General features: G+C 40.8%; 1 protein-coding gene across 4 annotated transcripts; it reads right to left on the bottom strand.

Annotated features, from left to right (window-relative positions):
* Positions 1-246: 246 nt before the first annotated feature.
* Positions 247-73,987, bottom strand: BRDT (bromodomain testis associated). 4 transcript variants are annotated; one of them, XM_070746577.1, is made up of 20 exons: positions 73,902-73,987; positions 59,451-59,704; positions 52,477-52,614; positions 48,754-48,883; positions 44,778-44,935; positions 42,365-42,721; positions 40,813-40,941; positions 36,432-36,608; positions 28,683-28,849; positions 28,307-28,602; positions 26,414-26,512; positions 24,178-24,318; positions 22,294-22,355; positions 21,941-22,121; positions 14,190-14,299; positions 11,316-11,463; positions 10,327-10,466; positions 5,490-5,695; positions 1,607-1,769; positions 247-1,035 (listed from the first exon to the last, which is right to left on the bottom strand). In XM_070746577.1, the coding sequence occupies exons 1-20, from the start codon at positions 73,939-73,941 to the stop codon at positions 967-969; spliced, it is 3,165 nt and encodes a 1,054-aa protein (XP_070602678.1). In that variant the 5' UTR covers positions 73,942-73,987; the 3' UTR covers positions 247-966. The 4 variants fall into 4 exon arrangements, with proteins under 4 accessions (XP_070602678.1, XP_070602675.1, XP_070602677.1 ...); XM_070746574.1 differs by having other exon boundaries at positions 42,365-42,700; positions 73,902-73,977; XM_070746576.1 differs by lacking the exon at positions 73,902-73,987 and adding an exon at positions 64,998-65,104 and having other exon boundaries at positions 42,365-42,700.
* Positions 73,988-119,465: the final 45,478 nt, after the last annotated feature.

Here is a 119,465-nt window from a genome sequence, read left to right on the forward strand (position 1 = left end):
ACGTTCCACATTTTTAACTTCAATAAATATTTATGCTAGAATGAGTATGTGCTAAATTTTTAAATTGCCAGAATGCTGTTTTTATTAATTATTATGATTAACCAATCTATTTGGAATGGGAGTTCTGAATTAAAAATGAATTAAATGGAGGTTCTGAATTAAAACTGATCTAAGCATCTCAGAAACTTTCTGACACAGAATATTAATTTAGGCCTCTGCAAGTTTCAAAATTAATAACAACTCCAGTATGAAAATGAATTTTATTGTCATATGAAAGCTGCAAACATAAATGCTCTTTGTTATCAAATAAAGCAAGATGGTATTCAAGACAAAAATAAAAATATAGATCATAGCTAACACAAAATGACAATTCATTTCCAGATTTGACTAAGAAAAAAAAGATTTATCTTTTCAAGTCAGATAAATTTGAGTTCTAAATGAACTAAAAACAATGTTACACTGCCGCTTAAAAAAAATTAACAACCATAGTAACTAAAAATTAAAGTCAGACAAAAATTAATACTAAAATGCTAAACGTAACAAAAATAAATTAAGTATTTTTCTCCAAAATTATATTTGCCTTCATATCTGCACTAGATGTGCTTAAATGGCAGTTTTGAGCCCTCATATCAATACTTTTCCTTAAATTCTTCACTTCCCAAAATAAAAAAAAATTGGGGTTGATTGTAATGTTGTTGTCAAAGCACATTTTAGAATGTTTAGTTTTACTATGACAATACTCAGAATACTTCCTCAGAAGAGCTGACCAATGATGCCATGGAAGTTTGCATGGCCTTTTTTTTATTTTGATAAACAAATGTAATTTTATAAAACTGAAATTATATTTATATACTAGCTCTTCAAAAATAATAATAATAATAGTGGTACTCCATTATCAGGGATCAATTTTTCTGAATAGTTTCTGCAATTTTGAAGAACTTCAAGCAATGCAATCATCCATTTCCATCACTGCAGAGTTTCTTCAAACGTTGCCATAATATCGCTCTGAAAATTCATGTCAATGGTGCTTTTCAACTATTAAAAACAAGAAGGAATGGAAGGGGGAAAACAAAGACACTTAGATTGAAATAAATGTTGGTAGATTCAGTAGAATTGGATTCTGAGCAATAAGGCAATTAACTTTTCAACTGTAAAAAACGTGGGGAAATGACAATAAATTTGTGGTTGCCCAAGGATTTTAGGATTGAGAACTATGTTTGGTTTCTAGTGGCCTTTTGCAAGCTGCATTCTTCCAATAATTGAGAAAAAAAGGAAAAGAAACAGCTAAGGTCAGGCAAAAAATTGATCCCTCAACTTTCTTCAACCTCAATTTCTAAGCCGGTTCTTCTGACAATTTCAATCAATAAAATTCTGTTGACTTCCTCCCAGAGAAATGAAACTGCCCTTTAACTCTTTCATTGTGTTAGTTGACCCGCATTCTTTAAGCTGGCATTTTTCAACCTCGGCAGTGGAATATTTGTGGACTTCAATTCCCAAACCTTCCCAACCAGCATGCTTGGCTGGGGAATTCTGGGAGTTGGAGTCCGCAAATCTTCAAGTTGCCAAGATCATGAGAGCCTGCTTTAGGCTGATATTGGTGGCTTACCGCTTCTCTTCGTCTACGCTCTTGCTCCAGTTTTCTTGCCAAATTACGATCTATGACAAGATTAGGTGCTGAGTGGGATTGCTCTCTTCCAGATCCTGTTACATTTGGAATGGGGCAGCCTTCTTTTACTGCTGTGGATTTCAAATCTTTTTCTCTACTGTTTCTAAAGAAAAATAACCAACAATTTTTGTACAGGAAGTCAGATATTCAAGCTTTACATTTGAGTGAACAAACACACACAGGGTATTCAGTTGCTTATAATCAGCAGTGATTTAGTACAGTGATTTGCCCATTGTCACTAGAGTGGATGACGGGATGCCTTAAAATCAGCACGCTGGATACATCGAACACTGGATGAAAGCACAACATTAACGATGCTCAGCTATACATCTTCACCCCGTGTCCACTCAGTGAAGTAGTGGAAATAATATGCTGGTGTCTGGAGGCTTTTAGGGTTTGGATGAGTGTTAACATGCTCAAGCTCAACCCCGACAAAATGGAGTGGCTGTGGGTTTTGCCTCCTAAGGTCAATTCCATCTGTCCATCCATTACCTTGGGGAGGGGATTCGTGACCCCCTCCTCAATCCACGGCTGACCTTAGACCACCATCTTTCAGCTGTGGCAAAGGGGAGCATTTGCCCAGGTTCGCCTGGTGCACCAGTTGCGGCCCTATCTGGACAGAGAGTCACTACTCACAGTCACTCATGCCCTCATCACCTCGAGGTTCGACTACTGCAATGCTCTCTACATGAGGCTATCTTTGAAGAGCGTTCGGAAACTACAGATCTGCAGAATGCAGGTGCGCGAGTGGTCATGGGCCTCCTCATGTATGCCCATGTCTCTCCAACATTCTGAAGAATGCATTGGCTGCCGATCGGTTTCCAAACACAATTCAAAGTATTTGTCATGACCTATAAAACCCTACATGGCATCAGACCAGATTACTTACAGGACTGCCTTTTGCCACATGAACCCCAGTGACCGGTCATGTCCCACAGAGTTGGCCTTCTCCAGGTCCCATCAACTAGACAATGTCGCTTGGCGGGGCCTAGGGGAAAGGCCTTCGCTGTGAGGGCCCCAGCCCTCTGGAATCAGCTCCCTCCAGAGATTCATATTGCTTTCTCTCTCCTTGCCTTCCACAAGAGCCTGAAAATGCACTTATCCCGACAGGCCTGGTGATATTAGTCATCAGCCCTTGCCTATGAATGAACGTATGTTGAATGGAATGTATGCTGGTGCATTAGAAATGACTGTTTTTAAAATTAAATTGGGGTTTTAGATTGTTTGTTTTTAGTTATTATTGGATTTCAGAATTGTATTTTTTTTATATGCTGTAAGCTGCCCCGTGTCCTCGGAGAGGGATGGGATACAACTCCAATAAATAATAATAACAATGAAAATAATAATAATAACAATAATAATAATGATAATAATAATAATAATAATAATAATAATAATAATAATAATAATAATAATGCAAGCCCTCTCACCCTCCCAAAATATCCTGGAAATAGAAATAAAGATGTACTAAAATTTCCTGAATTACGGAAGTGAGAGTTGACAAACACAGAGACATTGCTATTACCCTTGCGGATAAAAATACTGTTTGGTATTGGAGTTGTGACTACCTGGGCAGCGCGGGCCCTGAGGAGATGCTACTTTAGCCCCCTTTTCTCAGGAAGGAAACAGGATTACCACGAATAATGATAAACGTAACAAATGCATAATGCATTGATTGTGGGGAGAATGCCTGTTCATTGCTCCAAGAAGCTATAACAAAATTAAATATTATTAAAGCACTTCATCATTCATCAAATAGAAACATAGAAACATAGAAACATAGAAGTCTGACGGCAGAAAAAGACCTCATGGTCCATCTAGTCTGCCCTTATACTATTTTCTGTATTTTATCTTAGGATGGATATATGTTTATCCCAGGCATGTTTAAATTCAGTTACTGTGGATTTATCTACCACGTCTGCTGGAAGTTTGTTCCAAGGATCTACTACTCTTTCAGTAAAATGTTAGGTGAGCCAGGAATAATACTCAGAGAGCAAGAGGAGAAGCCTCTAGAGCAGTGTTTCCAAACCTTGGGAACTTAAAGATATTTGGACTTCAACTCCCAGAATTCCCCAGCCAGCTAATGCTGGCTGGGGAATTCTGGGAGTTGAAGTCCAAATATCTTCAAGTTCCCAAGATTGGGAAACACTGCTCTAGAGGACAGTCTGGCTCAGCAGCATAACCCTTGCTTGTTCTCAATTAAAAGTAACAATGTTCAATATGAATTATTGATGAGTAGTTTGCTTCTTTCAGTCTCCTACAAATGCTTAGGTCAGTGTCACATTACTTCAGTTGGAGAACAATTCTAGGCTAGTGAGGATGACAAAGCGTTCGTTCTCCCAAAGGTCATTAAATTTCTGAGTCAAAAATCACAGGGTAGCCAATTTAGTCAGAGGATGGGTTAAAAAAACCAAAAAGAATTGGGGAGAACAAGTCAAGCGCACGATGACATCAACTCCCCAGTTCAATGAGTGCTTAAATTTAAAAAGTTTTGGAAAGGCCTTTTGTTTCATCAATCTCAACTCCGCAGATTATTCCAGAGGGCATTGTGAAAACTTGATTGGTGCTCTTCTATAAACTATATATAGTTTATGCGTGGAATGATTGTGTTGCATGGTTTTAATGTTGTGTTTTAAATGTTTTTTAATATTAGATTTGTTATACTGTGTTATTTTGTTGTGAGCCGCTCCGAGTCCACGGAGAGGGGCGGCATACAAATCTAATAAATTATTATTATTAATTATTATTTATTATTAGTGAAGCTGCCCCACATTTTCACCAGCTTGAGTGATTGTTTACACTACCATCATTCTCCTCTGCTCTGTAGGAACCCAATCATATTTAGAAATGGAGGCTAATTCTAAAAAGGATATTCAACATTTGTTGTTTAACCAGCATGTCCTCTTCAGCGGTGAACTCTACCTTCCCTACCGGTTCAGAAGTTCATGCTCTGCTCATCCATGTGTGCTTTTTCACCCTCTGTGCATGGGCAGAGGGTTAAAAACAAGAAAATGGTGATGTCCGGTCAAGTGGGTGGAGCCTCACACTGCTGCCATTATTGGTTCTCCAAATCACCGGCGCCCACTACTACTACTGTGTTTCCCCGAAAATAAGACACTGTCTTATATTAATTTTTGCTCCAAAAGTTGTGCTACGTCTTATTTTCGGGGGGTGCCTTATATTTCTCAAATAAGACAAATTCGCAGGCAGAAAAGCTGACACCCCCAAAGAAAGTTTACCGTACGGTACACTGATTACGGTACGGTGCCTGTCAGTATGGCACCCACGCACACAAACGACGGCCCTTATATGGTACAACAGTATACTCCCGCTATTGCAGCTTCCGGCCACCAGAGGAACTACAGTCTACGCACTGTAGTGGAGACTGTAATGGCGGTGAGACAGCAGCAGATTGTGTCTGCTGTACTGGACGGTACAAAGCGATGGAAGGGGCCAGCAGGGGACGCCAGATTATTACGGTACCGCTATGAACAGCTTTGAATGGTACCGTATGTTTTTCCACCGTCCCGTATGTAAACTTGACTATGCCTTATTTTCGGGGAGTGCCTTATGTTAGCAAATTCTGCAAAACCTCTGACATGCCTTACTTTCAGGGTACGTCTTATTTTCGGGGAAACAGGGTAGTACATCTGGACTGGGCCGAACGGGTAACATTTCACCTCTGGTCCTCTTGTTATTAACTTTAAATATTTTTCTTACATAAGATCTACCAAACAAGGCAGCTGGAGGCTACATGCTGCAAAGTCAGTTAATAAAACATGCAAAATAGAGCCTTTCAGTTTAATTCTATGGAATTACCAACCTCTCTTTTTCCTGAGGGTGTTTTTTCAACTTCCTCTCTGCTTGTTCTGGTCGTCTTTTTCGGTCCTTGGCCCAGTCACTGTTTCCTTTGTCCAGCGCAGCTTTTTGAAACTGTCTGAAGCTTTCATTGGAGGATTTGACTGAGACTGGAACGCTCACCATCTTACCTAAACTTGTCCAAGAATCTGCATGCTTGACCTTTATATCCTGCAATTATAACCAGCAACATTCTAAATACAAGCAGACAGGACTCCCCAAAGATAAATAGCAGGGGGGCGAGGATTTAATGTAATTTTTGTATCCTGATTAATTCAAAGTGTTTCCTGCCTTCCATTGAGGACCTGTATACTGCATGCGTCAAAAAGAGGGCTGTGAAAATATTTATTGACCCCTCGCATCCTGGACACAAACTGTTTCAACTCCTACCCTCAAAACGTTGTTATAGAGCACTGCACACCAAGACAACGAGACACAAGAACAGTTTTTTCCTGAATGCCATCACTCTACTAAACAAATAATTCCCTCAACACTGTCAAACTTTTTACTAAGTCTGCACTTCTATTTCTACTAGCTTTTTCTCATCATTTCTATCACCCTTTTCCTCCCACTTTGAACTGTATGACTGTAACTTGTTGCTTGTATCCTAAGATTTTTATTAATATTGATTGTTTCTTCATTGCTTAATTGACCCCTATGACAATCATTAAGTGTTATACCTCATGATTCTTGACAAATCTATATTTTATTTTATGTACACTGAGAGCATATGCACCAAGACAACTTCCTTGCATCTCCAATCACACCTGACCAATAAAGAATTCTATTCTACATCACCAGCCATATTCCTTCACCAATCTCTCAAGCAGTTGAGGCTAACCTGCACAGTTCTGTTTTTTGTAGCTGAACTTGAAAGGCCAAGATCTGCATGAATAGATTTTTTTCCTCACTGGCTAATCAATAAGAAAGTGCACAAATCAGCATTCAGTGCCCCATTCTCTTACATCCACACTGTTAGTTCACAATGTATGCATTTCCTTGGTAAATCCCTATCACGATCAAGTTGTAAGATGAAACCACCAAGGCGTGGTTGCTCCATTGAAATGGGGATCCTATGGTAGCAAATGGATGATATTGTTCTCCAGTCAAGAGCTGGAAGGAAATTTATAGCTCATGACTTACAGCTCATGAGGAATTGACATGTCCAGAAGTTCTGTAAAGCTTGCTTATTTATTTATTTGTTTGTTTGTTTGTTTATTTTGTCCAATACATAATACACATTGAAGAGATATAAGAAAAGAATAGAAGATAAGATATAAAAGTATAGGTGAACATATTTGAAAGGAAGAAAAGATAAATGAGATAAGGAGAGACAATTGGACAGGGGACGGAAGGCACACCGGTGCACTTATGCACGCCCCTTATTGAACTCTAAGGAACCTGGAGAGGTCAATCGTGGATTGTCTAATGGAAAAATGTTGGGGGTTAGGGGTTGACACTACTGAGTCGGGTAATGAGTTCCACACTTTGACAATTCGGTTGCTGAACTCATATTTTTTACAGTCAAGTTTGGAGCGGTTAATATTAAGTTTGAATCTGTTGCGTGCTCTTGTGTTGTTGCAATTGAAGCTGAAATAGTCATTGACAGGTAGAACATTGCAGCATATGATCTTGTGGGCAATACTTAGATCGTGTTTTAGGCGCCGTAGTTCTAAGCTTTCTAGACCTAGGATTGATAGTCTGCTTTCGTAGGGTATTCTGTTTCGAATGGAGGAGTGAATGGCTTTTCTGGTGAAGTATCTTTGGACATTTTCAAGGGTGTTGATGTCCGAGATGCGGTATGGATTCCAGACAGATGAGCTATATTCAAGGATGGGTCTGGCAAAAGTTTTGTAGGCTCTGGTGAGTAGTGTGAGATTGCCGGAGCAGAAGCTGCGTAGGATCAGGTTAACAACTCTAGAAGCCTTTTTGGCGATATTGTTGCAGTGGGCTTTGGCACTTAGATAATTTGATATTAGTATTCCAAGGTCTTTTACAGGGACACATGTTAAAAGATGGCCTTTTCGACATTATATATATCAGCAGTAGGTTCTAAAACTTCTTTCCTACTGTTTTGCGCATGTGTGCAATGCTTCTGCGCATGCACAGAAATGTTCCGGATGGGTGGGTGGAGTTTCCCACCACCGGCGCTACTGGATCTAAGAACCGGGCCGAACCGGGAGCAATTCACCACTGCTATATATGCTTTATCTGAATCAGAAATAACACAACAGAGATAATGGTGTATGATTACCCCTAACCAAAGAATCCACATTGAAATGCCCTCACTTGACTCTATTTAAAATGAACAACATTGTTGGGTAAATATATGTAACAAATCTTCTAGGTGAAGCTTCTTTCGGAAAGGCAATAATTTAGTTCTTCAAAACAAACCAAGAGAAAGTAACAAGTAACAAGGGACAGAAATAGCCTGCTAGGCTGCACATGCATCCAACGAAGTAATGACAACTTCTAGTCATCAGGGACCAGTTTTAGCAAGAAATAAGATTTCCCCCCCTCTTACAGATGCTTTTCAAACTAAGGATGCTGTTAGTGGGTGATATAAATATACATATACATGATACATCCTACCATTTCTCTTTGGGATAAGAAAAAAAAGAAGAAATGAAAGACAAAAAAATAAGAGAAAATGAATTCTAACTAGATGAAACAACAACTGATACACAATGAGGTTGCCAGTATGACACTTTTTGTTGGCTACAAAATATAATTTATGAAGAGCCATTGTGCATTTGTCCAAAACAGCTTGATGGAGATAATTGTTTGTGGCTGTGAAGAACCATCTCCATCAAAATGTAAAGCATTCCCAAGATCATGTTAATCAGCCCTTAGAATGATGTCTCTACCTGTATGGTATGTTCTGGGCATTATTAAACATGTCTTCAGATCAGCTAAAGAAGTGAACTGAGATTATACATCCTTTCATTTCATTTTATTGGATTTGTATGCCGCCCCTCTCCGTAGACTCGGGGCGGCTAACAACAGTAGTAAAAACAACATGCGACAATCCAATACTAAAGAAGCTAAAAACCCTTATTTTAAAACCAATCATACATACGAACGTACCATACATAAATTGTGGAAGCCTAGGGGGAAAGAATATCTTAATTCCCCCATGCCTGACGACAGAGGTAGGTTTTAAGAAGCTTGCGAAAGGCAAGAAGGGTGGGGGCTATTCTGATCTCTGGGGGGAGTTGGTTCCAGAGGGCCAGGGCCACCACAGAGAAGGCTCTTCATTTTTTGTTTCTGCTGCAGTGATGAAGGGGAGGTTTAGAGTTGCAGGAGATCTGGGCTTAGGGCAGTGATGGCGAACCTATGGCACGGGTGCAACAGGTGGCAGGCAGAGCTATATCTGCTTGCACGCGAGCCGTTGTCCTTGCTCAGCTCCAACGTGCATGTGTGTGCTGGCCACCTGATTTTTGGCTTGCACAGAGGCTCTGGGAGGGCATTTTTGGCTTCCAGAGAGCCTCCAGGGGGATGGGGGAGAAAGTTTTTACCCTCCCCTGGCTCCAGGGAAACCTTTGGAGCCTGGGGAGGAAAAAACACAAGCCTACCGGGCCCACCAGAAGTTGGGAAACAGGCCATTTTCAGCCTCACTCTGGGGAGCGGGGGAAGCTGTTTTTGCCCTCCCCAGACATTGATTTTTGGGTGTGGGCACTCAGGCACCGGAGGAAAAAAGGGTTCGTCATCACTGGCTTAGGGTGAAGGGTGCTTGGTGACAATGTCAACTGACTAGAAAGGGTGAAGTAGATTCTATTTGTTGTTTAGGTGGATCTGAAGTTACACCTGGTAATGGGAGTATTTTATTTCTTAATCAGATTTGTATGCCGCCCCTCTCCGTAGACTCGGGGTGGGGGGGGGCTAACAGCAATAATAATACAATGTAAACAAATCTAATATTTAAGTTAATTTAAAAAACCCCAATTTAAGAAACCAATCATACATACTGACATACCATGCATAAATTTTATAAGCCTAGGGGGAAGGGAAAGTCTCAATTCCCCCATGCCTGACGACAGAGGTGGGTTTTAAGGAGCTTACGAAAGGCAAGGAGGGTGGGGGTAACTCTGATATCTGGGGGGAGTTGGTTCCAAAGGGTCGGGGCCACCACAGAGAAGGCTCTTCCCCTGGGTCCCGCCAAACGACATTGTTTAGTTGACGGGACCCGGAGAAGGCCAACTCTGTGAGACCTAACTGGTCGCTGGGATTCATGCGGCAGAAGGCGGTCCCGGAGATATTCTGGTCCGGGGCCATGAAGGGCTTTATAGGTCATAACCAACACTTTGAATAGTGATCGGAAACTGATTGGCAACCAATGCAGACTGCGGGGTGTTGGTGTAACATGGGCGTATTTAGGGAAGCCCATGATAGCTCTCGCAGCTGCATTCTGCACGATCTGAAGTTTCCGGACACTTTTCAAAGGTAGCCCCATGTAGAGAGCGTTACAGTAGTCGAGCCTCGAGGTGATGAGGGCATGAGTGACTGTGAGCAGTGACTCCCGGTCCAAATAGTGTAGTAATGAGAGTCAGTTTGGTCTCATGGTGAGGAGACCCGGTTAGAACCAGGGAACTGTGAGTTCTAATCCTGCATGCCTTAGGCCTGAAAGCCCGCTGGGTGACTTTGAGCCAGTCACACTCTCTCTCACCCCAACTCACAGGGTGGTTATTGTAAAGAAAATGGAAGGAGGAACTCAGCACCTCGAGTTGTGTGTAAAAATAACAAAGGCAGAAAATAAAATTAAAATCAATGTCCAAAGAGATTGCAGAAAGTAGCACGTTTACCTTTATTAGAGACGCCTGAGGCTTAGCTTCTCTCTTTTTTTTATCTTCACGATTATCAGGAGAGTTTTCTGTCATAGCCGCGTGTGCAGGTTCTGCCATCCGTGGTCGCCAAAGGCCATCTGGGAAACTAGCCTTCAGTTCTGGAAGGCAGGCCAGAGCAGAGACAGAGTAGTGAGTTTTCAAAAAGGGCGAAGACGTACTCCATTAGCTTTTGTTATTAGATAGAGCCCTCCATTCGAGTGCTAGCAATTTCAGCATTCTTGCCTATTTGAATTACAGGGTATATTTCCATTTGACAGACTTTGGAGACTTTGATTATCTCTTCTTTACTTGGCAAATACAATGCTCAAAAAAATAAAATGAACACTTAAACAACAGAATATAACTCCAAGTAAATCAAATTTCTGCGAAATCAAACTGTCCACTTAGGAAGCAACACCGGTTGACAATCAATTTCACATGTTATTGTGCAAATGGAATAGTTGTGCAAATGAAATATTCAATGAGAATATTTCATTCACTCAGATCTAGGAAGTGTTATTTGAGTGTTCCCTTTATTTTTTTGAGCAGTATATTTAGGGTACTTCCGTAGGGGGCTTGAATACTCAGCCCAAACCTATCAGCCAAGTGCAGAAGCTGAACCAATGGCAGACTGCATTAAGACATAGCACCCCTATTTTTTCCTTTCAAAACGCTGCAGCTCTATAGAACTTCCATTTCCCCCATTTGCAGGAAAACTGACCTCCAGCCCTGCCCTTTTTCTCTTAGTGGGGATACTTGACTCCGCCCCCACCTGCATGTCCTTTATCTGCCTGTAAAATTGTTCCCTACATTTTGTATTGGGCAGGGTGTGATGTAGTCCTGGTTGAGCTTCCTATTGTTTTAGGACACTGGTAATGGAGACCTGAGTGTCTGGTCTTTGACTGTAATAAACACTGATTTGGCTTGATACTTAATATGTCATATTAATGTTAGTAGCCGATACATACTTTGCTCTTGGTCACTTGGTGTTAGTTTGGCAATTCCCACAGAGGATTGAACCTGGACAGCAGATGGAAGCCGCTGATGCACTAGTGCTGGTTTGCGAATATATTTCCTGTTGTCTGAAGGGATATTTGAAGAGGAACAACAAGGTACCTACGGGAAAGTTGTAAAGTTTTAAAGGAACTGTATCACAATTGCAGAGGTCACCATTCCTATAATGGTTTCATCTACAGATGGAGAGGTTGACATGCCTTTTTGTATTCCCTTTGGTCATCCCCACCCATTTATGTGGGCTAAGCTTCATTCATGGGTGAAACAAATAGAAACTTAAGGCTGAAAGGCTCAGAGATGGTCTAATGCTACTTATTCTCATGACTTCTGGAACTCAAGTATTTGAAATATTTATTAATTCGACTTCTATGCCGTCCAATCCTGAAGTACTCAGGGTGGCTTACAAGAATATAAAATACAAGACAATCAAAAGAAGTCAAATATAAAACTAAGTTATAAAACCATTAATTAAAAAATTCTAATAAAGATAACATAGTAAACCAACTTGCCTACTAAACATTCATACGATTTGGCCATTGTTGTTGTTGGTCCATGGCCCCTAGGCCTGTCGGCAAAGCCAGATCTTCATAGCCTTATGGAAGGCCAATAGAGTGGGAGCACTACGGACATCGGGGGGAGTTGATTCCATAGAGCCGGGGCTGCCACAGAGAAGGCCCTCCCCCATGGTCGCACCAGCCTGCATTGCTTGGCTGACGGGACCTGGAGGAGGCTAACTCTGTGCTTTTATTGGTCTCTGGGAGGTATGTGTCTCTAATCTCTAATCTTCCTTCTCCAAACCCCCATGTTAGGTCAGGTCACTTCTTTCCAATGTAGAAGAAAAGAAATTTCTTTCTAATCAAATAACTTTTAGTAAACTCATCTAAATTAATTGGGTTAAAGGAAATTTTGCCTCCAACCTGGTATTGACCTGTGTGAAGATACAACAACTCTTGCAGGGGGTGGGTTCCTACTTACTTCGCTGCTGGTTCGCATTGCGACATTTTGCGCATCTGCACACGCTCCGTTTGTGCACTTGCACACATTTCCTTATCCAATTGGACTGCCGCGCATGCTCAGTAGCTGGAATTGGCCTGAAACACAGCTGGGGAGCTGATCAGCTGTGCTTCGGGCAAAGGAATAAAAGTCGGCTTCAACCTGGAGATGAGTGGGAGGCTCCTTTTTTAAGCAGCAGCAGAGGAAACAATGTCCAGACATAAATAATAAATAAATAAATAAATAAAGAGGGCGGCACCCACGGACCAGCACCAACCAAACTGGTCCTGACATCACCAGTGGGTTGCTAGCAATTTGTGCAATCTGGTCGGAAGTAAGAGGAACTCACCCCTAAACTCTGCCTACCAAAACTGTTCTCCATTAAAAGTCTTCCATAAATTCTAATTACTGAAAATATCAAGACACTGAAAAGGTACTTTGTGTATATGCATAATTATATGCATATAATGTAGATAATATACAGCGGTACCTCTACTTAAGAACATTTCTAAATAAGAATCGGGTGTTCAAGGTTTTTTTGCCTTTTCTTAAGAACCATTTTCTACTTAAGAACCTGTTCTGTCTGGGTGCCCCCAGACTTCAACACCAACTGGAAAAAACAGCCAGACACGCTGGTAAAAGCAAAGGCACTTTATAGTTTGAAAAATAAACACAGAGAAAAACCTGTTCTTCCCAACAGGCAGGCTATGAGGCTTCACAGCAGAGTCCTGACGGCCAGACAATACAGGAGACTTCTTGCTGGCACACACACCACTGTATAGAATAAGACCCACGCCTTTCCCCCCAAGGTTTCAGCCTTCAAGGCCACAAGCCAGAATCAGAGACGCCAAAGATCACAGCCAGGTCCCAGGACTCCCAAAGATAATACTCCACAATACAGGAAGGGTGGGTCTGCCTTTTCAGCCTTTCTGGGGAGAACCACACCCAAACCCAGCTGTTGCCTATTTAGGGCTGGAAATACCTGGCTAATTGTCCCCTTCGTTGTGCTGCTCTTCTCTGCCTGAGATCGATGATGGCTTGTGCATTTTCATCTAAGGACTCCAGGCTGCTTGCTGGGGAGAGCTCCACCCCGGGGGACTCAGGCTGTTCTCCCTCTCCCTCGGCCTGATATTCCTCCTCCCCGTCTGCCTGGGCCTCCTCCTCCTCCTCCTGTTCCTCCTCCTCCCCCTCAGAGCATGGAGCCGGCAGAGGTTCAGCCATTCCCTGAGGAGCCTCAGACGGAATCACAACAGAACCCGAGCCCGCAAAAAATTTCCCAGGAAATTTTAGAGCGGCATGAAGGCCCGGCCAGTTTCCTGCCATTCCACCTTTAATCCTGGCAATCTCGGGATTTTCTGGGCTGCCAGAGGCTGTAGCAGTCTAGAGTGAACAAAGCATTTTCCTTTCTTTGGGTGCTTAGAGAGGGAATAAACATCTGCCAGCGCCCAGAGAAAAGAAACGCTCCCTTCGCTCTGGGCAGCCCAGAGCGAACGGAGCGTTTTCCTTTCTTTGGGCACTGCCTCAGAGTCCCTCTTTTTTTTTTTTAAGCCTTAAAGTTTTGGATTTTTTTTATTCCACTCACCTCACCTTCTTCCTTCAGCAGCGACTGTCCTTTTCCTCCTCCTCCTCCTCCCACCCAAATTCCAAACTTTTATTTCTTTCCTAAGGGGTTTGTAGGCATTATTTGCTTTTACGTTGAATCCTATGGGAAAAATCGCTTCTACTTAAGAACGTTTCTACTTAAGAACCTGGTCATGGAACGGATTAAGTTCTTAAGTAGAGGTACCAGTGTTCTTTAAATAAAGAGACCCACTTTCATTTCCCAGTGATCTCACCTCTGAAAGCTTGTAAGAAGTGCTGTGAGAAGCCTGGGTTGCCAATGTGTCACTTGGAGTCGTCTCTTGAACTGGCGGGCAGCGCAGGGGTGACACAACGGCTACCATACCTACAGGGAGGAAAGAAAACACATAGAATTATTATTATTATTATTATTATTATTATTATTATTATTATTATTATTATTATTATTATTCTCAGAGGTGTTACCGGTTTGTGGCCAAGAGGATAAAACAACGTGTATCATAGAGTTTAATGTGTGGTTAAAGCAGTGGTGTAAAGCTGAAGGTTTTGGCTATGTAAGTCATGATGTCAGTAGGTGGTCTAATAGGGAGTTGTTTAAGAGGGATGGTTTGCATCCATCATACAGAGGTACCCAGGTACTCGGTGAGGAATTCAGAACTTTTTTGGACAGGCATTTAAACTAGGTAAAGGGGACAGAGATGTAACTGATGTGGGTGATTTCTGTCCCCGACCAATGAGGATAAAGCAGTTTTTGGAAGCTTATGAAAAGGGAGCTGCAAATAAAATAGATGTAGTTGTTGATGATAAGGGGCAAACTAATAATGAAAATAATGTTCTTCGTGTAATGTGCACGAATGCTCGAAGCTTGAGCAACAAGCTCTGTGAATTAATGGCCATAATATCTAGAGATAATTTGGACCTGGTTGCCATAACTGAGACATGGTTTAAGGATTCTAATGAATGGGAAATATCCATACCAGGATATACACTGTATAGGAAGGATAGAATAGAGAGAAGGGGAGGTGGAGTAGCCATTTATGTTAAAGAAACTCTAAAAACAACACTAATTCAAAATACATGTCAAGATCTAGAGACCCTCTGGATTTGCATGCAAAATAAAGACGGTTCTGTCATTAGAATTGGGGTGATCTATAGGCCTCCAGGGCAATCTGAGGAATATGACAACAAGATGGTGGATGAAATTACCCAAATGGCAGTAAAGGGAGATATTGTGGTTATGGGTGATTTCAAAATGCCTGATGTTGACTGGAATATCCCCAGTGCCCTTACATGCAAAAGTAAGAATATAGTAGAGGCCTTTACAGGAGCAGCTCTGGCACAGCTGGTTAAGACACCAACTAGAGGGGAGAATATTCTAGATTTAGTTTTTACGAATGGGAATTGGGTTTCAGATGTCAAGGTGGGAGAAAATTTAGGTTGCAGTGACCATCTATGTTTGTGGTTTGATGTAAAAACTCATTGTGAGCAATCCTATAATGCAACCCAAGTATTGGATTTCAGAAAAACAAATTTTAATGCAATGGGGGAATATTTAGATAATGAATTAAAGGGGAGGGATAAAATGGCAGGAGCGAGCACCCAGTGGACTGTATTTAAAAAGGCCATCTTAAAAGCCACTGGACTGTATGTAAGACAAATAACTAAAGGTAAAAGGAAGAAGAAACCGCTATGGTTTAGCAATGATGTAAGGACTATAGTCAATGAAAAAAAGGCTGCCTATAGGAGGTATAAAGAGTCTGGAAGTATAGCTGATAGGGAGGTGTATAAAATGAGACAGAAGGAGGCGAAACAGATAATATATGCTGCTAAAGCCTCAAAAGAGGAAGAAATTGCCAAATCTCTAAAGAAGGGGGATAAAACCTTCTTCAGATATATTAGTGATAAGAAGAAGAAAAACTGCGGCATCACGAAGCTTAGTACCGGGAAAAATACATGCATTAATGGGAATAAGGAGATCGCTGACCATTTCAATAGCTACTTCTGTTCAGTTTTCTCAAAAGACACCTTACAAAATAATAGTATAGAGGGATATAGCATTGCCTCCAACTGTACGGATTCAGCTCCAGTGATCTTAGAAGCCTATGTCTTAGAAGAACTTGAACGATTAAAGATAAATAAGGCAATGGGTCCAGATGGCATCCACCCCAGAGTTCTTAAAGAACTCAGATCTGTCATTGCTACCCCCTGACTGATTTGTTTAACCAATCCTTGTTAACAGGAGATGTTCCTGAGGATTGGAGAATGGCAAGTGTTGTGCCTATCCACAAGAAGGGCAGTAGAGAAGAAGCTGGTAACTACAGGCCAGTTAGCTTGACATCAGTTGTCGTTAAAATGATGGAGACTCTACTGAAAAAGAGGATAAATCAGCACCTAAAAAACAATAAATTATTGGACCCAAATCAGCATGGCTTTACTGAAGGCAAATCATGTCAGACTAATCTCATTGATTTCTTTGACTATGTCACAAAGGTGTTGGATGAAGGTGGTGCCGTGGATATTGCCTACCTGGACTTCAGCAAAGCCTTTGATACGGTTCCACATAAAGAGCTGATAGATAAATTAGTGAAGATTGGACTTAATCCCTGGATAGTTCAATGGATTTGCAGCTGGCTGAAGCATAGACACCAGAGGGTTGTTGTGAATGGCGAGTATTCTGAGCAGAGTCAGGTTACAAGCGGTGTGCCACAAGGGTCTGTTCTGGGTCCTATTCTTTTTAATATGTTTGTGAGTGACATAGGGGAAGGTCTGGTAGGGAAGGTTTGCCTATTTGCCGATGACTCTAAAGTGTGCAATAGGGTTGATATTCCTGGAGGCGTCGGCAATATGGTAAATGATTTAGCTTTACTAGATAAATGGTCAAAGCAATGGAAACTGCAGTTTAATGTTTCCAAATGTAAAATAATGCACTTGGGGAAAAGGAATCCTCAATCTGACTATTGTATTGGCAGTTCTGTGTTAGCAAATACTTCAAAAGAAAAGGATTTAGGCGTAGTGATTTCTGACAGTCTCAAAACGGGTGAACAGTGCAGTCAGGCAGTAGGGAAAGCAAGTAGGATGCTTGGCTGCATAGCTAGAGGTATAACAAGCAGGAAGAGGGAGATTATGATCCCGCTATATAGAATGCTGGTGAGACCACATTTGGAGTACTGTGTTCAGTTCTGGAGACCTCACCTACAAAAAGATATTGACAAAATTGAACGGGTCCAAAGACGGGCTACAAGAATGGTGGAAGGTCTTAAGTATAAAACGTATCAGGAAAGACTTAATGAACTCAATCTGTATAGTCTGGAGGACAGAAGGAAAAGGGGGGACATGATCGAAACATTTAAATATATTAAAGGGTTAAATAAGGTCCAGGAGGGAAGTGTTTTTAATAGGAAAGTGAACACAAGAACAAGGGGACACAATCTGAGGTTAGTTGGGGGAAAGATCAAAAGCAACATGAGAAAATATTATTTTACTGAAAGAGTAGTAGATCCTTGGAACAAACTTCCAGCAGACGTGGTAGATAAATCCACAGTAACTGAATTTAAACATGCCTGGGATAAACATATATCCATCCTAAGATAAAATACAGAAAATAGTATAAGGGCAGACTAGATGGACCATGGGGTCTTTTTCTGCCGTCAGACTTCTATGTTTCTATGTTTCTATGTTTCTATTATTATTATTAATTAGATTTGTATGCCGCCCCTCTCCGCAGACTCGGGGCAGCTCACAACAGTGATAAAAAACAATATATATTGACAAATCTAATAATTTAAAATCTAAAATAGCAATTGTACATTTAAAAAATCTAAAAACAAGGAACCCCAATATAAAAACATACATACAGTCATATCATGCACTAAAACTACAAAGGCGGAGGAGATGTCTCAGTTCCCCCACAGAGGTGGGTTTTGAGGAGTTTACGAAAGGCAAGGAAGGTAGGGGCAGTTCTAATCTCTGGAGGGAGCTGATTCCAGAGGGTCGGAGCCGCCACAGAGAAGGCTCTTCCCCTGGGTCCCGCCAGACGACATTGTTTAGTCGACGGGACCCGGAGAAGGCTACCTCTGTGGCATCTAACCGGTCGCTGGGATTCGTGCGGCAGAAGGCGGTCTCGCAGGTATCCTGGTCCGGTGCCATGAAGGGCTTTATAGGTCATAACCAACACTTTGAATTGTGACCGGAAACTGATCGGCAACCAGTGCAGACTGCGTAGTGTTGGTGTAACATGGGCATATTTGGGAAAGCCCATGATTGCTCTCGCAGCTGCATTCTGCACGATCTGAAGTTTCCGAACATTCTTCAAAGGTAGCCCCATGTAGAGAGCGTTACAGTAGTCGAGCCTTGAGGTGATGCCTGTGCCATGCTGGTATCTCTTCACCCTGACAGCTTCAATCACAATGTGGCAAACTCGTAACTCTGCATTGCTCCAGCAACTCAATTAGTGGTTTTGACTTTGGTGAGCCCATGTGCAGGAACTCTTTTAACTGGCTCATCCCAATCTCAGAGATTTCATTTGAGAAGGAGTGGACAGGGCTGTATGAAATGTGTCTCCCAGAAGGGAGGCACATAAGAATCTATACCAAGTACCCAATTTATTTATTTATTTGTATGTTTTTGTTTTGTCAAGTATGTATTGGTGGTATGCAAAGATATAATAATGGTCTTGGCATATTCGGGTTTCTTCCCGTGTAAGATTTGGAAATTTCTGGCGACGTTTCGACGAGGTCCCACTCGTCATCTTCAGGCTGGTGCTTCTGTCCTTGTTCACGGACAGAAGCACCAGCCTGAAGATGACGAGTGGGACCTCGTCGAAACGTCGCCAGAAATTTCCAAATCTTACACGGGAAGAAACCCGAATATGCCAGGACCGTCATACCTGTACCCGTGAAAATCTACGAAAACAGATATAATAACATTTATATACTTAATTTGCTGATACATAAAGTAGCTGTGCACATCTCAGGGCTTCAGGAAGAAACTGAGAACAAGTGTGAGGCAGGGAGGGGAAATCCATCTAAATATTTTCCAAAGTAACAGTGGATTTTGCATGTTTCTGCAAAGGACTGAAATAAGTTTCAGATAGATTGTGAGCAAAACACAATCAGTTGGATGCATGGGGCCATATGTGACTTCCTTCCATGAGTTGTTTGAACATGGAATATCTTTTGGGATAGGACTTTCTCTCTCTCGTGGAAAAATAACAACAGCATGGTATGCTTGTTTTATATATACATACTGAATATTTGCATATATTTACTGTAAAATTGTGTATGTACTGTGGCTGAGTGGCATACCCGCTTTTCCCTTAATTTAAAAGGCACTTTATAACATTTATTTTAAAGCATGTGCTTCTGCTTGCTTGCTTATTTATTTACTTATTTACTTATTTACTTATTCATTTGACTTATATGCCGTCCCTCTCTGTGGACTCGGGACGGCTTACAACATTTCCATAAAACATATACCATATATAAAACATTTCTAAGCCAATTAATAGAATAGTTAATTTAAAAATTATCTTAAAACTAATAATTAAAATCGAACAATCACATGTATACTATCACATCCAACACATTTACTGGGCAAAGGCTGGGGTTTAGACCCCACGCCTGATGACATAAGTGCGTTTTCAAGTTCTTATGAAAGGGAAGGAGAGTGGGGGCAGTGCGAATATCCGGGGGGAGTTGATTTCAGAGGGCCGGGGCTCCCACAGAGAAGGCTCTTCCCCTAGGACCTGCCAAATGACATTGTCTAGTTGATGGGACCTGGAGAAGGCCAACTCTGTGGGATCTAACCGGACGCTGGGATTTGTGCGGCAGAAGGTGATCCCAAAGGTATTCTGGTCCGATGCCATGTAGGGCTTTATAGGTCATAACCAACATTTTGAATTGGGTCCGGAAACCAATTGGCAGCCAATGCAGTCCGTGGAGTGCTGGAGAGACATGGGCATATCTTGGTAGGCCCATAATAGCTCGCACGGCTGCATTCTGCACAATTTGAAGTTTCCGAACACTTTTCAAAGGTAGCCCCATGTTGTTGATTCTGGCAAATGTGGCAAAGATGCTTGTAAGCAGGGGTGGGCTGCTAGCCGAAATGTCTAATTGGTCTCACCTCCGCGGCTCTGGAGGTGCCATGAGTTCAAGCGGAATTACGCTTCTGCGCCCGTCCAGGTACCAAAATCGTGCAAAGAGACACAGGTGCGCCAGTGTTCTGGTGAGGTTTTTTACTTCCGCGCATGCACCCGTGTCTCCGTCCACAATTTTGCTACCTGCACGGGGGCAGAAGCGTAATTCCGCTTGAACTCACAGTACCTCCAGAGCCGCGGAGGCGAGCCCAATTAAGCGTTCCGGCTAGCAGCCTACTCCTGCTTGTAAGTCTCCAGTGTGTTCTCAATTAAAAAAACAACAACAACCAGTAAATCCATTGCAATACCCACCCTTTTCAAAAAAGCAGGAACAGCTTTTGATAGCACTTTTTTACTTTCCCAGTGAACAAAGTATGTATTTTGTGCAGCTCTGAAAACCCAGTTGAGTGTATTATTATTATTATTATGTCAATACAACACAGCAAAATGAAATCAGTATCCTGGATTTCGTATTTCATCACCAGTCAGGCACTTCCCAAGCACCTAGGACTGCGTGATATAGCGGCAAATTATGTTTGCTGATCTCAGTAAAGCGGCCTTTTGCAATTGACAGATGGAGATTTTGTTAATTCCAATGGTTTTCAAATGTCCGCTGAGATCCTTTGGCACTGTGCCCAGCATGCCAAGTACCACTGGGACCACTTTCACTGGCTTATGCCAGAGTCGTTGCAGCTCGATTTTTAGATCTTCGTATTTCACTAATTTCTCTAGCTGCTTCTCCTCAATTCTGCTGTCCCCTGGGATTGCGATGTCGATGATCCATACTTTCTTTTCCTCCACAATCAGGATGTCTGGTGTGTTATGTTTCAGAATTCGGTCAGTTTGAAGTCGGAAGTCCCACAGTAGTTTTGCTTGCTCATTTTCGACCACTTTTTCGGGCTTATGATCCCACCAGTTCTTTGCCACTGGTAAATGGTATTTATTTATTTATTTATTTATTTATTTATTTTATTTATTTATTTTGTCCAATGCACAATACATATTGAAGAGGATAGACATGAGTTATTATATATAAAGAAAGGATATAAAAGTCCAATACACAATGAGGGTTTTAGTGGGTATATATCAATATACACATAGTAAAATACATGATGAAGGTAATAGAGGAGATACTCATAGTAAAATATATCTAAGAAATAATAGAAAAGAAGATATAGGAATAGAATATATCAATGAAAGAATAGAAGAAGAGATATAGGAATAGAGGAAAGGTATATAGGAGATATAGGAGAGCAATAGGACAGGGGATGGAAGGCACTCTAGTGCACTTGTACTCGCCCCTTACTGACCTCTTAGGAATCTGGATAGGTCAACCGTAGATAATCTAAGGGTAAAGTGTTGGGGGTTTGGGGATGACACTATGGAGTCCGGTAATGAGTTCCACGCTTCGACAACTCGGTTACTGAAGTCATATTTTTTACAGTCAAGTTTGGAGCGGTTAATATTAAGTTTAAATCTGTTGTGTGCTCTTGTGTTGTTGTGGTTGAAGCTGAAGTAGTCGCCGACAGGCAGGACGTTGCAGCATATGATCTTGTGGATCATCTGTGCCACAGCATCATGTCTGCTTGTAGTCAGTCTGTGCGATCTTTTTGCAGCAGCTGAGTATGTGATTGATTGTTTCATCTGTTTCTTTACAGATTATTATTATTATTGCTATTATTGTTGTTATTATTATATTGTTGTTTTGTTGTTGTATTATTATTATTATTATTATTATTATTATTATTATTATTATTTGTATGCCGCCCCTCTTCGAGGACTCGGAGAGGCTCAGAACAGACAATACAAAATACAAATCCAATATTTAAAAAAATCCTACTGGTTCATGAGAATTCCTGGAAAATGTTTTACCTGAAGGAGAAACAATGCTCTGTTCTCGCAGTTTAAGAGGACTCATCTGCGAAGGCCAAGAGCAAGGCAGCAACGGATGAGGGGCCCTGGCTGTGGTTGCTCTTTGGGACGGCTTGCTAAGAGGTGTAGGGTTCCATATTTGAGGAGCATTGCAGGGCATCTCTGGATGATGCACTGGGATCTGAGGTGGAAGGAATTAAAATCATTATACACGTTTCGCATTTGGCAAATCTTTTATGCCCAGGGTTTTAGCAAACAGCGGTCTTTCAGTGAGAGTGAAATCTGAACAAGCGGGAGCAGGGGAGGAGCCCAAAACTGGACAATTTAGGGCTCGAAAGACGAGAAAAGTTTACCTCAAGCTGGTCTCTGAAAAACAAATCCGTTTTCCCATTTCCATTATCTTTTATGTATGGTTCTGTAAAAAGATGGCAAAAGCCAGTTTATAGCATGCATGTATTTTGCTGTCAGACATTGCATTCGTTGTAAAGCCTTATTATTCCATAATTCTATCATTCATAGCATTTCCAACAAGGCTTTTCTAAGATGTAATAGGGCACTTCTCACAATTCCATCAATTGATTTCACACCCTTTGCACATCGCCTCGAAGTTCTGATTCAGATAACTGAAGACATGGCTAAGTTCTATATTGCAGTGAAGAAGTTATCTAGGGCAGTGCTTCCCAACCTTGGCAACTTGAAGATACCTGGACTTCAACTCCCAGAATTCCCCAGCCAGCGAATGCTGGCTGGGGAATTCTGGGAGTTGAAGTCCAGGTATCTTCAAGTTGCCAAGGTTGGGAAACACTGATCTAGGGATACCTGATACCACTAACATCAAGGGAAGAGAATATTTATAGCTGAGGGTTGAACTGTGGGCCCTCAGAGCTCGGTGATTGATATTACCTAGTTCAGTAGTGAAACAACCATGTTCAGACACCACCAAGAACTCTACCCCCAATGGCTTCACAAATTATATTACCAATCCAGTTTGTACCTTTTACAACAGCACACCTATAGGAATTCCACGCCTATTGTGGAATTCTTCCTAGAGAAATTGAAGCAGCAGTTAGACTAAAAGTTGTCATTAATACCAAATGATCCATTGATGGATTGGAAAATTCACCAGGCCTCACAAACCCATTATAAAGGTCTAATACACACGGCCCTGTAGGAGGAGAATTAATTCACTTAAATATGAATCAGCCGTGTGCTGCAACCACCCAAAAAGCTGACACAGTCTTAGGCTGCAGTTACCGAGGGATTGAATCAAGATTGAATCAAGATCATGTTAAATGATAGCACCATTTTATAATTGCCTTGGTAAGACCCCACTTGGAATTGTGTATCCACTTTTGGTCAACACAATATAAAAAAGATGTTAGGATGTTAGCTGATAGATAAATTAGTGAAGATTGGACTTAATCCATGGATAGTTCAGTAGATTTGTAGCTGGCTGACGCGTAGACATCAGAGAGTTATTGTTAATGGTGAGTACTCTGAGCAGAGACAGGTTACAAGCGGTGTGCCACAAGGATCTGTGGTTGGGTGGGGCTGCTGTAATTAGTGCTACAGATAAAAGTGCAGCCTGGTGTTTTAGCCTCATGGCAGTTTATCTGATTAATTGTTTCGTCAAGATCGTGGTTTTTGTGCTGTTCAAGATTGTGTGTGGACTCTCTGGACTTTAGAATTGGACTCAATTTCCCAGTTATTGGGTGAGCAATTGGATTGCATTTAACCTGTACCTTGTGTGTACCAGAAAATCCCTTTGACATTTAAAAAGGGAGCTTTCTGTTTTTCTGTTTATAAAAACTTTTGGGTTTTCCTTTTATCATGTGGTGTGTGTCTTCCTGGACTAATTACCCTGTAATTACGGGCGGTTGAGACACGCCGGCAGAACATAAAGGGAACACTTAAACAACACAATATAACTCCAAGTAAATCAAACTTCTGTGAAATCAAGGTGCCCACTTAGAAAGCAACACTGATTGACAATCAATTCAACTTTGTACAGAACAAAGTATTCAATGAGAATATTTCATTCATGCAGATCTAGGAAGTGTTATTTGAGTGTTCCTTTTATTTTTTTGATCCGTATACTATTATATATTTTAATGTTATAAATTTGTGTGTGTGTGTGTGTGTGAAGTAAATCAGGACTTTAGCTTTCTAGAACAAAGCTACTATATTTTACAGGAGGTCCCTCAGAGGCTTTCTTTCTGAAAATTCTTAATAAAAACCTGGTTCAGAATTGCTGCTGTCAGATGAACTGGAATCGTTGCTGCTGCTTTCAGACGCAGAGGAGGCCTTGCTGTTGCTGCTGCTGCTTTCACTTAGTCGACTGGGCCTTCCGTAGATTTTTGAGTCAGCCTTTTTTTCAGCTGCAAGACACAGAGAACTTAAACTTAAAGGAGAACTTTGGGGGGGGGGAGACAAAGAGTATAGAGAAAGTCAACTAATAAGATTCAAGGACTGGACATCTTCAAATGGACATATGAAGAACCATTACACGAATTAGATATGGCTGGTCCAGAGAAAAGAAGGAGTGACACGACAGTAGTATGCCAGTATTGGAAGGGCTGCCACAAAGAAGAGGGGGGCCAACTTATTTTTCCAAAGTACCAGAGGGCAGGAGAAGAAACAATGGATGGAAACCAATCAAGGAGAGAAACAACCAGAAATTAAGGAGAAACTTCCTAACGGCGGGACCGATTAACCAGTGGGATGACTTGCCTTCAGAAGTTTTGGGTGGTTCATCCCTGGAGGCTTTTTAGAAAAGATTGGACAGCCACTTGTTGGAAATGGTATAGACCAGTGATGGTGAACCTGTGGCACATGTCCCACAGATGGCACACGGAGCCATATCTGAGGGCACGCAAGGTGTTGCCCTATGTCAGCTCTAGCACGTACATGCCAGCTGATTTTCGGCCTTCCTTTTGATCAGTTTTCACCATCCCCCAGGGTTCAGGAAAGACTCCTGAAGCCTGGGGACAATGAAAAATGGCCCAACAGCCCAACTGGAAATTACAACTGGGAGTCTTTGCTCACAGTCACTTATGCCTTCATTACCTTGAGGTTCAACTACTGCAACGCTCTCTACATGGGGCTACCTTTGAAAAGTGTTTGGAAACTTCAGATTGTGCTGAATGCAGCCGCGCAAGCTATCATGGGCCTCCATGTCTCGTCAACACTCCCCGGCTTGCATTGGCTGCCGATCAGTTTCTGATCACAATTCAAAGTGTTGGTAATGACCTATAAAGCCCTACATGGTATCGGACCAGAATACCTACGGGACCGCCTCCAGCCGCACAAATCCCAGCGGCCGATTAGATCCCACAGAGTCGGCCTTCTCCGGGTCCCATCAACTAAACAATGTCGTCTGGCGGGACCTAGGGGAAGAGCCTTCTCTGCGGCAGCCCCGGCCCTCTGGAATCAACTCCCCTCTGAGATTCGAATTGCCCCCATCCTCCTTGCCTTCCATAAGATGTTGAAGACCCATTTATGCCACCAAGCATGAGGGGATTAATTTCTCCCCTCACTTTTCCTGACTGAACATATGAGATTGGTGTGATTGTTTTAGAATTGCTAGTTTTTAATAATAACAGGTTTTTAAAGATACTTTATATTGGATTTGTATTCTACTGCATTTATTGTTCTGAGCCGCTCCGAGTCCTCGGAGAGGAGCAACATACAAATCTAATAAATTATTATTAATTATTATTATTTCCAAACTTCCAGTTGGCTCGTTTGGCTGCTTTAAAATCTCCCCAGGCTCCCAGGAGGCTTTCCTGAACCCTGGGGAGAGCAGAAGAAAAGCCCAACAAGCCTAACGGAAGCCCCGAGTCTTCAGTGAAGCCTGTGTGCATGCGCAGGGGGGGGAACCGTGTGAAGGATTGCGCACAAGTGGGGACGTGCACCCTTTTGTCACCCGAGCAAAAAGGTTCGCCATCACTGGTATGGAGTCTCCTCCTTGAGCAGGGAGTTGGATTTGAAGACCTTCAAGGACCCGCCTAGCTCTATTTTGATTTATTAATAAAGCTGCCATGGCGGTGCAGTGGTTGGAGTGTAGCATTGCAGGCTACTTCATCTAACTTCTAGCTGTAGTTCAGCAGTTCAAATCTCGCCACCGGCTCAAGGTTGATTCAGCCTTCCATCCTTCCAAGGTGGGTAAAATGAGGACCCAGATTGTTGATGATTCTGTAAACCGCCTAGAGAGGGCTGTGAAGCTGTATATAAATCTAAATGCTATTGCTAAATGCTACTGCTCTTGCCATGTTGGGAATCAGTGAGGACGGAGGCAACATTTAAGCACAAGTAATTGACATGGAGTTAGCTGGCATTATTAAGCTAATAATGTTTGCCCTAGACAGAACCCTGATTCATATGGCACATTCCAGAAAAGTATATTCCTGGATAAAGTGCAAGGAGATTATCAAGATCCTCCCACCATTGTCTCATTAGGGAGGGCTCACTTACATTTTGCCTTTTGCTTGACTGAGCGGACCAGGCCACTGACATTCAGCAACCTCTGAGCTTGTGGCTTCTCTAAAGAAAATTGGCCTTTAGGGTTTTCCGCTAGATACAAAAGAAAGAGGAAGGAAATCAGGCACAACATAAGATCATATGCTGCAATGTCCTGCCCCAGGGGAAGAGCCTTCTCTGTGGCGGCCCCGACCTTTGGAACCAACTCTCCCCAGATATCAGAGTTGCCCCCACCCTCCTTGCCTTTTTGTAAGCTCCTTAAAACCCACCTCTGTCGTCAGGCATGGGGGAATTGAGACTTTCCCTCCCCCTAGGCTTATAAAATATATGCATGGTATGTCAGTATGTATGATTGGTTTCTAAATTGGGGTTTTAAATTAACTTAAATATTAGATTTGTTTACATTGTATTATTATTGCTGTTAGCCTCCCCGAGTCTGCAGAGAGGGGTGGCATACAAATCTGATTAATAAATAAAATAATAAATAAAATCAATGACTACTTCAGCTTCAACCACAACAACACGAGAGCACACAACAGATACAAGCTTAATATTAACTGCTCCAAATTGGACTGTGAAAAAATATGACTTTAGTAATCGAGTTGTCAAAGCGTGGAACTCATTACCGGACTCCGTAGTATCTTCCCCTAACCCCCAACATTTTACCCTTAAACTATCCATGGTTGACCTCTCCAGATTCCTAAGAGGTCAGTAAGGGGTGTGCATAAGTGCACTAGCGTGCCTCTCGTCCCCTGTCCTATTGTCTCTCCTGTATCTGATATATCGTATCTACTATTCTTCTATCCTTCTCATACTTTTCTACCATATTCTTCTATTCTCTTATTGATATATCTTATTCCCATATTTTCACTTCTACTCTTTCTCTAATATGTCTAACTTGAGTGTATCCTCTATAACAGGGGTCCCCAAACTTTTTACACAGGGGGCCAGTTCACTGTCCCTCGGACTGTTGGAGGGCTGGACTATAAAAAAAAACTATGAACAAATTCCTATGCACACTGCACATGCCTTGTTTTAAAGTAAAAAACAAAATGGGAACGTACTATTTAGAGTGGGGAGAAGATCTGAAATTCATATATGTTTATGTTTTGTTTTTAATTTTCTTTTGTTGACATCTGATTGGCTATACAAGGTTTTCTTGGCTTATGAAAAATGTATAAAGAAAGAAGGAAGCACTTTGGCATATTGGTTAATAAGTTAGAAATATAATTGGTGTTGCACTTTTTGAAGGAACATTAAGGAGGAAATTTAATTAAAAGAAAATGAGTGTAACTGGATGACAAAATTAGAAAAAAAAACTTTTGCAACTTTTTTGATGATTGATATTAGTTACTAACAAAATACTGCATTTTATTCATGAAAAATTAGATGGTACACTGTGTTGTTTGAATGTATGTTAAGAGAAAAATTAAAGAAAATAACCCCCCCAAAAACAGTCCTTCCTTCCTCTGTCCCTTCATTCATTTCATTCGTCCTTCCTTCCTTCCTTCCTTCCTTCCTTCCTTCCTTCCTTCCTTCCTTCCTTCCTTCCTTCCTTCCTTCCTTGTTCCCTCCATTTCTCCTTCCTTCCTTCTCTCCTTCATTCCTCTCCACTTCTCCTTCCCTCCCTCTCTTTCCCTTTTCTTTCTTTCTCTCTCTCTTTTCCCTGTGCTCTTGTCACTCCCCGGCGGGCTGGATAAATGGCCTCAGTGGGCCGCATGTGGCCCGCGGGCCGTAGTTTGGGGACGGCTGCTCTATAACCTTCATTGTGTATTATTGTACATTGGACAAAATAAATAAATTAATTAAAAAACAACAACATCCAAGCAACTATCTAGGGGAAAAAAATTATGTATCATACAATTTCCTCTCCCTTGTATAACACACCATAATTTTTCTTGGGCCTTTTTCTCAAGCAAGTCATGATATATTTCTCCAGGGCCCGTAAAGTCGAGGCTTGTAGAGCATCAAAGTCTATATCAATTTCTGTAAGATTTGAATGTCTCATTGATGGCTCCCTTGACTGAATAATATGGACCAGTCCGGCAAGCTTCTCCTCTGGGAGTTTATTTATGTCTAGGCTTAATTGCCTCTTTTCATCGTAAGTCATTGGCTTGGCAGTATCCTCATCCTCAATCTTGACCCCTGCAAGTTCTTCTTGCTGCTGGCTTTTCTTGGAAGGACTGCAAGAGGGAAAATAAACAATCATTAACTCTGGGACCAGCAGCTTGCAGTACAAATTCATGCCAGCAAGCAACCTTACAATAAAGCCATGTTTTTCTTCAGCTGTTTCATTTTCCTGCTTTTCTGAATCGTGGCCTTGATTTTTGCTTTGCTTTTTCTTTTTTCCTTCTTAGATTTGCCTTTCTTCTTCGATTTGGGCACGGTTGTTTTACCCAAGGCTTGCAGTTGCTGGTGAACAGCTTTAAGCTAGAGAGAGGAACAGAGAGAGGAACGTGGATAAAAACCTGATTCGTTCAAAGTTGCAAAGGATTCTGTGAGTGTTCTTGAGAGCGCTCTAGCCTCAGGGGCGGGTTATTATGTTATTATTATTATTTATTAGATTTGTATGACGCCCTTCTCTGAAGACCTGGGGCGGCTCACAAGATACAATATAACACAATACGTACAAACAAATCTCATTAATTAAAAACTACACACTAAAAACCCAATACAGTGGCACCTCTACTTAAGAAGTTAATTCGTTCCGTGACCAGGTTCTTAAGTAGAAAAGTTTGTCAATAGAAGCACTAATGCGTGCAAACCCATTAAGAAAGGAAAAAAAGCTTGAAATTTGGGTGGGTGGAGGAGGAGGAAGAAGAGGACAATCGCTGCTGAAGGAAGAAGGTGAGGTGAGGGGAATAAAAAAAATCCAAAACTTTAAGGCTTAAAAAAAAAAGAGGAACTCTGAGGCAGTGAGGAGGAGCATACGCCCCCCATACACCCGACGCGAGGCTTCCTCCCATACACTGTGCCAGAGAGAGAAACCCAGGCGGGCGAGAAGGGGAGCACCAACGAAAGGCTCCTCTGGCAGCCCAGAAAAGCCTGAGATGGTCAGGATTAAAGAGGGAATGGCAAGAAACTGGCCAGGCCTTTGTGCTGCTCTCAAATTTCCTGGGAAATTTTTCCGGGCTTGGGTTCTTAAATAGAAAATGGTTCTTAAGAAGAGTCAAAAAATCTTGAATACCCGGTTCTTATCTAGAAAAGTTCTTAAGTAGAGGCGTTCTTAAGTAGAGGTACCTAAAACCAGTCAACCAATTCAATCACAACCATACATCACATTTAGTAGTCAGGAGGTCTTGATCTAATTGCCCCATACCTGGCAACATAAGTGAGTCTTAAGACTCTTGCGGAAGGCGAGGAGGGTGGGGGCAGTGCAAATCTCTGGAGGGAGCTGATTCCAGAGGGCCAGAGAAGGCTCTTCCCCTCGGCTCCGCCAAACGAAATTGTCTGGTCGACGGGACCTGAAGAAGACCAACTCTGTGGGACCTAACCGTCCGCTGGGATTCATGCAGCAGGGTCCCTCTTACCTTGTCCTACTGGTGTGCTGCGTGCTCATTGCAAGGTTTCCCCTAGCGCAATTTTGCTTTCGCACCTGCGCAGAGGGACAATTTTCCTTCTGCGAATGCTGAGAGCTGAAAAATTGCTGAAAATTGGGGGGAGGGGGAGATGGCGGTGTGCACAGACTGGAAAAGACAGCAACTCCAAAACTGCACAATCACAGGAGCAGCACACCGGACTGCAAAAGTCGGAATCCACCTCTGTCTAACCTAGGCAATTAGTGAAACAACTTCTTACTGTGTCCAAGGTGCTTTTTCAAAAGGCAAATGGGCTTCCCCCCCCCCCCCAATTTCACTTCTCATCCAAGAAATTTCTTAATGAACTGGAATGGAAGCGAAACGTCTTCAAAATAAACAAGGTTCAGTTGCCTTTTGAAAAATATCCTCTGGGACAACCATGACATGGATGACTGAAAAACTCCACAGAAACTTACACTGTTCTATATGTCAAATATCAGGGGAACAGAGGTGTATTTAGAATTTACACTACAGGTGATTACATTACACCGATCCAGTGTCGGAGCACCCAATTTTTGCAGGCGCGGAAAATTTTAAGATTTAAGATTTAATTGGATTTGTATGCTGCCCCTCTCCGAGGAGTCGGGGCGGCTCACAGCATGTACAAAAACAGAAAATAGTAATAGCAATCCAATTAATAATACATTAAAACAATCTTTAAAATCCTAATTAACAAACTATCAATACCATTCCTCCGACAATCATACTAAAAACATTCATTGGTCGGGGGGGGGGGAGGATCTAAAAACCCCAGGCCTGGTGGAAAAGATGAATTTTTAAACTGTTTCAGAAGGTGAGGAGGGTGGGGGCAGTGTGAATCTCCGTGGGGAGCTGATTCCAGAGGGCCGGGGCCCCCACAGAGAAGGCTCTTCCCCTAGGTCCTGCCAGCCAACATTGTTTGGTCGATGGGATCCTAAGGAGACCAAACTCTGTGGGACCTCACCGGTTGCTGGGATTCATGTGGCAGAAGGCGATCTCTGCCAAAAACCGTGCCGAAACACGGGCCTACATGAGTCTCTGCGCATGATTTTGCTACCTGCACAGATGCAGTAGCATAATTGCGCTGGTCTCCATTGCACTCAGAGCCACAGGGGCGAGCACACATCACCGTTCCACCTTAGCAGCCCACCTTTGCCTGCAACTTAAGTTCAAGTGAAATTGGCAGACAGTTGCCAAGGCACTGATTGGCTTTAGATAAGACAAGACTCAAAAATGTAAATTGTTAGTAAGTAAGTAAGTAAGTAAGTAAGTAAGTAAGTAAGTAAGTAAGTAAGTAAGTAAGGAAGGAAGGAAGGAAGGAAGGGAGAGAGAGAGAGAGAGAGAAAAAAAAGGAAAGAAGGGAGGGAGGGAGGGAGGAAGATAGTAAGATTTTCTGCATAGCAACTGAGCTTGAACACTATTGCCAAGAGAAACATTGAACTGTATTGCCTTTTTGTCTTGAGTAAGGAAAAGGTCGATTAAGGTTTCAGCCTTTTGAGTTCACTGGTTATGTCAGACAATTCTTGTACCTGAAGAAAGCTGTGTTTCTGTGTGGTTGGTCTTCTAATAAGCAAGCGGTAAAGTTCTTAGCAGCGTTGGGTTGCTTCCAGTTTGGCCCGGTTCTGTGAACCGATTAGCAGCGGCAGTGGTGGGAGGTTCCACCCACACCCCCGGGACATTTCTGCACATGTGCAGAAGTGGTGTGCACACCAGCACATGTGCAAACAAGTAGCAACGGGATTTAGAACCCACTACTGGTTCTCAACCTTGGCTTTTGAATGCAGGAATGTAAATCTGTATTGCATTCCTGCATATCTCAAAGTGACTTGGGTCTTATTGGTTCTAAAATAAGTGAGAGGAATTGCTGGTTGAGCACAGATAGTAAACCTTATGGTTAAAGAGGTTTCAATAGGAAGTAGATTAAAAAAAACTATGGATCAGAATTCTTTCTCCTCTTTGGCTACAGTTCCTTAAATTTAGGACTAGACATTGTGTGTTTGTGGGGGAAGGGAACTAGGTTTATTCAAAATAGCCACAGATTTAAAATAGAATTCTAGCAGAAAAGCTTAAAAATAATCAGCTAGGGGGTATTTTCTTCAAATTATTCCTCTTATTCGGTTCTCTAGCCTGCTGAGATCCTTTATAGCAGTGATTTTCAACCTTTTTTGAGCCGCGGCACATTTTTTTACATTTACGAAACCCTGGGGCACATTGAGCGGGGGGCGGGGCGGCTAAAAAAAGTTTGGACAAAAAAATTCTCTCTCTCTTCCTCCCCTTCACTCTATTTTTTTCTCCCTCCCTTTCTCTCCCTTCCTTCCTTCCTTTCTCTTCCTTCCTTCCTCTTTTTTGCTCTCTTTCTCTCTCCCTCCCTCCCTCTATGTCTTTCTTTCTCTCTCCTTCCCTCCCTCTCTTTCTCTCTCTCTTGTTTTCTTTCTCTCTTTCTCTCTCTCTCTCTTTCTCTTGTTCTCTCTCTCTTGCTTTCTTTCTCTCTCTCTTATTCTCTTTCTCTCTCTCTCTTTCTTGCTTTCTCTCTCTCTTGCTTTCTTTCTCTCTGAGCTTCGCGGCACACCTGACCATGTCTCGCGGCACACTAGTGTGCCACGGCACACTGGTTGAAAAACACTGCTTTATAGCAATGCTTCCCAATCACTTTTTGGCAATGCCACACCTAAGCATATCTAAAACCCTGATGCTCCCCAGAAAGTGAGTTCCTACTCAAGGTGAAGGAAGCCTAAAAGGATATTACATTGATTTAAACACGGTTCCAATCGCCCCCAATCAGGGCCGCCATCAGGAATTTTGGGGCCCCATACAGCCTAAGTGTCTGGGCCCCGCCCCGCCATTTTAAAACTACTTTATTTTGCGACATACCAATTATGTATTAAATTTACCTTTCAAAAAAAAAAATTAAACCCTGCCACTACAACAAGGTACACTTGTTTGACAGATTAATAATATGTTAATAATGCAGAAAATATATTCAAGTGACATCAACATATTACATACATATAAATAAATAACCAGAACAGTGCAAATACACCAAATTAACAAAATATTATTAATTTTGCCATCAACAATATTAAAAGCAGCAATAAGATGGCACAAAGGATAAAGACAAAATACTCCTGCATCACACTAGAAAAATATTGGTTTTCACAATAATACCAATAAATAACAGGTAACCAGAAGATAAATTATACACAATAATGTTTAAAACTATACGTAAACTCCACCATAGGTGTAAAAAGCACAGTGCAAGGAAAAAGAAGAGAAAGAGGAGGGAAGAGCAAAAAACTTTCCCTCTTCTTCTCATTAACCTCTCCACCTATCTCCTTATAGCATTTTCCAGTTTGCAAAATTTTAAAATTACAGTACTTTATAAAAAAGAACATACCCTCATGTATCTTCAAATCCATATTATGAAGCAAATATGCAAAAAATCCAATATTTTTTCTCATACATGTACCTGCTATTGAGTTCCATAACTTAATACTGTATACTTAAGCTTTTCAATGTGTAATGTATAATGTCTCTTAACAAATAGCATGTTCGTGGCTCTAAGAGCAACACCTTTTTTCCCCTCTTTATTCTTTCTTCTTCTTTTCCTAGGATGTTATCATATCTATTAAACATACGGTGAGATATTACTTTGTATGCATTTAATGTAATTTAGAATGTGAAATTTAAAATAACAAACTCCTGCTTCAGATCTTCTCTGTACAAGTCTCAAAATATGATGTAGTTTGTTTTTTTGAAGTCTTTAGTAGCTGTACCCAGCTTCTCCTTTGCATATTCAAATCTTCCCACTTCCCACAATGCTTGCTTCTGGAATCCAGGATGGTGTTTGCTTCCCAAATCTAAAATGGCGAGACAGCTCCAAAACACATGTCAACTCCAAAGCAACACATCTTTTCCTCACACTTAGAAGGGCACAATTTTGGGAAAAAATCTAACACCATAACCAAAATGTATACCAAATTGGCTCTGATCCAAACTTCACGTTTAGCAGCTATGAAGCTCTTTAGGCAGAATAGAGAAAAATTAGGCATTTTTGCTGATCTGTTCCCTTTGCCTGGTCTCGATTGTAACAATTTTGTAACTGAATTCAATTAGCTTCCTTAGCACTCAGACGTTCTGCTACGTTCTGCTACCGGTCCTTTTCAATCGCCGGGTCCCCCGGCCCCCTTACGCCAGTCCCGGTAATACTGCCCTATCGGCGGCCCTGCCCCCAATAAAAATCAAATTGCCCCGCTATGGGGCATGGGCCCCACATTAGGAACCACTGCCCTATAGTATGATCTAAACCTTTCATCTCTTCACTTCCCCATCCCAGTTTTTCCTCTTACCCGGGAATGATCAGTTGTATTTAGGAACTAACAGACTTTCTATGAACAAACAGATGGTGTGGGGGAAAAATATGGCTCTTGTTTAGCTGGAGAGCAACTTCAAGTATTATAAAACATGTACAGGCTTTTTTTTTTAAAGGGAAAAATATAACATCTTGCTTGAGAAAAACACCCAAAGTGATATTTGCTGCCAAAGAGAAGAGCAGGCATCAAAGCAGGCATCAATATAACTTCAGTATTTTCTGTCTTGGCACCTTCCTCCTAATTATGTCTCCTTGCCAACATGAAAGGTGAGCACAGACCATAATTGTTTACTAATAAATATTTCAGCTGGAATGAGCCCAAGTAAATCATTTTTAAAAACACCTGAACATGCCTTTCGTCTTCCTTCGATGTGTTGGTGTACAAGCTAAAGTTCTGAAAATAGCAAAGAAAATGACCTTGATGGAGATATAGAAGCTGTTACCATAGCAGTTTGGTGTGAAACAAACCTTAAGACCACAATGATCACCCCTCTAATTCACAGGAGTACAAAAAGGGACTTCCAGCTTACTATAGCCACTCTCAATAAAAATAGATTTCAGCCTTCCTATAGGTTGAAACGAGTTTCTGCTCTTATATACCTGGTTAGGCTGACAGATACTTATACTTAATGAGGATTAAGTAAGCAAAGTTGTAACATGAGTGAAGCAGCACTAGTTACATCTTGCTGACTTTTAAAAAAAAATACTCATGCTATACATGATTATGTAATAGACTAGTGATCTCATTGTGTTGTGAAATTACATAAGAAATGCACAACTTATAATAAGACAGTGTTAATGTAACAAAAAAAATGTGGTTGATTTTTTTTATTTCCTATTAGCTGTGTTTGATAAAGAAGTGATTCCAACACAATTCTTTCTCCCTTCTTAGACATTCTCTCTTCTCTTATACCACAAATGATCCCATCCTTTTTACTAACCACAAGTGAGAGAAAAATATAGCCATGTGGAACTGCGGGAAGAATGTATATAATTGTGTTAAAATATTGGATAGGGAATTATATGTTAATTAATCAAGGTCAACCCCCCCCCCCAAAAGAGGCTTATTGAACACTTATTTCAAACTGTAAACACACACAAGCAAACACACAAAACTCAACTAATACAGGGGAAGAGCCTTCTCTGTGGTGGCCCCGACCCTCTGGAACCAGCTCCCCCCAGAGATTAGAATTGCCCCCACCCTCCTCGCCTTTCGTAAGCTCCTTAAAACCCACCTCTGTCGTCAGGCATAGGGGAATTAAGATACTCCTTTCCCCCCAGGCCTATATAATTTATGCATGGTATGTTTGTGTGTATGTTTGGTTTTAATAAGGGTTTTTAGTTATTTTAAATATTAGATTTGTCATATGCTGTTTTATTATTGTTGTTAGCCACCCCGAGTCTACAGAGAGGGGCGGCATACAAATTATAATAAATAAGTAAATAAATAAGTAAATAAATAAGTAAATAAATAAGTAAGTAAATAAATAAGTAAATAAATAAATAAATAAAAATAAATAAATAAATAAAAATAAATAAATAAAAATAAATAAATAAATAAATATAAACATAATTTTAACTCTCACAGTTCAAACAAAAAAACCCAATCCACATCGCTCGATTTAATCAACCTCTTTTCCAGAGTCAACACATCCTCCTCCACACATCCCCCTCATAAGTGCAATGAAGGGTTACCAAAATTTTTACTACCACACTATGGCCGTGGCTTATACAGGACGCTCTGCAATTTCTTTCAACATCTTTCAGTGCAAATTGGGTGCTCTGGGGTGGAGCTCCATTTTCGCTACCCCACTGCATTGCCCCCGTCTGGGCAGTAGCCCACCCCTGCGTAAGTGTCACGCACACCAGAACCAGCATCCCCATCAAGCCCACACAAAGGACCCCCCCATAAAACAATCGCTTTGTGCTCCATTTTCTCTGTAAGGCAAATCTCTTTGCTTTGGGGAATAAATAATTCTCTTTTCACAGCTGTCTGGATCTCATTTATATGTATTCTTGCGCAACCCTGGCTGAAGTTAGAACCCCAATTTCTTCTTCTGATAGAACTAGGTACACAGCCACTTACTTGATCTTGGAGTTCTTCAAGGCATTTCGTTTGTACTTTTTCAGAGCTTTCATCAGATGAGAGGTCAGAGCTGCTATCACTAGATACAGGGGTGGGGCTCCTTGTGGTGGAATGCAGCAGAGGTCTATCAGTAGGTGTTTCGTCTGGAATTCTGGCAAACTTCATCTCAAAGACATCCTTCACAGAAGAAAAGGTAGCTAGATTCAAAAATCTTCTCCATGACCAAGGGCTTCTGCAGTCTAGCGCCCTCTGTGTGGGCATGAGAGCCATTGCCCCAGTCAGGGCCACCATCAGGAATTTTGGGGCCCCATACAGCCTAAGTGTCTGCCCCCCCCGCCATTTTAAAACTATTTTAAGTCACCGAGCCACTCCATCCCCCGGGGATCATTTCCCGCTTCACGCCAAGCGAGGCGGTCCTATAGGCCAGTGTTTCCCAACCTTGGCAACATGAAGATATCTGGACTTCAACTCCCAGAATTCCCCAGCCAGAGAACGCTGCCATAGGCTATTTCAGGAACTGGGTTAAGCCGATTGTGTGGACTCATCCAGGAGAAAGAAAGAAGCGGGAGCGGCGAGGGAAAGAAAGAGCCTCCTGGCATCGGTCAGGCGGAGCATGGCTTATTTACGGCTCCTTGGCACTTCTCCCTTCTTGGAAGAGGCCTTGTTGACAAAACCATGTGCTTTCTAGCAAGGGGAGAGGGGAGGGGGATCCCACACCTGGCAGCCACTGGCGAGGAGCTGGAAAGGATGAGGGGAGAGAAAAAGCAGGGTACCAGCAGTCGGGCAGGTATCTTGAGGGGGCACTCCCATCTGGAAGGAAGGGAAGAAAGGCGAGGGCGAGCTATGAAGGAAGGAAGGAGGAAGGAAGGAAGGAAGGAAGGAAGGAAGGAAGGAATGGTAAAAGGGGCAATCAAGAGAGGAATGGGTGAATGAATGGACGGAGGGTGGGAAGGAAGGAAAGAGGGAAGGGACAGGAACAGAGGAAGGGTGCAAAGGAAGCAAGGAAAGGTGTGAAACAGGAGAGTAAGAGAGGAAGGAGTGAAAGAAGGGAGTGAGGGAGGAAAGAAGGGAGGAAGGAGAAGGAAAGCAAGAAATGAAGGAAGGGAAGGAAAGAAAGAAAGAAAGAAAGAAAGAAAGAAAGGGGGAAGGGACAGGAACAGAGGAAGGAAGGAAGAAAACTTATGAAAGGGGAGAGTAAGAGAGGAAGGACTGAAGGAAGGGAGGGAGGGAAGAAGGTAGGAAGGAGAAAGAAAAGAAGAAATAGAGGAAGGGAAGGTAAAAGAGAGAAAGAAAAAGAGCAAGAAAGAGAAAGAAAGAAAGAGAATGAAAAAGAAATAAAAAGAGAGAGGGGGAATGAAAGAAATGGAAGGAGGGAAAGAAGTACTACACAACAGAAAAATCCTATGGTGCTCTAAAACTTCCATACCAGGAGAAAACTATACCCCAACATTTGATCAGCCCTTTTAATCTGAGGCTATGCAAACAGCTCCACTCTGCAAACAATATATTTAAGCTGTGGTTTCATGCCGGCTACATGCTGGTAGTGGTAGCACTAATAGAGCCATGGGAGAGTGCATTACAGCGCAGCTGATTTCCAAAGGAAAACAGCAACTTATTCAGGACCACAATGCATGTTTATTCCAAAAATGCCCTTTGGGCCTTCAGTTCCAAGCAAACATTGTCCAGCTGGAGCTGGAGGAGCAGTTCCTCAAGGAGGACTTCAATTTTTCTTTAGAATTTTTTTCCCCTTGACCAGCTTTTGTGCAACTTAACAGGAGAGGGCGTGAAAGATGTGGGGGGGGGGAGAGAAAGGGAGGGGGAGTGAGAGAAGCCTGGAGCCAACTTACAAGCCCTAGTACAGTGTTTCCCAACCTTTTTTGAGCCGTGTCACATTATTCATATTTTCAAAATCCTGGGGAACACTGAAGGGGGGGGGGGCGCCAAAGAAAAGTTTGGACAAAAAAAATATCTCTTCCTCCATTTCGCTCTATTTCTCCCTCCCTCTTTCTCTCTCTTCCTTCCCTTCTTTCTCTCCATCCCTCTTTCTTTCTTTCTTCCTGTCTTTTTTGCTCTCTTTCTCTCTCCCTCCTTCCCTCCCTCTATGTCTTTCTCTCTCCCTTGCTCTCTCTGCCTCTCTTGCTATCTCTCTTTCATTCTCTCTCTTTCTCTCTCTTTCTATCTCTCTTGCTATGTCTCTCTTTCTCTGTCTCTCTGCCTCTCTTGCTATGTCTCTCTTTCTCTCTCTCTGTCTCTCTTCCTATGTCTCTCTCTCTCTCTGCCTCTTGCTGTCTCTTTCTCTCTCTCTCTCTCTCTCTCTTGCTATGTCTCTCTTTCTCTGTCTTTCTCTGTCTCTCTTGCTGTCTTTCTCTCCCCCCTCTTTCCCTCTCTCTTTCTCCCTCTCCCGCTATCTCTCTCTCCCTCCTCTCTCCCTCTCTCTCTCTCTCCCTCTCTTGCTATCTCTTTCTCTCTCTTTCTCTCCCTCTCTCTCCCTCTCTTGCTATCTCTCTCTCTCCCCTCTCTCCCTCTCTCTTTCTCTCTCTCCCTCTCTTGCTATCTCTTTCTCTCCCTCTCTCTCCCTCTCTTGCTATCTCTTTCTCCCCCCTCTCCCTCTCTCTTTCTCCCTCTCCCTCTCCCTCTCTTTCTCTCTCTTTCTCTCCCCCCTCTTTCCCTCTCTCTTTCTCTCTCTCCCTCTCTTGCTATCTCTCTCTCCCCCCTCTCTCCCTCTCTCTTTCTCTCTCTCCCTCTCTTGCTATCTCTTTCTCTCTCTTTCTCCCCAGCTCCTTAAGATCGCCTAGGGACAGGTGGGAGGGGGGGCGGATCGCTTTCCAGTTTGAAATGCCAGTGCCGACCCTCCTAATCGAGATTTGGGGGTGGGTGGCGAGGGCGACCCCAGGCTCTAGCCTGGAGGGGGGGTCTCAGCCGGAGGGGCGGGGAGCCAAGGGACAGGTGGGGAGGGGATTTGGAAGAATCAGAGGAGGGGAGGGGAGGGAAAGGAGGAGCCACCCTGCCGTAGCGGCTTGTAGAAGAGGGGGGCAGCGGCGCGCCCAGCCGATCGGGCAGGTGTGTGTGTGTATGTGAGTGAGTTGCGAGGAAGGGGCTGGAGCAGCGGCCACATAGCCCAACGCCGCCGCCCCGGGAAAAGGTAGAGCCGCGTTAAGGCCCCCCAAAGCAGGGCCGAAGCGGCAGCCCAGAAGCCGGCATGCAGAAGCCCACGGAGAAATCCCACAACTTCCGCATCGACGCTCTCCTGGCCGAGGAGCCGGCGCGGCCGGTGCCCAGCGTCTCCCTGGAGAGCTCTGCCGGCAGCCCCGGCGCCTGCCTGTGCACCGAGACGCCTTCGCCCTGCGCCCCGCCGGGCTTGGTCCCCCTGCCCGCCGCCGCCTTCGTCCCCAAGCCCGGCTTGCTCAACCTGCCCCCGCCGGCCTCCCTCGGCGGCTTGCGAACCATCTACCCGCCTCCGCTTTATCCTATCCCGGCTCTGGCCGGCCAGCACGCCGCCTTCGCCTACCCCACCAGCTCCAAAGCTCACCTGCTGCAGCCGCCAGGGAAGCTCCAGCCGGGCGGGGCGCTGCAGTTGCCGGAAAACTTGGAAGGCGCTAAGAAGGAAGCTCAGCTTCCGTTCTCATGACTTTTTGCTCTTTGCAAAAAGTTTCGAGACCGGAAACTGAGCTGCTTTCGTCGCGGCACACCTGCTGAGGTGACAGTCTGCGCATGTGCAAGGAGCTGACTGCGGGGTCCCCCCTAATTCTTCAATTTTGCCGGGCCCGTCACGGGACTCCCAGTAGTACCGGTCTATCGGCGGCCCTGGCCCCAGTTTAGCTCTGCCACGCATTTGTGTGTGCCTCCAGCCAGCCTGCTGGTTGTTGGATCTCTTCCACGCATGCGTGGGTGGGTGGGGAATGGGGGGAGGCTGTGCATGTAGGGGGTGGGGTATTTGCAGGGGGGTACACACACTGAGGGGTCGGGCATGTGTGCTCTTTGGGCCTTTGGTCCAGAAAAGGTTAGCCATCACTGCTCTAGGACTTTTAACCCAAAGTGCTACATTGCACTAGCAACCAAAAATAAGCAAAATTCAGAGGCAGCCTCTAACATACAATATAGATGTGCTGTAAATAGCTAGAGAAGAGATATCTATGTGTACTAAATAACTTCCCCTTCATTCACAAGCTGAACTCTTGACTGCAATGGAGGATATTGGATCATCACTAGTATAGAAGTTCAATTTCATTGCCAGTTGGGCAGGATCATATAAATGGAACTCAGAGGATAACTTATTCTGATCAGCAATTCTCACCTATGTACTACGTTGCACAACAACACCTACTGTAATTTCGCTGGGATCCAATGTATTATTTTTTTTCTCCCACTGTTAATAACTCACCTGAAGTTTCCTTGCCATCAACACTATTTCATGATCTGGAGAATGGTATCTATAAAAATTCGTAAACATTAGCCTAATATCAGCAGCAAATTCTTGTGTGTCTTTATATTCAAAATTGTCCAGTTTGTTCTGTGAAAAATAGAGAAATTCTTTCAGCTAGGTGTCTTATAGCAATATAGAGATATCGGTGCTCTGAGTGAGAATGTTGAGTAAGCAAAATCACTCAAAGCATCACGTTTTATGGTCAGCAGTGTTAACATATAACGATTCTGTAGCCTCACACTTACAATACATCTTATGTTCCCAAACATGGAAATAATATAGTTAATTTTACTTTCCAAGAGACAATATTTTTCAATATACTTCCCAATTTGATATCCACATCACTATTGCAGCAACAGCTGAAAACACATTTGGATTACCTATTCCATATTGCCTTACATCTTGCTTTTCTACTTTTTTTTTTAAAATCATCTTTTATCAGACCTTCACTTTTGCAGGATCTGCATCAAGCCTTTGGTTTCTGTGTCAATACTGTTCTACCTGTTTTGTTTTTGTTTATACCAGTGGTTCTCAATTATTTATTTTTTGATTTGATTTTATTTGATTTGATTTGTATGCCGCCCCTCTCCGCAGACTCGGGGCGGAGAGGGGCGTGACCCCTTAATACAATTTGTCATGTTGTGGTGACCCCCAACCTTAAGTCTAGCGCCAATTCTTCCAACAGAGCTTTGAGCTGATTGGCAGGAAGCTCAGAGGGACATCCCCACTGTAAGCACCTGATTGGTTGGATTGTAAAAATATGTTCCAAGATGCCAGAATAGAAGCTTTAGTTCCTAATACCAGGAGAAATTTGTCTTTTCCCAGGGTCTCAGGCGACCCCCGTGAAATGGTCATTTGACCTCCAAAGGGGTCCCGACCCCCAGGTTGAGAACCACTGGTTTATACAAAGACAATGCAATGAGTAACTACAATAGCATCACCTCTTAAATGACAATACCAGGTTGAGACATTCTTTCAGCCTCACAAATTTTATTGGAAGCCAGATACTACAATGGTAGATTGGCGCGAATGCAGAAAAGTGATGGCTATCCGACTATTACCTGACACACTGATTTTAAAATGACATAATATACAGATGGTCCTTTATTTGTGACAGTATTAGAGTCCAGAATTACAGTTGTAAGTTATGCTGTTTGTGGTTGTACCCAAGTTTAAAAACCACAAACACACCACTGTTTGTGGTTTTTGCAGTGGTGGTTAAAGGAATGCTGAAGTCACAAAGTGAATGTGTGGTTGTTAAGCATGCTGGTTGCTACCAACAGATGTAATCATAGTAATTCGACCAAAGGATACTGCAAATGGATGTAAATTCATTCTGGTTGCCAAGCAACCAAAATGTGATCACATGACCGTCAGGGGAGTGAAACTTGATCGGAAATACCTTATTTTGTTCTATCGTAAGTTTGACCGGTCTCTAAGCAACTGGTCAGAAGTCAAGGACCACCTGTATAGAGCAATCAATTCCATTTATGATGCCAAACCCACTTACTTTAATAGTTCCGAGATCCAGAGGACATTTAATAATATTGAGATATTCTTCAGAGTCCAAAGCAGTGATCTCTGTTGGCTTGCAAAATGGCCAAGCATAGGCGGCATGCTGGTTTGACATCAATTCTATAAGAATTTCATTACAGTATTCCAGTGGATCTACTAGCTCTATATTTTCTGAGGGTTTAGTTGGCTGCCACGAATTTGATGAGGCTTCTTCGGACAGGAATTCTTCTGAAGTGGAGATCTTGATTATTTTGGGTTCAAGGAGCACTGGAGAAGATTCGCTGCTTGTGGTGGTGGTGGCTGTAGTGGTATCAGCTTTCCTTTTTACACCCTTTTCATTACAGAAATATGGCTTATTAAAGAGAGAATTGTACAGCTGGTTTACGATACATGGATTACGACAGTCAAAATTTAAATATAATACCCGGGTAGCTTTTTTAAAAACCCTCCTCTTCCCCCAGATGCTATAAGAAACTTACTAATATTTTAGTTGAAGTCATTTATTATTTTTTGTCAAAATAAAAATATATTTTTTCAAATATGTTAGGGGGAAAAAACACTTTTTCAAAATGTTCAGATTTATAAACTATTCTTTGGCCTAAACACTGTACTGTACCATCATTTCAGAGAGTAAAGGGTAAGGAGAAAGAGACGAAATGAATAAATGAATGGATATAACATTTCCTCTTAGTATACTGCTCAAATAAATAAAGGGAACACTGAAATAACACATCCTAGATTTGAATGAATGAAATATTCTCATTGAATACTTTGTTCTGTACAAAGTTGAATGTGCACAACAGCAGGTGAAATCGATTGTCAATCAGTGTTGCTTCCTAAGTGGACAGTTTGATTTCACAGAAGTTTGGTTTACTTGGAGTTATATTGTGCTGTTTAAGTGTTCCCTTTATTTATTTTTTGAGCAGTGTATATTATTTTAATATTTACATTTTTACAGTCTGATCCTACTAGACATACACTTCTTTAACCTCTGAAAGACCAGGTAATTGAAGAAATGAGTGCTTATCTAAAACAGTCTTCCTCAAGATGATGTCCTCTAGATCAGGCATGTCCAACCCACAGCCCGAAGGCTATATGTGGCCCCAAAAGATAATAAAAAAATAAAAGAAGCTTTCTATTTATATACATTATTATAGCAATAGCACTTAGACTTATATACTTCTTCATAGTGTTTTTACAGCACTCTCTAAATCAGTGGTTCTCAACCAGGGGGTTGCGACCCCTTTGGGGGTCCAATGACTATTTCACAGGGGTCATCTAAGACTGCAGAAAAAGACAAATTTCCCATGGTGTTAGGAACTAAAGCTTCTATTCTGGTCAGTGTTCCCTCTAATTATTTTGGGGGGTGGGCGGAAAAGTATAGTGTTTGAGCGGCAGTCCCTTCGGGACTGGGCGGCACAGAAATAATAAACAAATAAACAAATAAATAAATAAACAAACAAACAAACAAACAAACCCCCCACCCTGTTTTGCCTCAGAGAATTTCAAAATAAAATACTGTACTGTGTGTCTATAACAGTGAGCTCATAATAGGGCAACTCTATCAATATCAAAATGCCACTTAAATAGTTGAGCTAGTTTCAAAGTAGATTTTGATTTTCTTTCGCTCTTCCTTACTCCCATTCTTTTTCTTTCTCTTTTCCTTCCTCTCTTTTTTCTCTCTGTTTCTCTCTCTTCCTCTCTCTCTCCTTCCCTCTCACTCTTTCCCTCTCGGCTTCTGGGCAGGTTTGGAAAACTCTGAGTTGATGATGATTTTTAAGTGAGCGATTGCTCACTGCTCAGCTTAGAGGGAACTATGATTCTGGTGCCTTGGAATGTATTTTTACAATCCAACCAATCAGGTGTTTACAGTGGGGGGGGCACGTCCCTCTGACCTTCCTGCCAATCAGCTTAAAGCTCTGTTGGGAGAATTGACACTGGACTTATGGTTGGGGGGTCACCACAACATGAGGAACTGTGTTAAGGGGGCGCGGCATTAGAAAGGTTGAGAACCACTGCTCTAAATGGTTTACGGCATCAGCATATCACCCCCAACCATCTGGGTCCTCATTTTACCCACCTCGGAAGGATGGAAGGCTGAGTCAACCTTGAGCCAATATGAACTACTGAACTACAGGCAGCAGAAGCAGCTTGCAGTACTGCACTCCAACCACTGCACCACCAAGGCTCAGTTTGTATACAGTACTTTAAACACCCCGCTAAATAATTTATCTTTCCTTAATGAGGGCCATGCAAGCTAAAAGTTTGGATAACCAATCTTGAGTCAAGTTCTTATCAGGCAGTTCTGTACTGTGACCATTTCTACTCCTCATTTCCTAAACAAAAGGTTGAAGCCAACCTCCAATCAACCTCACAGCTCCTAACTACTGAAATCCAGAGAATCTTACTTTTATAGTGGCTTCAGATGTTGGTGTGATACTGGAAGAAGGAGAAGGCTCAGCGGTGTTCAGTTGTGGTGCCACTGTTTTCATTTGGAACTGCTTGGTTTTTCTACATTTTTTTCTCTGCTGGATTTGTGGTGTTTTTGCATCAGATTGCTCAGCAGCTAAGAAAACAAAGTGATAATGTGTTAGTGATGGGCTCTGGTAGCATTCATACATAAAGCGGCTAGACTCTCCATTGCGATTCTTTCCCTGCTTTCATAGCCACAAGACTATACCATTTTATACAATAAGTACAATTTAAATTATTGTATTCATTGTACTACATAGTACTACTGTACTATTGTACAGTATTACCACTGAAATCTGCTTTACTTCAGCATGGAACAAGACAAGACTTAAATACTATAGACTCCAATAGGAATATAACTGTGGATATTTAATATTTATATGACTGAAACAAAAAATACCAATTTGAGTCATTGGTTCCTAAATGATTATCTCAGGGATCGCCTTCTGCTGCACGAATCCCAGCGACCAGTTAGGTCCCACAGAGTGGGTCTTCTCCGGGTCCCGTCAACTAAACAATGCCGCTTGGCGGGACCCAGGGGAAGAGCCTTCTCTGTGGCGGCCCCGGCCCTCTGGAACCAACTCCCCCCAGAGATTAGAATTGTCCCCACCCTTCTTGCCTTTCGCAAACTACTTAAAACCCACCTCTGCCGCCAGGCATGGGGGAATTGAGATATCCTTTCCCCCTAGGCCTTTACAATTTTATGCATGTCTGTATGTATGTTTGGTTTTTTATTATAATGGGTTTTAATTGTTTTTAGTATTGGATTATTGTTATACTCTGTCTTATTATTGCTGTTAGCCACCCCGAGTCTCCGGAGAGGGGCGGCATACAAATCCAATAAATAAATAAAATAAATAAATAAATGATGCTTCTACCAACGGTATATTACCATAGTATCTAAAGAATGGCACATTAATAGAAGAGAACTGTCATGGCTAATTTGAATACAGATGATTATCTAAAAAGTACCAAAGATGTAGCTATATACAAAATATGTTATTTATATGTTAGCTATATGTTAGCAACTAGGTCATGATGTACGGTTTTACTATGCATGATATAAGGAAATGGAAGAATCCCACGAGAAAGAATTACCGAATGAACTAATAATTCCAAAAAACCTTTGGAACAATAAATAAGTCAGACTTTGGCAAACAATAATCTTGTCTCCCTTTAAGAGCCTAGTGTGTAAGGAAGGAGAAAGAAAGAAAAATCAATTTGTCAGAAAGAGAAGAAGAAAGTACCAGTACTAACCATAGAGTACTGTATGTGAAAAATGTAAGTGGTCTACGACCGGGTCAGTTAGTCACAGATTCTGGGGAGGATGAACTGGGTCCGCCTTGGTACCCTAGGCCAGTGTTCTTGACTACTGAGTCAGAGTGAGAATGAGGGAGAGTTGGAACCTGAGGAACCTCCTGAGACTGCAGAAACCCCGAGGATGGTGATGTCTGAGTCAGAGGAGGAAGGGGACATTGGGGATCAGGAGCCCCTATTAGATGCCCAGGTCAGAAGTTCAAGAAGCAGACAGGAATATCTTTATGGGAAAAAGTTCAGAAATTGAGTCTATGATAGAAAGTCTAGTCAGTATAGCTCTAAGAAAGTTAACCACACCCAGTCTGTTTATAAGGAAGGGTTTCTGGGTAAAGAGGCATGGAATTTTAATGTTCATCATGGTGGAGAACTCAGATCCAGAGTTCTAGAACTGCTGTGCTGAGAAACTGCTGTGGCTCCTTTAAGAGTCATGCAGAGATGCCAATGAATGAGAAAGAATAGAAACCTGGAGATCTTTAAGGGGATGCGTGTGATTTATGGAAGAACGTGCTAATTAGCTCTGCCTCTCAGCTGGCTGTTTGTTATCTCTTGTCCAATTTGAGTGGGGCCTCTGCAAACATGAACTGAAAAATCTGCTCCTGTCAGTACAAAGCATCTTTAACTATATAAAAGTGTTTGAACTGAATCCGGGCTGCTATAATTAGTGTTACAGGTAAAAGTGCAGCTTGGTGTTTTAGCCTCATGGCAGTTTATCTGATTCATTGTTTCATCAAGATCGTGGTTTTTGCTGTTCAGGATTGTGTGTGTGGACTCTCTGGACTTTAGAATTGGACTCAATTTCCCAGTTATTGGGTGAGCAATTAGACTGCATTTAACCTATGCCTTGTGTGTACCAGAAAATCCCTTTGACATTTAAAAGGGAGCTGTTTCTGTTTTTCTGTTTATAAAACCTTTTGGGTTTTCCTTTTATTGTGTGGTGTGTGTCTTCCTGGACTAATTACCCTGTAATTACGGGTGGTTGAGACACGCCGGCAGAACAGGTATATGGTTGCCAACCTCACTTTCCTGGGCTTTTATAAAATGTCAACTTAAAAAGTGCAGTACAGTGGTACCTCAAGATACGAACCCCTCGTCTTACGAACAACTCGAGATACGAACCCGTGGTTCAGAAAAAATTTGCCTCTTTTTACGAACTTTTTTCAAGTTACGAACGGCAAACCCGAACTTCCGGGTTCGGCATTCGGGAGGCTGCTGGGAAGCCCCATGGCTGTTTTAAAAGGTGACAGCCGGGCGGCGGGGTTTCCCAGCAGCCTCCAAACGCCGAACCCGGAAGTTCGGATTTGGCGTTCGGCTTCGGGAGGCTGCTGGGAAGCCGCCAGTTGTTTTAAAAGGTGACAGCCGGGCTGGGGGGCTTCCAGCAGCCGCCTGAACCCCGAACTTTTGCCGAACTTCCAGGTTCGGGGTTCGGGAGGCTGCTGGGAAGCCCCCCAGCCCGGCTGTCACCTTTTAAAACAGCCGCGCGGCTTCGCAGTAGCCTCCGAACGCTGAACGCGGAAATTCGGGTTTGGCGTTCGGCTTCGGGAAGCTGCTGGGAAGCTGCCCGGCTGTTTTAAAAGGTGACAGCTGGGCTGGGGGGCTTCCCAGCAGCCTCCCGAACCCCGAACGTTTGCCGAACTTCCGGGTTCAGGGTTCGGGAGGCTGCTGGGAAGTCCCCCAGCCCGGCTGTCACCTTTTAAAACAGCTGCACGGCTTCCCAGCAGCCTCTGAACGCCGAACATGGAAGTTCGGGTTTGGCGTTCGGCTTCGGGAGGCTGCTGGGAAGCCCCCCAGCCCAGCTGTCACCTTTTAAAACAGTCAGGGGGCTTCCCAGCAGCCTCCCAACGCCGAACCCGGAAGTTCAGGTTTGGTGTTCAGCTTCAGGAGGCTGCTGGGAAGCCGCACGGCTGTTTTAAAAGGTGACAGACGGGCTGGGGGGCTTCCCAGCAGCCCCCCGAACCCGGAAGTTTGGCAAAAGTTTGGGGTTCGGGAGGCTGCTGGGAAGCCCCCCAGCCCAGCTGTCACCTTTTAAAACAGCCTGGCGGCTTCCCAGCAGCCTCCCGAAGCCGAACGCCAAACCCGAACTTCCGCGTTCGGCGTTCGGAGGCTGCTGGGAAGCCCCGCCGCCCGGCTGTCACCTTTTAAAACAGCCTGGGGGCTTCTCGGCGGCCTCCCAAACGCCGAACCCGGAAGTTCGGGTTTGGCGTTCGGCGTTCGGGAGGTCGCTGAGAAGCCCCCAGGCTGTTTTAAAAGGTGACAGCCGGGCGGCAGCATTTTTTTGCGTTTTTTTTTTTGGGTGGCACGGATTAATTGACTTTACATTGTTTCCTATGGGAAACAATGTTTCGTCTTACGAACCTTTCGTCTTACGAACCTCCCCTTGGAACCAATTAGGTTCGTAAGACGAGGTATGACTGTATTCTTTATCCTTCAGTAATTCAGCAAAAACTACTACTGGTAAGACTGAATACCAAACTGTCTAACACGCACCCTCCCCAAAGCAATTGTGTTTTCAGAGGCTTCTGCCCAGCTATTAAGATTTTAGAAAAATACTTTAGAAAGCCATATCTGTTTAGAAATATCACGCCAAGCATTTCTTACCGTCTGTGTTTCCGTCCCCAGTTTTCCCTTTATTGGTCACCACTATTTTCTCATCTGGGGGCATATGGGCAATCTTCTGCACAAATACTTTTTCGAGTTCTTGACCCATGAAAACAATGTCATCACCAGGCTGCAAGATAAATGTTGGAGCCTATTACTGTCCATGGTAAAATTGCTCATAAAAGTGCTAGATCAACATCAATTGACTGTTAAGATTACTTGAAAAAGAACAGTAAAGTGAGATTTACAAATGTTAAATTCATTTTTAAATTTGAATGTTAAATTTGCTGTAAACTCGACTGCAGGAAATACGACTTTAGTAACCGAGTAGTTGATGCATGGAACTCGCTACCAGACTCTGTAGTATCATCACCTAACCCCCAGAGACAAGAATGTTTCACTGATAATTTTAGCTGCGTTTTTTAGTCATTTATACTGTCATCCAAGTGCTGTAGTTGTAGGTACTGGAAAAATTGCTATAATATGCTGTTCAGGAATCCAACAGGAATCTATTCTGCTAGGCCAATGAAATGGTTGTGCAGGCCCACATGGATGCATTAAGTTGATCAAGGCATCATGTTTTACAAATGATGTGTCACATATTTTGCCAATCCACCGTTCGTTGTCATAAATACAGGCAATTTACTGACCAAGCTGAAGTTCAGGCCCATTTATCCCAGGTACACTCACTGTGTCATTTGACTTATAAAGCTTGGCAACAAGGGAGGAAGAATCATTTGGCACTCTACTTAATGAAATTTGGTTCACGTCAATTGGAATAAACCGGTGATTTTCATGAGTTCCAGCAATTGTGGAAGCTTTACTGAATCGTTTCTCTTGCGCAGATCGTGAAGATTCAATTTCATCATTGGAAACAAAAATGAACTTGGTTTTATTTATTTTTGGTTCGCAAAATTCGAACAAGACTTTTGCTTGAAAATTTGCCTTTTTTTAGGTCGTTGCAAACTAGCCTGAGTTGCTAGTTGCTTTACTGAATCTTTTCTCTTGCACAGATTGGCCTAGCAGAAGAGATTCCTGTTGGATTCCTGAACAGCATATTCTAGCAGTTCTTCCAGTACCAGCAACTATAGCATTTGGAGGACAGTATAAATTACCCCAAACCCCAGCTAAAATTATAGAAACATAGAAAAAGACGGCAGAAAAAGACCTCATGGTCCATCTAGTCTGCCCTTATACTATTTTCTGTATTTTATCTTAGGATGGATATATGTTTATCCCAGGCATGTTTAAATTCAGTTACCGTGGATTAATATACCACATATTCTGGAAGTTTGTTCCAAGGATCTACTACTCTTTCAGTAAAATAATATTTTCTCATGTTGCTTTTGATCTTTCCCCCAACTAACTTCAGATTGTGTCCCCTTGTTCTTGTGTTCACTTTCCTATTAAAAACAATTCCCTCCTGAACCTTATTTAACCCTTTAACACATTTAAATGTTTCGATCATGTCCCCCCCTTTCCTTCTGTCCTCCAGACTATACAGATTGAGTTCATTAAGTCTTTCCTGATACGTTTTATGCTTAAGACCTTCCACCATTCTTGTAGCCCGTCTTTGGACCCGTTCAATTTTGTCAATATCTTTTTGTAGGTGAGGTCTCCAGAACTGAACACAGTATTCCAAATGTGGTCTCACCAGCATTTTATATAGTGGGATCATAATCTCCCTCTTCCTGCTTGTTATACCTCTAGCTATGCAGCCAAGTATCCTACTTGCTTTCCCTACCGCCTGACTGCACTGTTCACCCATTTTGAGACTGTCATAAATCACTACCCCTAAATCCTTTTCTTCTGAAGTTTTTGCTAACACAGAACTGCCAATACAATACTCAGATTGAGGATTCCTTTTCCCCAAGTGCATTATTTTACATTTGGAAACATTAAACTGCAGTTTCCATTGCTTTGACTATTTATCTAGTAAAGCTAAATCATTTACCATATTATAGACGCCTCCAGGAATATCAACCCTATTGCACACTTCAGAGTCATCGTCAAATAGGCAAACCTTCCCTACCAAACCTTCCCCTATGTCACTCACAAACATATTAAAAAGAAAAATCAGTGAAAAATTCTTGTCTCTGCAGCACTGATGTTTTACTACAGCTTGGGAACCATTAAAACACCTCCTTTAGGCTTGGGAACCTAGGCAAAGACCCCCAAAAGAGGCTTGGGAACCTCGTGTAAGGTGCCCACCTTCAGGCTTGGGAACATGTGCCAAGTGCCCCACCCGTGGCTGGACATGCCTGGCTATTGGGCGTGACCTCTTGGTGATGAGCCACCATGGACCAACGCATGTTTAAAGCACTAATTAACTTATACAGCCATTAGAAACATCAATGGGCCTGTATCCTCTATCATGCAACAATGCTGACAAAAAACTCACTTTTTGGACCCTTATTTGAAACCTGGCCTCACCCTTCCATTTCCTAACAAACATTCCTGTTTTATAGTTTTCCTGAACACAGTCTAATAACATCTTGTGTTCTTTATTTTTAAAAAGTGCTGCTTATTGAAAAAAGAATCACTTTTACTGCACTTGTATCAAGGGTACAGTGCAGAAATCACAGGCTGCCCGCAAACAGTTGAGGACATTATTTTCAATCCTTAAGTGAAGAGACACCAAAATTAAAACAATACATTCTTAAAGAAGAGAATCTGGTCTTTCTAATGTTGCTAAATTGAAGAGGATTGAAGCTGTCCCACAGGATCAAACAGGGCATCAAAGATAGCAAAACATTTTTTGGGGAAACCATTAAGTACTAACTTTGAACTGTAATATTTTTTCAGCAACTTGAAGGAAAATACTGCAAATTAGAAGTCCTCATTGCAACTGTGCAGTTAGTACACCTGCCAAAAATCAGCCTGAAAGGTCAAGTAGTTTTGAAACTACAGCAGCCTGAAAATTGCTGTAAATTTATTTTTGAGGGTTTTTTTTTTTGCAAAGTTAGAGTCTGAACCATGTAAAAAGTAAGAGGACTAGGTTCATGGGGTTTTGCCAGTTTATACAACCTTCCAGGGTGTGCAGGTTCTCCAAATATCTCCAACATACTACTGAAACTGCCACGTTTACAGCTTCTGGATGTTGGCCCAAAATGTCATTTTTGCAGAGTTTTATATCATAAAGAAACTATGTCCCAAATTTTATCAAAATCTGAGATGGTAAGGTGGGGATGATCTTTAAAATTGGTCCACTTGACACAGAATGACTCAAATACAGGTAGTCCTCAATTAGCAACCACAACTGGGACTGGCAGCTCATTTATTGAATGAAACAGTCACTAAGTGAAACTGGAACTGTGCTTATAGTCTTACTTCAGCTTTCCTTTGCTTTACTACAATGATTGTAAATATGAGGATTGGTGGCAAAGTTAATTTTTCATCCTCATCGTAACTAGGAACACCTTTCCCCCAGGCTTTTTAAATATTTTGTTTTATGTTTGGTATAAATGTGCTGTTTGGTTTTTTAAAATAATGATGGGGTTTTATATGTTTTTAATATTAGATTTGTTCCACTGCTATATTGTTTTTATTGCTGTTGTGAGCCGCCCCGAGTCTTCGGAGAGGGGCGGCATACAAATCTAATAAATAAAATAAATAAGAACAGTTGCTAAACAAAGCAGTCACTAAATAAGAACCAACTGTACCCCGACCAAACATTTGTCAGAAATATTTATATTTATAGATATGGTCATCCATTGTAGATACCTTATTATATAAATAGCAGTTTGCAAACATTGTCTTGAAGTTTTCAATACATTCTTCAGCACAGCTGTAGTAGCGATGTTCCAGACGTTTCTGAATTGTGGTCAAGTCCATGGGCTCTTTTATAATATTGTAATAATCCTGTAAGTTTTAAAAAGAAATAAGAAGCAGAGGAAAAACAACAACATACAAGGGTTGTAGATTTAAGGAGCATAGCTTGTAAATCCAAGACATACATACCTGACATGAATCCTTCACATCCTGGACATAAATTGTTTGAACTCCTACCCTCAAAACGATGCTATAAAGCACTGCACACCAAGACAACAGTTTTTCCCCAAACACCATCATTCTGCTAAACCAAGAATAGGCAAAGTTGGCTCTTCTATAACATGTGGACTTCAACTCCCAGAATTCCCGAGCTAGCATGATTGGCTCAGGAATTCTGGGAGTTGAAGTCCACAAGTCATAGAAGAGTCAACTTTGCCTACCCCTGTGCTAAACAAATAATTCCCTCACCACTGTCAAACTATTTACTCAGGCTGAATTACTATTACTATTGGTCTTCTCATCGTTCCTATCACCCATCTCCCCCCACTTATGACTGTAACATGTTGCTTGTATCCTTATGATTTATATTAATATTTGTTGTTTCCTGATTGCTTATTTGTACCGTATGACAATCATTAAATGTTGTACCACATGATTCTTGACAAATATGTCTTTTCTTTTATGTACACTGAGAGCATATGCACCAATGACAAATTCCTTGTGTGTCCAATCACGCTTGGCCAATAAAGAATTCTATTCTATCCTTTTTTATTCTATTCTATTTATTATTTATTTATTTATTAATCAGATTTGTATGCCGCCCCTCTCTGTAGACTTGGTTTAGCTATGCTATTCTATTCTATTCTATTCTATTCTATTCTATTGAATATGGAGAAGTTGAGAAGGATTTCTCATGGGAACAATACCATTGCCTGCAATAATATCTTTAACATAAAACAATAAGTCAACCAAGGTCCTACTGAAACCTAAATTATTAGTAAATACATGGACATTATAAACATTACATTTATAAAAGGAAAATTCAAGTAACAAGCTAATGGCGAGCAGCCATCTAAGGGCCAAAAATGGGCCAGTCCTTTTATTTCCAGCCCAGCCCAGTAGAGCAGATCTAAGCATCCTAGAAACTGGATCCATCCCACAGACCGTGAGTTTGATACCCCAGATGTAAAAGGTAGGCAGAAAAGTAATTTTAAAAGCCCCCATTTCCTATTGTTCTTTTAAGTCTTAAAGCCCATAGACAAAAACCTGCCACAGTGGACAAGCCAAGGTTGATGGTATAATAGTTGTACGTGCAGAATTTTTGTTTAAAGTGTCTTGTCTGAGAAATCCAAATAGGCAGAACAGGCCCAGTGGTAACTTCCAACTCTAAATTGTTACATTAAGCTAAAATGACAGTTTCTCTAGAGGTCCAACACCAGATATGCAAGGTGGCAGTAACTTTGAAAGCTCTTTTTTGGGTAAACTGACAAGTTGAGTTTGTCAGGAATCAAAAATGGACATGTGTCTGAGGGATTTAGCCTTTACTGGGCGGGGGGGGGGGGCACGACCCCAAAGGCCCAGAAAGATTTGTAAAGGCCCAATGGTCCAAATGTATTATGGCACAGCTAATAACAGAGATGGAGATGAAGGCCTGAATATAGATGAACTTCAGAACCACTTGAGTATCAGGGGAGACCTATCTGTATAAATCAGGGGTAGGCAAAGTTGACTCTTCTATGACATGTGGACTTCAACTCCCAGAATTCCTGAGCTAGCATGATTGACTTGGGAATTCTGGGAGTTGAAGTCCACAAGTCATAGAAGAGCCAACTTTGCCTACCCCTCGTATAGCTGAACTAAGGGGCTGTCACATTATATAGGGCAGTGAAGAAGAACCTATGGCACACGTGCCAAAGGCGGCACACGGAGCCATATCTGAGGGCAGGTGAGGCATTGGCTTATGTCAGCTCCAGCACACATGTAGATGTTGGCCAGCTGATTTTCGCCCTTCTTTTCGGCCATTTTTCGCTGTCCCCAGGGTTCAGGAACGTCCCCTGTGACTCCCTTGCGATCTCACAAGGCGATGAAACTGCTCAGTCCTAGAGGAGTTCAGTCCTGACTTCTCTTTAGAAGGCCAGATCCTGAAGGTGAAACTCAAATACTTTGGACACCCAATGAGAAGGAAGGACTCACTGGAGAAGAGCCTAATGCTGGGAACGACTGAGGGCAAAAGAAGAAGGGGACGACAGAGAATGAGGTGGATGGATGGAGTCACTGCTTCAGCATGAACTTAAATAGACTCCAGAGGATGATAGATGACAGGAAGGCCTGGAGGAACATTGTCCATAGGGTAGCGATGAGTTGGACATGACTTCGCAACTAACAACAACAACAAAGGAGGCAAAATGTGTCTACCTCTCCTTCCTTATTGTGTTGCGGAGCTATCTTCCAATAGCATTATTTAGCGTTAGCAATTCATTATTGAGAAGGAGAAAGGGAACACTTAAACAACACAATATAACTCCAAGTAAATCAAACTTCTGTGAAATCAAACTGTCCACTTAGGAAGCAACACTGATTGACAATCAATTTCACATGCTGTTGTGCACATTCAACTTTGTACAGAACGAAATATTCAATGAGAATATTTCATTCATTCAGATCTAGGATGTGTTGTTTGAGTGTTCCCTTTGGTTTATTTTGAGCAGTATATAACTCGACCAATACTGCAGGGCAAGTTATAAACAAACCCCACACTCACTACTACTGATATTTCCAAACTGGCTATGTCTGCAAGTAAACAAACAACCTCAGAGTACCAAGGACTCCACAATTCAATGCTGAGCTACAGATATTAAACATGCCTGGGATAAACATATATCCATCCTAAGATAAAATACAGAAAATAGTATAAGGGCAGACTAGATGGACCATGAGGTCTTTTTCTGCCGTCAGACTTCTATGTTTCTATATTGTCTTCTATTAGTACTGAAGGGCAGTGAAGGGTTACCAAAGTTTTTACTACCACACTGTGGGCGGGGCTTATGCAGGACATTTTTTCCCAACATCTTTCAGTGCAAATTGGGTGCTCAGGGGTGGAGCTCCATTTTCGCTACCCCACTGCGTTCCTCCCCATCTGGGCAGTAGTCCACTCCTGCTGAAGGGACATAGTAATAGGGACATAGTAATAAGAATTAGTCTAATCTTTGCTTCTGTTAAGAATTAGTCTAACTCCTGCTACCTCGCTTCTGTTCCTTGCCTCTGTGCTGATGCTATGAACATCCTTGGAGAATAAGATAAGAAGGACAGAACAAAGAGCTACTCAGGAACATCCTGCTGGATAAATAACAAGGCTACAAAGGATGATCTATAGATAAGAAAGGCAAGGACAGGGCAAGCACAGGGAATGCTCTACAGCAGTGTTTCCCAACCTTGGCAACTTGAAGATATCTGGACTTCAACTCCCAGAATTATAAATAATGAATAAAAGGGGGGGGGGCAATAAAACAGCAGGAGTGAGCACCCAGTGGACTGTATTAAAAAAGGCCATCTTAAAAGTCACTGGACTGTATGTAACTAAAGGTAAAAGGAAGAAGAAACTGCTATGGTTTAGTAATGATATAAGGGTTATAAATGAAAAAAAGTCTGCCTATAGGAGGTATAAAGAGTCTGGAAGTATAGCTGACAGAGAGGTGTATAAAATGAGGCACAAGGAAGCGAAACAGATAATATATGCTGCTAAAGCCTCAAAAGATGAAGAAATTGCCAAATCTGTAAAGAAGGGGGATAAAACCTTCTTCAGATATATTAGTGATAGGAAGAAGAAAAACTGCAGCATCACGAAGCTTAGTACTGGGAATAATACATACATTGATGGGAATAAGGAGATTGCTGACCATTTGAATAGCTACTTCTGTTCAGTTTTCTCAGAAGGCAGCTTACAATATAATACTATGGGTGGATATGGCATTGCTTCCAGCTGTAGGGATTCAGCTCCAGTGATCTCAGAGGCTGATGTCTTAGAAGAACTTGAATGATTAAAGACAAATAAGGCAATGGGTCCAGATGGCATCCACCCCAGAATTCTTAAAGAACTCAGATCTGTCATTGCTACCCCCCCTGACTGATTTGTTTAACCAATCCCTTTTAACAGGAGATGCTCCTGATGATTGGAGAATGGCCAGTGTTGTGCCTATCCACAAGAACGGCAGTAGAGAAGAAGCTGGTAACTATAGGCCAGTTAGCTTGACATCAGTTATAGTTAAAATGATGAAGACCCTACTCAAAAAGAGGATAAATCAGCACGTAAAAACCAATAATTTATTGGACCCAAACCAGCATAGCTTTACTAAGGGCAAATCATGTCAAACTAACCTTGATTTCTTTGACTATATCACAAAGGTGTTGGATGAAGGTGGGTATTGCCTATCTGGACTTCAGCAAAGCATTTGATAGATAAGCTGATAGATAAATTAGTGAAGATTGGACTTAATCCCTGGATAGTTCAGTGGATTTGCAGCTGGCTAATGCTAGATATCAGAGGGTTGTTGTTAATGGCAAGTATTCTGAGCAGAGCCTGGTTACAAGCGGTGTGTCACAAGGGTCTGTTCTGGGTCCCATTCTTTATAATATGTTTGTGAGTGACATAGGGGAAGGTTTGGTAGGGAAGGTTTGCCTATTTGCCGATGACTCTAAAGTGTGCAATAGGGTTAATATTCCTGGAGGTGTCTGTAATATGGCAAATGATTTAGCTTTACTAGATAAGTGATTAAAGCAATGGAAGATGCAGTTTAATGTTTCCAAATGTAAAATAATGCACTTGGGGAAAAGGAATTCTCAATCTGAGTACTGTATTGGCAGTTCTGTGTTAGCAAAAACTTCAGAAGAGAAGGATTTAGGGGTAGTGATTTCTGACAGTCTCAAAATGGGTGAACAGTGCAGTCAGGCGGTAGGGAAAGCAAATAAAATGCTTGGTTGCATAACTAGAGGTATAACATTTGGAATACTGTGTCCAGTTCTGGAGACCTCACCTACGAAAAGATATTGATAAAATTGAACGAGTCCAAAGACGGGCTACAAAAATAGTGGAAGGTCTTAAGCATAAAACGTATCAGGAAAGACTTAATGAACTAAATCTGTATAGTCTGGAGGACAGAAGGGAAAGGGGGGTCATGATCAAAACATTTAAGTATGTTAAAGGGTTAGATAAGGTTCAGGAGGACAGTGTTTTCAATAGGAGAGTGAACACAAGAACAAGGGGGCTCAATCTGAAGTTAGTTGGGGGAAAGATCAGAAGCAACGTGAGAAAATATGATTTTACTGAAAGAGTAGTAGATCCTTGGAACAAACTTCCAGCAGACGTGGTTGGTAAATCCACAGTAACTGAATTTAAACATGCCTGGGATAAACATATATCCATCTTAAGATAAAATACAGTAATACCTCATCTTACGAACTTAATTGGTTCTGGGACAAGGTTCATAAGGTGAAAAGTTCGTAAGATGAAACAATGTTTCCCATAGGAATCAATGGGAAAGCGAATAATGCATGCAAGCCCAGGACTCGCCCAGTTTTCCTCATTACTGCCGGCATTCGGATCCTTGTTCAGGGGCAGGGGGTGGCTGGGGTGGGTGGGTGGGGACAGTGCAGGCTGCCTGGAGGGAGCCTCGTGTGTGGATTGACACCCGCAAGAAGCTGCCTTGCGGCTTGTCAACTGGTGGGGCTCCCACTCTCCTTGAAAGTTTTCCTGGCGAAGCGCTGCGCCGGGCTCCAAAGTGGCACAAAGTTCTCCCTGCCTCCTCTGCGGCCACCTTCCCCAAGGAGCCACAGAGGAGGCAGGAAGAACTTCGCGCCACTTCGGAGCCCAGCGCAGCGCTTCGTCAGGAAAACCTTCAAGGAGATATTGGCAGCAGGAAAGAAATGGGCTCCGAAGTGGCGCAAAGCTATCCTGCCTCCTCTGCGGATGGGAGGCTTCTTGAGGAAGGTGGCCGCAGGAGGTAGGAGAGGAAGAGGAAGAGAAGCTGCAGTTGTCACTGCTGCTGTGGCCACCCTTTCCTTCGGAGCCGCGCGAGGCTCCAAAGCAGCACAAAGATCTCCCCGCTTCCTCTGCGGCGGGAAGGCTCCTTGAGGAAGGCGGCCACAGGAGGAGTAGATGAAAGCCAGAGACAGGGGCCGATAGGGCGGGCGAGCGTGCAGTGGGCAGCGGTGTGAGGCCAGGGGCGTGAGGGGGCTAGAGGTGGGTGAGGGGGACTCCAGCGCCTGAACATGGTCGCCCTTCCCTCAGAGGCGGGGAGAGCTTTGTGCTGCTTCAGAGCCCGGCGCGGCTCCGAAGGAAGCGGTGGCGGTAGCGGCTTGTCCTCTGAGCAGGGGGCGGCTCCTAAGCTGGCTCCACGTTCAGGCCGGCTCTACCCCCCACCCCACGGAATCCCGGCAGGGGCGGCAATCAAATGGGAAATCCCAGCTCTGACAGTCACAAGGAAATCCCTGTGGCAGTCAGAGAGCGCACACGCAGTAAGAGAGCGGGCTCAGGTTCGTAAGACGGAAATGGTTCTTAAGACGGGGCAAACAAATCGTAAATCCCGGGTTCGTATCACGAAAAGTTCGTGTGATGAGGCGTTCGTAAGACAAGGTATCACTGTACAGGAAATAGTATAAGGGCAGACTGGATGGACCATGAGGTCTTTTTCTGCCATCAGTCTTCTATGTTTCTATGTTTCCTGCTGTTGCTACAAGTTTTAACCTTGTTTTTATCTGTTATTACTTTTAAAAGAAGCATCATATTAACTTTCATTTTTGCTTGGACTAAGAGAATTTGCCATAGATGAGACCAGTGTGCTTGTACTGCCAACACTTCTTAACAATTAACTTTACAGGAAACAACATTGTTTTTTCTGTACACACAGACACAAATTGCGGGAAATCCTTACTGGAAGTTTTAGGAATTCAGCATCTACAGGCTGATGAAATGGCCAAGAAAAGTTGTGCCTCCACATCGCTTTCATGACCGTTCTCTGCAAATATAGAAGCTGATTGGTTAAGCAGCCTGTTCCTTCGGCATTGATGTAATTTGGGGGAGGAGGATTGACAATTGTCACGTGCTGTGGATTTGAAGCAGCCATCTTTATTCCTGATGACTTTCTGGGGTCAAATAGGCCGGGTGCCTCCAATTCTTTCAGACAATCTGTAAAGAAAAAGATTTTCAAAAGATCAGTTGATTCATTGCTCTCTATCTCACGGATTTATTGATTAGGCCACACAACAAGGATAGATAACATTTATCTATGATCCATTGTTGTCTTTTTTGATTCAGAGAACACAGTAAATCCTAATAAGTTTTGGTTTTTACCTAATATATAGAGTGAATGTAATGGTATTTTAAAATAATGTTTAGCATAATGTTTGTATCAAGCCAATTGGCTTATTCAACAGACAATAGGATTTAATGGGATATGTGAATTTAGCCATTGATATTGAAATGCTACTAAAACCTGCTTACCGGACAAACTTAAACTGAAGGTATATTACTAAGGATGCCTTGTTAACCTTAAGGAAGCCAGGAAAAAAACCACACTCCGTATTATATCTTTGCATACAACGTGCTTAGAATATTATTGTAGCAGATGACCAGGCTGATCCTGCGGGAGGGATCAAATATATCATCAGGCAGGAGTCCCATCATGCCCACAAGAGATCTACTGTAAGTCTCTTTGAATTCCATTTTGAATCCCTTCTATCCTTAACTACCGTCCATTTCCGTTGACCATTAGTAGTTCAGATTCTTGTACAGAGCTTACGCTTGAAATAAATCTTTATGCTTATTTGAACTGAATCTCCTGATTTCCCTGGAGGTTGACATTTATTAATGGATGAATAATCTCTTAAACAAAGAGCAAGCATCTTGTTGGATATGCAAAAACTCCAGGATATGAAGGCTTCTGAGCAGCTAAAGAGAAAATTACCTACTGGACAGGAAATACTTTGTATGGATCTAAATTACTTTTATTTTAATACTTCAGGGGTTACACCACGAGCTATTTTCTATGGTATGGAATACATAGTTTATGTAGGCATCCTTGCTAATTTGAAATAGATTTGTCATTCTTCTGAGTCTCCCAACTGCCCTCTCAACTGCCATAGAATTTTCTATGCTAGGAAGACCGATCAAACTACTTATCTGCTCTACCTGGAGAAATCTCTCTGCCATCCTGCTAAAATTCATGATATCATCCGTGTTGCAAAAGATATTTGTTATTATTTCCTGTGCTAACATTAAATGCAGATATTCTTCTAAAAATGTTTTGATATTTGGTTCTTTGTTTTAAAGTGTTCAAAAGTGTATCTTCACATTGGGGGAAATGGGCATTGAAGTGTCAGATATTGTTGTACACAGGTGGCAAAATAATCCAGAATTTCCACATACATATACATAGCCATTGATCTTGCAGGAACTAATTAAGAAATGGTCCTTGGACTTGTTTGAAGTACATGTATATATAAATGTAATCAATAATATGTTTTGCAGATTATTATGGATAAATTAGATGCTGTATTTGGGGATCTTTCAGAAAGCAATCACAAGCACTATTGCCAATATTATGAGTTCCGGTTTTAAAGGGATCGTTTTAGAAATAATTTGTTCAAGACAGTTTTTAATTTTTATCCAAAACTTTTTCACCCTGGGGCATGTCCACCATAGGTGGTAGTAAGTTCCTAGACCTTCTTTGCATTTCTAACATTTTTTTGGGGGGGGATTTTGGAAACATTCTAGCTAATCAGGCCAAGGGAAGATGCCATTGGTAAAACATTTTGTATAAATTTTCCTTGTATGATGTTGATGTTAATTTACAATTAATATTCCAAATTTTTCCCCATTAATTTAAGTTTATTGGATAGCTACAGTTTTGCGCCCATGCAATCATGGAACCTTTTACCTCTTCATCTAGCATATCATATTCTAAAAAGAAGTTTTATAGTTTGGAAATTAATTTTTCATCAGTACCGGTAAGTATCCTATCCAGGTTACTGGTTTTCTGGAATCCATATTTTGTTTTGTCCTCATTAAATTTTGATTGGACCTGCAGATAATGCCACCAGTCAAGATTAATTTCTTTTTCTTCTAGTTTTTGTTTCAACATCAGCTCATCGTGTTTGTCCAGTAGATGTTCGTATGTTACTATTTTATTAATATCTAAGAGGTTTGTCTAAATTACTGCTTCTGTTGCTGATAACCATTTGGACACTCTCATATAGTGATGTTTCCTTATTTTTATTAATATTGCTTCTTCATTGCTTATTTGACCCCTGTGACAATCATTAAGTGTTGTACCACATGATTCTTGACAAATGTATATTTTATTTTATGTACGCTGAGAGCATATGCACCAAGACAAATTCCTTGTGTGTCCAATCACACTTGGCCAATAAAATTCTATTCTATTCTATTCTATTTTATCCATCTGTCTAACAAAATTTTCCTTATATAGTAAACCAGTAAACATATTTAATACTCCTTCCTCCTCCTATTTTTCCCTACAACACTAATCCTTTGAGGTGAGAGAGAGGAGGACTGATCCAAAGTCACTCAGCTGGCTTTCATAGCTAAAGCAGAACTAGAACTCAGAGTCTCTAGCTTTCTTGCCTGGTGCTTTAACCACTAGACCTAACTGGTCATGCAAAAAAAGAGAAGCTAGAGTCATTCAGTAGCGAATTGAGTATACCTCACAACCTCATGAGGATGTCCTGACAGAAACAGAATTCTTCCACTCTCATTTGCCACCATCACCTGCATTTATGATATGCTGTCTTTGATGAAGCAGCATTTAAAGCCTCAAAATTGCTAATTATTGAATTCCATGGAAATCTATTCCCATTGGAAAAGTACCCAAATTATCAGCTATTGCCACACTTAATGATAGTAGATGTCATGGGATATGTAAAAAAAAAATACCTGAAGGAATCCTAAATCTTTTCATGTTTCTTTTTAATGGATGACCTTGAATTCTAGTGTAGTGAGAGAAGAACATTTTCTCACTAATTCCCTTTCCAGTGGCACTTACTATGTTACCTATCTCTATTATGTTTCCTTCACTTTTTAAAATAGAAATGCTGCCTTTCTTTTTCTATATCTTCTCCAGCAATAGTAATATTTTTGAAGTTAAACCAGAAATATACCCAGTTGTGTATATATATATATATATATATTTCACCATATATGTTATTTTTGTGGTACCCTGTAATTTTGATAACTTCCCTTCTCTTTATTTTTACAATCAAAACCAAAAGCCTCTTTTTTACCACAAAAATGTGAGACCATTGCCAAGCCTACATTCCCCACCCCACTCAGATTCATGAATGTAGATTCTAAATAAGTATTTCAAGCAGATTAGTTTATTATCATAGGTTCTCTTTGCTTATAAATGGAAAAAGCCTAATATATCCATACGTATTTTATACAATCATAAAATCAACAAAATACAATGATTTTACAAATATGAATCCCTTCCTAAGACAGAAATAAAAAATAAATACCACTGAAAAGATACTGCACAGTACACCAAAGTAGTAAAACTAATATGAATTTCATACCTGGATTTTTAAAAATATTATTATTTCAGTTTTTATAATACAGTCATAATTTTATAGAAGTAATATTTGTGTAAAGTTACTTTTAGTCCAGAAAAGACACATACACTGAAAATATTTAATGGCTAAGATATATTTTATTCTGGCTGCATACTTTCTTTTATCATAACTTTCTTTTATCAAGAGGATGGTGATGGCCAAGATAGACAGTGCTCCACCTTGAAAAGGGTGGTTTCCACGGTCATTTACTGATGTTGGTTTAATCAAGGCAAGTATTCATTCCCAATTCTTTTATGGATGGTTAGCAATGTTTGCATTTTGAACTCCCATATGGGGGCATACATTACCATTAGAAGACATTATTTCAGTCAAAATATAATGAGGTTTAAATATTTATAGAAGACATGTCCTTGGTGAATTACCAAAGTTTGCTGAACTAGTGTTTATCTTTTTCCATGCACATTTAAGTTAAATTTACAGTATATGTCAAAACCCTAATGCTGCATATTTTCTTAGAAGTCCCACTCAATTAAATGGCAGCTATTTACAAATAAGCATCTTACAATTGCAACCCTACAAATGTGAACAATTTTCTTCTGTGTTATCATAACACTTATGTAGTGATCTTGGTTTGCTAAACTATGATTAGGGCAACACATAACTTCTCTTCTATTTTCCTGGGAAGGTTTAAGGCAGGTTTTATTGTTGCTGCTAAATTCCTTTGACCTGGCCAGATTCAGGATATCCAGAAACTACCCATACTACTGCTTAAACTCAGATTACAAACTGTTTTTAAAGGAAAACTAGGTTTTTCTTTGCTATATGTTCCTGGTAAATTGAAAAACTATCATGCCAGAAGATTATTTTTGTGGATTCAAACCTTACAAAAATCTTTCCTGGATTACATAATTTTATTGTTCTAACTTTACTGCAATAATGGTTGCTATAACAACATTTACATTTACTACAGTTATACTACCAACTGTTCAGGGACTTCCAGCAGTTAGCAACAAACTCAAACAAATAACATGGGTAATAATGTAACAAGCATAAAAAAACAACCTGCAAGAATTATACTGCTTACTTTTTTGTTCTTCAATGGCAGTTCTTGGAATATCATGAAAACATGGCCACTACTTTAAAAGACACGGCAAACATTTATCTGACCACTCAGTTCACAGAACAGAAATGTAGGAAACATATCAGGCTTAAGCAAGTGGATAATTAAAAGGATGTATCCTTTTTATCTCTGGCAGGCCTTTCATATTTCCAATGCTGTATGAAAGTCCATTACAAAGTCAGCAAATGAAATTTCTATAATAGCAATTGTGTTTGCAAGATACACTTAATAAGCAAATAACTAAGCATATTTTATTAGTATTCTGGATGAATCTGACTTATGCAATTAATTTATGGTTCAGCGTATTATAGTATGCAAAAGCAAAAAGATCCTGAATACCTATTTTTAACTCTGGATAAGCCAATTCATGTGAATGGAATTTTTTTCTTCTGGGTCAATGCACACTCTTAAATGTATGTATTTCATGGAGCACTTAAAAATACAGGAATAGCATCATTAATAAAGTTAATGAAAAAAGTGACTAAATTTGTAATGTATTGAACAGCAAGTTCTCCAATCAGAGAATAAATACAGCTACTTGTTATGCAAGTACATTATATAATATTTAGTTCCCACTCATTGTTCAAAACACACATAGGCTTAGTTCAAACAGGGCATTAAGCCATGGTTTGTTTAATCCATGGCTGAATTGAAGACAATATAGTTTAGTTAATGTGGTAACCCAGTTGTGGATACTTAATGGATATCTAAAAAGCAAATGTAGAACACAGAATATTAAGACAAATGATTAAAATGAACTTGTGCATCTTACCTTATTTTGCCAAGACTCTATAAAAATTCTTTTGAACTGTGAACCTAAATGAAAAACTAAGCTTAACTGAGCAGTAGCTTTTTTTTTTTTGGTTAACTTGCAAGTCCAGATGGCTCTAACAATGACTGAATTTATATCATTTGCCTGGAACATAAATTGTTTCAGCTGAGGATACTAATTGTGCAAACTGCTTCTAATTGTCACTAAGATGAGTAAGTTTTTTAAAAAAGCAACTCTGTTCCTTCTCTCAAATATCTACTAAACAACAGAGGTGATCTGGTCTTATTTACTTTAGTTAAATATATTTTTACTTTCTTACTACTTTATTAGGTTCTTTAGCCAGAGGCATTTCAAAACATACCTTGCACTTGTATTGTTTCTTAGATTATTTGTAAAATTAAATCAGTTGGGTGAGTTTATGCAACATAGTTGGCTAAAGTGTAGTTAGCCAGTTATGGTCTATTTTAAATTTGAATTTATTTCAAGGTCATGCTTTGATGAATACATACTAATGATGTTATGGGTTTGTTTGTTTTTTGAAAGAGCACAAATGCTAAAAATAAGACATGGGAATGTTCAGTTTAGTTCTCATGTCACACAATTGCAATATCAGTATCCCAGATAAGGTGTGACTGTTGTAATGTGGGTCAGTAGCATTAGTGTTCTGCAAGGGGTGAAGCAAGATTGGGGTTATTTAGGCCAGTAGGTGGCAGCAGAGGGAAGATTCCCTGTATTCATGACAAAAAGAAAGTCCTACCTAAGGCTAAAAAAAGAGACTTGTAACTGCTCAAGCAAAGATTGTGGTTAATTTATCATTGGTACGGATCTTAGTGGATAGGGAATTACCGGCCCCTTTTTTCCCTGATGACGAAATCTGAATTAAATAATTCTATTTTTCTCAAAATATTTGGGTATATTTGTTGGTCTGGGAAGTCAAATTTGGAAGAAAAAATTGTCTTTTGTGCTCAGCTGTTTGCTTTATTGGATTTAGCTGGGTGATTTCTTTGGAAGTACAGTAATAATAAATCCCTTTTAGCAATAAAAAGTATGAAGGGGGTATTCCTATCTTCAAGGGGTCCTTGAGTCTTTAAGTACTATTATTCTCCCTGAGTCCCTAGGGGATTGGGCGGCATAGAAATGTAATTAAACAAAATAAATTTACTTAATGTAATTAAATATTAGATGGGCCCTCACTAGTTCCTAGAAAATAGTAACAAAACCTACATTCTATTTGAGAGAGAGAGAGAGAGAGAAAAAAAAAGCTTATTTTAGTTCTCCCACCCAATATCAATGTAGAATATTTTTCATTTTTATTAGTCTTTTTTTAAACATTAAGGAATACTACACATTTAATAAATAAACAAACAAAACACCAGTTGGTTCAAAAGCTGACCTCTGCTCCCCCCCAAAACCAGCACTGACTCCACTACAAATGTTTGCACCTTGCTCTAATAACTGAGCTCCAGGAGATGTCCTTATGAGGAAGTTCTCCTAAGTATCTTCCTGCTGTTATTTCCTTTAAAAAAAATAACACTACAGTGCTACGAGAGGGGGGGGATTACAGTAGAAGTGCCAGCATTACATTTCAGAGGCCTTGCAAAAAAGGATATTTTGTATGGTGAGACAGGAGCACTATGATGCTGATAGAATAGAATAGAATAGAATAGAATAGAATAGAATTTTTATTGGCCAAGTGTGATTGGACACATAAGGAATTTGTCTTGGTGCATATGCTCTCAGCGTACATAAAATAAAATATACATATAAAATATGAAGATGGGGCTACTACCTGTCTAAAAATCCTACACAGGGCACAAAAGTCTTATAAAATATTTGACTAGGCATCCTTAAATTAGGGATTTGTGATATTTGTTGAACTCTTTGGGATGGAAGTTGGTGTTGAATAACGTCCGAAGGCCGCTGTTGGTCACCCAAGAAGCTGAAGCATGGAGCCTTAGGCAAACTTTAATAGTAGCTGTCTTCTTAGTTTCCAAGTGTATCCTTTTTGTGACTGAGACAAATTGTAGCAAATGTTTTATTTTCTTATTATAGGTAGTCCTTGACTTGTAATTATTCATTTAATGACCATTCAAAGTTACAAAAGCATTGAAAAAAGTTACTAATTACTGCTTTTCACATTTAAACTGGAGAACCGGTAGAGAAAAAATTGAGTAGTTTGGAGAACCGGCAAATACCACCTCTGGCTAGCCCCAGAGTGGGGTGGGAATGGAGATTTTGTACTATCCTTCCCCTGTCACGCCCACCAAGCCATGCCCACAGGACCAGTAGTAAAAAAAAAAATGGATTTCACCCCTGCCGTAGTCATAATTTGGACGCTTGGCAACAGGTTCCTATCTATGAAGAAGACAGCATCCTGGGGTCATGTGATAACTTTTTACAATCTTCTGACAAGCAAAGTCAAAGGGAAAGCCAGGTTAGTAACTGTACTAATTTAACAACTGCAGTGATTCACTAATAACTTAAAATGGGGAAAAACTCACTTAACGACTGTCTTGCTTAACAACATAAATTTTGGGTTTAATTGTGGTCCTACATCGAGCACTACATGTTCCAACTTTCCAGAATTCCTTGAATTATTCTGTTTGTATAATTTGTGTTGGGTGTTTTAATCTTCTGATTACCCCATTTCAACAGAAGCCTCCCTATTTACATCTGAAATCGTTTTTGCCAATTGAATTATCTGCACAATTACAAAGAAAGAAAAATTTGGCTCATATCTATACAATTAGTTGTAAACTGCCTTTCAATTTAGTCATTTTCTGCACCAAGCCTGCCAATTTAAAACCCTTTCACTGGTTCTTAGGAACACAATGCTGTGCTTTAGTGTGTTTCTGGAGAAAGCATTTCCTAATGGTAAGGCCACACTCGGAATACTGCATTCAGCTTTGGTCGCCAGGATGCAAAAGGGATATTGAGACTCTAGAAAAAGTGCAGACAAGAGCAACAAATATGATTAGGTCACTGGAGGCTAAAACATATGAAGAACGGTTGCAGAAACTGGGCATGGCTTGTTTAATGAAAAGAAGGACCAGGGGAGACATAATAGTAGTATTCCAGTATCTCAGGGGTTACCACAAAGAAGAAGGAGTCAACCTATTCTCCAAAGAACATGAGGGTAGAGCAAGAAGCAATGGGTGGAAACTAAACAAGGAGAGAAGCAACTTAGAACTAAGGAGAAATTTCCTGACAGTCAGAAGAGTTAATGGGTGGAACAGCTTGCCTCCAAGAGTTGTGAATGCCCCAACACTGGGAGGTTTTAAGCAGATGTTGGATGACCATCTGTCTGACGTAGTGTAGGGTTTCCTGCCTAAGCAGAGGGGTGGGCTAGAAGACCTCCAAAGTCCCTTCCAACTCTGTTGTTGTTGTTGTTGTTGTTGTTGTTGTTGTTCTTCTTCTTCTTCTTCTTCTTCTTCTTCTTCTTCTTCTTATTATTATTATTATTATTATTATTAGTAGTAGTAGTGGTAGTAGTAGTGGTAGTGGTAGTATTAATCCTAGATTAATAGAGATTTTATTTTTCTTTTGCAATTTTATTGTTATAGTTGTATTGGCAACATATTAGGAAGACCTTTAATTAGTGTGCTTTCATTATTTTTATAGTAGAAATAGTTTTGCCTCTTAAAAGCCTGCCAATTCATTTTTAAAATATCGGATAACTATTCATCCCCAATTTTCCTTAATCATTGTTTTCTTTCTTCCCATAAAAACATCGCTCATGTTATATGAGAGTAATATATTTCATATATTTCTTAGTTGCCCTTTGAGATTTTAGTCTTTTCCCTTCTGTTCTTAATGTGTGGATTATTATTTGCTTTGAACATGCTATTTCCTGTTTCGACGTTGGGTGTCACTTATCCCCAGTTATATGAAATTTGCAAACGTTTAAATTCTAATTACCTCTGCAATGCTACTTCCACCTTTCCACCAGTAGATGTCAGCTCATCACTGGATTTGATTTATTCTGAAGCTCATTAATATGAATGAATCAGTGGTGGTGCACAGCTCCAAATTGATTTGTAGCACAGCACTTCTTGATTTTTATTAATGTAGCTGAACATTTTTTTCAAGGTTGTAGAATTGCTAAAAAAGCTGTCCCTGCTATAAAATAAATGCATTCTTAAAGTAGAGACAGTTTTTTCTTTAAATGTATTCAAAAGAAACCTGATATAATGTTGAATTACATTAGTAAACAACAGAATTGTGATGGGACTAGTCCAAAGCACTTTTGAGTCATTGTCATAGCATATGTGACCCTATGAATCAGCTAGTTCACCATAAATAACAGAAATATAAAAGAAATGAGCAGTGACTATTCTATAATTTTAAAACTATAGTTAACCATATAAATGGCAACTCATAAATTGTATGAATTGAATTCATAATTGAGAGCTAGTTTGGTGCAGTGATTAAGGCCTCAGTCTAGAAAATGGGAAATTGTGAATTCTAGTCCTGCCTTAGGTGTGAAGCCGGCTGGGTGACTTTGGGCCAGTTATTCTCTCAGCCCCATAGAGCAGAGGTCTTCAAATTTGGCAACATTAAGACTTGTGGACTTCAACTCCCAGAATTCTTCACCCAGCTATGCTGGCTGAAGAATTCTGGGAGTTGAAGTCCACAACTCTTAAAGTTGCCAGGTTTGGGGACCCCTGCTATAGAGGAAGCAATGGCAAACCACTTCTGAAAACCTTGCAAGAAAACTCCAGAGACTTCCCAGGGAGCCTCTGAGAATTAGAGATGATTGATTGATTCAAAGAAAATAACAATTGGTGGTCCCCTCCCCCCAAAAAAATCAGGCGTCATTTATAACATGCAGTGTAAGGATTGCAGCAGCCAGAGATGGGTTCCTACCGGTTCGGACTGGTTCTATAGAACTGTTAATAACCTGGTGGCCTGAATCACTGGAACTGGCAGTGACCCAGGTCTGCCACACCCCTGAGCCGATTTACTCAGCGGTGCCATAGGCGCCACCATCTTGTTTTTGATTCTGCACATGTGCAGAAACTTTATTTTTAGTACTGTGCATGTGGGCATGCCCCGTACACAGTGTGTCCCTGAGTGAACTGGCAGTAGCAGAATCCGGAACCCACCCCTGGTGGCAGCGATTAGGTAACACAGATAGAAGATTAGCAGAGCAGATCCATGAAGAGGTGACTGCCGTAGATCGCAGCTTTTGCTTAATCCTGTGAAATATGCTCCTCTAAATTTGCTTTCTTTTCTACAGGTGGCGAAACATTCACATCTAATATTGATGGAAGGCAGTGAAGGGCTACCAAAATTTTTACTACCACACTGTGGGTGTGGCTTATGCAGGACGCCCTGCACTTTCTTTCAATATCTTTCAGTGCAAATTGGGTGCTCTGGGGTGGAGCTCCATTTTTGCTACCCCACTGTATTCCCGCCCATCCAGGCAGTAGCCCACTCTGGTGGAATGTCATCTTGAGGCTCTGAAACACTTTGGATATTATACAAGTAGTCCTCAAACTACGGCCATAACTGAGCCCACAATTTATGTTGTTCAGTGAGAAATTTGTTAATTGGGTTTTGCCCCATTTTACAATTTTTCTGGCCACCATTTATTTATTTATTAGATTTGTATGCCACCCCTCTCCGTAGACTCGGGGCAGCAATAATGAAACAATGTACAACAAATCTAATATTTAAAAGTAACTAAAAACCCCTTATTTAAAAAGCAAGACATACACGCAAACATACCATGCATAAACTATATAGGCCTGGGGGAGATGTCTCAATTTCCCCATGCCTTATGGCAGAGGTGAGTTGTAAGGAGTTTACAAAAGGCAAGAAGGGTGGGGGCAATCCTAATCTCTGGGGGGAGTTGGTTCTAGAGGGTCAGGGCCACCACAGAGAAGGCTCTTCCCCTGGGTCGACGGGACCCGGAGAAGGCCAACTCTGTGGGACCTAACTGGTCACTGGGATTCATGCGGCAGAAGGCAGTCCCGGAGATATTCTGGTCCGATGCAATGAAGGGCTTTATAGGTCATAACCAACACTTTGAATTGTGACCGGAAACTGATCGGCAACCAGTGCAGACTACGGAGAGTTGGTGTTACATGGGCATACCTAGGGAAGCCCATAAATGCTCTCGCAGCTGCATTCTGCACGATCTGAAGTTTCCGAACACTCTTCAAAGGTAGCCCCATGTAGAGAGCATTACAGTAGTCGAACCTCAAGGTGATGAGGGCATGAATGACTGTGAGCAGTGACTCCCGGTCCAGATAGGGCCATTGTTAAGTGAATCACTGCAGCTCGTAAATTAGTGACAGTCATTAAGTGAATCCAATTTCCCTGTTGACTTTGCTTGTCAGAAGTTTGCAAAAAGTGATCACATGACTCTGGGACACGGCAGCCATCATAAATGTGAGTCAGTGACCAAACATAGTATTTATGTATGAGCCGGGTAATCCTTGTTTACCAAGGTTGTGCACACACAGAAACGTTTAGATTGAGATTAGTTGTGAATAACTACTCAGCCACACACAGATATACTAACTTGAATTAAAGATTACTTTGAGAAATTGCATATTCAGATAAGCAGTCTAAAGTCATGCACATAATAGTCAGAATAACAATCCAAATATTACCAAGTCTTTCTTACCAGCTGTCTTTGTCATAATCAGTAAACAAAGATATCAAGCCTAACCACATTTTAGCTATAACACATGACCACAATACAGAGCATTCAGAGAATTGCAGAGCAAATTAACAGTGAATATCCATTAACAGTGGGTAGCCAGAGAAAGAGAAACAGAGAATGACTCCGAGAAATAAGTTATCAACTCTAGCGCCCTCTTCTGGCAGTCTCCAACAGCTGTAGCTAATATATAGCCAACCCAACAGTTGTGGGCTGAGTCCTAACACATATACATATTAATCATGTGACTATGGGGATGCTACAACAGTTGTAATTTTGAAAAACGGCCGTCACTTTTTTCAGCGATGTAACTTTGAATGAACTGTTGTAAGTTGACGACTATCTGTACTCACATGGGTAGTACTAGCTTTTATTTTATTTTATTTTTTAAAATGGAACAGCAGACAATTCTAATTTAGATCCAGTGGTACTCCTACTAAGAATGCCTCTACTTACGAACTTTTCTAGATAAGAACTGGGTGTTCAAGATTTTTTTTGCCTCTTCTCAAGAACTATTTTCCACTTACAAACCCAAGCCTACGAAACTGTAACCGGAAAAGGCAGCGAGAAGCCTCCATGAGGCCTCTCTAGGAATCTCCTGGGAGGAAACAGGGCCAGAAAAGGCAGAGAGAAGTCTCCATGGGGCCTCTCTAGGAGTCTCCTGGGAGGAAACAGGGTCTCCACCCTCCCTGTGGTTTCGCCAATCGCACACATTATTTGCTTTTACATTGATTCCTGTGGGAAAATTGCTTCTTCTTACAAACTTTTCTAGTTAAGAACCTGGTCATGGAACAAATTAAATTTGTAAGTAGAGGTACCACTATATTCTTGTGGGAATATACTGAAGCTGCAGTATTCCCTTAAGCTAATACGGATGGCTTGTAAAAAGTAAGAATGCTGCGAACTTGCTGAATCTGATATGAAATTGGGTTGAGGACAATATCTGCACTTTTCTGCCTGTTCAAAATGGTGGACTGCTCAGAACTAGGTGCCCAAAGCGGTGGAGATATGAAACTGATTACTATGAATAAAAAATTGAGATGTGTGTCAGTCTGAAATCCTGGTTAATGAGAATGTAGAAAAATGAGGTGGGTATAGCATCAAAGTTAAAACCCAAAAAACCTTGAGGTTTGCACAATGTGGGAACTCAGTTTCAATATAGCTCTGATGGTATTGAATAGGTACCTAAAAATTAAAAAAAAACCAAATCCTGTAAAATCCATGTTCTTGTCTTTTAACAGAACAGTGGCATCTTCAATATGGTGCCTTAGTACAAATTTTCTACTGAATGAAGCTGATTTATGTTTCACATTTCTAAACTGCCTATCTTCCTCAAAGAAGGAGGCATGAGCAGTTTTTACAACGCAAAACATACTGATTATATAGAAATTTGATAGATAAGAGCAAATAATATACACATAAATGTTGCAGAGGAGAAAAGCTTTGGTAGCCCAAAAGCTGCATTACAGTGTTCCCTCGATTTTCGCGGGGAATGCGTTCCGAGACCGCCCACGAAAGTCGAAGTTCCGCAAAGTAGAGATGCGGAAGTAAATACACTATTTTTGGCTATGAACAGTATCACAAGCCTTCCCTTAACACTTTGAACCCCTAAACTGCAATTTCTCATTCCCTTAGCAACCATTTAGATCATTACTCACCATGTTTATTTATTAAAGTTTATTTAAAAAAATATTTATTAAAGGCAGACGAAAGTTTGGCGATGACATATGACGTCATCGGGTGGGAAAAACCATGGTATAAGGAAAAAAACAGCAAAGTATTTTTTAATTAATATTTTTGAAAAACCATGGTATAGCCCTTTCACGAAGTTCGAACCCGCGAAAATCGAGGGACCACTGTACTTCAGTGCAAAGTGGGACTCGCTTGTCACTTGTTCTTATATGCCTGCCCCTCTCACCATAGTGAACAAAAATTAAACGGAAACCACAACATAAAAACTTAAAAAGCACATAATGCAATTCCCTCACAATGGAATTTTTTAAAAGAAACCTTGAGAAGGTTCTACTTAAAGAGAAATACTATCCAGTTAGGCATCAGCTAAGATAAAATGAAAAAGACCTATATTTGAGACGATGGCAAAAAATGAATAATAGCCTATTTGCATAGTGAAAAAATATATTATATTCATGCTATTACTTTTGATACTGCTAATCGTGGCACGGTTGAATTCTTTTGCCCAGAATCATCTTTCATTTTGCAAAATATTGACTTACCCCTAAGAAGTAGTAGCAGTAATGGTAGCAGAAGCACCATGAGATGTTCAATGGCTGAAGAGATCTCCGAAAGAAAACCCCACTGTGTAGGAGCTCTTGGATATCTAGTGAAATCCTTGATGGGAGAATATTTTGTTTTCAGAATAGTTCCAGGGATGAACCTTCACCTTGATGTCTCCCTCCGAGACTGTCTCCCTGTTGTGCTATTTTTCCCCCTCTTCATTTCAGGGCCTTTCTGAACCCAAACAACCATTTAAAGGACACATTGCTGGAGATAACAATTTTTTTCCCCACTCTGAGGAACAAAGTTGTATCATTCTTTTGCACCCTTCCCATATGTTTCCATTGGTGATTGCTTTCTGTTTGTCAGTACCTGGTGCCAGACACCCATTGCCAGGATATTCTAAGTATAAATACCAAGAGATGAGGTGAAGATTTGAATGGAAGTATGCAGCGGTTGTCTCCATGCTTAATGTGTTTATCTCGTACCTTCAGAATTTGATTGGTTTAGGGTGAGCCAGGTTTTTGGTGAGCCACAACACAGATAGGGAATGGTGTGTTGCTAGAAGGTGGTATGGTTAACAAACCCTCTTTGCAAATTTTGTTTAGTGCTAAGAAGTGTTTGTTCTTTGCCAAGCTGTCCACACTCATTGGCTGGGGTCACCCAATATGCTAAGCTCAAATGGTGTTGGTTTCCTTTTGGTGCAGGCTATCGTATGAACCAGAGGTGAGTTCCTCTTACCTGCCTACCACCGTGCTGCATGCGCATAACAATGTTTCTCCCATCGCAATGTTTCATCCCCTTGTGCAATTTTGCTTTTGCGCATGCGCAGAGGGACGATTTTCCTTCTGCGCATGCTCAAAGAGCAAAATATCACCGATATTTTACATACAACTCCATCATGATCCTCTTACCCTTCACCCGAACAACTATCCCACAAACTTATAAAATAACATTATGAATGATTGATAAAAGGATGAACAAATTCAAAATGACAAAATTTAAACTCTAACTCAAATATATCAACTCAAAACCTTCATTTATACTGATAGTAAAGAACTTAAAAGTTGACGACACTATTTACGACATCTGATAAATTTATAGATATGAATTTTTCTCTTCTTTCTTCTTTCTTTTCTTTTTAATTTTTCCTCTTCTCTTTCCTTTCCCTTTTTCCTTCCTTCTCTTTCTCTTTCTTTAGATTTATTTCCTTTTATATATGTATGCATGTATTTTGATTTATAACTGTATACTCTAAATTCGTATACGTTTGTACCAATATTCACATAGTCCTTTTGCTTTATGTATCACCAAAAATCTCTCGCGTACGTCCCAATGCACAATTTTGCTTCTGCGCATGTGCAGAGGGACAATTATCCTTCTGCACATGCTCAGGGAGCAAAAAAACCCAACAAAAATTAGGAAAAAAAGATGTTGGTGTGCACAGACCAGGAAAGACAGCACTGAGGTCATCACACACAAATTGCGCAATCGACGGTCCATTGCCGTACTACCGTACTGGACATCACCAATAGGCACCCATCTCTGGTATGGACCCAGGCACTAGTATTGGCAAAATCTGTGTTATAGCTAAATGGGATGGGTGATCCATCCTATTATGATTTATTTAACAAACCATAATCAAGTAATATGTGTGAAGGGAGAACCAATGGTTGACTTTACGTATAGCAACGAAAATCAGGCTGATTATATATCAAGGCAGGGCTGGGATTTTCCATTTAGAGGATTTTTCTTGTTTTTATTATTTTCTTCCACTACACGAAGCCTAATTTTATGCAACAGTTTTCATGTTTTGCCGTCTCTAGGGATGAAAAATTACAATACCCCATATTGTATATTTATGGATAATATTGCCATTTATGGACAGTGCAAGGAAGAGACTGAGCTAGCCCACGCAATTTATTTCCATATTCGTGCTGATTTCAGTTGGGATGCCGGGCAAAGATAAAGAGCACTTCTGTTTAACAAAAAATACTTCTGGTGGTTTTTATGTACAGTACTGTTGTTTATTAGTCTTGTTTGCCTACATCGGGTCAAGCTGCAAGAGATTGAACAAATGCAGAGCGTAGTTTCCTGCTTATTAGGGAATTAAGTTAAGCAGGATTGGATTTGCTGTGGTTAATAGCTGGGATCGCTTACTTAACACTGGTGTTTTGAATGTCCAATTTTCACTTTTAATTAAAACAAATGAAGGCAGGCATCACATTTTTCAAGTCTATTACTGAGATAACACATTAACAAACAATTACATTTTTGGATAAACACAGCGTTCTTTTTTCTACTGTGTCCAAGGGTTGGGGAAGACATTGTGTTTGATTTGCTTGCTTTTGCCTTAGAACATCTTTCTTCTTCTTCTTACAATTCCAGCTTTCAGAGTGTGCTGGTTTTTCAGTCTTTTATACAAAATAGCAATTTTGTGGCTAGGTGCTCAGGTTGCAAACTAAACATGCAAGCCACAGGTACTCCTCAAATTACAATTGTTTGTTTAGATACCATTTCAAGTTAAAGTGGCACTGAAAAATTGGCTTGCAATCGATCCTCACACTTATGACCATCATAGCATCCCCATGATCAGGTGGTCAAAATTTGGGCACTGGGCAACCATCATGTATTTGACAATAGCACTGTCTCAAGGTCATTTGATCGCTTACTGGGACTTTCCCAGCTGTCTTGTCAAGCAAAGTGAATGAGGGAAAATAGTTTTACACGAAGACGGGCTGAAATTCAATTTCCCACCCCCTACCAGTTCTGTGGGCGTGGCTTGGTGGGCATGGCAAGGGAAGGATACTGCAAAATCTCCATTCCATTCCCACTCCAGGGGAAGGATACTGCAAAATCTCCATTCCCGCCCCATTCTGGGGCCAGCCAGAGGCGGTATTTGCCAGTTCTCCAAACTATTCAAAATTTCTGCTACCGATTCTCCAGAACCTGTCAGAACCTGCTGGATTTCACCTCTGCTTGAAGACCATGTGATTCGTTTAAAAACCGGAGTGATTCACTTAACAACCACAGCAAAAAAAAAAAGGACCTAAGTGGACACTACTCACTTAATAGCTTCACTTAGCAATGGAAGTCCTAACTGTGGCTGTAACCTGAGGACTACCTATATTTTTAGGTAGAATTGAACTCCTAAGGCCATTTTTAGCTGAAGAATTGCATCCACCACCAGATTCAGGGGGAATACACCTCCTAGGAGCCAAAGGGAGGTTTTTAAAAAAATACAGAGGCAAATTTTACTCATTCAGAATAAAGCTGAGCCACATAGATAAAGGAAGAAGGGTCTCTCTCCTACCAGTTTTAATGACACATTCGAAAACTTGGGGGATAAGCCATATCCATCAGATCCCATTAGACGTGGTCAGAGGTTAGCAAAACTATGAGCAATTGCTATCTCAAGACCCAAAACAGCAGCAGCATCAAAACAGCTTCTCCTGCCTTATGTAGTTGTTGGGTTATTTCCCCAGGACCAGGAAGGCTGATAGTCAAACCACATCAGAAGCACATTTACAGATCCCTCCAGTGTAGTATTTTTTTCTTAGCTAGTGAATAGGGTTATTTTTAAAACTGTAGAAGCACCTTGGGCTATATACAGACTTTTCTCTTGATGATGACATGCCGGTAGATGATTGAACCCAACTTTAGCATGCCTGTTCCTGTAACGTCTTCAAAAACGGATATATTCGGGGCAAGTGTTCTAGGTCAACATGCCAAGAACAACTTGTGGCTCTTCAATAAGACAATAGTTACCATTGAAAGCATATGCCAAGAATTTTCCCTCCTCTGTCTAATTTTTTCTATCTTCACTTAAGTACTTGAGTAAAAAATGCTGGAGGAGATAAAAATAACGTTGGAAGAAAAAGCAGTTTCTGAATGACAGTTGTCAAGTTCAATGTCAAGTTTCCGGTTGAAAAAGTAAGAACATAGCAATGTCTTTATATAAGATGGATCAGATCAACAATTCTCTTCCCTCATATTATGCGTGCTGGCTTTCCTGTGTAAGAAGCTGCCTTAATACAAATCAGGCTTTTAAATCCCTCTCTCATAACAACGACCCATGGATCATCTGCAGTTGGGTCTAAAATTTGTGTCCCCGGCGTCCAAGATTATATAATAAAAATAATGGAAAAAAAGGACATCAATAATTCCTTTTTGTTTATTTATTTTTAACTTCCTCACAAGTATGGATTGGAATTGAAAAAAAGAACCAAGCCTTTAGAAGGAGGAATTCAAGACTGAAGTTTGGAGCAGAGGTGGTAGGATTGGAAAGCTTTTTAAGGATAAAATTGAGAATGATTTATATTCCAGAGGTTTTCTGTTTCCATCCAGGTTTTAAAGCTGCCCAATATTGTTTCTGCCTCATTCTTTGATGTCACTCTCCATTTTTTTAGTGATGACCCTTGGGCTCGTCATCTGGTTGAGAGAAATTTACAGTTGCCGGGAAGAAAATCTACACCAGGATTACATGTTCCATTTTAGATGCAGGCCCCAGAGCCCTTTCTCAAATCGGTATCAAATCGCACCTTTAAAAAGTGACAGAATTGGGGAATTAATACTTGGGGAGTTGTTGTATGAATGGTATTTATTTCAGTGATATTTTCTTTGACAATACCTCAGAGTTTGTTGAAGATTTATTTCACTTTGCAGCAATGGAAACATAGAGAAGGTAGTTTTCTTTGTTTCTGAGGCTGGAAAAATATATCAAAAACCTCCTGTGGGCAAATGTTTTTGTAATTCCACCCCATCCCCCATTTCATACTTCTCTGCCCTTGATTTGTAGTTAATTTTATCTTCTGATGACTTGTGATTGGAATGAATTAAAGAGTGTGGTAGACTTTCTTTCTTCTTGACCATCATTTTGCAGATCTCTTTCATGGAGAAGTTGGCTTCAATTCCTTTTTTTGGTCAAGGTCAAATTACTTTCATTATATGTTAATTGTGTGGTTTTCGGATGCATCATTGGGTTTCTAAACTAAAGTCTTAAGCAAGAAGGAGAAATTCTCGCTGAAGCAGATTGGGGTCTAACCTAACCATCTTCTGACATAGTCCCGATGAAGCAGAGAAAACTCCTATATGCAGACCAAAATTTTTCAATGTTTATATCTAAGGTGTTTTGTGTATGTTTGTTGAAATTACAGCTGAGAAGAATCAAACTTATTTTCCTTGTACATGTGGTTCAAATGAAATCTGCCCCCCTTCATATACATACATTAAAATGAAAACTTAATTGGGCTGTTAACTATATTGCATCTGCAGAAAGCCATAATTTTCTCAAAAGTTTGTGTTGTAACACAAACTCTGCCTGTGCTGTGATGCAGAAACAAATCATAGAATTTACATCGCAACATTGCAACAAACACTTTGTCATTTTCCTTTTGTTCCTCCTTATGGATGCCAATGGACCCAGGGGTGAGCTGCTGCCCAGACAGGGGAAAATGCAGTGGGGTAGCGAAAATGGAGCTCCACCCCAGAGCACCCAATTTGCACTGAAAGATGTTGAAAGAAAATGCATAAGCCACGCCCACAGTCTGGTAGTGAAAATTTTGGCAGCCCTTCACTGAATGGACCTAATATGTTATATCCTAGTTATTATGTTAATATAGATTCTCTAGAGTCCTAATCTGATTAGCTTCACCGCCCAAAAAAACATACAATAACAAACCTTGTTCAAGCCATTAAGTCTGGGTTTGCGCATCACCCTAAACTAGTTTCCTGAGCAAGGCATGGTGGCTGCATTTATACTATGCTATACCATAAATCATAGTTTATGATTAGGATTCAACCCACAAAGATTTAAATAGTTTAAGCTGCTCAGAGTTGTCTTGGAGAGAGAGAGAGAGAGAGAGATGGGCAATATATAAATGTAATGAAGAAATAAGCTAGAAGCAAGCCTGTTATGGCTTAGCATCATCAATAAACACAGCTTACTAGTGTAAAGCTAGACATTTTTAGACCATTAAATTGTGTACAACTTCTCAAGCCAAATAGTTGGTACATCTTATTCTCAGTGTGTTGTATCCTGTAATGGCTACCTTGTATCTCTGTAAATAGTTTGTTCCTTGTTAAAGCGCTGTCTGAGCTAGAATCAGGAAGTCGCTCCTGATTGGCTCAGACGCGGCTGCTCTTGCTTTGGCGGGAACCGCAAATATATAAAAGGAGCGGTTTCTCCCAGGCAAGGCAAACGGTACTAGCTGAAAGTCACTTACCTATTCTGAGCTGAATAAAGGTACCGTTCTCACCTAACCCTGTCTCTGGGTCTACTTCACTGGCGACGACGGACGAAAGAAACCACGCGTGCAACATGAACAACCTCCAAATCGGCCGGGCTCCTGAGTTCTTCGATCCCGAGAAGACTTCCTGGGACGACTACATAGCCAACTTCGAGATCTTCCTCGAGGCAGCAGGAATACGGGACGCCGATGCCGATTGGAGACGGGCCATCTTCCTAAACTACTGCGGTCCAGAAATCCGCGCCCTCGCCCAGACTCTCACCGACCCGCTGCCAGCAAGATCCGTCGCTTGGGACATCCTGCAAGCCAAGCTCACGAGCCATTTCAAGCCAACAAAACCAGCCATGGTTTTCCGGCACCAGTTCTCCAGAATGGCTCAGCGCGAAGCGGAATCAATCAACCAATTTGCAACGCGACTTTGAACGGTACTTGCGAAATGCAAGTTTGACAACCCGGAAGCTCGCCTCACCGATGCCTTAGTTTTTGGCATGAGAAATGCCTCGGTCAGGAACAAACTCCTCACCGAAGACGAACCGACCCTACAAACAGTGATTAAGCTAGCACAAACCGCAGAAGTCGCCGACGCCGCTGCGAAAGAGCTGAAGGAACACGAAAGACAAGAAGTCATTGGAAAGATAGACTCCACGTTTTCCCGCGCCGAGGACCCAGACGACCTCAGCCGACCAGCTCGCAACGAGGACAGCTGTTTCCTGCTGCAAGACCAGCTGAGACAACACAGATTTCCTCACCCCGCCGCCCCCTGCGCCGGCTGCCGAGGAAACCATCAGCGCCAACGATGCCCCTTCTGGGACGCCATATGCCGCCGCTGCAACCGACGCGGCCACATCGCCGAAGCCTGCAGAGCAGCTGCACCGGAGGAAACCTTCTCCGCTCCGCACCATCAACGACCCCAGAATCAAACACCTCAACCGCGAGAAAACCGACCTTTCCGTTTTTCGGGCCGAAAGAACTACTCAGCCACTAACCGCGACTACTCAAGAGGTAACACTCAATTTTCCGTGAATAACACGGCAACAAAAAATGGGGGCAAGATTGTAGTTTCACTACTGTTAAACAACAAGCCATGTTCTATGGAGCTTGACACGGGGTCTAAATACACCATTATGCCGTGGGAAAAACTTAAATTGTACATGCCTATCCTATCTAAATCTGAGCTTTTGCAAACCTCATTGGTAATTAGAGATTTTCAAGGGGGGATAATCTCTGTTCTGGGCAAAGTGAATGTACCTATCGTGTTTAAGAATGTTAAATGTACCCTGCCTATGATTGTTGTTACAGGGGCTAAGCACTCTCTCCTGGGTTTGGCTTGGATGGAACCTTTGGGAATTGAAATTTCTGGTATTTGTACTATTAACTCTGATAGCATGCCTGACTTCTTACAGGAGTTCCCTGAAGTGTTTAGCCCCACCTTGGGATCGTATAAAGGGCCCCCTATCTCGTTTTCTATTGACCCCAAGGTCCCGCCTGTCCGGCTCAAACCTCGCAGGGTACCCCTCCCACTCCTCCCCAAACTTGACCTGCAGCTGGATAAGCTCATAAGCCAAGGCATTTTAGTTCCTGTGGAGCAGGGGCCATGGGAAACACCCATAGTCACGCCTCTAAAACCAGATGGCTCTCTAAGGGTCTGTGCTGACTATAAATCTACGCTAAATAAAGCCCTCCAACATCACCCTTACCCCATTCCGGTGGTACAACAACTCCTGCACTCCCTGGGGGAAGGAAAAAGGTTTGCAAAGATCGATCTCGCACAAGCTTATCAACAGTTACCTGTCGATGAACCGACAGCAAACGCGCAAACAATTGTGACCCACAGGAGTGCCTTTAAATGTACCAGATTACAGTTTGGAGTAAGCATAGCCCCAGGGATATTCCAAAGCATAATGGAACGTTTGTTATATGGGATATAGGGGGCCATTCCCTACTTTGATGACATCTTAATTGCAGGGGAAAACCAAGAACAGCTCAACAAAAAGATAAGGGAAGTACTTCAGAGACTTCAGGACAAAGGGTTGAGAATTAAGCCTGATAAATGCGTCTGGGGAACCAACAGTGTAGAATTCCTAGGTTATAAAATCGATAAGGAAGGTATCCACCCCATGACTGAGAAACTGAGAGCCATTAGAGAAGCCCCAGAGCCACAAAATAAGACTGAATTGCAAGCTTTTTTAGGCCTTCTTAATTTTTACTCCGTTTTTTTAAAACAGAAGGCAACAGCAGCAGAGCCTCTACACCGCTTGCTCCAGAAAGAAACCCCTTGGACATGGGGGAGAACTGAACACGAAGCCTTTGTTCAAATAAAACAATTATTAACTTCTAAAAGTGTGGTAGTCCAGTATAGTACTTCGCTACCTATCAGGCTTACGTGCGATGCCTCCCCGTACGGCGTGGGAGGAGTTTTGGCTCACGTTTTGCCTAACAAAACAGAGGCCCCAATTGCTTTCTTTTCCAGAACGATGACCAATACTGAAAGAAATTATAGCCAACTAGATAAGGAGGCTCTAGCTTTAGTGGCAGGGGTGAAGAAGTTTCATAATTACCTTTTTGGAAGAAGTTTTGAATTGGTTACCGACCACAAGCCCTTATTGGGTCTTTTAGCCCCCAACAAGCCTACTCCTCCATTTATGTCCCCAAGATTAATCAGATGGGCCCTTTTCCTCTCAGGATACCAGTACGAGCTCATCCATAAAGGGGGTAAAACCATCAACCACGCAGATGGCCTCAGTAGGTGCCCCATGGCAGAGTTAGTGGAGGACCCTGCCCCATCTGCTGATGTCTTAATGAGAGCTCGAAGACAACCCACTAACTACTGCAAGGGAGGTGGCTGCACACACGCAGCAAGATCCAATCCTAAAACAGGTGATAAATTGTGTACTTAAGGGATGGCAAAATGACTCTGTGAAACCTGAATTGTGTGACTTCAAAACCAAAAGACTTGAATTATCATATGTAAAAGGTTGTCTGTTGTGGGGGGATAGAGTGATCATTCCTAAAAGCCTAAGGGTAAAAGTACTCGAAATGTTACATGTGGGCCATCCTGGGATTGTCAGGATGAAGGGCCTAGCCAGAGGGCACTTATGGTGGCCAGGTTTGGATGCTGATATTGAGAACTGGGTAGCCAAATGTGACCCATGCCAAGAATCACGGCCTAATCCCCCCAAAACAACTCCAGCAGAGTGGGAGCAACCTGCCGGGCCATGGTCCAGGGTCCATATTGATTTTGCAGGGCCAGTGGGGTCACAATACTTCTTGATAGTAGTGGACGCATTTTCCAAATGGGTGGAAATCATAGCAATGAACAACATAACCACAAGTGCCACCATCAAGGTGCTGCGCAGGCTGTTTGCTACCCATGGTTGCCCTGATATCCTAGTGTCTGACAATGGGCCACAATTAACGGCCAGGCAGTTTGAATTGTTCCTAGATAGTCTTGGAGTCAGACACGCACTCATCTCGCCTTATTCGCCCTGGGCTAATGGTTTGGCAGAACGCTACGTTCGCGTGGCAAAGGAAGCATTGCGCAGATCAGGCCCTGGAGATGTGCAACAAAATTTGGACCAGTTTTTGCTAACCCAGCACATTACCCCAAACACTCACACGCACATAAGCCCTGCTGAGTTACTAATGGGAAGAAAACTAAGGTCCCCACTAGATAGGTTACACCCAAGGTTTTGTACAAATAACCAAATGTATGTAAACCCTGAAAGACAAATGTATTTGGGTCAAAATGTGTTTGTAAAAAATTTTGATGGAGGTGTAAACTGGATGAAGGGAATTATTGTTAAACAAACTGCTCCTAAAACATATATTGTAAAACTGGAGGATGGTCGAATGTGGAAGCGGCACATTGACCACATAAGGAAACGCATGGAAAACCCCCTGGAGCAAACCGCTGACACAGACTCTCCCATTTCAACAGACTTTAACACGCAACCCGATTTTATAGACATTCAAATGGACTTATCGGGTCAGAGAGAATCCTCCAGCGACGCCGAACCATCTTCCTCCTCCGAAGTCAGCGTTGTGTCTGCCAGGCCGAATCAGCAGGCCGGAGCCCAAAACAGGCCCCAGCCGCGCCGGGAGAACAACAGCGAGCCGACCTCCACCGTCGGTAGCGAGGACGCAACTGAACTGCGCAGGTCGGAGCGAGCCTCGCGGAGACCCAGCAGATTGGAGGACTTCGTCACATGGATTTCGTGATGGATGTATCCAAACTAAGGAGGGAGGGGTGTTGTATCCTGTAATGGCTACCTTGTATCTCTGTAAATAGTTTGTTCCTTGTTAAAGCGCTGTCTGAGCTAGAATCAGGAAGTCGCTCCTGATTGGCTCAGACGCGGCTGCTCTTGCTTTGGCGGGAACCGCAAATATATAAAAGGAGCGGTTTCTCCCAGGCAAGGCAGACGGTACTAGCTGAAAGTCACTTACCTATTCTGAGCTGAATAAAGGTACCGTTCTCACCTAACCCTGTCTCTGGGTCTACTTCACAGTGCATATCTCTGTGAGCATGTATATGAACTGCAGAGAAATGGTTAGAAATTGCACGGATATCTTTATATTACGCAGCTAACATAGATTCTTAAACCTATGTTTGATGGAAGGACTCTGTTCTTACCTTTAGACCACCTTAATTTTGAGGTTTGTATCTGTAGGACTTCTGTGGGAGGTCACAGGGAGAAAATGCCCTGTTGTTATATTGAATTGTGATGTCACTAGTATGGGTGTTGTGACCCAAATCAGAGATAGCTCCATAGATGACTGTTGTGATTATCATAATCACAGGTCTAAGTCATTTGTCTTGTGGTTCTGAATTTCCTAGGCCAGCATTTCTCAACCTTGGCAGCTTGGAGATATGCGGACTTCAACTTCCGGAATTCTCCAGCCAGCTTGCAGAATTCTGGGAGTTAAAAGTCCACACATCTTCAAGTTGCCAAGGTTTGAGAAACACTGTCCCAGATCAATAAAGGCTGCTGACTTTTCTCTGTGAGAAGTACAAAAATAATGAATAGCCAGATTTTAAGTTGGCATGTTTTCTGACAGCACAAGTTGGTTTTCTCTCTTTGTCTCAAGATCCTTGCTGAAAGCAATCCAAAAGATTACAGGTTCAAAATGACACATTTCTTTTTATATATTCTCCCTCTCTCTCTCCTTTTCTCTCTCTGTTCAATGACAAAGAATCTCATCCAGGTCAAGTGATGTATACATCTGGATAAATGCCTTTCTTAGAATTAGAAATTCTATTTCTAATTTATTAATTTATTCTAATTTATCAGAAGAAAGAGAAGGAACAGGAGTGACATGATAGCAGTATTCCAATACAGTGGTACCTCGACATACGAGTTTAATTCGTGCCAGAGCCGACCTCGTATGTCGATCAATTCGTATCTCGAACGAATACATTTAGATTTGGCTTTTCGCGCCGAGATAACTGTAAAAAATGGAATTCTTGCGCCACCTAGTGGACGCTCGGCTCATATCCCGAATTTGAGCTTGGGTGTCGAACAGAAATTTTGCTCCCGTCTCAGCTCGTAACTTGGAATACTCGCATGTGGAGCAGCTCGTATCTAGAGGTACTACTGTACTTGAGGGCCTGCCACAGAGAGGAAGCAGTCAGGCTGTTTTCCAAAGCACCAAAAGGCCAAACAAGGAATAATGGAAGGAAGCTGACCAAGGAGAAATTCAACCTAAAAAGAAGGAGGAACTTTCTGACCGTGAGAGCGATCAACCAGTGGAACAGCTTGCCTGCAGAGGTTGTGAGAGCTCCAACACTTGAGACTTTCAAAGGGAGTCTGGACTGCCGTTTGCCCGAAATGGTGTAGGAACTCCTGCTTGAGCAGGGGGTTGGACTAGATGATCTACAAGGTCCCTTCCAACTCTAATAAACAAAAAGAAGAGAACTTGTGTTCCTCCATATATTGTTAGATCAGCTCTTGTCTTTTTAAAAAAAAATATTTTTCCATCTCCAGTTGACCAACCTCTACTTTCACAGTTTCTTTGTCCTTGCAGTTGTATCTGCTATTCAAGTCTCTGACCTGCTGCTTCTTGCACAGCTTAAGAGCTTTGCTAAATCAGAATAAAAATATGTCCAGAGCGATTTCCTTTTCCCAATTATCCAAACGCTGTGTGATTATCTCCTGCTTAAACCTTGCCTGCAACCTTGCCATTTCTTAGTTGGCGCCGAATAAAGAATGTTATAATGTAAATAACTTGTGTATACAGAGAATGTCCTGATTATGCTAAGTCAAGGTTTGCTTAATCATAATTTTCTGGGTGATCATAATAGATTACTCATTCAACTCACTAAACAAGCAAACTGTGTTATAGCCTAAGGAAGTGTTTTTCGACCTTGGCAACTTTAAGAGACATGGACTTCAGTTCCCAGAATTCCCCAGTCAACATGAAGTTCTCAGAATTATCCAATATGCTGGCTAGGGAATTCTGGGAGTCCAGATATCTTAAGGTTGCTAAGATTGAGATGGTTGATTTATGTCTATAGGGCTTTTTGGAATATAAATCCTATAAGCTTTCATTCACCCACCCACTCTTGATCTTTCCTCCATAATGAGAATGAGCCGGGGTGGCGCAGCAGGTAGAGTGCTGTACTTCAGGCCGCTGAAGCTGACTATAGATCTGAAGGTCAGCGGTTCAAATCTCATCACCGGCTCAAGGTTGACTCAGCCTTCCATCCTTCTGAGGTGGGTAAAATGACCCGGATTGTGGGGGCAATAGCCTAGCTCTGTTAAAAAGTGCTATTGCTAACATGTTGTAAGCCTCCCTGAGTCTAAGGAGAAGGGAGGCATAAAAATAAAATCAAACAAATAAATAGATAGATAGATAGATAGATAGATAGATAGATAGATAGATAGATAGATAGATAAAACAAACGGCTTTGGTTTGCTCAAAACAAATCAGAAAATCTACTTTTTCTGAAAATGGTTCTCATAATTATAAAAGAATTACAGGCTGGGCAAAGCACCACACTCCAGTTTGGGGGGGGGGGGAAGGTAAAATTTCTAGTGAATGTTTTCCCCAAATGAGATAATTTGAAATTTGAAATATACATTTTGATGAATTGATATTAATATAATAATAATAATAATAATAATAATAATAATTATTATTATTATTATTATTTATTAGATTTGTATGCCGCCCCTCTCCGTAGACTCGGAGAGTCTATTATACTAATTTTTTATACTAATTATAAAGCTTTTTTCTGTGTTCATTTGGATACAATTGATACAGCCTCCAACTCCACCCATATACTCAAATATTTACTGCCATCCAACCACATTTATGCTTCCTCTCTGCTGCGTTGGAATCCTGAAAAATGGAATTAATTAAAAATCTGACTTTGGTCCATGGACTTCTTGTCCTTCCACGTTTTGTCCTGGATTTCCTTCTGGTCTAGTCCGTTTCCTTCTTCCTTTAGGACACTTATAAAGTGTGAGCTTTGCATTTTGGGTTCTATTCTCATTTTAAAAGAAGTATCTCACGTTGAAGTATGCAGGCAGCAAGTGATATGAAAGACTTGTTCCTGAGCTCTCAACAGCTGATACAGGATTGCTTTGTAAGACATATGGCATCTTTTGATGTTCCCCTGTTCTTCCTTGGTTTCCCTCCTTCCCTTATTGAAAAGGCTTTATTCAACCAGACTTCACGTGCTGGAGTCCAAAAATGCTTTAGTATTTCTGCAAGGGTTTATCTATTCATTAAATGTATATAGTCACCTGTACAGTATTGGGTTGCTACCCAGTACGGGCCACACTGTGCACCGGTAGCAAAAATATAACTCCGGGTGACTGGCAGGGGTGTGGCCATGCCCCAGCGAGAGTTTGCTTCTGTGCATGCGCAGGAAGCAAAATCTCATGAGAGGGTGCGTGTGTGTGTGAGATTTCAGCGATTTTTTGCGGTCACCAGAGCTGTGTGCGCATTCCACCAGCAGCAATGAGATCGGCAAACCACTCTCCCCCCTGCTTGATAGTCACACAATTCATACATAAGTGAGCCCGGGCAACTTACAACATTTTAAAATGTTATGGAAATCCATCATGTAATAATAATAATAATAATAATAATAATAATAACAACAACAACAACAACAACAACAACAACAAAAACAAACAAACAACAAACAACAACAACAATCATAAACCAACTCCATGGCAGAAACAATACAATTAGATTCGCTCCTTGCTCAGTTCCATTTCTGTTTGTGGTCCCGAGGCCACATTTTTAGGGTCTTTTGGCAAAGGAGCTGGGTGGGAGCCAGCCAACCATACCTGGGCAGGAATGAAGTTTCATAAAGAAGGGGACACTACCAAGAAGGTGCTTTTGTGTGGTCCCACCAGATGATAATCCCTAATTGATGGGATCCATAACATGCATTGCCTCCTTGCCCTGATGAGCCAGGTGGGGTAATAGAGGAGAGGCCATCCCAAGTATTGCTTTTGGATCTCAAAAGATACAACTCTGAAGACATCCAACCCAACACATTTACCTTAATACCCAAGATATTGAGTATTGTTTCATGCCAGCCTTTCCCCATTTATTAATTGGACTTATATGCTGTCCCCATCCTGCTGCCCTCCCAACATTTAGAACAGAGATCTTCAAACTTCGCAACTTTAAGAGTTGTGGATTTCAACTCCCAGAATTCTGGGAGTTGAAGTCCACAAGTAGCAATAGCATATAGACGTATATAGCAATTCATGGTGCTTTTACAGCCCTCTCTAAGCAGTTTACAGAATCAGCATATTGACCCCAACAATCTGGGTCCTCATTTTATCCACCTCAGAAGGCTGAGTCAACCTTGAGCCGGTGGTGAGATCTGAACTGCTGAACTACAGCTAGCTTTTAGCTGAAGTAGCCTACAGTGCTGCACTCTAACCACTGCACCACCCTTACTTAAAGTTAAAATTGCCAAGTTTGGGAATCCCAGATAGGACAATAGTTCCCAATTATCCTCAGCTTCCTAGTCTACTACCTAAAGAAGAAGGAAGGCAACAGGTGAAGCATCTTATGCTACTACCTTTAATGTAACTTAGTGCAAGCAATTTTAAATATGCACCAAGTTGAATAATCTTCCCCTTGGGGCAAAAAAAAAGAGGAGTATTGATTAGTTATTTCAGTCTCAGTAGAGGCTTCTTCAATCCACCTGCATCACTGTAAATTAATACTACTGGAACAAATGCTGATACTTATTTACAGATACTTCTTCCCCGTAAAGTGAATGCTGGCTAAGAGAATAAATCCTTTGTCAGAGGAAATATGATATTTTTTTTCCAATCCATCAACTATGTATTAAATAAATGAGAACCACACATTAGTGTAGCACAGCTATATTTCAGAAGAGGTAATGCTGAATTGCTATAGATGTTATGGGCTAAATAGATTCTTTGACTTTCATAGGTCTAAGATTTTACCCATTGCTTACAGGTATCAGCATTAGTAACAATAAAAGTACCTAATAGCAGGAATTTGTGAGCAATATAAGAATAATATCCTGCTACACAGAGATTTTCTCTCTGAAAAGCTGAGGAAATGGATTGTACCATATAAGAATGTTCGTTCCTATGTTGCCAAGTATAATAACCAATGCTCCAGGAATTCAAACCAAAACACCAACAACTGAACCCAAACCCTCTCTCTGTTCATTAAAGCAAGAAGACAAAAAGATCATGTGCTGCTTTTAAAAAAAATTCAAAGAAATGTTCAGCCAGATGAGAGGAAATGGCTTCAAGTCACCAGTTGTATCCAAGGCTAAGGACAAAGTTGATAAATTCATATCAGTTAATAAATCGGCTTACAACTGGTCTTTGTTAGTCTTTCTATGGAAAATGTACCAGGAAGAAAACTGGTATTTCTGAAACGTTTTTACAATTTGTATTTCATTCTATGTGAGAAATAATATTTTATTCCAGTGTTCTTCAGTCATGGCCACTTTAAGACGTTTGGACTTCACCAAGTTGGCTGGAAAATACTGAGAGTAGAAGTCTACACATCTTAAAGTTATCAAGGTTGAGAAATACTGTTTTATGCCTTTGGCAATTTAAATGCAAAGGCTGACTTCATTTCTAATGCTGCCCAACATCAGAGATAAATGGTGAGTTGGTTCATATTAATAGTGTTTTTGCTAAAAAGACAACTACAGGTAGTCCTCAACTTACAACAGTTCATTTAGTGAACGTTCAAAATTACAATGGCATTGAAAAAAGTGGCATTAATTTAATGTTAGTTTAATTAGTTTAAACTAATTAGTTTAATCCAATAATCAACTTATTCCTATGCTTTTAAATGGCATTTTTGTTTATTTTTGTTTGTTTTTTTTGTATATCTCTTTAATGAGGAAAATACCATTCACTTCTGCAAACCAAGCTCTTCTTAATAAAATAAAAGCAATTCAGGTTATTTTTGAAGGGGGAGGGAGAGAATGGGACATTGGGCAGCTTTAATGTGACCTTTTCTGAACAAGTTCTGCTAGAATGGAAATGCCTCGGATTCCAATCTAGTTGTTGGGTTAGAGCTTTCGCCAACAGGCATCGTAAAAAAGGAGTTTTGCAACATAAATACAGAGCAGTTTTCTTTGCTGAAAGAACCCTCGGCTGTCCTACTACCCCTATTCTAATCTGAAACCTGAATAAAGATTTGGTTCTGTAGCTGTAGAACTCATGGTAATTTATACTCCATACATATTTAGTACCCCATTACCTTCCAGCTGTGTTGAGCAATAACAATAGCAGTGTGATTTCCACCATCACAGAAGGAGTGGGAAGGTCAACCTATTCCCCAAAGCACCTGAGGGCAGGACAAGAAGCAATTGGCCTTCTCCGGGTCCTGTCGACTAAACAATGTCATTTGGTGGGACCCAGGAGAAGAGCCTTCTCTGTGGTGGCCCCGACCCTCTGGAACCAGCTCCCCCCGGAGATCAGAACTGCCCCCACCCTCCTTGCCTTTCATAAAGTTCTTAAGATCCATCTCTGCCATCAGGCATGGGGGAACTGAGACATCTCCCCTGGGCCTATACAGTTTATACATGGTATGTTTGTGTGTATGTTTGCTTTTAATAATGGGTTTTTTAGTGTTTTTTAAATTATTAGATTTCTTCTTACATTGTCTTTGTTATTGTTGTGAGCCGCCCCGAGTCTACGGAGACGGGCGGCATACAAATCTAATAAATGAATGAATGAATGAATGAATGGGTGGAAACCAATCAAGGACAGCGCCAACCTAGAACTAAGGAGGAATTTCCTGGCAGAACAATTAGTCATGGAATAACTTGATTGCAGAAGTTATGGGGTGCTCCAACATTGGAGGTTTTTAAGAGATTGTCTGAAACGGTACCACATTTCCCACTTGAGTAGAGAGTTGAACTAGAACAGGGGTGTCAAACTCGCATTGTGATGTGATGCATCATGACTCCCCCCCCTTTGCTAAACTGGGTGTGGCCAGCGCATGACGCATCTGGCCTGTGGTCCATGGATTTGATAGCCCTGGACTAGAAGATCTCCAAGGTCCCATCCAACACTGTTATTCTCTATCCCCTGTATCAGTGATGCTGAACCTTTTTTCCCTCGGGTGCTGAAAGAGCATGGGTGCATGCTTTTGCGCATGTGAGACTGCCCACACCCATAATTCAGTGCCTGGGGAGGGCAGAAACAGTTTTCTCCCACCCTCCTGGAGACCCTCTGTTTCCCAACTTCTGGTGGGCCCAGTAGGCTTGTGTTTCACCCTCCCCAGGCTCCAAAGGCTTTCCTGGAGCCAGGGGAGGGTAAAAGCGCCCACCACACCCCCCTGGAGGCTCTCTGGAAGCCAAAAAATGTCCTGCCAGAGCCTCTGTGAGAGCCAAATATCAGCTTCCTGGCACATACATACACATTGGAGCTGAGCCAGCTCACGTGCCAGCAAATATGGCTCAGCGTGCCACCTGTGGCAGCCATGCAATAAGTTCACCACTACTGCCCTATATTATACTGCTGAAAGGAAGCACCAGGATTGGGATTTGAATACAGAAGTGACTGTGAACACCATTAAAGTCAGAGACATTACGACAATCACACTAAAACTAAAGCCAGAGGTCTTTCTTTTGGGCATAATAGATCAAAAATGTAAAAAAGAGGACTTCTATCTGATCCTCCACATAATCACAGCCACGAGACTCACAATTGCACAGAACTGGAAAAAAGAGGCTACACCATCTGAAAGAGAAATTATTAAGAAAATATACGATTGTGCAGAAATGGACAGACTCACCCAAAAACTTAAAAACAAAGAGGATTCAAGATACTATGAAATTTGGGGAAAATTTTATGATTGGGTAACAAAAAGAAAAGAGATAAAACTTAAATTAAAATAAACTAATTTACAGGATAAAGATTGATAGTGATCAAATACAACATTTGGAAAACCTTTATCGGACTGGACATCTTCTTCAATCCAAACGGATCTTAAATAAAAGGTAGATCAGGGAAAATATCGAAAAAAACGCGGCCACCATATGCCGTACAATGTTAATTAAAGAAAGTTAGAACTGTCAGAAGCAGTTCAAGGGGGGGCTCGGGTGAAGGAAGAGACAGAAGGTAAAACTATCTAGACAGAAGGTTTAAAATTTATTTTTAGGTTATGATAGATTATGTCTACCTTGTCGAAATGATAGAATTTACTTTCATAAAACAATTATATGAGACAAAGAGAATAATTGCTTATTTAATATTACATGTCGACATTATGATGTATTTACTCTTCCTTCTTTATATCTGTAAATTTGTAATATAATAAAAACTATTAAAAAAAAAAATAAAGTCAGAGTCTTGCTTAAATTTGCCATTAAAAACTAGTCAGTGGAAAGGGAGAGGTTTGTGTCTTCACTTCCTTTTGCGGCTGCACTGCATCATTCTTATTTATTTAATTAATTAATTAATTTATTTATTTTGTCCAATACACAATGAGGGTTTTAGTGGGTGTATATCTATATACACATAGTAAAATACATGAAGAAAGCTATAGAGGAGATACTCATAGTAAAATATATCTAAGAAAGAATAGAAAAGAAGATATAGTAATAGAACATATCAATGAATGAATAGAAGAAGAGACATAGGAATAGAAGAAAGGTATAGGAGATATAGGAGAGCAATAGGACAGGGGATGGAAGGCACTCTAGTGCACTTGTACTCGCCCCTTTCAAATAGTATACTGACTATTTATCCAAGTAGATTCAATGCAGTTGCTTCTGACAGCTTATTTTTGAAATGAAGACCCTGTTTTCCCAACACAACTGTTTATGCTCAGGGTACTTGTTTTTGCTGAGATTTGCAGAATTATTGCTCCCCAATAGGCAGGATTATTAAGGAAGATGCTGAGTTGATAGTTTGTTAATATATCTGGGACCACAAGATTCGCAACCCATCTGGAAATCTTGTTACGTTCCCTTTTGAGTTTACTTTTCTACTCATGAGCTTACCACTCACTGCAGCTAGATTTTCTAAATTAAACATGTGTTTCAGATTTTCTTCTACCAAAGGGTGTGTGTCAGTTTGGAAAGATGTCCCCCTCCATCTCTCCTTGCTTTGCTAGGACTAGTAGATCTGGGCTGCAGAATGTCAAAGAAACTTCAGATATACCACAAAGAGTTACACAAACCCTCTGTGCTTTCATCTACTAGTCATCATGATTTTTGTAGCCCTAAGCTCTGGTCTTCATTTTCAAAAATTGCCTGCAGCAGGGTTCTTTTTTTTCCTGAAGAGAAAGGATCATGGTAGCCAGGTGTTAGGATACCCTTTTCACTCAGAATCTGTTATTAAGATACCACTAAGTGCATAAAAGCAATCTACTTTCCCCTGAGACTTGGCTTTAGTTTCTCCAGTGGAACCAGATTGGTTGATAAATCCCGGTCAAAATTTATTTTTAACAAAACGTTTCATTTTCCTCTGTTAGCATTAGTAATTTTACATTTCAGATCAAATGGAACTGATTAAGTAAACTTAATTCTTTATCTGTACTGTATTTCTGATCGACCAAAACTATGCCTTGTGGTTTTATTTACCAAATGTCAATATTTACTCTAACTCTCTTTCTCTCTTGTGTATCTGATGTAGAGGCATGATTTCATTTGCTTTAGATGTTATTTAATATACAGTTGTGAACCTATATACCACAGTGCACATGCAGTATAGAAAGATCAGTTTATAGTTTATACAGATGTTCACCACATGTGTAACTTACATATGGAAAAAGAAGTATAAGTTAAATGATTCTGCCCCCATCTCCTCTCCGCTGCTTTAAGAAACTCACATGATTACGGATTAAAAATAAATTTAAAAAACATCCCGCATAGCAGTGCATATAACAGAATACAAATGTTTGGAGCTTATGATTTAGGTTTGGACAGTAAAAGAAACTTGTGCTTCTGAAACTAGAAGTGGAACGTAGAAAAGCCGAATAAAAAGAGCTGAATATGGAGTTCTGGAAATGCCAAAGTTAAAGCAAATAGACAAAAGCGTATCTGGGTTTCAGTTATACAGTACTTTTATTTTCCACCCATAAAAAGACTCTAGAGCTTTATCTGCATTCCAAGCGAAATCAGTATATCTGTTGTTTCTATAAACATAGGTCTTTCTGCTACTCTTATCCCATATAAAAAGTACGGCAGACGAGGGAGTCTGCCACACTTTTTATATGGGATAAGAGTTAAAGCAAAATAAATGAAAAGATTGAAAAGAAAAATAATTTTTCTGTCCCATTCAGGCTTTTCACTCAGATAGGCTTCCTTTGTTTGTATTAAAGTGTATCTATACAAAAAAAAAATATGATAAGAAGCTGCTATGAAACATTTTTGCACTTTTTGCTAAAGTAATGATTTCCCTTAATTTTTATACTTTTTTGGAACTTCTTAAGCAGACGAGTCTGTCACCATCTGGGCTGCCAAAATATAGAAGTCTGAAACATTATATAATAATGCTATAGTTGTATATGTATACATACAGAAGAAGAATAAATAGCTACAGTACAAAACCTTCCAAAAGGGCACATTTCTTAAAAATATAGCTTTATATTTGATCTTGGAAAATGGAAGAAAAACAGGAAGAGAAGGAAGAGGAAGAGGAGGAGGAGGAGGAAGTGGCCAATTGCCAAGAGTAATTATGAGGATGAAAGTGTCCATGTGAATATCAGCCTCACCATACACAATACAGAACAGTAGAAGGTGGACAAAGGTCCAAGATCATGCCTCTCCATTTTGACTATCTTAATTGAGTAGAAGAAACTTTCCTCAAAATGGACAAAATCTGGTACCATTGGAATACCAAAAAACCCAAGGTAGACTATCACAAAGAAAATATATCTATGTGTTAACTAATTGCCACTGATTTGCTGGCCCATCATCAATCATAAAGACTCACCTTCTCGCCAGTTGTGTGGCCTGGAGGTGGAGTTCTTTCTTCATAATTAGGAGGTTGTGAGTTCAATCCAAGGGTGAGGGTGAAAACGGCCTTCTCCATCCCCAGCCGGAGGTCCTCCGGAGGCTGGAAAAGTTCTGTTTGCCAACTTCTGGTTGAACTAGAAGTTCCAGGGGGGAGGTTGCTCCTCCAGGCTTCAGAGCCTTTCTTGGAGTCTGGGGAGGGTGAAAACGGCCTTCCCCACCCACCCAGAGGACTTAGGAGGCCAGATATGGCCCCGAGATGCTCCGAGGCAGCCCTAGAGGCCGAAAGAAGCAGGTGGAGCCAGGAGCAGGGAAAGGCCAAGGGCCTTACCCCCCTCAGCAGTGGGGCTGGACCCAAGGGTCGCTACGCCCAACTGCTCTCTCAGGACCGATGCCCAGTTAAAGGACAAACTAGAGGGGATTCTTTTAGAAATCATTAACCTAATTAGTAGGAAGGAGTCACAGTAAGGATGGTTGTGCTGCCACAAGTGTGTATCTGTTAGAGGTGAGTCAGAAAAACTGGGGCCTGTGGGCAGTTCCAGTTGGCAAATGGACCATTTCTGGCCTCCAGAGGACCTCCAGGTGGGGTGAAAGACCATTTTCGCCCACCCTAGGCTCCTAGAAAGAATTTGACGCCTGGAGACAGCGAAAAACAGGTGTGCCATCGCTTGCCGGGATTGGGGGGGGGGGCGGGTTTGTCATGCAGACATGAACGGTGTGTGTGTGTGTGTGTGTATGTAATTATGGGTGTGGGCACACATGCATCCCTCCCCTCTTTTTGGCACGCAAACCAAAAAGTGTTCTGGTACTGAATAGACTCAGAGACAAAAGTAACTAACAGCTTTATTGTAGAAATCATAAATCCACCAAAGGAAACAGCCAGGAAACTCTCTCTTTAAATAGAGTTCAACCAATCAGTATTCTTAGCTTTCCCACTTCACTGAGCGGACCTTGGAGTAAATTCAATTCAAACCTTAATACATAACCTTTACCATCACTGCCAAATCCTTAGGTAAGCCTCTAGTTCTGCTTTTGTGATAGGTAGAATTATGATGTGTAACATCTACCTTGGTTTTTTTTCTGGATTAATGAGATCTGACCTGACACAACTACAGTATTATGTGATATGTTGATATCTGTAAATTGATAATATTGTGTTTATATCTGTAAATCAATAATATTCATTTTGTATTTATCAGGTGGAGAATATCTGCAATTCCATTCTTTTCTTCTTCCTGTTTCCCTTTGAATGTTTAGTTATCTTGATTAATGAAGAATTCCCAGAAATTCTAGAAACATTCCACTATTTTTAAGGCTTTTTCCATATGGCTATTTCTTTCTCTTGCTATTTTTCTGGTTCTTTCCCCCCGTTCTTCCGCTTGACTTGGAATGCTGATCGTTCAATTGCTTGTGTAAACATCCTCCTTGAAAAAGCAGATCCAATAATCCTTAGGCAAACCTAGTAATCTTCACATTTAATCCTTGCCAATGTAACCACTGGAATAGGAACTACTTTATGGAGCTTGCTCATCAGAGGGCTAGGCCCTCCTTTTTGAGTTTTCGTTGGTCCTTCCTCCTTCCTCCTTTGATCTTTTTTTCTCCATTTTTTTTGAAACCTCAATATATTCACGGCAATTAAGATGGCTAAAATTCCAGTTTTGACTTCCAGTTTACTTTGGATAATCTAAGGCTGATCGAGTAAAAGTCTGTCACTTCAAGCAACCTTTGTCCTAAACAACATCTTTGTTATATAGATTTAAACATGACAACATAATAACTCAGCCTTTTACTTTTTTTTAAATTATTACCCAATTTATGTGTCCTTTCCCTGCATACACTTTTCTGGATCTCATTTTTCAACAGAATCAACGCTCCCAATTTTTTTTTGCAACTACCCAGTTCCAAAAAGAAAAAAGGAGAAAGAAATGCTAATTATTTGGACAAGAGATAGAAGACCTGTAGCCTTCCAAATGTTGCTGAATGGCTTCCAGCTTTGGACATGCGGTTGTATTTGCTGGATGATGTGACCCTGTCAGCTGTTCTGGAACTACAATTTCCCCAGTGTCATTTAAGTTAATCAAAATAAGATGCGTCCAGTGGCCTGTATCCTTTTGTTTTCATACGGCCTTCTATTTGTTGATAAATAAAAATATGGACAAAAGTTCTTACTTAAAAAAGAGCAACTCTTTTAATAGGACATTCTATAATAGGACAGATAAACAATTTTGGAAGAGAGGTTCCTGAATTAGGGCGAAGGGAGATAAGATCACAGACTGCTTCCTGCTCTAAATTATGTTTTCCATATTGATGTTCATCAAACAATCTTTTGCATACAGTATTAATTTAATGAAACATTTTTTTAGAAGTCCAAACTTTTGTTTTTGGAGAGTTTCTGTCTCACAGTCATGGCTTCCTTCTTGAACCTTTGGGTTGCCCTCCCCTCGCAAGCACAAGAATGTTAAATTGATGTTTCTGCTCTAAATTTTAGTAATTGTTCATACTGTATGATTTACAGTTTCCACCATTATTATATCTTACATTGCAAGATAATTTTTTGCAGACCTTTAAGTTTATTACTGAGCTTTTCATAAAATGCTGTATATTATATTATCAGAGGACGCTACTTACAAGGTGCCTGGAGAAAGGGAAAGGCTAGCAAAAAAATTTAATTGGAGGCCCCCTTTGATTCAGCTTCTCTCTCATTAATGATTTTTATTTATTTTTATTTTTATTTTTTTAATATTTATTTTGTCCAATACATAATACACATTGAAGAGAATAGATGTGTAGTAATATAAATAAAGAAAAGGAAAGAAGATATAAAAGTATAGGAGATCATATATGAAAGGAAGAAAAGGTAAATTAGATTTTATTTGTTTATTTGTTTATTTGTTTATTTGTTTGTTTGTTTGTTTGTTTGTTTGTTTATTTGTTTATTTGTTTATTTGTTTATTTGTTTATTTGTTTATTTGTTTATTTGTTTATTTGTTTATTTGTTTATTTGTTTATTTGTTTATTTGTTTATTTGTTTATTTGTTTATTTGTTTATTTGTTTATTTGTTTATTTGTTTATTTTGTCCAATACATAATACACATTGAAGAGAAAGATATGTAATAATATAAGTAAAGAAAAGAATAGAAGAAAAGATATAAAAGTATAGGTGAACATATTTGAAAGGAAGAAAAGATAAATGAGATAAGGAGAGACAATTGGACAGGGGACAGAAGGCACAGTGGTGCACTTATGCACGCCCCTTACTGACCTCTAAGGAACCTGGAGAGGTCAATCATGGATAGTCTAAGAGAAAAATGTTTGGGGTTAGGGGTTGACACTACTGAGTCAGGTAATGAGTTCCACGCTTCGACAACTCGGTTGCTGAAGTCATATTTTTTACAGTCAGGTTTGGAGCAGTTAATATTAAGTTTGAATCTGTTGCATGCTCTTGTGTTGTTGCGATTGAAGCTGAAATAGTCATTGACAGGTAGAACATTGCAGCATATGATCTTGTGGGCAATACTTAGATCGTGTTTTAGGCGACGTAGTTCTAAGCTTTCTAGACCTAGGATTGATAGTCTGCTTTCGTAGGATATTCTGTTTTGAGTGGAGGAGTGAAGGGCTCTTCTGGTGAAGTATCTTTGGACATTTTCAAGGGTGTTGATGTCCGAGATGTGGTATGGGCTCCAGACAGATTATTAATCCCTTAGTCAAATGGGACTCCATTTATACCTCAGCTGTCTAAGTCCCTACTCAGAACTAAGTCCCTCCTGTCAATGCTTTCAAAAAGAATGCTTACAATTGTTTTATTTTGTTTTGCAGGAAGAGGGAGATTGTGATCCCGCTATATAGAGCGCTGGTGAGACCACATTTGGAATACTGTGTTCAGTTCTGGAGACCTCACCTACAAAAAGATATTGACAAAATTGAACGGGTCCAAAGACGGGCTACAAGAATGGTGGAAGGTCTTAAGCATAAAACCTATCAAGAAAGACTTAATGAACTCAATCTGTATAGTCTGGAGGACAGAAGGAAATGGGGGGACATGATCGAAAGATTAAATATGTTAAGGGTTAAATAAGGTCCAGGAGGGAAGTGTTTTTAATAGGAAAGTGAACACAAGAACAAGGGGACACAATCTGAAGTTAGTTGGGGGAAAGATCAAAACCACATGAGAAAATATTATTTTACTGAAAAAGTAGTAGATCCTGGGAACAAACTTCCAGCAGACGTGGTTGGTAAATCCACAGTAACTGAATTTAAACATGCCTGGGATAAACGTATATCCATCCTAAGATAAAAATACAGGAAATAAGGGCAGACTAGATGGACCATGAGGTCTTTTTCTGCCGTCACTCTTCTATGTTTTTATGTTTCCTACTGTTATTGTTTTTACAGTATTTTGTTTTATTATTTTTATTGTTTTATTTCATTTTATTTCCTTTTTGTTTCATTTCATTATTTTATTAATTTGTGTGCTGCTCATCTTGTCTGGAGATGACTCTGAGCAGCTTACAAAAATTTAAAAACCAAGAAACATTAAAATGGTAAAACGATAAATGATAACAACAATAATAATTTACAGATAAAAGATGGGGAGGAAGGGAGCATGAACAGTTTATAGCTTAAAGTACAATTGTTTAGGACCAAATTATCCTTTAATTCCTTACGAATGGTTTAAATCGAAAGGCACAGCAATGTTTTAATATTTTTCTTTAAGCCTGCCACTTAAAAGATAATGTCAGGCTCAGAGAAGGCCGTCATCATTTGGCGCTACTGGTGCGTCCTCCGGTGTGCCCTTCCGCCCTCCCATTGGCTTGAGATTTCACTTCTGCACATGCGCAGCAAGTGAAATGTTGCGTGAAGATGCTTGCACAAGCGAGATTTCAGTGATTTTCACCAGAAAGCAGAAGCAAAAAACCCAGTGAAAATCGCCAAAATCTTACAGAAGCGAATTCTTGTGTGTGGGCACACATGCACGCATTGGGAATGCGCAACTGCACACTCATCTTCAAAAATTGCTACCTTACCATTCTTGTAGCAGTCCTTCAGTGGTCAGGCTCCACTCTCTGACTTCTGCCATTTTCTTGGGCATATTCTTTTGGGTTGTTTTGTGACTTCTCAAACTACCCAACTAGTTTGGAACTTGTAAAGGTATTACATATTCTGTTCATAGTGGCCCATAAAGAACAAATGAAGCCCCTCTTAGTTTAAAATATTAATATTGAAAATACTGCCTTCTAGAACCTTCATTTAATGTAAGTAAAGGTTTCAATCATGTCCCCCCAACTTTACCTTCTATTCTCCAGACTCTACATATTCAATTCCTCCCATCTCTCCAGATACGTTTTGTCCTTCAGGGCTTCTACCATTTTTGTTGCCTATCTATGGACTCACTCAATCTTTATATCTACATCTATGTCTACAGGTACATCTATCTATCTATCTATCTATCTATCTATCTATCTATCTATCTATCTATCTATCTATCTATCCATCCATCCATCCATCCATCCATCCATCCATCCATCTACACACACATACACACTATATATATATATATATATATATATATATATATATATATATATATATATATATTTGTTTTCGTAAATTTTCACGGGTATATGTATGTAGATTGTTCTGAGTTCGGGTTTTGCCCTGTGTAATGTTTTGCATGTCTATGCGACGTTTCGGTGAAATCACATTCACCATCATCAGGCTGGAGTTCCAATCTTTGTGTTTTTGCAAATGAATATTAGCAACTGACATTTCTTCTTAGCATGTAGTGTGGGGGTGGAGATTTGCTTTGAATGTAGCAAATAGATTGGGTGACTATGCTTCCGTGATCTGATTGGTTGGTGTAATCATGGTTATAGAAGGAATGGCATGAAGATTATGAAGTGATTATGAAACAAAACACTTCATAATCTTCATGCCATTCCTTCTATAACCATGATTACACCAACCAATCAGATCACGGAAGCATAGTCACCCAATCTATTTGCTACATTCAAAGCAAATCTCCACCCCCACACTACATGCTAAGAAGAAATGTCAGTTGCTAATATTCATTTGCAAAAACACAAAGATTGGAACTCCAGCCTGATGATGGTGAATGTGATTTCACCGAAACGTCGCATAGACATGCAAAACATTACACAGGGCAAAACCCGAACTCAGAACAATCTACATATATATATATATATATATATATATATATATATATATGTATTTTGTACATACTTACATACATACGTATTATATACATACATGTGTGTGTATATGTGTGTGTGGGTCTGGATTAGGGTGGGCTACTGCCCGGACGGGGGGGAACACAGTGGGGTAGTGAAAATGGAGCTCCACCCCAGAGCACCCAATTTGCAGTGAAAGATGTTGAAAGAAAATGCAGGGCGTCCTGCATAAGCCACACTTACAGTGTGGTATTAAAAATGTTGGTAGCCCTTCACTAGTCTGGATGTATACATATAAATATATATGTAGGTCTTGGCATATTTGGATTTTTTCCTGTATAAGATTGATAGAATCTTGGCGATGTTCTAGGGCAGTGATGGGGAACCTATGGCACGGGTGCCACAGGTGGTACACGGAGCCATATCTGCTGGCACGTGAGCTGTTGGCCTAGCTCAGCTCCAACATGCAAGTGCTGGCCAGCTGATTTTTGGCTCCCACAGAGGCTCTGGGAGGGTGTTTTTGGCTTTCAGAGAGCCTCCAGGGGAATGGGGGAGGGCATTTTTACCCTCTCCCTGTTCCAGGGAAGCCTTTGGAGCCTGAGGAGGGTAAAACATGAGTCTACTGGGCTCATCAGAAGTTGGGAAACAGGCTGTTTCTGGCCTACAGAGGAACTCTGGGGAGTAAGGGATGATATTTTCACCCTCCCTGGGCATTGAATTATGAGTCTGGGCACTTGCACATGCATGGCAGCACGCACGCACACTCTTTCAGCACTCAAGAAAAAAAAGGTTAGCCATCACTGTTCTAGGGCTTTGTTTGCCCTAGCACAAAGCTGGAAACATCAGTCTGAAGATGATGAGTAAGACTTTCTATCAATCTTACACAGGAAAAGATGTGAATGCGCCAAGATCTACATATCTATGCCTATGAAAATCTGCGAAAGTAAATACATACTTGTGCGCGCACACACACACAGTCTCCAGAACCTACACAGTATTCTAAGCATGTTGATGTTTACCATCAAGCATTCAAATGGATCCTATTAAATACTCTGTATAGATGCAATTATGATTCCCAACAGGCTCTGCAAATAATAGCAAAAGCTGCAATGATGCGGGTTTTTTTTTTAACAATACCCTTTTAGAGTTAATAACCCGCCTGCAAGAAGAGGAAGTCGCAATCCCCAGGATGATGAATTTGCATAGATTTGCTGGAAAAAGAAATATACAACATAAGGCATTAATCAGCACAGCAGAACTTTTAACCTTTTGTGCATAGAGTTTGAGATTGAAGTCACTTAGTGGAGGTGGTGCAGCCAGTTCCAAGGGACAGACCCACCCTGTGGATATATATTTATCATTCAGAGAATTGGAAAGGGCCCAAGCTGTTACCAATTTTAGTAATTTCTTTTTTAAAAAGCATAGCAAATGTGTGCAATATCTGACTCAAATTCAGTCCAAACTGGGTGGGGTATAGAGCGATCAGAAAGCAGGTTTGGAATGCTATGCACAGTTCTGTTTCCCAGACATTTTCCCTAAGTGGATGATTCAGGGGAATATATTTAGTTTACACATTGCAAGAAAGATGTGTGTGCTGTGTGTATGTACTTGGCGAGCTACAGCTTCCAAAATGCTGCACAGCAATGGGAAACTAAGCCCGCTTGTCAATCGATAGACAACCACTAGATGGTAGCAAAGAGCTGGAGTGTAATATATTTGTAGCCATCTACTGGTCAATCTACTATTTGCACCCAGACCTGGGTAGTCCAATTTATATCTCTGTCTTTCTTTCTCATAGATCAATGTTTCTCAACCTTGGCTGTTTGAAGATGTGTGGACTTCAACTCCCAGAATTCCCCAGCCAGCAACGCACATCTTCAAACAGCCAAGGTTGAGAAACACTGTCATAGATGTATGCAGTGCCCTGTTTCAGTAGTGGGTTGCTACCAGTACGGGCCACACCATAACTCCGGTAGCGAAAATGAAGCTGTGTGCACAGATCCGCGTGACCGATGGATGCACACATACATCTAAGTGAGATTTTGCCTCTGCGCATGTGCAGAAAGCAAACTTTTGCAAGGGGACGTGCACATGTGTGAGATTTCAGCGATCTTTTGCTTCCGTGAATGTGCAGAAGAAAAAAAATCGGCAACATCTCACACACATGTGCGTCTCCCCGTAAGATTTTGCTTCCTGAGTATGCGCAGAAGCAAAATCTCGTTCGGACACATGTGCGCCCCCACCGGTAACGTGGAGCTGCGTGCAGAGTGCACTAGTAGCAGCGGTAAGTAGGAACCCCCGCCTGCCCTGTTTCCTTCAAAATAAGACAACTCCTGATAATCGGGCTTTAGAGTACATGGCAATAAGGCTTATTTCAGAGTTCAAAAAAATATAAGACAGGGTCTTATTTGGGGGGAAACATGGTACATTCATGCAGGTAGCCCTCAACTTGCAACAGTTCGTTTAGTGACCGTTCAAAGTTACAGCGGCACCATTTTCGCTACCGGAGCTATGGTGTGGCCCGAACTGGTAGCAAACCACTACTGAAACAGGGTACTACATACATCTGTGAGAAAGAAAGTAACTTAAGTTAGTTTTTCCACACGTGTAATTGTTGTAACATCCCCATGGTCACATGATCCCGTGATAAAAATAACAATTATAATTAATTATAATAATTTATTAGATTTGTATGCTGCCCCTCTCCGCAGACTAAAACAGTGTACAATGAACAATAACAATAACAAGAACCCTAATATTTAAAAGAAAATATCTAAAACCCCATTATTTTAAAAACATACAACACAAGCATACCATACATAAAACTATATAAGCCTGGCGGTGATGTCTCAATTTCCTCAAATTCAGGCACTTGTCAACCGACTCATATTTATGATGGTTACAGTGCCCTGGAGTCATGTGATCAACTTTTGCATTGACTTCTGACAAGCATTAGTTCAATGAGGTAGCCAGATTCACTTCATATCTGCCAGTTATTCACTTAACAACGATAGCCAGCCAGTTATAAGATGTGGGAAACTCACTTAATAATTGTTTCCCTTAGCAACAGAAATTTTGGGCTCAGTTGTGGTTGTAAGTCAAGAACTGCTTGTAAAAAAAGCTACAAAAGCTGTAGTATAAACAAAAGTGTATTGCAAGTACAAAATCTGTGCCCCCTATATTTTAGGGGTCCTTACTGAGTAAGGCAAAATGCTTTATGCTATCCCAATAAAACAGTAAAGAGCTGGTTCAACTGAGGGGCAGATTATTACCATATTTTTCAGAGTATATGACACACCTTTTCCCACCCCAAAAGAGGCTGAAAGTTTGGGTACATCTTTATTTTATTTTATTTTATTTTATTATTTTATTTTATTATTTTATTTTATTTTATTTTATTTTATTATTTTATTTTATTTTATTATTTTATTTTATTTTATTATTTTATTTTATTTTATTTTATTTTATTTTATTTTATTTTTTTTATTTTATTTTATTTTATTTTATTTTATTTTATTTTATTTTATTTTATTTTATTTTATTTTATTTTATTTTATTTTATTTTATTTTATTTTATTTTATTTTATTTTATTTTATTTTATTTTATTTTATTTTATTTTATTTTATTTTATTTTATTTTATTTTATTTTATTTTATTTTATTTTATTTTATTTTATTTTATTTTATTTTATTTTATTTTATTTTATTTATTAGATTTGTATGCCGCCCCTCTCCGTAGACTCGGGGTGGCTTATACTCCGAATATAGCTTTTTTAAAAAACTTTTTTTTCCAACCCTAATGAGGCACTAATGATCTTCGCGGCTCTTACTAGGTTGCAGACTTTTTCATTGTTACTCACTCCAAAGGTTTTTTCTAGCCCTAAGTCTTTGCAGGCTTTTTTCATTGCTACTCCCTCTAAAGAAGGTTTTTTAAAGCCCTAGCCAGGGGATAAAATAATGTGCTGAAGCTGACACTAGCCAGATGAATACCTGGTAGGCAGATTTTTTCCTCCTAATTTCCTCCCCAAAAACTAAGGTGTGTCTTATACTCCGAAAAATATGGTACATTATCACAAGACAAAGAAAACGCATCAAGTAAATGAAAATATTGTTGGGGGAAAATCGGTTGTGAGGAATTGCAAAAGGCCCTCCGGGTATAGTTAAGTTACAAATCCAAGGTGCTCCAGATGATGATAAGAGATACTAAGAGTAAATAATTCAGCAGCATCTGGAAGGCCACAGGTTTCCCACCTCTTCTGCAGCACGTATTAGTAGAATAATCCATTTATCCTGTCCTGGATCAGGAGTTGGAAAAAGCATTGCTGTACAATCCAAGATCTAATTCCAGGAAGGATTACTCACAGCCAGAGAGATATAAAGAAGAGTGCTCAGCAAGTTGATCCAGAAGTCAAAAGCTCAACCAGACGGATTGCTTCGGAGGTTCCAGAATGTAAAACAAGAGAGAAAAGGTCAGAAACTAGGACTGTTTTTAACAACCATGGCAATTTTAAGCTGTGTGGACTTCAAGTCCCAAAATTCCCCAGCCATTATGTTGGAGAAGTTCACACATCTTAAAGATTACTGCCAAGATTGGGGAAAAAAAATAGTGCTCTAGGCAGTAAGTACAGCCAGTATATCATGAAGGTCAATTAAGGTTTAGGAAATGAGAATAACCACAATTAATAGCCAGTAAACCCCAGCAGTTTTCACTAGCCTGAACATTTTCCAAAAGTGTGGACCAATGGCGGGTTCCACTTACCCGTATACCGGTGCACTGTGGACGTATCCTGTTGATTCAGGCGCTCAGCACTCACACGCCCACACATGCACCCTAACCTTAACCCTACCCCCTCTGTTGAATATTCATTAGCTTATGTAAATAGTTGAGTCACTGACTGTCGAATGGTGATTGGTTTAAAATGCCCGGGAAATTCAAATGCGCGTCAGTTATTTTGAGCAGGAAGAAACAATGTATAAAAAGCCGGGAAAGCCTTTACTGTTGCAGTTCGCACCTGGATGCATTTCATATAGCAACTCTGTTTCTGCTATGCGGTGAATAAATCTTGCTTTAAACTGACTCCATAAGCAAAAACGGAGCTCCACTCCAGAGCACCCGATTTGAACTGAGAGATGTTGAAAGAAAATGCAGGGCATCCTGCATAAGCCACGCCCACAGTGTGGTAGTAAAAATTTTGGTAGCTCTTTGCTGAGTAGAACTCACTCCTGAATCCAGTTGCAGTTGCAAGTCAAGGTCCATCTGTAGCTACTCACCTTAAACTATTTTAAGCTGAACATCCAGATGTATCAAGCTATTCTTGAAGGGACCATCATTCCCAAAATACTCCTAATCTGAAGTTAGTTGGGGGAAAGATCAAAAGCAACGTGAGAAAATATTATTTTACTGAAAGAGTAGTAGATCCTTGGAACAAACTTCCAGCAGACGTGGTTGGTAAATCCACAGTAACTGAATTTAAACATGCCTGGGATAAACATAGATCCATTGTAAGATAAAATACAGGAAATAGTATAAGGGCAGACTAGATGGACCATGAGGTCTTTTTCTGCCGTCAGTCTTCTATGTTTCTAATATCACTTTCTGCTCTTCTGTTTCTGTGTAATAGTTCACATGGGACTCCATGGCTGCACTAATAAGTATGGATCACAAACCTAAAAATGGGATCTTGTGTAGAACTGTCCGTATATCAACAATAAGAATAATTTTTCTGGGGTGATCCTCTGGCTGGTCATATATAGTTGCCCTAATCCTAGGTAGTTTAGGGTCTATTCCATTGTTGAGGACTTGATGAGATTGTCCGATGTGTGTTTTTTCACTGAGAAATGTTCCTCAGATGAGGCATGTTACGAGGGTGTTCGCAACAGGCTGCAAGAATTTTTTGTCACGTATATGGCCTTCATGTTTGGATACCACTATTATCATTACAAGTGTTATCGCTGAGTTTCTTCTGGTTGTTGTGAATATTTCATATATTTTGCTTTAAAGTAGTCCTAATGGAATACTTCAAGGGGCACTTAGATTTGTTTCACACCACAGAAATGTCAACAAGTACTTCTCACATAGGAACAAACCAAGTTAAAAATAGATGAACAAAATGTCTTTGTGCCAGGATACACACGCACACACATACACACACGTGAATATTGCACAATTTAAATGAGTCACCAGTGGACAACTTGGAATAAAAGTGGCATATGTTATGTGTTCATTCTGATGAATGTAGACTCTGCTATAATTTGATTTGATTTGTTTCGATCACATAAAACCCACCTGGAGAAAAATGATGTTCTGAAAAAGCAAAGTTGTGTACAGTGGTACCTGTACTTAAGAATTTAATTCGTTCCGTGACCAGGTTCTTAAGTAGAAAAGTTTGTATGTAGAAGCAATTTTTCCCATAGGAATCAATGTAAAAGCAAATAATGCGTGCAAACCCATTAGGAAAGAAATAAAAGGAAGAAGGTGAGGTGAGGGGAATCAAAAAATCCCAAACTTTAAGGCTTTTTAAAAAAAGAGGGACTCTGAGTTGGTGAGGAGGAGCACGCGCCTCCCATACAGCTGGCGTGAGGCTGCCTCCCATACACTGTGCCAGAGAGAGAAACTCAAGGGGAATGGCAGGAAACTGGCTGGGCCTTTGTGCCGCTCTCTAATTTCCTGGGAAATTTTTCTGGGCTCACGTTCTTAAGTAGAAAATGGTTCTTAAGAAGAGGCAAAAAAATCTTGAACACACAGTTCTTGTCTAGAAAAGTTCTTAAGTAGAGGTGTTCTTAAGTAGAGGTACCATTGTATTTTTGATAGACATCTATAAACACATATTCCAACGGTGTAGTGCAACCATCTAAGATGGTTTAACACCCATCCTTCCCAGTCAGCCTATTCCAAATGGATGCAGAAATATTAGAAAAAGAATGAATGAACAGGACTGGGGTGGGGCTTCCACGTCTTTCACCTTAGTAGGCAGCGCATTGTCTCTGCAGTTAAAGAAAAGAAGACCGCTTTTCTGCTCCTGCTTCTGATCCTGGACTAATTCTAAACATTTTCATTTATGAATCAAAAGTCTGTTCCTGGATTTTTTTAAAACAAAGAACAAAAAAACATGAAGAGAAAGTTTCAATATGAGAAACTGTTGCTTCTTCCTGAACATGCTAAAATGACATCAAATACATTGTATTTATTATTATTATTATTATTATTATTATTATTATTATTACTATTATTACTATTATTATTATTTAGACTTGTACGCCGCCCTTCTCCAAGGACTCGGGGCGGCTTACAAAATACAATAATATAACATGTGTATAAATCTAACAGTTAAAAACTCTAAGCTAAAATCCCCTTACATTTTAAAAACTGTCAGCTAACTCTTTTATGGAAAACCAGTCATTCCAGAGTCAGAGGCTATGGTTATTAATACTACACATCATTTTAAGCAGCAAAACACCCACTGTAGAAACCAAATTGTCATTAAAAAATGACATGCCATTAACTTGCAACCATGCTAATTCACCAGTCTGCGGAGAGGGGCGGCATACAAATCCAATAAATAAATAAATAAAATAAATTTAGCAGGAAATGTATTGGCTCCTCAAATTAAACTTAACAACAGGAACAAGCAACTTGTGTTGGGCCTGGGGTTACCCTATTACCCTACTTTTGTCTCTCTCCTGTTTTGTTTATAATGCTTATTGAGAATTTTGATTATAAATGTCAAATTCAATATAAGCCAAACTCAAAGAAAGAAAAAAATGAGGAAGAGGTGCAAGAAAAAGAAAGAAAAGAAGACACAGAGGAAAAAAGGATATAATAAATAAAGAATACACAAAGAAGTGATTTTCAATCTGCACCAGAAGTATAGACAAATTTAGTGATTCTTCACTCCCTCTAAGTTTACAGGCATTTATCTCTACATCCCATATCCCCCTTTTTATACATAAACAAATTTATAAAACTTTCCTTTCCATCCTTTCCATCCTAATGGCAGCAGAACATTCGTAAGCTGCTTAAAACCCACCTCTGCCGCCAGGCACGGGGGAACTGAGATACACTTCCCCCTAGGCCTTTAAAATTTTGTGCATGGTATGTCTGTATGTATGATTGGTTTTTATATAATGGGTTTGTAACTGTTTTTAGTATTGGATTATTGTTATATACTGTTTTATTACTGTTTTTAGCCGCCCCGAGTCTGCGGAGAAGGGCGGCATACAAATCCAATAATAAATTTAAAAAAAAAAAAGGGGGTAAGCAAAAGCCACAACATATTTTAAACTTGATCAAACAAGCCGACTTATATTCCTTCCTTATACTTCAAACAGCAAATTCAAACTGTTGCTGAACGGGTGGTTATTAAATGAGGACCACTTGTATAACCTAAGCTCAGTCCATCAGGTAAACCATTTTGTTGCTAAATTTCAGCTTAATGTTCTGTATGCTGAGAAACAGACATTACAAAGTCTTATGTTACCTATAGGCAATAAATTGGCCACTGCTTCTATTTATAAATTAATCTACAATCAGTTGCACTTAGAAGGGTGCAAAAGGTGGTTGTAATCATGTAATAGAAGCCCCACCCATTTTAATATGTGTAACTCATGCAACACACATAAAAGAAATATTGGGGCTTAAATCACACAATTGCAGCCACTACTTTCAACATTTTTAATCCCTACTTGCTGCATTACACTCCAAATAATACATAGTTAGAATGCTGATTTTTTACCAATGCATGGAAATCTCCCACCTTGATTCTTTTTCCAAGTTTTTAATAAGAGCCAAAGCATCAGAGCCAAAGCCATCCTTTCTGATTAGAACCTTGTCTGATTTTGACTTTTCGCAGTACACCGTTATGCAGTGTTTCTGTCTCAGCTTTCTTCAGGCTACTCTTTCATGATTAATTCTACAGGGAATAGGCCTTCTGTGCTGCTATTGCTCAATTATGGGACTCATTTTATCCTTTTTATGTTAGTAGCGATGAAAATGTAAATCTTCCTCTTGGATTTTGTTCTCTCTCGCCCCGCCCCGCCCCAATTTCTTCTAATGTGTAAAGTGTTCCCTGACATTTAAAGAAAAGTAATATATAAAAGAAGGCAATTGTGACTCTGTCTTGTTACGCGTGGCCTAGAAATTGTGGCATTCTAAAATATTCTCCATTATTTGCACTTGTGACATTTATGACAGGCTTCAGAGAGAACAGACTCATTAGTTAAAGGTGAACTTGAGAAGTGTGCCAATTTTAGAATGTGTTCAATGCTTCCAGAGAGCATTTAAATTATAACTTGGCTGTGATATCTCTATTTCATACTGATATAATAAAAGAAGGTTGAACTTTTGTTAAATTCTATCAATAGCACAGCTCAGAATCCCCCTACCCAGGGCCCAGTAGGTGTTTGGCGGACTCCCACAATCCCCAGGCATTAATTTAAAAGGGTGAAGGATTATTGTGGAGTTTTAAAGGACAGCAGGCTGAAGAGGGCTGGGAGAAAATTATTTAACTTAGTTACTGCACTGTAACTGAGTTTCCACATTACAGTGATCCCCCGGGTATTGCGTTCCCGATCATTGCGAAACGGCTATATGGCGATTTTTGAACCCGGAAGTAAAAACACCATCTGCGCATGCGTGCCCTTTTTCCTATGGGCACGCATGCGTAGATGGCGCCCGGCAGATCAGCTGCTGGGCGGCTTCCCTGGGTCTTCCCCCTCTTGCTGGCAGGAGGGCGAGCGGCGGGCATCAGCGAGGAGTTTCCCCACCGCCCACACAAACTCCTCGCTGCCGCTCGCCCGCCCTTCGCCCGCCCTTCGCCCGCCCACGCCGTTCATTCTCGCCGCTTCCCAGCTGAGTCCTGAAGCGAATTGGCTTCAGGACTCAGCTGGGAAGCAGCGCGAGCGAGGGGCGCGAGCGAACGGCTTCTCCGCCGCCTGCCTGCCCGCGCGCCCGCCGCTCACCCGCCCTTCGCCCGCCCACGCCGTTCATTCTCGCCGCTTCCCAGCTGAGTCCTGAAGCGAATTGGCTTCAGGACTCAGCTGGGAAGCGGCGCGAGCGAGGGGCGTGAGCGAACGGCTTCTCCGCCGCCTGCCTGCCCGCGCACCCCGCCGCTCGCCCGCCCACGCCGTTCATTCTCGCCGCTTCCCAGCTGAGTCCTGAAGCGAAGCGGCGGGCGCGCGGGCAGGCAGGCGGCGGAGAAGCCGTTCGCTCGCGCCCCTCGCTCGCGCCGCTTGCCAGCTGAGTCCCCTTCCCAGGAACCCCAATCTTCGGCTCCTCGCTAGCGCTGCGGAAGTAAAAACGTAGATGGTGTTTTTACTTCTGCAGCGCTACTTCGCAAAAAACCGATCATTGCGGGGGGTCCTGGAACGGAACCCTCGCAATGATCGGGGGATCACTGTATACCAAACCATGAAACATGATTTGTTTGTATTTTGCTAGCTGAATCCAGCCATTGTGCAGTTTATATCATGTTTTGCCATATAACCTGCCCTGCAGAGGTGGATTCTAATTTACCTTGCACTGGTTTGTTTCTTCGTCCGATGCCCCATGGCTGTGTCTCATGGCTGTGCATGCATGAAAGTCCCTTTAAAAAAAAGGCAAAAGTAAGATGGTGGCTTATGCGCAGTGCTGTAAATTCAGCTTCTGCATATGCGCAGAAGAAACAAAATCAGAAAAAATCCTCAACCCTACCCCCCCAAAAAATCCCCCCCCCCATTATGCTGGGCTATTAGCCAATTTCCAAACAAAGTATGGCGTCGTCCATGGACCGGCACCGATTGAACTGGTTCCATAACATCACCATGGGTTGCTACCAGTTCAGGCAAACCGGTCAGAACCAGAAGGAACCCACCTCGGTTGCCCTGCGAGTTGTGCTCTAAAAAAGAGTGGACGGGAAGAGGTCAAAAAGTGAATATGATGGGACTGCTTTTATTTGAAATCTGAAATGAAATCTAGAGCAATACCTCCCTGGTCATATATTTAATGAGGTTTCTTCTTTCATCATATCATACATAAGTCTACTTCACCTAAACTTTAACTGGGCAAAATGGTGCATCACATGGCAACAATTTGGGGGCCAGGGCAGTGGAAATTTCAACTGGTGGACAAATAATAATAATAATAATAATAAATTTATTATTTATTTATTATTGTTATTGTGGTTATAGTTCTTCTTCTTCGTCTTCTTCTTATTATTATTAGTAGTAGTAGTAGTGGTAGTGGTAGTATTAATCCTAGATTAATAGAGATTTAATTTTTCTTTTGCAATTTTATTGTTATAGTTACATTGGCAACATATTAGGAAGACCTTTAATTAGTGTGCTTTCATTATTTCTATAGTAGAAATAGTTTTGCCTCTTAAAAGCCTGCCAATTCATTTTAAAAATATCGGATAACTATTCATCCCAAATTTTCCTTAATCATTGTTTTCTTTCTTCTCATAAAAACATCGCTCATGTTATATGAGAGTAATATATTTATTATTATTATTATTATTATTATTATTATTATTATTATTATTATTATTATTATTATTATTATTTAGATTTGTATGCCACCCTTCTCCGAAGACTTTGTCATTGTTGAAGATACTGAGGAATTTGGTAAGGAAATAGCTCTGAAACAATGACCTAACCAAACAGGTCATGGGTTGTTTAGTCAAGCATGAAATGGTGACAATGTTTGACAGCCTCTATAAACAATACCTCGGGATTTTGGAAGATGAACTTATGGACTTCTGTTTTATACTTTATGATTATGTTAATTTATTCAACAGGCCCAAATGGCACAACTAAGTAACAGCGCAACTAGGAACTTGCATCTAAATTTCTGTGTGCCCCATCAGTTCTGCTTTTGTATCACGCTCATTTGATAGCAAATATATCAATACAGCAATGGTGTCAAATATATGGCACATATAAGGTGAGGTGCATTGGTTATTGGTATGTTTCTGGGTGCAGCTCAAGGTGCTGCTGGTTACCTTTAAAGTCCTGCATGGCTTGAGATGGGGTAACCTGAGAGATCACTTTTTTCTAAGAGTCTCTACCTGTCCAACCAGATTGAGCAGAATGGGCATTTTTTATTATTATTATTATTATTATTATTATTATTATTATTATTAATTAGATTTGTATGCCACCCCTCTCCGAAGACTCGGGGCGGTTCACAACAGCAATAAAAACAATATACGGTGGCAGTGGAACAAATCTAATATTAAAAACATATCGGCATGCTGTAGATCCCATCAGCCAAGGAGTGTCAGATGGTAGGGTCTAGAAGTCAGGCCTTCTTTGCAATGGCCCCTGCTTTATGGAACATTTTTCATTTGGAGATTAGAATATCCCCAACCCTTTTGTAAGGCCCTAAGAACCTGGCTATGTTTCTGAAGGCTAGGGTGGTGTGACTATATCAAGGGCCCTGTTGGCTATCTGGCCAGGTATCTTGGCTCTTATGTATATGTATTTTGGATGTTTCTATTGCTTTTATTGTTTTGAAATGTTTTTAATATTTTGATTGTAAATGTATGTTTTTTGAAATGTAAGCTGCCCAGAGTCGTTGACTGAAATGGACAGCTAGAGATATTGAATAAATAAATAAATTTTTAACCCAAAGTGCCTCAGATGGGCTAACTTACAGAATGTGTCCAAAATCTGGGATTCGTGATTCCCATGGAATAGAAATTTGGCAAATATTATAATACACTTTACGACATAAACATTATCATAAAACTATTTATGACATAATGCAAAATATAATATGACATTTCCTGTTCTGATGTTTGACTATGTTATGCAGTTCAACATCAGCTACTTTCAAGGCAGATAATACGTCTGAGTATCTCCCAAAAGTTTTTAAAACTTTTCAAATACATTAGAAACTCTGTCATTGTTGAAGGTACAGTACTGAGGAATTTGGTAAGGAAATAGCTCCAAAACAATTACCTAACAGGTCACGGGTTGTTTAGTTAAGCATTAAAATTGGTGACAATGTTTGACAGTCTCTATAGACAATACCTCAGGATTTTGGAAGATGAATTTATGGACTTCTGTTTTATACTTTATGATTATGTTAATTTATTCAACAGGCCCAAATGCCACAACTATGTAACATTGCAACTAGGAACTTGCATCTAAATTTCTGTGTGTCCCATCAGTTCTGCTTTTGTATCAAATTTGATTGCAAATCTATCAATACGAAATGTGTTTTTCCCATATACTGACTGAAAAACTGTAAGTGATTTACAGATATACTAATAATAGAATTCAACGTGTGCCTCCTTCAAAGGTCTTGAAAATAGAGATTGATAATTTTGTTAAAAGCTAGAGGCCTTTATTTTTGTAATTTAATGCATATTGGAAGGTGCATTCTGAACCAAATGATTGGGTTCATATATTAAGCTAGAGCTTTTTCATGAATGCACTATATTTCATAGAACAAGCTAAATCAGGAAGTATCATTTACAAATCATAATCATTGATACAAGGCTTGATTGATTATGTGCCATCAAGTCATATTTAAATCCTAGCAACTACCTAGATTTCCCCCCCCCCCTCCAAGATAATCTATCCCCAATATGGTCCTTCAAGTCTTCCATTGGCGCCCTCCTCACTACTGCAGTATAACTGAGTCATCTACTTTGCTGCTGGATGTCCTTATTTTTTCTTTCCTCCCACCTTTATCAGCATTAGACCCTTTTCCAGAGAGCTAGGTCTTTATATAATATGACCATAATAGGATACTTTTAGCCTTTTCATTTGGTGAATAACAAGCTGTACATTTTCTTCCCCATCAAGGTATTTCTCTAGCATTAAAAACAGAACACTTTAAAGTCCAACTGATTTAAGTGCCGGAGTTAAGTGCAATCTAAAATACTGGATTATGAAAACCAGGGGAAATTAAACAAGCTTACTATTAGCTGCAGCCTGTCCTATTTAACTTGAGCCTTGGCTGCTGTGTTTATTTACTTGTTTATCTTGGTTACGGCGCATTATTTTGAGCATCTTTATCAAATATATTGTTTTAAAATGTTTTTATTGTTTTTTACTGCTGCATAATTTTAGAATTGTAAATCGTCAAGAGTCATGGGTTGAGGTAAGCATATATAGAAATCAAATAATAAATAAATAAACCAGTTTACGTAATCAACATTTGCTAAGGTTTGCTTAGACCAAAGAAAAAGGCATTTCCTTTATTTTCTCATTCTTTTCTTGATTTTGTAAAGAAAAGACATTACCCTGTTTCCCCGAAAATAAGACGTACCCCAAAGTAAGGCATGTCAGAGGTTTTGCAGAATTTGCTAATATAAGGCACCCCCAAAAAATAAGGCATAGTCAAGTTCACATACGGTACGATGGAAAAACATACGGTACCATTCAAAGCTGTTCATAGCGGTACCGTAATAATGTGGCGTCCCCTGCTGGCCCCTTCCATCGCTTTGTACCGTCCAGTACAGCAGACACAGTCTGCTGCTGTCTCACCGCCATTACAGTCTCCACTACAGTGTGTAGACTGTAGTTCCTCTGGTGGCCGGAAGCTGCAATAGCGGGAGTATACTGTTGTACCATATAAGTGCCGTCGTTTGTGTGTGTGTGTGCCATACTGACAGGTACCATACCGTAATCAGTATACCGTACAGTACACTTTCTTTGGGGGTGTCAGCTTTTCTGCCTGTGAATTTGTCTTATTTGAGAAATATAAGGCACCCCCCGAAAATAAGACATAGCACAACTTTTGGAGCAAAAATTAATATAAGACAGTGTTTTATTTTCGGGGAAACACGGTAGGTACATTATTGTTGAGAAATACCAAGCCAGGCATGGAGGAAGAGCCAAGTGAGGGACTAGTCTTGAATATCGCAAAAGATCCTTTATCTATCTGTTCCCAAGAGAGGCAAAGAGTTTCTGGATATTCCTGTAGTAGAGTAAGAGTATAATAAAGTAATTAGCTTGAACTCTACACGTGTGGATCTGGTTGTTTGCGCCCAGCATTATAATTAATTTCTTTAATGCCTCAAAAGCAACTGTGGCATGACAATTTCATGTTAAGGGACAAATTCCCCATTGCTTATTGTTGGTTGCTTCTCTCCAAAGGCTCTCCAAAACAGAATGATTAACTTCTGGCTCATTCTTTGTCAAGTGGACCAGTTTTCAGAATCTTCCCCACTCGACCACCTTCAATTTCTGGTTGACACCTGGTCCACTTGACAAAGTATGACCCTTCTGAGAGGAATGAGAGGCAGCATGGAAGACCCCCCACCTAAATCTTGGACCTTGTACTAAGTGAAGGGCTACCAAAATTTTTACTACCACACTGTGGGCATGGCTTATGCAGGACCCCCTGTATTTTCTTTCAACATCTTTCACTGCAAATTGGGTGCTCTGGGGTGGAGCTCCATTTTCGCTACTGTGCTGTGTTACCCCCGTCCGGGGAGTAGCCCACCCCTGCTTGTACTTGATCCTAACATATTTTAGATGTTTAAAAAAACCTTGATATCACAGTGGTTAAAATGCAGTATTGTTGGCAAACTCTGCCCACAGTCTGGAGTTCAATCCTGATGGGGCTCAAGGTTGACTCAGTCTTCTCTCCTCCTGAGGTAAAATTAGGACGTAGATCGTTGGAGGCAATACTGTATGCAATTTAATGCTTATATTGTTAAAGCACCCAGAGAGTGCTGAATAGTGCCATGGAGTGGTGTACAGTATAAGACTAAATGCTATTGATGCTTTTTGCTTCTCTCGGTCCCTGCCCACAGGTTTTCTACCCATGAATGGAAAAGCATAATCGGAACAAAAGAAGTGGGCAAGTTGTTAATGTGCTGAATTCCATTTCTATATACCAGAAAAGTGCAACATTTTGCGAAAAAGAAGACTTGGCTTCTCTCCACCCACCTTGCTTCTCTATCTAGAGGAAGCGGTTTGGCAGTTTTGCCCCTCCAGAGAGTGCATTTTCGCATTCCAGGTGAAGTGTTTAAGTAATGGAAATACTTCCAGATGTGATTTTATTCTCAACAAACACTCAAATCCTTTTCTGGGCTTCTTCCACATGTGACAGGGAACTGCTGCTGAAGACTAATGGCTGATTAAGCCAAGTTCAAATCTTCCTGCCTCCTTTTTGTGCAACCATGCTCAAAAAAGGCAAACGGAGAGAAATCCAGCCAAATGGACTTGATACTTTACACATTACTAAAGTAATACAACTCAGTAAAAATATATTCCAGCATGCATAAGTGCACCAGAGTGCCTTCCGTCCCCTGTCCTAATGTTTCTCTTTTACGAGTATCATGTATATAAATATTGTTCTGCCAGCATGTTTCAAATGCCCATAATTACAGGGTAATTAGTCCAGGAAGACACACACCACACGATAAAAGGAAAAGCCAAAAGTTTTTATAAACAGAAAAACAGAAACAGCTCCCTTTTTAAATGTCAAAGGGATTTTCTGGTACACACAAGGCACAGGTTAAATACAATCCAATTGCTCACCCAATAACTGGGAAATTGAGTCCAATTCTAAAGTCCAGAAAGTCCACACACAATCTTGAACAGCACAAAAACCACGATCTTGATGAAACAATGAATCAGATAAACTGCCATGAAGTTAAAACACCAGGTTGCACTTTTATCTGTAGCACTAATTACAGCAGCCCCACCCAACCACAGGTGGCCTCATTTTCTCTTGTAATAATCCTTCAGTTATTGTCTCCCATGCATCACTCTACGCATGCGTGGACGTGTCATTAATTCTTGTTCAGAATCCAAGGATGATACAGATGATTGATCTCCTCCTGGGCTGTCTGCCAAACTCGCCTCTTCCCTGTCACTCATGCTTCCTTGGTCAGAGGAGACTTCATTGGTAGATTCTATCGGGAGCAAAACAGGCCTGCGGCATGTGGATGTCTCCCCCACATCCACCTGCACATTCCTTGGGGCAGGAGCTGGGCCAGAGCTAACCACAACAAAATATTATATCTTTATATGCCACCAATACGTACGTGACAAAACAAATAGATAAAATAAATACATTTGTGACCGGTGTGCAATTGTTGGGCAGATCCTTTGGCGGAAGGGAAAAAAATTCTGCTATAATCAAATCTCCCTTTCTACAAGCATGTTTACAAATGAGCATTCCAAGTTAGCATGTAACTACACATCAACCTCCTCCTTAGAGAACAATCTAACTGGGCACGAAACTAAAGTCCGCTTTAACTCTACAATCTGCAGATGGAGTTGCAAGTGTTCGTTTTATAGCCCCCTTCTCTTCCTCTGCAACACCTCTCTTGTCAGACAAAGATTACTGCATGCCTCCTAAAAGTAGCCGAGCCACGATAAGGCAGAGGTCTGATGGCGCACTTCAAGTGCACAACGTTTCCAGTGAGCTTAAAAGAAATCAAAGAAATGTGCCAGGTATTAAGTCCATTTACGTCCCACCAGTTCTGGCAGCTTTCCTGGTTGAGCTTATTTGATTAATCCTGTTTCGACTTTGTAGCTTCCAAGAGATATCCTCACCATGGTTTTAATTTTTAACAAGTTAGATTGACGACATCAGCAAGTATTTCAGGCCCAATACTCAGTATGGTATTGTTTGCAAACATGTGGAAGAGGCTTTTATTCTACAGTGAATACACGATGGCTAAAATGATGATGATGATTCAAGAATCTGGGATTAATGTTGTTTGATCTCTCAATACCGCCTGCTTATG

This window comes from Erythrolamprus reginae, chromosome 3, assembly GCF_031021105.1.
Source record: "Erythrolamprus reginae isolate rEryReg1 chromosome 3, rEryReg1.hap1, whole genome shotgun sequence".
NCBI classification, from domain to species: domain Eukaryota; kingdom Metazoa; phylum Chordata; class Lepidosauria; order Squamata; family Dipsadidae; genus Erythrolamprus; species Erythrolamprus reginae.

Excerpts from the sequence above, each read along its gene's own strand:
- BRDT (XM_070746577.1), bottom strand. The coding sequence starts at position 73,941 with ATGGTGCTTCTGCTACCATTACTGCTACTACTTCTTAGGG. Across the intron at positions 40,942-42,364 it reads TGGATCTCGGAACTATTAAA|AACAAACTGGACAATTTTGA; the intron begins GTAAGTGGGTTT and ends TATTTTTCACAG. Across the intron at positions 22,356-24,177 it reads CAGCAGCAATTCTGAACCAG|AACCATACATAAAAGATAAT; the intron begins GTTTTTATTAAG and ends ATCTTTTTACAG.